General features: G+C 45.3%; 8 protein-coding genes and 2 pseudogenes across 20 annotated transcripts in view; 5 read left to right on the top strand and 5 right to left on the bottom strand.

Annotated features, from left to right (window-relative positions):
* LOC143436400 (olfactory receptor 6C4-like) overlaps positions 1–609 on the top strand; it is a 6,658-nt gene extending 6,049 nt beyond the window's left edge. For both annotated transcript variants that reach the window (XM_076920728.1, XM_076920729.1), the window contains exon 4: positions 1–609. This exon is cut by the window's left edge and continues 1,098 nt beyond it. The gene's annotated coding sequence lies outside the window, so the exon portion shown is untranslated.
* A 12,457-nt stretch (positions 610–13,066) lies between these two features.
* Positions 13,067–20,274, top strand: LOC143436399 (olfactory receptor 6C4-like). Of its 2 annotated transcripts, XM_076920726.1 has the most exons (4): positions 13,067–13,804; positions 16,222–16,359; positions 17,878–17,975; positions 18,584–20,274. In XM_076920726.1, the coding sequence occupies exons 3-4, from the start codon at positions 17,941–17,943 to the stop codon at positions 19,536–19,538; spliced, it is 990 nt and encodes a 329-aa protein (XP_076776841.1). In that variant the 5' UTR covers positions 13,067–13,804; positions 16,222–16,359; positions 17,878–17,940; the 3' UTR covers positions 19,539–20,274. The 2 variants fall into 2 exon arrangements, with proteins under 2 accessions (XP_076776841.1, XP_076776842.1); XM_076920727.1 differs by lacking the exon at positions 16,222–16,359.
* Positions 20,275–36,409: 16,135 nt separating this feature from the next.
* On the bottom strand, positions 36,410–39,067 carry Or10p1 (olfactory receptor family 10 subfamily P member 1). The gene has a single exon (XM_076919192.1). It carries the CDS (start codon positions 38,521–38,523, stop codon positions 37,585–37,587), a length of 939 nt encoding a protein of 312 aa, XP_076775307.1. The 5' UTR covers positions 38,524–39,067; the 3' UTR covers positions 36,410–37,584.
* Positions 39,068–42,913: 3,846 nt separating this feature from the next.
* LOC143436398 (protein AF-10 pseudogene) lies at positions 42,914–45,803 on the bottom strand (annotated as a pseudogene).
* Positions 45,804–74,370: 28,567 nt separating this feature from the next.
* On the top strand, positions 74,371–77,536 carry Tmt1b (thiol methyltransferase 1B). The gene is made up of 2 exons (XM_076920724.1): positions 74,371–74,945; positions 77,048–77,536. The coding sequence occupies exons 1-2, from the start codon at positions 74,448–74,450 to the stop codon at positions 77,282–77,284; spliced, it is 735 nt and encodes a 244-aa protein (XP_076776839.1). The 5' UTR covers positions 74,371–74,447; the 3' UTR covers positions 77,285–77,536.
* A 172-nt stretch (positions 77,537–77,708) lies between these two features.
* Positions 77,709–104,486, bottom strand: Itga7 (integrin subunit alpha 7). 7 transcript variants are annotated; one of them, XM_076920723.1, is made up of 26 exons: positions 104,078–104,445; positions 99,290–99,417; positions 99,111–99,190; positions 97,129–97,384; positions 96,504–96,635; positions 96,139–96,258; positions 95,074–95,281; positions 94,777–94,970; positions 94,421–94,509; positions 94,178–94,305; positions 93,956–94,051; positions 93,754–93,815; positions 93,468–93,637; positions 92,055–92,204; positions 90,472–90,587; positions 89,857–90,049; positions 87,830–87,910; positions 87,665–87,744; positions 87,491–87,565; positions 87,250–87,352; positions 86,581–86,757; positions 86,292–86,420; positions 82,780–82,893; positions 82,474–82,572; positions 82,256–82,381; positions 77,757–78,386 (listed from the first exon to the last, which is right to left on the bottom strand). In XM_076920723.1, exons 1-26 carry the CDS (start codon positions 104,281–104,283, stop codon positions 78,156–78,158), a joined length of 3,543 nt encoding a protein of 1,180 aa, XP_076776838.1. In that variant the 5' UTR covers positions 104,284–104,445; the 3' UTR covers positions 77,757–78,155. The 7 variants fall into 7 exon arrangements, with proteins under 7 accessions (XP_076776833.1, XP_076776832.1, XP_076776836.1 ...); XM_076920719.1 differs by lacking the exon at positions 96,139–96,258 and adding an exon at positions 79,269–79,381 and having other exon boundaries at positions 78,177–78,386; XM_076920720.1 differs by lacking the exon at positions 96,504–96,635 and adding an exon at positions 79,269–79,381 and having other exon boundaries at positions 78,177–78,386.
* On the bottom strand, positions 92,619–92,718 carry LOC143436523 (U6 spliceosomal RNA; annotated as a pseudogene).
* Positions 104,487–113,291: 8,805 nt separating the features above from the next.
* On the top strand, positions 113,292–118,161 carry Bloc1s1 (biogenesis of lysosomal organelles complex 1 subunit 1). 2 transcript variants are annotated; one of them, XM_076920716.1, is made up of 6 exons: positions 113,292–113,440; positions 113,655–113,874; positions 114,527–114,599; positions 116,537–116,669; positions 117,147–117,306; positions 117,941–118,161. In XM_076920716.1, the coding sequence occupies exons 2-5, from the start codon at positions 113,814–113,816 to the stop codon at positions 117,255–117,257; spliced, it is 378 nt and encodes a 125-aa protein (XP_076776831.1). In that variant the 5' UTR covers positions 113,292–113,440; positions 113,655–113,813; the 3' UTR covers positions 117,258–117,306; positions 117,941–118,161. The 2 variants fall into 2 exon arrangements, with proteins under 2 accessions (XP_076776831.1, XP_076776829.1); XM_076920714.1 differs by lacking the exon at positions 117,941–118,161 and having other exon boundaries at positions 117,147–117,341.
* Positions 117,966–125,151, top strand: Rdh5 (retinol dehydrogenase 5). Of its 3 annotated transcripts, XM_076920710.1 has the most exons (6): positions 117,966–118,103; positions 118,674–119,018; positions 119,137–119,395; positions 122,814–122,977; positions 123,170–123,427; positions 124,308–125,151. In XM_076920710.1, the coding sequence occupies exons 2-5, from the start codon at positions 118,709–118,711 to the stop codon at positions 123,391–123,393; spliced, it is 957 nt and encodes a 318-aa protein (XP_076776825.1). In that variant the 5' UTR covers positions 117,966–118,103; positions 118,674–118,708; the 3' UTR covers positions 123,394–123,427; positions 124,308–125,151. The 3 variants fall into 3 exon arrangements, with proteins under 3 accessions (XP_076776825.1, XP_076776824.1, XP_076776826.1); XM_076920709.1 differs by lacking the exon at positions 124,308–125,151 and having other exon boundaries at positions 123,170–123,534; XM_076920711.1 differs by lacking the exon at positions 124,308–125,151 and having other exon boundaries at positions 117,976–118,103; positions 118,679–119,018; positions 123,170–123,534.
* Cd63 (CD63 molecule) lies at positions 124,300–139,962 on the bottom strand. Of its 2 annotated transcripts, none has more exons than XM_076920712.1 (8): positions 139,774–139,962; positions 126,503–126,579; positions 125,467–125,655; positions 125,235–125,309; positions 125,051–125,146; positions 124,805–124,945; positions 124,576–124,659; positions 124,300–124,458 (listed from the first exon to the last, which is right to left on the bottom strand). In XM_076920712.1, the coding sequence occupies exons 1-8, from the start codon at positions 139,832–139,834 to the stop codon at positions 124,393–124,395; spliced, it is 789 nt and encodes a 262-aa protein (XP_076776827.1). In that variant the 5' UTR covers positions 139,835–139,962; the 3' UTR covers positions 124,300–124,392. The 2 variants fall into 2 exon arrangements, with proteins under 2 accessions (XP_076776827.1, XP_076776828.1); XM_076920713.1 differs by lacking the exon at positions 139,774–139,962 and adding an exon at positions 127,029–127,172.
* Between the last annotated feature and the right edge of the window lie 1,307 nt (positions 139,963–141,269).

Here is a 141,269-nt window from a genome sequence, read left to right as displayed (position 1 = left end):
TGATTTTTGAGCAAGATATTTGTAGTGAGAGTTTTGGCTTTGGTTTGTTTTTTTTTAATCCAGCTATATTATATAAACATGTTTTTGTTTTAATCCCAGGTGTGGGATATGGGGTAGCTTCAGATTGTCCACAACAGCAGGCTATTTGCCTCAGGCTGTGGTCTGGCACAGGCTTGATTCTGCCAGCTGCAAATAGTTTAATTCTGAAGACTCTGGAAACTGCCAGAGCCCAGAGAGAAGGAACACTCTGAATGAAGTGGAGGAGAATAAGAGAGGAGGGAGGCATGGCTGTTCCTCCTACTGGTCTCTGCACCTGCTACTGATCTTGCTAGTGGTCTAGAGAAAAGAGACAAGAAGTCGAAGATAACCTAACTATGAAGATTGGACTTGCCTAAAAGAACTTGATACCCCTATCTGTTCTCTCTTTCCCGTCTAACCTTTCTCTCTTACCTAGTGTTGGAGTATTGGAAGGAATAAAGTTGGAAAGAAGCTAGAGATAAAAGAACCCAAATAAAATAATAATATGCCTACAGATATTTAAAAATATGTGCACAAATGAATAGTGTTGTTCTCATGTCTTATATAATATAGCAATTTAAAAGAGGAATATATTATTTGTTGTTGAATATGCTTGCTACGGGTATTTTAAGCAAGTATAACATAGCGTAATATGTTCTCAGTTTGGGAGCTAGCAAGATGGCTCAGTGACTAAAGCCACTTGCCATCAAGCATGACAACCTGAGTTCCACACCTGGTACTAACATAGTAGAGAGAATTGACTCCAGAAAAGTGTTCCACTTATAAGATGTTACACATGAGCATACAGACACACATGTATACACACGCAAACACATACACACACACACACACACACACACACTTAATCCCCCCACATACAGGCTCACACACACACACATATACACTACACATACACACAAAATAAATAAATGTAAAAAAAGTAATTTCTTAGTTTTTTATATTAGCAACATCATTGTTTATATTCAACTAAAAACAGTATCATAACATGGAAAACAATATGCAATAGCTTTAAATTTTAGTTATTTCCTTATCTTTTTATTTTATTTTTTATTTTTGGATATTTTATTTACATTTCAGATGCCATCCCCTTTCCCAATTTCCCCTCCCTAGAAAACCCCTATCCCATGTCCCCTTTTCCTTTTTGCTTTTATACAATTTTTTAAAATGTTAATCAAAGGCTTTATACGTTTGGTATTGCTCAATCAAAAGTGTAACCCAATACCCAACCTAGATATATGAACTATCTTTGACTGGTGGAGACACGTGAACATCTGCCTCCATGCCCCCTCCTCTTTCTCTCTCTTTCTCTCTCTCATCACCTAGCTTCTCCTCTCCTTCTTCTTCTCCTCGCCTTATTCCTTCTCTATCTTTTGGTACTCCTTCCCCATTAGCTCCTCCTACATATCACCCTTCCTGTTAAAATAAAACTTTTTTCTCTAAATACAATTAGAGCATAATTATGTCTATTTGTATCAGTGAGATATAAGATAGTCCTAATACCCAGTCCATCATTTTGTTGACTAAGCAGAACCTCTGTCATCTCTCATAACTAACACACTTAGTTCTGAACCTGGCTTTTTTCTTGGCTTTAGAATGAATGTCAGCTGAAAACCATCCACTCAGATCTTTTCTCTCAAAGTGAATAGCCAGGATTGGCTATGAGACTATAGGTTTTCAACCCCATCAAAAATCCAGAATGACTGAGTTAACTGAAATTATGGGAAGCACAAAGCATAGCTTCTAAAACTTGGCCAATTTATAGAGACTGCTGAACACCTGGACAGTCCCTATACTACAGAATGTTGGAGCATCAAATATTCAGCCTTCTGGCCCAGGATCATCTGACAGACCTTAGTGATGCAGAATTATTAAGGGTTGATTACTCTGTCTAGGCAGATATAATCAGTCAACTATTCTGCAAGTGTGTCCTTTTCTGGACGGTAATTTGTCTGTAGATGGAAAGAGGCAATTCTTTCCTAGTGGCTGTCTCCCCACAGCTGGAGTAACTCCAAAGATGCTCAATTTCTTCTTAGAATCCAAGACAGGAAGCTGTCAGGAGCAGGCAGGTCTCTAATCAAAATGAACATTAATACAGAAATATTTATAATGTCAATTCTGTGGACTTTTGATGTTTTGAAAACCAACTATCCATGCAAGGTAATCTGGACTGTTGTCTGTTAACTCCACTCAGCTATTTCTAAATAAAACATAGAAAACACCCTAACAATAAACTCCAAGCCATGAATTTGCTATACTCCCTTAACTCACAGGCTAACCATCTCAAATCTGTTTTAAAAAGTTAAAGAAGGACTGGGTCTAAGCCTTGTATTCCTAAATGTGTTAAACAGGCACAATGCCCATGAGAGTATCAATATTCATCTCCCTTTTATATCAATAAGAAGCTCATACCAATGAAAACCTTAAATTTGAAATCAAAGTAAATTTTGTACTATTTAAGAAATTACAACTTCATCTTGATAATAATTACACAGATTTCTATCAATAGGTTATGGCTATGTAATAAATCCTAGCTAATCCTCCCTGTTCCAACAAAACCATTACTTTTCCCTAGAAAGACAGCCCAATATTAACCACATTAGTCCCCAAGCCCAGGGAATAGGGGCGCTGACTCTTCTTTAACTTCTTCAAGCTGATTTCGGGCGTTGAGATATTAGAAGAGGGGTGGGGGGAAGAGTAAATTGATAAGCCTCTGACACTGTGTCTTCACTGCATCCAGATGGAATTCCAGGACATCGGAGGTCTGAGGAGGTCTGCTGAGTTTGCTTGATGAGTACATACACCAAGGCTGTGTATTCTGCAATATACAATTCTCAAAACAAGTTTTAGTATCAAGATAATTTTTTAGAGGGCTGACATTTTATTAAAGATGTTGGTTCTAACAACTTTTCTCTTTTTTTCGCTTTTTTTAATTGGTTATAATATTTACATTTCAAATTTTATCCCCTTACCCCATTCCCCCAACCACCCAGGAACCCCTTATCCCATCCCCCCTTCTTTTGCTTCTATGAGGGAGTGATTTTCCTGTTTCTATAATGCTGTTTCAATTAATATAAACTGACTCCTAAATTTCTAAATCCTTCCCTTTGTGTTATTAAATCGCCTTTTTTCTTTCTTTTTTTCCTTTTTTTCTCTTTTTTTTCTTTTTTTCATCTTTTTTTTTAATTAGGTATTATATTTACATTTCAGATTTTATCCCCTTACCCCACTTCCTCCCACTACCCAGAAACCTCCTATTCCATCCCCCCTCCTCATGCTTCTATGAGGCTGTGTCCGCACCTACCCCTCGCCCCCACTATCCCCTCCCCACCCTCACATTCCCCCCCCCACTCTGTGTTCGTTTTTCATGGGACCAAGAATCTCCTCTCCCACCTATGCCCGACAAGGCCATTCTCCCCTACATATACCTCGGGAGTCATGGGTCCCTCCTTTTGTGCTCCCAGGCTGGTGGTTTAGACCCTGGGGGACTCTGGTTGGTTGGTATTGTTGCTTTCCTTCTGGGGTCACAAACCCTTTCTGCTCCTTCAGTCTTCTCTCTAACTTCTCCATTGGGAAACCCTTGATCAAATCAGTGGTTAGCTGTGAGCATCGTCCTCTGAATGTGTCAGTCTCTGGCAGACCACTAAGGAGACAGCTATATCATGTTCTTGACAGCATGCACTTCCAGCCATCCACATCAGTGTCTAGCTTAGGTGACTGTACATGGGATGGATACCCAGGTGGAATGGTCTCCAGATGGCCCCTCCTTCAGTTTCTGTCCCATGTTTTCTTTCCATATTTGCTCCCTTGAGTATTTTTGTTTCTCGTTCTAAGTAGAACTGAGGCATCCCCTCTTGGTCTTCCTTCTTCATGAGCTTCATGTGGTCTATGGGTTGAGTCTTCCCTACAAGCTTTTGGGCTAACATCCGCTTATCAGTGAGTAAATATCATGTGTGTTCTTTTGTGATTGGGTTAACTCACTCAAGATGACATTTTCTAGTTCCATCCATTTACCTAAGAATTTCTCGAATTCATTATTTTTAATAGCTGAGTAATACTCCATTGTGTAAATGTACCATATTTTTTGTATCCATTCCTCTGTTGAAGGACATCTGGGTTCTTTCCAGCTTCTGGCTATTATAAATAAGGCTGCTATGAACATAGTGGAGCATATGTCCTGATTATATGTTGGAGCATCTTCTGGGTATATGCCCAGGAGTGGTATAGCTGGGTCCTCAGGAAGTGCTATGTCCAATTGTCTGAGGAACCTCCAGACTAATTTCCAGAGTGGTTGTACCAGCTTGCATTCCCACCAACAATGAAGGAGTGTTCCTCTTTCTCCACATCCTTACCAGCATCTACCATCACTTGAATTTTTTATCTTAGCCATTCTGACTGCTGTGAGGTGGTATCTCAGTGTTGTTTTGATTTGCATTTCCCTGATGACTAAGGAGGTTGAGCATTTCTTAAGGTGCTTCTCGGCCATTCGAATTTCCTCAGTTGAGAATTCTTTGTTTAGCTCTGTACCCCATTTTTAATAAGGTTATTTGGTTGTCTGGAGTCTAATTTCTTGAGTTCTTTGTATATATTGGATATTAGCCCTCTATCAGATGTAGGATTGGTAATGATCTTTTCCCAATCTGTTGGTTGCTGTTTTGTCTTATTGACAGTATCTTTTGCCTTACAGAAGCTTTGCAATTTTATGAGACCCCATTTGTCAATTCTTGATCTTAGAGCATAAGCCATTAGTTTTCTGTTCAGGAACTTTTCCCCTGTGCCTAAGCATTCGAGGGTCTTCCCAACCTTCTCTTCTATTAGTTTCAGTGTATCTGGTTTTATATGAAGGTCCTTTATCCACTTGGACTTGAGCTTTGTACAAGGGGATAGGAACGGATTGATTTGCTTTCTTCTACATGCTGACCTCCAGTTGATCCAGCACCATTTGTTGAAAATGCTGTCCTTTTTCCACTGGATGGTTTTAGATCCTTTGTCAAAGATCAAGTGACCATAGGTGTGTGGGTTCATTTCTGGATCTTCAATTCTATTCCATTGATCTTCCTGTCTGTCTCTGTACCAATACCATGCAGTTTTTATCACTACTGCTCTGTAGTACAGTTTGAGGTCAGGGATGGTGATTCCCCCAGAAGTTCTTTTATTGTTGAGAATGGTTCTCGCTATCCTGGGTTTTTTTGTTGTTCCAAATGAATTTGCAAATTGCTCTTTCTATCTCTATGAAGAATTGATTTGGAATTTTGATGGGGATTGCATTGAATCTGTAGATTGCTTTTGGCAGAATGGCCATTTTTACTAAGTTAATCCTGCCAATCCAGGAGCATGGGAGATCTTTCCATCTTCTGAGATCTTCGATTTCTTTCTTCAGAGACTTGAAGTTCTTGTCATACAGATCTTTTACTTGCTTGGTTAGATTGACTCAAAGATATTTTATATTATTTGTGGCTATTGTGAAGGGTGTCATTTCCCTAATTTCTTTTTCAGCCTGTTTATCTTTTGAGTAGAGGAAGGCTACTGATTTGTTTGAGTTGATTTTATATCCAGCCACTTTGCTGAACTTGTTTATCAGGTTTAGGAGTTCTCTGGTAGAAGTTTTAGGGTCACTTAAGTATACTATAATATCATCTACAAATAGTGAAATTTTGACTTCTTCCTTTCCTATTTGTATCCCTTTGACTTCCTTTTGTTGTCTAATCACTCTAGCTAGGACTTCCAGTCCTATACTGAATAGGTAGGGTGAGAGTGGGCAGCCTTGTCTAGTCCCTGATTTTAGTGGGATTGCTTCAAGTTTCTCTCCATTTAGTTTGATGTTGGCTACTGGCTTGCTGTATATTGCTTTTACTATGTTTAGATATGGACCTTGAATTCCTGATCTTTCCAAGACTTTTAACATGAAGGGGTATTGAATTTTGTCAAATGCTTTCTCAGCATCTAATGAGATGATCATGTGGTTTTTTTCTTTGAATTTATTTATGTAGTGGATTACATTGATGGATTACCAAATATTGAGCCATCCCTGCATTCCTGGGATAAAGCCTACTTGATCATGATGGATGATTGCTTTGATGTGTTCTTGGATTCGGTTTGTGAGAATTTTATTGAGTATTTTTGCATCAATATTCATAAGAGAGATTGGTCTGTAGTTCTCTTTCTTTGTTGGGTCTTTGTGAGGTTTAGGTATGAGCGTAATTGTAGCTTCATAGAACAAATTGGATATTGTTCCTTCTGTTTCTATTCTGTGGAATAGTTTGAAGAGAATTGGTATTAGGTCTTCCTGGAAGGTCTGATAAAATTCTGCACTAAAACCATCTGGCCCCAGACTTTTTTTGGTGAGGAGATTTTTAATGACTGCTTCTATTTCTTTAGGGGTTATGCAGCTGTTTAGATGGTTTATCTGCTCCTCGTTTAACTTTGGTACCTGGTATCTACCTAGAAAATTGTCCATTTCATCCAGATTTTCCAATTTTGTTGAGTATAGGCCTTTGTAGTAGGATCTGACATTTTTTTTAATTTCCTCTGTTTCTGTTATTATGTCTCCCTTTTCAGTTCTGATTTTATTAATTTGAGTACTGTCTCTGCGCCCTTTGGTTAGTCTGGCTAAGGGTTTGTCTATCTTGTTGATTTTCTCAAAGAACCAGCTCCTGGTTTTGTTGATATTTTGTATAGTTCTTTTTGTTTCAACTTGGTTGATTTCAGCCCTGAGTTTGATTATTTCCTGCCGTCTACTCCTCTTGGGTATATTAGCTTCTTTTTGTTCTAAATCTTTCAGGTGTGCTGTCAATTTATTAATGTACGTTCTTTCCATTTTCTTTTTGTGGGCACTTAGAGCTATGATTTTTCCTCTTAGTACTGCTTTCATCGAGTCCCACAAGTTTTGATATTATGTGTCCTCATTTTCATTAAATTCTAAAAAGTCTTTAATTTCTTTTTTTATTTCTTCCTTGACCAAGTTATCATTGAGTAGAGCTTTGTTCAGTTTCCACTTGTATGTGGGCTTTCCGTTGTTTTTGTCTATATCAAAGACGAGTCTTAGTCCATGGTGGTCTGATAGGGTAAAAGGGATTATTTCAATCTTTTTGTATCTGTTGAGGCCTGTTTTATGACCAATTATATGGTCTGTTTTGGAGAAGGTACCATGAGGAGCTGAGAAGGTGGTATATTCTTTTGTTTTAGGATGAAATGTTCTATAGATGTCAGTTAAGTCCAATTGGTTCATAACTTCTGTTAGTTTCATTGTGTCTCAGCTTAGTTTCTGTTTCCATGATCGGTCCATAGCTGAGAGTGGGGTGTTGAAATCTCCCACTATTATTGTGTGAGGTGCAATGTATGCTTTAAGCTTTAGTAAAGTTTCTTTTATGTATGTGGGTGCCCTTGTATTTGGGGCATAGATGTTCAGAATTGCAAATTCCTCTTGGTACATTTTTCCTTTGATGAAAATGAAGTGTCCTTCTTTATCTTTTTTGATTACTTTTGGTTGAAAAACGATTTTATTTGATATTAGAATCACTACTCCAGTTTGTTTCTTGGGACCATTTGCTTGGAAGATTGTTTTCGAACCTTTTATTCTGAGGTAGTGTCTGTCTTTTTCACAAAAGTGTTTCCTGTATGCAGCAAAATGTTGGATCCTGTTTACGTATCCAGTCTGATAGTTTATGTCTTTTTATTGGAGAATTCAGTCCATTGATATTAAGATATATTAAGGAAAATGAATGTTGTTTCCTGTTATTTTTGTTATTTGTAGTGGAGTTATGTTTGTATAGCTACCTTCTTTTAGGGTTGTTGGAAGATTACTTTCTTGCTTTTTCTAAGTTGTAGTTTCCCTCCTTGTGTTGGAGTTTTCCACCAATTATCCTTTGAAGTGCTGGATTTATGGTAAGATATTGTGTAAATTTGAATTTGTCATGGAATATTTTGGTTTCTCCATCAATATTGATTGAGAGTTTTGCTGGGTATAGTAGTCTGGGCTGGCATTTATGTTCTCTTAGGGTCTGTATGATACCTTCCAGGATCTTCTGGCTTTTATAGTCTCTGGTGAGAAATCTGGTGTAATTCTTATAGGTCTGCCTTTATATGTGACTTTGCCTTTTTCCCTTACTGCTTTTAGTATCTTCTCTTTGTTTTGTATATTTGATGTTTTGATTATTATGTGACAGGAGGTATTTCTGTTTTGGTCTAGTCTATTTGGGGTTCTGTAGGCTTCTTGTATATTTAAGGACATCTCTTTCTTTAGGTTAGGGAAGTTTTCCTCTATAATTTTGTTGAAGATATTTACTGGCCCTTTAAGTTGGGAGTCTTCACCCTCATCTATACCTATTATCCTTAGGTTTGGTCTTCTCATTGTGTCCTGAATTTCCTGGATGTTTTGTGTTAGGACCTTTTTGCATTTCACATTTTCTTTGACCATTGTGTCTATGTTTTCCATGGTATCTTCTGTGCATGAAATTCTCTCTTCTATCTCTTGTATTATGTTGGTGATGCTTGCGACTATGACTCCTGATCTTTTTCCTAGGTTTTCTATCTCCAGGGTAGTCTCCCTTTGAAATTTCTTTATTATTTCTACTTCCATTTTTAGGTCCTGGACTGTTTTGTGTAATTCCTTCACCTGTTTGGTTGTGTTTTCTTGCATTTCTTTAAGGGCTTCTACCTGTTTACCTGAATTCTCCTCAAATTCTTTGAGAGTGTTGCTTATGTCCTTTTTAAAGTCCTCTATCATCATCATGAGAAGTGATTTTATTCTGAGTCCTGCTTTTCTGGTGTGATGTGGTGTTCAGGACTTGCTATGGTGGAGGAACTGGGTTCTGGTGATGCCAAGTAACTTTGGTTTCTGTTGTTTACATTTTTACGCTTGTCTTTCAACATTTGGTTAGCTGTAGTGCTACTTGCCCTCACTGGTTCTGACTGGAGTCTGACTTTCCAGTTATCTTGGTTGTGTCAGAACTCCTTGGGGTCCAGATGTCTCTATGATCCTGAGCTCCAGCTGTTCTGGGTACAGTGGCTCCTCTAGGATATCTCAGGATAGGGTGTCTCCACAGTAGTAGACCAGCTAGGTGTTTGCTGCTCTGAGTGTAGTTGCTCCTCTAGGATGCTTCAGGATATGGTGTCCCCTGCTCTGCAGCTCTGTGGTCCGTGACCTCTCTAAAATACCTCCAGAGGGGAGCAGATCAGCTGTGTGACTGCTCCAGCCTCCAGGATCCGGGCAATGGGTGGAATGGGAGTGGTTTTCCGCAGGGTTGGGTTCTTGATGCCAGGTGCGCTCTGGGGGCTCCCTACTGCCAGTTGTGCTTCTGGGGCCTAGGGTGATGTGCGAGTCCTCCTACCTGCAGCTCTGCAGTTCGTGATCTCTCTAGGGTGCCTCCTGATGCAGTTTCCTCAGGGGAGCAGATCAGCTGTGTGACTGCTCCAGCCTCCAGGATCCTGGCAATGGGCGTTATTTCCTTATCTTTATTTTAATTTTTTATTCTGTTACAAGAATTTATTTACATATTTATTTACTCTCTCTGTATCACCCCATCTCAGTGTGTGTGTGTGTGTGTGTGTGTGTGTGTGTGTGTGTGTGTGTTGGGAGGGAGCCACAGACAATATGTGAACACCAAAGGTGTGAACGCCAATGGATAAGTTGCAGGATTCAGTTCTCTTCTTCCACACAGTGGGTCCCAGGGATGGGAAAGAAGTCATGGGGGTTGACCTAAAGTGCCTTTATCCTCTGAGACATCTCACTGAATCTGTGTTTCTTATAATGCACCTAAAAGGGAGGCGGGTGTCAGACAAATCTGTACCCACTTTGTTGCTTAGTCCTGAGGATGCCTATGTGTTGGGGCCCAAGCTCGAGTCCCTGTTCGGACGCCAAAATAATGTTGGGGACCGCACTAACCCCAAGTTGGGGTGGCCAAAATAAATGTTGCAGCCCAGGCAAAATGTTGAGGCCCGGGCCAACCCATGTTTGGGCGGCCACTGTATCCCGGCCCAAGCTGCTGCTCCGGTCTGCAGGTCGGGTTTCAGCAAGAGTGAGGGTGAGGGCAGATTCTACCTAATGTCTGAGATTCGTCTCTGATGATCCCCTGTATTCTCTGATCTCTGTCTATATATTCTCTGATCTCTGGTTCTGTCTTCTATAGTCTGACTTCTAAGCTATGCCTCTAAGTTACACCTTTAATCATGCCCTTAGGTTTTGTCTCTAACTCTGATCTCTATAATCTCACACACCTTTAATCTCAAGGTATCTAAACCAAGATTATCAGAGTGTTCTCAGCTGTTGTAGGCTATTGTAATTCAAATCTCATGTCAGGGTATATGGCTCAAGATGGCTGCAAAGCTGATAGCCGCTTTCTGCTAAAAGTCGGCCCCCAACACCTATGTTTACATGGAGGAGTGGAACACTCTTAATCCCAACATGCAGGAGGCAGTGGAAAATGGAACTCTATAAATTCAAGACCAGTCTGGTCTACATAGTTCCAAGGCAACCAAGACCAAATGGAACTCTATAAATTCAAGACCAGTTTGTTCTACATAATTCCAAGCCAACCAAGGCTACATAGTAGGAAGGGTGAGGGGGAAATGCAAGTAATATGGACAATCATACATGTGAACTTCCTGCTAGCTCCCAACAGACACAATATTTGTCTCTTTATGACACTTTACTCCCCTAAACCTGAACCTAGTGTTAGATGTGTAAACATACGTCTTTGTTGTAACATTCTAAACATTTATGTTTTTGTCAGATGAACTAGAGACAAAGTAAGTGCCAACAGGACAAACTAGGAGATTCAGCAACTGAGAACCATGGCCACTCAGTGTACCAACCACCTGGCTGTGCTGTATAGCACAGATCCTGACACAACCATTATCTGAAGCAGTGACAAGAAACTAAGAGTCTAGGCGAGAGGACAAAAAGCAAAGGGTCAAACATCAAATATATATGGTTCTAGGGCACTTCCAGTTTTCCAGATTCTATACCAAAAATGTTCACATTGACAGAGGAAAGGGGGCGTCCTGTGGCCAAGTACTTGGAATTAGAAGAAAACTCCAAAGTCCTGACATACATAGGTCCTACATCCATAGATTTATCTATTTATAATTTTCCACAGCTCAGAGATGAATATGAGAGTAAAGCCCCATGGACATCACTACAAGTCAAACTTCCCATTATGCCATCTCCAGATTGGTCATCCAGGGAACATGAGCACTAAAGGATGGAATTTTCCATTCAGTGGGTAGAAGTAGAAAAATTGCACTGAGCGAGATGACCCAACCCTGAAAGAGGAACTCTGAATATTTTCTCTGTGCCTTCAAATCCTTAGACTCTGTGTTTAATTCAGAGCCTCTGGGGAAGTCAGATTACCAGAGGATGACCATCAGGAGGGAATGGAGCACTTATGGGGTGGGTGGTAGAACACAAGAGATATAAAGGAAGAAAGAAGACTAATGGGTGAACATCAAGTGAGATAGAGAATGTTAAAGCAAGGCAGAGGAGGGGTGGAGGTAGGGATACATAACACTGAAGATATCTGGGAAAGCTACATGAATGTCTACTATTTTATAAGCTTCTTTTAGAAAGAAAGAAAAATATATGTGGCAGTTGTTGGATGCTGGAGAGGGAGAATCAGAATTGTAGCCCCTAATAGGGTGACTCTGAACTATTATTGAATGGCCCCCATACTCATGTGCATACATCCAGCATCAACTGAACTCAGTGCATTATAAAAATAAAACTTAGGATATGGAGTTGGAAGGGGAAAGTGGAAGGATGGAGTCCAGGAGGGGTGGAGAGTAAAGTGGTGAGTGAATATGATCAGAGCTATTAGGTTCAAAATAACCCTCCAAAATGGCCATGCTAGCAACAGTGTTCTAAACAGAAGGACCTGAGCCAGGTAAACAGAAGGATTGCTATTGGGTAAGCAGAAGGATTATTATTGGGTAAACAGGTCCTTTAAACTACCAGTAACCTCCCTTAATCATACCCTGAAGGCCAACTACCTTAGGCAATGGCATCTAGCTCCTGGTCAATCTGAACATCACATATCAAAGTCAAAGACCCCATCCTACTGACTGTCATACAAAATCTGCTTGCTTTTCCACCATTTTACTCTTCTCCCTGCCCCTCCATCCCTGTCCCCACCCTGAGAAACACACTTGGCTGTTTGATCCCCAATAAACCTTTCTATACACAGGATGGTCCAGTTGGATGGACTCACTGTGTTCTCCCTTATAAGAATATGTCGTGCCCAACTCGTCCAGCGAGGAAGATGCGAACAACTGGATCCTTCTCAACAGCCTTTATTGTAGAAGCGCTCTTTTAGTTTTCAGGGAGAGACCTTGAATGACCAGGGCAAACTGCTTATATACCCTCAGCTCTGGGCGGGGAAAAGCGTGTGGAGGTGCGCGATTGGTCAGATTGCAATGCCTCATAGCATACCATATTTGCATACCCCGCCCTGGAGGGGGTGATTGGTCAGGATTGTGGTACCCTATTGGTACCTCATTAGCATACCCCATTCGGGAGGGGCTGCCACCAAACTGCGTTGCGCATGCACAGTGCACTGGTAGCTGATACCAGAGGCCTAGGCCGGCGCCATCTTGGCCAGCCGAGTCGGGTCGGCAGCCTACAAGAATATAGTAAATACATGTATAAAATTCTCAAATAATATGTAAAATGTATATTGTATATTATGTTGTTTTGTTTTCTTATTATCTCTTAGAAGCCTGTTCTTTTCTCCCTTTTCCTTTTTATTTAATCTTCTCTCATATTCTCACATTTAGCTTTCTCTTTCCCACCGCCCCCAAGTATCTACCTGCCATTCTGCCATCTTCCCTTTCCCCCAGATCCACCCCCACTTCACCTTCCTTCAGGGAAGAGTTAAAGTTTCTTAGCAAATAGTAGTGTTCATTAGCACACTCTAGGGATGGGTCTCCTGAGATTTTCACTTCCTTTCCTCAACTGACATGGTTGAGGTCTCCTCTGAATTGAGCTGTTTAAATATGCTTTAGAGGTAAGCTCTCATGAAATGCCCTTATACTCTGAGTTATTCAGAGGGCTGAGACAAAATCACTTGAGCTCCAGCAAACCAGCAAAATAGCAAGACCCTGTTTCAAACAAACAAGCAAATTAGTAAGACTGCTGCACCAAAGATGCTCAACTCTGCTAATCAGAGAGGAAGCACATAACCAGACTCAGACCAATTAGAACAGAGAAAGTAAGGCTTTAAAGACATACTCCTTAGCCTGGCAGTGGTGGCGCACGCCTTTAATCCCAGCACTTGGGAGGCAGAGGCAGGCGTATTTCTGAGTTCGAGGCTAGCCTGGTCTACAGAGTGAGTTCCAGGACAGCCAGGGCTACACAGAGAACCCCTGTCTCGAAAAACAAAAAAAAAACAAAAAACAAAAAAAAAAAAAAAAAAAAAAACAAAAAAAAAGACATACTCTTTTATATGTTTTTATTAACATTTTATTAATTCATAACTTGAATAAGTCACATTTCAGAGATGCTGGATATCCAGGTGTCAGTAAATTCATACATTTATGTGAACATGGAATGAAGTCACAAATGAATGCTAAACTGATCACAGAAAGATGAGTAGGCTTGTCCTATTAAATTTCTTAAATTTGTGAATTGTTGTGAATAATTATTTCATTAAAAAGCAATGATGGACAAGCAGACAAGCCTTACACCATTTTCCATCTGTTCCTGGCTCTTAAGTCGTGATGCTTCTCATGGACATTCGTGATTAGAATCACACAGAATTTGTTCTAAAGGCCAAAGGTATGTATTGTCTAAGTTTACAGCTGCATTAACATTGTTTTTGTGATGTTAAATCATAAAGTTGTACCTCTTTTTATTAAAACACATGCTTATATTATAACATTGAAACAACAATGACAGCTATAAAACAAAATGGCATCTGATAATGTTTTCTGCTTCCAGATCTTTGACTCTGTCCATAGAAGTGTATCAAATACATCTTTCCAAAAAAGTTCAGATAATTTTTTCCATTTATTTTTATTGATCTATAATGCATTTTGTAATTCATACATGACAAATGTGTTATATTAGTGGAGGTTCACATTGTTTCTAATTTTTAGCCAGGCATGATGGTGCATACTTCTAAGCTCAGTACTTAGATTCTTGGGAGACTGATGCAGGAGATGGAGGGTGAGTGAAGCCAGCCTTAGCTTTGCAGCAAGACTCTCACTCAATTTTTTTCAACTTTTATTATTTACAAAGCCAAAACAAATACCTTTGTAAAATTACTGATGCAGAATTATATAGAATGTTCACATAGTGTTTCAAATGACAACATGGAACACTTTACAAAAATAATAATAATCATTACCAGAAGATGCCATAGCCTGGGACTTCAATATTGGACCATATATCTTGTTAATAATACATTCTTGGGGACAACAAAAAGGATAGGTCCCTGAAGTTTCAGATATGCTCAGGAATGAGTCATGGGGTTTCCTTATTACAGTGGTCTTAAAAATCAAAACAACACATAGACCTTGTAAATAGGCAGCCTTGGATAGTACCAACTTAGATAAGGACAAGTGAATCATAGGCAGAGTCATAGTGACATATCCCCTGAACCTTCACCCAGCTGATACCATGTTCTGAAAGATATCTGTACTCCCCCTGAACACCTATGCTCCTGTGTCATCCCCTTCCCCACATCCTGCATTTTTGTGTTTATAACCCCTGTGTTAAAAAGTAAAAATTATTATTTGATGATAAAAAATATGGAAAATCAAAACAACATAAATGACAAAAGATTCTTAATACTCAAGGGTTCTAGGTGGACCACTAACCTTTCTAGAAAAGAGTAATATGACCTGTGACATGGAGTACCTTTCCTCATTCTGTACTGAGACTATATCTATAGGAGAATGAAAGAGACAGCACTCATTCAGGAGGCTGAGTGAATATAGAAGGAAGTCCCAGTCACTAACAAGTACCTCCCCTAAAAGGTAGAATGCAAAGCAGTACCTGAAAGTCCCTCCTGAAATTATTTGGTCTCTTTCCTTCACTAACAGATCACTCGGTGCCCTGAAAACTAAACACAAGTTATAATTCTGTAACAAACAAGCATTCTACACACTGCCTTTCTAGCCGATTTCCAATGTTGTGTCAGACAGAATTAATGTTTCCCTCTCCCCGCCCAGGTCTCCTCTGTTTATCTGTTCCTCTCACACAATGTGTTCTTTGATGTGTTCTATACATGAAACTGTCTGGCTCCACTGTAACACCCCTTTAGGAAATATCTGCAGTGCTCTCTTGGTTTCCGTGAATTGCTTTACTCTGTGTTTGTCTTGAAATACCTTTATTTACCCATCAATTTTTAGAGAGAATTTTTTCTGAGTATAAATCATTCTATATTTTCTAGCTTTTAGAATAAGAGATCTAATGCGACTCTGTTGTTTCTGCCTCTGTGTGAATGTGTGTGTGTGTGTGTGTGTGTGTGTGTGTGTGTGTGTGTGTGTGCGCGTGCGTTGGACTTTTGTCTCTTATAGCTTTTAATAAACTTTCTTTGGTTTTTACTCTTACCATCTTCACTATAATATGCTATGGGAAGGTTCTGTTCTGACCTTGACTATTTAAGGTCCTAAATGCTCTCTGTGTTTAGATGTCGATTCTTCCTCTAGGATTGGAATATTTCTACTATAATTTCATTAAATAAAATATCTATGCCTAATGACTGTATCAGCTCCCTCTTCCCATCAATGGATCCTTAGCTTTGGGCTCTTGAATGACCCAGACTTCTTGGAAGTTTGAATCACATTCATTCCGTTTTCCTCCTTATATATGTCTGCATACATTATCATCTCAACTTTGTCCTCCATTCTTAAGTTTCATTCTTCTGAATGATCTTTTATTATGCTTTCTGCTATTTTGCTTTTAGATAATTGATTCTTTCATTTCTAAATTTTCTGTTTTGCTCTTTCTCGGTTCTGCTTACTTTCTCAATTTACATGCTCAATTTCTCCTTTGTTTTTGTTGAATTTCTCCCCCAAGTCATTGCCCCCCCCCTTTTTTTTTTAACTTTGGTAGCTTTCTTGTCTAGGTTTTGAATTGATTTTCTTGCCTTGTTAATGTATTTATTTGAGTCATCTATACTGTCAGGGATTCTTTTAAAAATAGACTCTGGATTTCCTCTCTGACCTTTCATCTATGTTCTACTCCAGGTGCCTTTCGTTGTATTGAGATTGTGAGAAGCAGGCACAGTACACAGATTTGCAAGGGTGAAGAGCCTGCTATTGTCTAGTTATCAAGTATTGCTCTGGAACTTCAGAATTTGGAGGCTCTACAACACTGAAGGGCAGGTAGGGGGCTCAGAAGTTGACTGACCTACTGAGCTCAGACTTGTTGCTGTCAGACTCCAGGGTTAATCTCAACTAAGGTCTGTTCCCTTCCTACTGAGGGTGGAGTCATTCACTTCACTATCTGAGCCAAGCCTCCTGCAATTTGTCAGCACCTGGCCCTCCTGCTTTTCACTCTTGCACTTTAGGCTGTGTCACACTGAGACTGTGGCTGGTTCAATTCAGGTTCTCTGATTTCTTGTGATTCTTGGTTCTCAAGCACCTACAAATTTGAGTAATAGGTTTCCTCTATAAATGCCATCTGTGGTGGTGGTGTGGATATGCTTGGCCCATGGGAAAGTAGCACTATTAGGAGGTGTGGCCTCCACAGTGTGTTACTGTAGAGATGGAGCTTTGAGGTCTCATATATGTACTCAACTCTGTCCAGTGTGATTCAGAGCCTCCTGGCTGCCTGCAGAAGACAATCTCCTCCTGGCTGCCTTCAGGTCAAGAGGTGGAACTCTTGGCTCCTCCATCACCAAGTCTGCCTGCATGATGCCATGCTTCCCACCATGATGATGATGGACTGAACCTCTGAAACTATAAACCAGCCCCTAATTAAATGTTTGCCTTTATAAAAAGTTGCCTCAGTCATGGTGTCTCTTTACAATACTAAAACCCTAATTAAGATCCCATCCTTCCACTGCCCTCTAAACATACAAATGGCCAAATGGAATCCCTCCCAATTGATGACCCAAAATGCCAGAGCAATTACCATCTCACCAAAATGGACCACTGCAATCAAAGCTGTTGAGGGCTTTGAGCTAATCCTCAGGTCAGGACTGCCAAACTGTTTTCTTCTGACTTGCCTTTTAGATAAGAATCTGTTCCCCCACCCCTGCCTACTGTCATGGAGCCTCCAGGGTAGATCTTCATTCATCCAGTGGGCTCTTTCCAATGCATTGACAGTCTTTTTCTCTGCACATTTAGGGACCCTATCACTACTGTGCACAATTTCCAAAGCTCTTCTTTTTCTCCTTCAGAAGTTATTGTCTTTCTTATTCTGACTCTTCTTCACTGGGTCACACAAAGGCAGCTTCTAGCACATTATCTTATTCAGAAGTTTCTAGCAGAAATAGCTTAAGAAAAATGTTGAATGAGGATGATTGTGTCAAATTATATATTGTGTTATCTACTGCACATAACTTTGATAAGGAACTTAGAACTCAGAGCTATGGGGAAGACTCTAGGAAAAGTCAAGTAAATGGGGCTCTTAAAATAGTTCCATAAATATTCAGAAACATGCTTCTCATCTAAATAAAAGCTAATTCCTTGAGTCTCAAGGTAGAATGTAAACAGCCCCCATCTATCTAAGGTTCTCATCAGAAACTCTTAAATGTGGTTTGGACCTTTTGACTTGAAATTTTATCTTCTAGCCACAATAAAATCACACACTTACCAATAAATATAAGTACAGAAGAAATGCAGGAGCAGTAATCTAACAGGAGATACATCATCTGTTCTTTTGCTGACACCATCTAGGATGGAAGAAATGGGACCTGACAAGAAGATCCCCAAAGCCAATAAACATAAAGGATACTGGCAATGATGGACCACAGATTCCAAAACTCAGATGGAAGGTGGGAATTTTTAGTTACTACAAATTTTAATGAAATCATTTGCCTACTGAAACTTTCTTCAATTGTGAGTTAACTTCATTTCTTCTCTCACTGAAGCCAAGTGAGAAAAATAAGTGAGAGACCATTGCAGTTAGTTAACATACTAAAAGACCAAAAGTGTAGGAATGCTTCTGTTGTGTACTTGCTGGTAACGTTACCAGGCTCCACGGAATAGTTCTACTCCAACACCAAACAATTGGCCTTGGTTAAACTAAGTGGATCAGTCAGAAGACAAAACTAAAAGTCATGGGAAAGTGACAGATCAAGAGGAGGGTGGGGGAGAGACAATAACCAGAATGCATTATAAACATAAAAAAAACTGTCAAAAAATAACTGAATCATATTTTAGTAGAGGCTTGTTCAAACAAAACTTTAAAACAGAAAATAATTTGGGTGTTTGCTCAGAAGAAAAGCATGCAGAAATTTGTAAGTAAGATGGCTAGTAAGATGGCTCCTGCAGCCTGAGGGGAAGATGTTTGCTGCAATTCTACAGAAAAAAAAAATTTACCTATCTTAAATATTCTGAACTCCTGCCCTATCACTGACTCAACACCTCTGTGTATTCACAGGCAGCCAGTGTTAGCCATTAAAAATCAGACTGTGACTGAATTCATTCTGCTGGGGCTCACAGACGCCCCAGAGCTTCAAGTCTGTGTTTTCCTATTTCTCCTCCTCACATACATACTCAGCGTTCTAGGGAACCTGACCATCATTGTCCTCACACTGCTGGATTCCCACCTCCAGACACCCATGTACTTCTTCCTCAGGAACTTCTCCTTCCTCGAAATCTCATTCACATCCACTTTTACTCCTCGCATGCTCTTCAGCATCTCCACAGGAATTAAGACCATCAGCTTTGCTGGGTGCTTCACTCAGTACTTCTTTGCCATCTTCTTAGGAGCCACTGAGTTTTACCTTCTGACTGCCATGTCCTATGACCGCTATGTGGCCATCTGCAAGCCCCTGCACTATACCACCATCATGAGCAACAGGGTCTGCACCCTGCTGGTCCTCTGCTCTTGGGTGAGTGGGTTCCTAATTATCTTATTCCCAATCATCCTGACCAGTCAACTGGATTTCTGTGGGTCCAATGTGCTCAATCATTATTACTGTGACTATGGGCCCCTCATAGAAATTGCTTGTTCAGACACAAGACTGCTGGAACTCTTTGACTTTGCCTTAGCAGTCATGACCTTGATTGTTACCCTGGTGCTGGTGATTCTCTCCTACACAAGCATCATCAGGACCATTCTAAAGATCCCATCTGCACAGCAGAGAAAGAAGGCATTTTCCACATGTTCCTCCCACATGGTTGTCATCTCCCTCTCTTATGGAAGCTGCATCTTCATGTACATAAAGCCTTCAGCCACAGAAGGGGTTGCCTTCAGTAAGGGTGTAGCTGTACTCAATACCTCAGTTGCCCCTTTACTGAACCCATTCATTTACACTCTAAGAAATAAGCAGGTGAAACAAAGCTTCAAGGATATCACTAGGAAGATTGTAAATCTCCAATGCATCAGATGACCTCAGACTAAAGGGGAATTCTGGACAACAGTCATCAAGTCCACCCACACAGAAACTCAAAGCCAGCTTCTCCTCCTAGTTAAAGCATCATCTGAGATGAATTTACCATGAAGACATCTCAACTTTATATTTTAGACTTTCAATGATTTTTGAACAAGATATTTGTAGTGAGAGTTTTGGTTTTGTTTTTTTTTTTAATCCAGCTATGTTATATAAACATGTTTTTGTTTTAATCCCAGGTGTGGGATATGGGGTAGCTTCAGATTGCTCACAACAGCAGACTATTTGCCTCTGGCAGTGGTCTGGCAGAGGTGTGATTTGCCAGCTGCAAATAGTTTAATTCTGAAGACTCTAGAGATGGTAAAAATGCCAGAGTCCAGAGAAAAGCAACACTCTGAATGAAGTGGAAGAGAAGAAGACAGGAGGGAAGCATGGCTGCTCCTCCTACTGGTCCCTGCTCCTGCTGCTGATCTTGCTAGTGGTCTAGAGAAAAGAAACAAGAAGTCAAAGATACCCTGACTATGAAAGTTGGACTTGCCTAAAGAAACTCGATGCCCCTATTCATCAGGAAGTAATTTAAAGAGATCTATCTACACGCTCTTTCCACTCTAACCTTTCTCTCTTACCTAGTGTTGGAGTATTAGAAGGAATAAGGTTGGAAAGGGGGTAGAGATAAAAGAACCCAAATAAAATAAAAACATGCCTACAGATATTTAAAAATATGTGCACAAATGAATAGTGTTGTTCTCCTCGTGTCTTTCATAATATAACTATTTAAAAGAGAAATATATTATTTGTTGTTGAATATGCTTGCTACAAGTATTTTAAGCAAGAATACAGCTTACTAGGTTCTCAGTTTGGGAGCCAGCAAGATGGCTCAGTGACTAAAGGCACTTGCCATCAAGCATGACAACCTGAGTTCCACACCTACTAACATAGTAGAAAGAACTTACTCCTGCAAAGTGTTCTGAGACTTCCACTCATAAGATGTTATATGTGAACATATACACACATAGAAACACACACACCTATACCTCCCACATACACACTCACACACACATACACACTACACATACACACAAAATAAATAAATGTAAAAAAAAGTAATTTCTTAGTTTTTTTATATTAGCAACATCTTTGTTTATGTTCAACTATAAATAGTATTTATCATAACATGGGAAACCATATGCAATAGCTTCAAATTTTAGTTATTTCCTTATCTTTATTTTTATTTTTTATTCTATTACAAGTTATTTATTTACATATTTATTTACTCTCTTTGTATCGCCCCATCTGTGGGTGTATGTGTGTGTATATGTGTGTATGCAAGTGTGTTTGTGTGTTTGGAGGGAGGCACAGACAATATGTGAACATAAAAGATGTAAACACCAAAGGATAAGTTGCAGGACTTAGTTCTCTTCTTCCACACAGTGGGTCCCAGGGATGGGAAAGAAGTCATGGGGTTGGCCTAAAGTGCCTTTATCCTCTGAGACATCTCACTGAACCTGTGTTTTTTATAATGCACCTGAAAGGGTGGAGGGTGTCAGACCAATCTGTAGCCTCTTTGTTGCTTAGTCCTGAGCGTGTCTATGTTTACATAGAGGAGTTGAACACTATTAATCCCAACATGCAGGAGGCAGTGGCCAATGGAACTCTATAAATTCAAGACCAGTCTGGGCTACATAGTAAATTCCAAGCCAACCAAGGCTACATAATGGGGGTTTGGGGAGTTGTGGGGGAATAAAAATAATATGGACAATCATACATGTGAACTTCCTGCTAGCTCCCAACAGACACAGTATTTGTCTCTTTATGACACTTTACTCTCCTAAACCTGAACCTAGTGTTAGATGTGTAAACTTAAGTCTTTGTTGTGACATTCTAAACATTTATGTTTTTGTCAGATGAACTAGAGACAAAGTAAGTGCCAACAGGACAAACTAGGAGATTCAGCAACTGAGAACCATGGCCACTCAGTGTACCAACCACCTGGCTGTGCTGTATAGCACAGATCCTGACACAACCATTATCTGAAGCAGTGACAAGAAACTAAGAGTCCAGGGGAGAGGACAAAAAGCAAAGGGTCAAACATCAAATATATATGGTTCTTGGGCACTTCCAGTTTTCCAGGTTCTATACCAAAAATGTTCACATTGACAGAGAAGAGGTACATCCTGTGGCCAAGTGCTTGGAATTAGAAGAAAACTCCAAAGTCCTGGCATACATAGGTCCTACATCCATAGATTTATCTATTTATAATTTTCCACAGCTCAGAGATGAATATGAGAGTAAAGCCCCATGGACATCACTACAAGTCAAACTTCCCATTATGCCATCTCCAGATTGGTCATCCAGGGAACATGAATGAGCACTAAAGGATGGAATTTTCCATTCAGTGGGTAGAAGTAGAAAAATTGCACTGAGCAAGATGACCCAACCCTGAAAGAGGAACTCTGAATATTTTCTCTGTGCCTTCAAATCCTTAGACTCTGTGTTTAATTCAGAGCCTCTGGGGAAGTCAGATTACCAGAGGATGACCATCAGGAGGGAATGGAGCACTTATGGGGTGGGTGGTAGAACACAAGAGATATAAAGGAAGAAAGAAGACTAATGGGTGAACACCAAGTAAGGCAGAGAATGTTAAAGCAAGGCAGAGTCGGGGTGGAGGCAGGGATAAGTAAAACTGTGGATATCTGGGAAAGCTACATGAGTGTCTACTATTTTATAAGCTTCTTTTAGAAAGAAAGAAAAATATATGTGGCAGTTGTTGGATGCTAGAAAGGGAGAGTCAGGGTTGTAGCCTCTACTAGGTTGACTCTGACCTATTGCATGACCCCCATAAACTTCCCAGTTCTACCCTTACAATCCCCCCATTGCTCCCTCACTTTCTCCTCAGAGAAGGGAGTCCCCCTTGGCTACCACCACACCCTGGGGCATCTTGTCCCAACAAGTCTCTCAGGGAGGCCCAACCAGGCAGTCCAAGAGGAGGGAAAGGGATCCAATTGCAGGAACAGAAACTGAGACAGCCCCAGCTCCACTTGTTAGAAGACCCACATGAAGGCCAAGCTGCACAGTTGCTACAAATATGTAGGGGTCTAGGCCCAGCTCCTGCATGTTCCCTGGTTGGTGGCCCAGGCTCTGTGAGCCTCCCTGGTCCCAGGTTAGATGACTCTGTGGGTTTTCTTGTGGTGCCCTTGACCCATTCAGCTTGCTGACTTCTATCCCACACTCAATCACAAGACTCCCCGAGATCAGGCTGCTGTTTAGCTATGGATCTCTGCATCTGCCTCCATCTGCTGCTCAGGAAACAATCAAGTTAGCTTCCTGTCTGCAAGCATAGCAGAGTATCATTATAACAGTGTCAGGGGTTGACTCTCTCACACAGAATGAGTCTCAAGTTGGGGCAGCCATTGATGGCTGTCCCCTCAGTCTCCACTCCATCTTTATCCCCCTGCGGTGTATTTTTAAAGTCCTCTTCCTGCACAGTGCCACCAGCACTCGTTGTTTGCTTAGTAACAGCCATTATTACCAGATGAAATAGAGTCCCAGCATAGTTTAATTTGTATTTTCTTGATGGCTGAGGCTGTTAACAATATTTCATATGATTATTGATCATTTTATTTCATCCTTTGAGACTTATCTGTTCATTTGATTAGTCTGCTATTTATTAGATTGTTTGATTTCTCATATTTTGATTCCTGGGTTCTCTATATATTCTGGATCTTAATCTTCTATCCGAAAGAAAGCTATTACAAGTTTTCTACCATTATGTAAGCTGTTCCTTCACTTGGCTGATATGTTTTTCTTTTGCTGTATGGACGTTTTTTTATTGTGTGCAATCTTAGTTTACAATGCTTGGTTTTATTTCTTGTTGCGGCCTGCTCTGTCCACAGGTCGGGTTCTACCAAGAGAGAGAGTGGGGGGAAGAAGGGAGAGAAGAATGGAAAACAACCCAGAGGATCTGTAGTCAAGTCTCCTTTACTGTCTTCAACACACACAATTCCTACTCTACTCCACTACTACACCACACCTTACAAGGAAATCCTGGGTATTTATAAGCACAAACAAGAGAACACAGGTGAAAACATTTTACCACGTACACCATACAGCTGAGGTCACTAAACAGCAAAACAAGCTATGTGGGATAAACAATATATTTATCAGAGTGTGCTTCAGCTGTTATAGGCTTTTGAAAGCCAAGTCTTTCATCAGGGTATATGGTTCCAGATGGCTGCAAAGTTGATCTAGCCGCTTTCTGCTAAAAGTCAGCTCCCAACAATTTCTGAGCCACTAGAATCCTTTTCAGAAAGTCCTTGTCTATGCTTGTTTCTTGGTGTTATGCCTGGCTTTTTTCTAGTAGCCTCAACATTTTGACTACTGTGTTAAAAATTTTAATCCATTATGAACTTGTGGAGAAAAGTCGCGCAGCGGAGGAGTCCGGAGGCGGGTCTGGTTCCATGATACACACAGCTGCAGGGAAGTCTTCCACACAGGCAACGGCGGGTTCCAATAACACGAGAAAGTCCGGTTCCAAAGCTTTATTGTTCATGGTGTGGAGGATGTGTCTGGATGTGGGCGTCCCCCCTTTAAGCCAGGGGAGGGCTGACTTAAATAGGGAGGGGAAGAGGGGAGGGAATAACTTAATTATCTACGCCTCCCCCCCACCCCCGCCTTTAGATAACTCATTAATATGTAAATCTCTCAAGGCAGAGGCCTATTAGTCACACCCTCTACCTGTGTCCAACTTGACTGAACTGGGGAAGGTTAAATGGAGATTAGACTTCGTCAGGACCCTGGGTTCTGGGGGCGTGGCCAAACACCTGCCGTTTCTCCCTTGGAGTCTTGGGGTTCCAGGCCCATGGCCACCCAAGAACCAAGATCCCCTTCCAAGGCCGGACATGGACTGATTTCTGTCAGAGTGAGAGACAGAAAGTCTCAGTTTTCTACATGTAGACACAAAGTTTTGTCAGAAGCATCTGATGAATATGCATCTCCAATGTGTGTTTTCTGCATCTTTATCAGAAATCAGCTAGCTATTCTATTATCTATATCTGTTCTGAGGTTTTATGTGTGTGCATGTGGTTTTTAGGTTCGGTGAAACTCCTGGCATTGTGCTTCTTTTTTAAGTTGGTTTCAACTATTCACGGGGTTTTGTGTGTGTGTGTGTGTGTGTGCGTGTGTGTGTACACGTGTGCGTGCTTCTGTGAGTTTTAGGATTGCTTTTTCTAGTTCTGCAAAAAGAAAAAAATGTCATTGGAAATTTGATGAGGATTGCTTTTAATAGCATAGCTATTTTCACAATTTTAATTCCACCAATCTATATTATTTTATCATGGGCATGGGCGTGTGCTTGATGGTGGGTGGACACACATGTCACGTCACAATGTGAAGGTCAGATGACAGTTCAGTTTGGTGGTGCTGTCCTATCTTTCCACCTTTATGTGGGTTATAGAGGTTGGTTCAGGTTGCCAGGCTTATGCGACAAGTGTCTTTACTCACTGAGCTATCTCTCCACTCTTCCATTTCCTCATTGTTAAATTTTTCATGATAGAGATCTTTCATTTATTTGGTAAAGTTTATTCCAAGGGATTGGTGGGTTTGTTGTGTGTGTTGTGTGTGCTACGTTGTGTTGTGTTGTGTTTTAGACTAGTGTTAATGGGATCCTTTTTCTTGTCTTTCTCAGCCCGTTTATTGTCAGTATATACAAGGGCTACTGAGTTTTGCAAGTGGGTTTTGTATCTTGAAATATTGCTGCAAAAGATTATCAGTTCTAACATTTTCTGGTGGAGTCTTGAGTCTCACACATACAGGATCTTATCATCTGCAAATCAGGGGGCTTTGGCTTCTTGGTTTCCTATTTGTATCACTTATATTTCTTTCTCTTGCATTATTTCTCTTGCTAAGATTTCAAGTACTATATTGAATATGAGTTGAGAAACTGGACATCCTGGTTTTAGTGAGAAAAGTTTAATGTTGGCTATAAGTCTGTTGTCAATAGCTTCATGCTGAAGTGTTATATTAATTATTTTTGTTGCTGCAATAAAAATATCATGATCAAAATCATCTTAAAGAGTTTGTTTGAGCTTATAGTTCCTGAGGGTCAGATGTCCATAATAACAGGAAAGGCAGGATATTTGGAGTAGGAAGCTGAGAGATCACCTCTCAATTGGACACAAGAAGCAGAAAGAGGGAACTGGGGTGGTCATAGGCTAAAATCTGTCAAAGCCTACCACCAAACATGTACTTCTTCCAGCTAGACTTCCATACTAAAAGTTCTACAACCTCCTTAAACACTGCCATCAACTGTGTACCAGATGTTCAAATACATGACCCTGTGAAGGACATTTCCCATTCAAGCCTCCACATTCCACCCCTGGGCCCCATAAATTCATGGCTATACCATAATACAAAATGCATTTAGTGAAACTTCAAAAGCCCCCATATTATTTGGCAGTCTTAACACTGTTCAAAAGTCCAAAATCTCCTTAAGGCAAACTTTTAAGTATGACCCCTGTCACAGTTAAGACCAAAGGACCAAGTTACATACTTCCAACACACAATGGACACAAGATATACATTACCATCACAAAGGAAGGAATGGAACATAACGGGGAAATATTGGACCAAAGCACGACAAGAACAAGCAGAGAAAATGCCGAATCCTATAGGTCCATGTCCTTTATCCAGGGCTTTCCTTTCAAGGGGCTTAGATGGCTCCACCCTCCTGCTTTGCTGCCTGCAACTTCCGTCTCTGTCTTGGGCTTGTTCCTCCCCCTGTATGTAGCTCTCCTTGGCAGATGTCTCACAGCTCTGGAATCTCTAGCATCTTGGGGTCTCCATGACCCAGGCTTCACTTTCACATCTTCACACAATAACACTTAGAGGCTCCTAGCCATTCAAGACCTTTGATAAAACTACAGTTCTGCCATATGTTTCTGATCTCAGTTGTTGTCTGAAAACCATGGAGGAAGAATGCTTGACCCTCCTCCATGAAGATTCCTGCATCTTTCATGCCTCCAAAGCCAGCACCACTTGGACAACACAGCCTAAGTTCATCTTCCAGCTAGAGGTAGATCTTTCCTCCCTTGTGTCATATTTGCAGCAATTTCTGTGTACTTTCGAGGAGCAGAAAACTCTAGGTCTTTTCATTTCTGGTTAGAACTGGCTAGAGTCTTGCTCTGTGGGCACCTTTCCCAATATTCTGGTGTGGAGCCAGAAACCTTTCCTACACTGTGCTAATCTCCTTAACAATAAGAGCCAATCTCTCAGCCCATGCCTGGGCTGTAACTTTAAGCTTATGTCTTAAATTTTCTAGTGAGGTGATAAAACACTGACCACGTCTGTCTTCTAGACATGGCATGGCCACTGCACTCATGAACTCTCAACAGTTGTTGATACCTATTGGTAGGTCACCAAAAGGAAGAAGAGAAGACATGAAGTTGTGAAGAGGACATGTGAGGGTGTTGTTTTTAAAACAAAATCCCAAACATTTGATTTGCCAAATAAAAACTCAAGAGCCAGATGCTGTGGTGAACGTCTGATAGTAGAGAAACTGACCTTCCTACTCTACCAACATCCCAGAAGGAAAAAGCTCTTTTTCTTTCTCCACACTGTCTCTAATGCCCTTCAACTCAAAGACCCTCCTTTCTCTTTCCTGAATTTTTTCATGTTCACTCCCTGTCAATTGGTTGCTTGCTCCAACTCTTGACCTATTGTTGACTTTATTTAGCTCTTGTTTACAGAAAGCTCTTAAGTTAAAGGTATTTGCTAGGGCTGAGCCACACCATAACAAGAAACAGGGTTTTCCAGTTCACAATCTTGGGGTCCACAATGTGATCAAATACCCTGCAATATTAGGGGTATGTGGGGAAGCTGGAAGAGGGAAATATGGTGGATATAATATACTTCGTTGTATACATGTATGGAATTCTCAAGAATAAGTAAAAATACAATTTAAAACTATTACAGAATCTGTTAGCATCTCTTCTTTGGTGGAATGGATGTTGGAATTCTCCCCTTTCTGTACTGTCTGATGAAGCAAAATGTGGTGCTAAGAGACCTGCTGTTTGTATCTACAGATAAAAGAGACTAGGTGAGTGTTCTGGCTGGTTTTATGTCAACTTGACACAAGCTAGAGTCATCAGAAAGGAAGGATCCTCAATTGAGAAGAATGTCTTCATAAGGTACAGCTGTAAGGCATTGTCTTAGTGATCAATGTGTGATGGCCAAGCCCATTGTTGACAGTGTCTCTCTTCAGCTGGTTGTTCTAAGCTCCATAAGAAAACAGGCTAAGTAAGCCATGAGGAACAAACCGGTAAGCAGCACCCTTCCAAGGCCTCTGCATCAGCTCCTGCCTCCAGGTTTCTGCCCTGCTTGAGTTTCTGCCATGACTTCCTTTGATGATGAACAGTGATATAGAAGTTTAAGCCAAATAAGCCCTTTCCTCTCCAAATTGCTTTTGATCATGGTGTTTCATCACAGCAATAATAACACTGACTAGAACAGTAAGTTTGGTTATGCACAGATTTGGGGAGTTCAAGGTGGTTACTTTTAAGTTCAGACTCCATTTTAGAGAACCCGACCTAAGTTTGAACTCAGGTAAACTAACAGACGGGTACCTAACATTACTTTCCAAGTTGTCCCCCCAACAAAAACTGAGCCTAGCTCCAGTCTCTAGGCTAATCCCCAACAAGACCAGAGTCTCCAGGTTATTCCCCCAACAAACCTGCACCCCCAGGTTATAAGCCCACCTCCTGCCTAACAACCACCAATGCAGAAGGGAGCAGAAATTTCGTTTATAATATAACTCCCAGCAGCAGCCAATTATGTTAAAGGCCATAGTAACTTCCCAATTACTTGCACACTCACCCCCCCATGCTTGCTGCTTACTATAAAGTCTTACCCCAGTAGACATTTGGGGCTCCCCCACCACCAAAACCTTCCTGCATGACAGTAGTGTTCTGGGGAGCTCTGGGCTAGCTCAAATAGAATAAAGACCCTGCTGTGAGTTACATCAGGTCAGTTCCTATCTGGTTTTATGGGATCACTAACACTTCCTCGGCACTACATCAGGATCTGTGGTCTACATAAGTTACTCTTCTCATCGATGTAATAAAATATTCGTACGAAAGCATCTTAGACTTACAGGTAAGGATTTTCAACCTGCCTTCAATCTCAGTGCTTGCAGAGCAGAACCAGGTGAATCTCTGTGAGTTCAAGGCCAGCCTGGTTTACACAGTGGGTTCCTGGCTAGCCAGGGCTACATAGTGAGAACATGTCTCCAAAAAAAAAAAAAAAAAAAAAATTTTACAGTCCATGCTGACAAGAGAATCATAGTGTGAGGAGCATGAGACAGTTAGACACAGCATCTATAATGAGGAAGGGGCGAGAATGTGAGGCAGCTGGACACAGCATCTATGAAGAGGGAGAGAGAGTGTTTCTGGTGCTCTGATCACTTTCCTGTTTTCACTCAGCTCAGGACCCAGATCCTACAACAGTGCCATCCATGATTTAGGTGAGTCTTCCACCACCATTAACCTAGTCTAGCTAATCCCTCACAGACATGCCAGAGACTTGTCTCCTGGGTGATCCTACTTGTTGTCAAACTGACATCAGTAATCATCAGGAGTGACAAGCATAGGCCTGTATGAGGAGAAGAGAAACCAGCAGAAAAGGAAGAAGTAACTGGCCAGCACACTGTCAGGAGTAAACACACCATGGCCTGACTACAAACCTGCAATAAGAGGCTGAACTCAGGGTGTTTCTTCATGGAAGCTAAAGTTGATTTCATCAAACCAGAGAGAAGTTCACCCTTTCTCATGAGAAAATATACCACAGATAACATGAAGTTACTAATGAAACAGATCCTGACAAGAAGGATTCTTTTTTGAGGGGTTTCTCTGTGTATCCCTGGCTGTCCTGGAACTCACTCTGTGGACCAGGCTGGCCTCGAACTCAGAAATTCGCCTGCCTCTGCCTCCCAAGTGCTGGGATTAAAGGCGTTCGCCACCACTGCCTGGCCAACAAAAAGTATTCTAAGGCTAAATGTTATACCTTTTCCTAGAACATTCAGTGTTCTCCTTGGTAGACATCTGGCCTCTGAAAGGACAGACAGGAAGCTAGCTCTAGGTGTCCAACCACACCCATCTTGAATGCATTTTTCTATGTGGAATGAACTTTAAAACCGCCCAGAAATGTCCAGAACCTCTTTTGGTCCAAAGGTTTCATATCTGACCAGAAATCTTGGACATCTTTCCCAGGGACTATAAAACCCTACTGTAGCCATCCCAGGCGCTACAGGAGCTGCGGGTTACCGTGCAGACATAGCCAAGTCCAAGAACCACACCACACACAACCAGTCCCACAAATGGCACAGAAATGGCATCAAGAAACCCAGGTCACAAAGATATGAATCTCTTAAGGGGGTTGACCCCAAGTTCCTGAGGAACATGCGCTTTGCCAAGAAGCACCACAAGAAAGGCCTGAAGAAGATGCAGCCCAACAATGCAAAGGCAGTGAGTGCACGAGCAGAGGCCATCAAGGCCAAGACGCCAAAGGGCCCCAGCCGCAAACTCAGCTACCTGGCTTTCATCGCTCACCCCAGGCTTGGGAAGCAGATTCAAAGCTACACGGCCAAGGGCCGTAGGCTCTGCCAACCAAAGCCCACGATTCAAACCAAGGCAGAGGCCGCAGCTCCAGCTAAGGCCCAGGCTTCAGCTCCAGCCCAGGCTCCCAAAGGTGCCTGGGCCCCTGTGAAGGCCCCATGGAAAAGGCTCCTGCCAGTGTGAAGACAGATGGACTGCTGGGACACACCTACCCACACACTATTTGCAGATGGCCAGTGCACTATGCTGTTTTTACAAATAAACTCGAGGCAAGATCTGTTAAAAATAAATAAAATAAAATAAAAGATTAAAAAGCCCTACTGTGAAGGAGACGCTCTACAGCAGAGCTGCCCAGTCTGCCTCTGTCCATCTCTGTCTGTCTCTTGCTCTCATTCTCTTTCAATGTGTTTTCCTTTCCCTGAACCCAGTAACACAATTGCTGAGCTAAGTTGAACAGGGCTCTTTGTGCCACTATATAGTCTCAGTGTGGACACTGACAGCACGAGCAGCTAGAAGATTCACTCCACCCTCTATTCCAAAACGCTTATAATGTGACAGTAATTCCAGTGCAAAATCCAAATAGGACAAAGAGGGGATGGATGAACTGAGAGGTTATGTAACCAACAGTCTACATACAGGTAAACGGGTGAGTGGCTCCCTCTAGTGGGAGGTCGCATTCTTGCACTATTTACACACCACTTGTTATACACTAACTTTTAAAAAATATTATAAAATATTTTAAAGAGAGAGGGAAAAGAACTTAAAACTGTCTCATGATTAAATCACTGCTTGAGAAATTATCTAAGCAAGCATTGCCCTCAACTGCAGACTCTCTTTATTTTTTTTTAAGAAAATGTCAAACTCTGCCGTAACTCTTGCCCTGCACAAAAATCAATCCAAAGGGGATCAGAGACCTTAATGTACAACCTTAAATTTTGAAAATGCTAGGGGAAAAAGTAGCTAAGGTTCTTCAATATATAGACATGGGCACATAGTCTCTAATAAAAGTACTCTAATAAAAGTAATTAAAGTACTCTAATAGCACAGAAAATAATCTCAAAAATGGATAGATGACAGTAGATTAAAGTAATTCCAAACAACAAAGAAAATACGAATTTTTTGGCTGTGAGCCTAGCCTTTAATGGCTTAGCTAAACAAATTATTCATCAGAGAAAATTAATATCTAGGATATTTAAATAAGTACAAAAATCAAATACCAAAAAAAAATCATACAATCAATAAATAGACTCATGAAGTGGACCGTTCTCAAAAGAAGAAATACGGACGGCCAAGAGATGCATGAAATACGTTCAGCATCCTCAGCCATCCAGAAAATACAAATTCAAGCTGGGCGGTGGTAGCGCACGCCTTTAATCCCAGCACTTGGGGGGCAGAGGCAGGCGGATTTCTGAGTCCGAGGCCAGCCTGGTCTACAGAGTGAGTTCCAGGACAGCCAAGGCTACACAAAGAAACCCTGTCTCAAAAAATAAATAAATAAAAATACAAGTTGAAACTGCTTTGAAATTCCACCTCACCCCGGTCAGAATGTACCGAGAAAGCAAACGATGACAAATTCTGTCCAAGTTGTCAGGACGAAGAATTCCACTCTCTACGGGTGAGAAGGTGAGCTGATGTGGCCACTACGGATCAGCATGGGGGCTGTGTGAGTTACTTCTCTGACTGGCAAAAGACAGTGTGAAGAAGGGAGGCTCTATGTCAGCTTACAGTCCCAGACGACAGTCCACCATGGCAGGGGCCACGGCGACAGGAATATACCATAGCTGACCACAGACCACAGTCGGGAGACAGGAGAGATAAACAGCGATGCTTCAGTTTCTGCTTAATTTTTTTGTAAGTTCCTTTTTATTCATTTGTTATATTCTATACTAAAGCATAATTATATCCCTTCCCCTTCCCTTTCCTCCCTCCAACGCCTCCCGCGCACGGCCCCCTCTTGTTCCCTCTCAAAACCATGACCTCTTGTTCTTTACCTGCTCAGCCCTTCTAGTGTTACTTGTATCCTTATGGTCTCAGGGATGACCACGTGGTATTGATAACCAATCGGGGAGCTTACCCCCCAGGAAAAATTTTTTCTCCTGCTCTCGGCATTCATTAATTGTCTGCGGTTCTTTGTCTATAGGTGGGGCCCCTGAGATTTTTCTCCCCTCAGCATTAGCATGTCCACTGGTTGTGTACTTCTTCAGGTCTTATGCAGGCAGCCATATTGCTGCAGTATTGCAGGTGAAACATCCGGTTTCTTGGAAACACAACTTCACAGCAGATTTCCTGGACCTTGGGTCCTTACAACCTTTCTACCCTCACTTCCTCTCACTCCTCCTTTTATTCCGTCAAGGACCTCAACCATGGAATGGGGGCACCACGCCAACCCAATCTAGAAGCTGCCTCACAAACATACCCAGAGCTTTGTCTCCTGTGCAACAAGTTCACAATCAATACTAACCATCACAAAGACAAACAAAAAAAACTGAAATTAGAACTATCATATTGTCCAACTGCATAATTCTTGTAGATACTGGAGGACTCTCAGCCAAGATACCACAGAGACATCGGCACATCCATGTTTTTGGCTGCACTGTTCACAATAACTAAGAAATGGAAGCAGCCTAGATGTCTATCACCAGACACAGGGGGAAAGAAAATGTGCTACATGTACACATGGGATTTTATTTAATCATAAACAACAGCAAAGTCGTAACATTTGAAAGAAAATAAATTGGACTGGAAACCATGATTATGCTAAATAATCCACATTCAAAAAACAGGTATCAGGGTGTCTCTCACAGGCAAAATTTTTATTTGAAAGTGCAGGTACATGCACGTCTGTGTGTGCGTGTAGGGTGGGGGATGCCTGTGCCTCTGTGTGCCTCTGTGTGTGTGCCTATATGTGTTGTGTGCCTGTGTGTGTTTGCCTGTGTGTGCGTGTGTGTCTGCGTGCGTGCATGCATGTGTGCGTGCGTGTGTGTGTGTGTGTGTGTGCATCTGCGTGTGTGTGTGTGTGTGCGTGTGTGTGTGTGTGTGTGTGTGTGTGTGCATCTGCGTGTGTGTGTGTGTGTGTGTGTGTGTGTGTGTGTGTTTATTTGAGAGGAAATTTGCAAGGGCAATGGGTAGATATGAGGGAATAGGGAGATGAGCAAGACTGGAGTGCATGATGTGAAATTCACAATGAATCAGTGAAAAGATTTTTTTAAATTGATGACATGCGTTAACAATGGGTGGATTCAGGAAACAGGATAGAAAATGGTCAAATTGACTGGAAAAGTAAAAAAGACTAACAAGATTGAAAGTTGATTTTAAGAAAAGATACAAAGGTGATAATCTTTAATGAGACTATCACCAAAAATTTAAATAAGCAAAATCATAAGTGAAAGTTAAAGAAGTCAATATAATACCCCAGAAGTGTGAACCATTGCAAGAGCTTGTTGTAAATTATTACATAACAACTAATTAAATAACCTAGAAGAAATTAATAGACTCCTAAAAATGTGCCGTCCACCAAGACTGGCTTGGGACAAAACAGTAAATCTACAAAAACAAAAATAAAACCAGTGGTGTATCAGTAACAAAGTCTCCTGGGAAATAAATGACAAAAGTCTGAGGTTATAGAAATGTCTGTTACCTTAACATGATCTTCAGGCTTTAGGCACAAGTTCTGAAATGTCACACTACTAAACTATGGATGATTGTACGTCAAAAATAGTAAGTTAATGTTAAGACTATAAAATAAGGGCCATTGAGATGCTCAGCCTGTACATCATCACAATGGTCCACTGAACCATCACAGTAGTGTATTCTGATACCACAGCTCCACTGTAACACACTGTGATATTCTGTGACATCACAATTGTGTGACAACTGCATGACAATTGTGATGTCACAGCACTGAGCTTGGTTCCCAGGACCCACATCAAGTAGGTTACAACTGCCTGTAACTCCAGCTCCAAGGGACCCTCTGTGGGTGACTGCTCTCCTGTGCACACATGCTAACACAGTACTTCCTAGTGACATCACAGTTCACAAATCTGCCTTCATAGTGTTGTGTTCTGTCCATCACAACGCTCCATCGGTTTTATTACACAACAGTTTGCTCGATGTGCCATCACAAAGATGCACTGTGAAGGCCCAGCTCAACTGTAATACCACAAGATTCCTTTTGCCTTCACAATGCTCCATTGTAAAACAGAAAGCTCCATTTTTACATAAGTGTCATGTTAAGCCTTCATAATGATGCATGAAAATCACAGCTCCCCCATGCCCTCATGGTGCCTCAATGGTCCATTACCATGTTGCTTTGTGACATCGCCATAGTGCTGCATTGTGATGTCATTGGTTCTAATGCTATATCACAAGGACCCATTGGGTCATCACTATTTCCCACTTTATATGGCAAAGCTCACTTATGCCCTCACATGGTGCATTGTGGTATTACAGCTCCACTCTAACACTACAATGCTCCACTGTGACATCACTGACTCCACTGTGACATCACAGTGCTCGATTGTGCCAATGTGAAGCTGCCTGGTGATATCACACGTTACCATGACATCACAATGCTCCATGTTTATATTAATGTGCCCAGCTGTGCCACTACAATGATACATTATGACATCACAGAACCATTATCACATCATAACGCTCTGTGTTTTTCATAACCCGTCATCATCACTGCCATCACAGTAGTGCACTTCAGCTCTTCTGTCACAACACAATGCTGCATTGTGATATCACATTGTTCACTTAACTTTAACATTGTCACACAATGCCATATGAAATTTCTCTGTGAAACCACAAGAATAAAGTTCCAAGATAAAGTTCCAGGTGCCCTGACAATGCTCTACTGTGACATTACCTTTGTCCCTGTGACTGCTGCATGGTGTCACCATGGCAGCATTGTGACAGCACACAGCACAATACTCCATTGCTGAATCACAATACACCATTACACCATCACTGTCAGGGAAGACGGCACAGGCAATAGGCAGCTACGAGCTGCTAGAATCTCCAAGGAACAGATTGAGGAAAGTTGACTAACAGCCAAAAAAGGTGGGTGGTAGCTTATGATCTAGTTTAGTCAAATAGGAGACTTTACAAAGCAAGCTGGGTGGGGAAATCAAGTTTGTCCTGGGGGGATTGGCAGGCCTACCTAGTCTCTCCCAGTGAGCCATGATCAGGGCAGAGAACTTCACAAAATCAACACAACACCTTAAGTAACTGATACTTTAAAGAGAAAAGGAAAGGGGACAGAAAAGAGGCCAAAGCTATGCAGAGCAGGGGCTACAGGAAGACCAATGCTGGAAAACCTTCTCTTCTCTCACAGGAGCAGAGGTCACCTCAGCTCCATGAGTCACAAGCTTGGGAAACTCAGATCAACTGTCACCTTTCTGTGGAGATCTATTATTCTGTGTTGCAGAATAACAGATGCCAGAAAGTGTAGAATGTGTATGCATGAATCACTATCTACCAGCTTAGATAAACAGGACAGGACAGCAGATAAAAGACAATATCTGTGAACAAGGGAACAGAAGCTGATGATCTCCACAGAGAGGTGAGCCCTCAGGAAGTCCCAGGGGCTCACCACCTCCAATATCTGAAAGCCTCACTGTAAGATTGCTCTCTGTTCTTACTGATCAGACATTGACTCTATCTGAAACTAGATCTTTGGGTCAAATTTTCATGCATCTTGGTGCATTGCTAATCCACCAGTCTCACTTCATCATCCTTGGTCAACTGAGGAAAAGTGACTCACATTTAACTTATTCTACCCACCTTAAAAAAATTGTCAAGGGGCTAGAGAAATGCCTCAGTGATTGGGAACACTGACTGTTCTTCCAGAGGTCCTGAGTTCAGCAACCCAATGGTGACTCAAAACCATCTGTAATGGGACTCAATGCCCTCTTCTGGTGTATCTGAAGACAGTGACAGTGTACTCACTTACATAAAACATATAAATAAAAAAAATTATCAAAATATCTGTCTGTAGCTTCTTCCTTCCTTCCTTTTCCTGGGATATTTAATCTCAAGTCCTTCCTGACCCTTACATGACTTTCCTGCATGAAATTTATAGAGAGAAGACCTCGATTGGACTATAAAATGTAATAAAAAGTCTTGTGGAAGGTAATTTGGCAAAGTATTTCAAAAACATTTTACTCAGCAATCCTGTTTCTGGAAAGTATACTGGAGAAAGTGTAGGTAAATACAAAGATGAATGTGAAAACATGTATCTCAATGTCCATGACAGAAGTTAGCTGCAATGACAGAGTATTTATTAAGATTATAGTATTCCCACACTATAGAATATGACAGAAACTTTGAAAGTACATTCAAGAAATCATGACACAATGTTCCAATGTAGTCCAGTGAATTAAACTGTTTAAACACAGTTTAGACAATATAATCTTAATTTTATTTTTTATGGACATGCATGTATGCAAATGCAGAACAAAGGCAGGTAATAGTAATTTCTCACAGATATTATTAACATTTTGTCCATAGTTATATTTTCCTCTGTATATAAATTTTTTTACAACTAGGAGTGCTACTTTTTACAAACTGGGAAACTCAATGCTATGTCCAGGCCTTCATTTATAGTTCCTTGAGCACCTGCCTCTGCTACTCCCTGTGTGTGAATAACAGCTGAAAGGGGCTCATGAAAACTCAATAGCTGGGTTTCCGAGAAAAGGGAGATGTGCTGGATCCGTCCAACCAAGAACCAACGAGGACAACAGGTGAAGTAGTAGAGAGTGGGTTTCAAGAATCTGGGCCTACATCAGACTTCAGACCAGAGTCTGGGGGATACAGAGATGTGTGCTCTACCTGAGACCAAAGGAGAGAATGAAGATCATGTCTTTGAAGGCAGATGAGAGGAAGTCAAGTAAAGAACACCAGGTGTTAGGGGTCAGTCAGGAGACAAGTAACTAGATAGACCAAGCCTATACAGCGCTACCAAGCAAGACTCAGGAGCCGAACTTGCAGGCCAACCTAGCAACTCCCCGTCCCTGTCCCTGTGCGCCAGGCAGGTGTAAATGATGTCAGGGAGAAAGGCTTACAATAAGGACTCAGTGGCAGAGGCAGGAAAATAAATATCTCAAGAACATGTATCAAAGAAGGCACAGAGGCCTCAGCCTCCAACAGGAATTATACTATCACACAGGGTCATCTCAGCTGCCTTCCCTTGAACTCTGTTCCAGTGTGTACTCACTCAGCTCTTCTCTTAGACTGACACACAGTCAAGGCTTATCAAAAGGTACCAGAAACTGAGGTCTGAATGACATATCCGTGTCTTGATCATTCACACTGGATGAAACACAACAACACACAGGCAGCATGCACCCTGTGGACTACAGGTCTCAGCTTCTCTTTATCCTTGTGAATGTCCAGGATTCAGGCTCTGAGCTCCAAGATCTTGGGAAGAAGGTAGCATGTGGTCAAGGACCCCAAAGGTATCTCTTCATGAGCCGCCTCATGGCCCCTATGACCTCCTTGTTCCTCAGACTGTAAACAAAAGGGTTGCACATCGGGGTGACAACTGTGTAGAACAAGGCAAGAATCTGGTCTGTGTCTCCAAAGGAATCTGCCTGAGGCCTCATATAGGCAACAGTCCCAGTCCCAAAAAAGAGAATGACCACAAACAAATGCGAGGAGCAGGTAGAAAAGAGCTTTTGACGACCCTGGGATGTGGCAACACCAAGGATGGTGGCAAGAATACAGGCATAAGAAGCCACAATCAATAAGAAGGGGACGAAGATGAAAGTTATTGTGACAAAGAGGTTCCCCACTTCACCCCAGAAAGTGCTTGCACTAGCCAGTCTCAGCACAGGCAGGATATCACACAGGAAGTGATGGATGGTGTTGGCCCCACGGAAAGGCAACGTGAAGATGAACACAGAGTGAGTGGTGCCCGAGATGATGCCCGCAAGATAAGAGGCCCCCACCAAACCTGTACAGGTTCCCTGGCTCATCAGGGTAGTGTAATGCAGTGGACAGCAGATGGCAGCATACCGGTCATAGGCCATGGCAGTGAGCAAGCAGCACTCAGAGATGCCAAAAAGGGCAAAGAAATATAACTGAGTGAAACAGCTGGCGAGGGGAATGGTGGGGCAGGAAGACCGGAGGTCAGCCAACATCCGAGGCACAATGGTAGTGGTGTAGAGGATCTCCACCAGCGAGAAGTGACGCAGGAAGAAATACATGGGGGAGTGGAGCGCAGAGTCCGCCAGCGTAAGGAGGACCAGCAGAGAGTTGCCCAACAAGGTAACAACATAGATACACAGCACACCCCAGAACAGATGGCCCTGGAGAAAGCCAAAACCCGAGAACCCCAATAAAATAAATTCTGTTACGTCTGTATCATTATCATCCCCCATTTCCCCAAAGCAGACTAGGAATAAAAAAATTAAAAAGAGGAACCAGGGAGGGGTTAGCCAGCTGGAGACAAAGGCTGCAACAAAAAGGATGAAGATGCATCCATGAGAGCAGCCTAGCTTGCTGAGGATGCTGAAGAAGATTCTGAAGAGGATGCTGAGGAGGATGCTGAAGAGGATGCTGAGGAAGATGCTGGAGATGCTGAGGAGGATGCTGAGGAAGATGCTAAGGAAGATACTGAAGATGTTAAAGAGGATACTGAGGAAGATTCTGAAGAGGATGCTGAGGATGCCGAGGAAGATGCTGAGGAGGAGGCTGAGAACCTCTGCTGCTGCTGACTCCCACCCAGAGAACACACCTCGGGAAGAGGAAGAAAAGCCAGACACTGAAAGATCTTCCTGCTCTTTCAGGTTTCTTCACACAAGCTTTGTTCCACTCACCCAGGGGATAGGATAGCAGCAGAGACTGGGGACAAAAGCAGCTTCCTTCAAGAAAGTGGGTGAGCAGACAGAAAACAAAAAATCTGGCAGAAGAAAAGAGTGTCCACCCAGAGGCAAAAAAAAAAAAAAAAAAAAAGCAAGAGGGAAAAAGCAAGAGCAGGAGACAGGAACACAGAATTAAGGACCAGAGGGCTATGGAGTTTTTACCTGCAGATGGGTCCCCTCGGCCCTCAGGGTTCCTCTCCCTGGAGCACATCACAGCAGTTCAATTCCCTGCAGAGCTGGTCCTCACAGAGTGCAAAGGGAGGAAAATGGAGGAGGATGGAGAAGATGGAGGAACTGCCTTCCTCTTCTTGGTGCCTAACTGTAAGCTCCCTGCTGTTGGGCCTGGGTCTGGCAGGTCCTCCTCACACCCCACACCTCACAAAGGAGAAACCACGTGTGAAGGAGACTGCTGTACATAGAGCCTTCCTCTAAGCATGAAGGGAGCTGGGCTCAGAAGCCAGGTGCTCTAACCCATTTCTCTAGGTGGTACTTCCAGCCATTGCCCCAGGGGCTGCCTTCTGCCTTTCCCACTCTCAGAATTGGTGCCTGGCATTCCTTCTGTTCCTGAAGATGCCTTTTCTCCCAGGGCTGGAGACCCTGTAGACTCTCAAAAGCTCCTTCCATTGGACTGTACCCATAGCACTCCCCATTTCTAGCAAGCATTTGTAAGCCCTTTTGTAAAACACAACTAGTTTGCTGGTGTGGATAGGCCAGGCCTTGTATTTTGATACTAATTCCACTTTCCTGGGAGGGACTACAGAGGAGGAGTGAGTCAGTACAGGTGACTTCTATTGAACTTTGTGCCCACCTTAAGTTATAAAATAAAGGCTAGAGCCATCGATTGGGCAGAGAAGAGGAGGTGGAGAAATAAAGGTTGGTGTGGAGAGAGAGAGAGAAAGACAGAGAGACAGAGACAGAGAGACAGAGACATACAGAGACAAAGAGACAGAGAGAAAGGATGACAATGGAGGAGGAAGACAATGGAGGAGGATGACAACAGAGAAGGACGACAACAACGGTGGCTTGGAAAACCCGCAAGTTATAAGGGTCTCATAGCTGGGGAATAGAGTAGTGTAATGGTGAATCTGCCCAATCTAGGTGTGCAGCTTATATTCATAATTATTGAGTTGTGTTTTCTTTGACCGGTCTTATTTGGGTTGGAGAATTACAGCAACAGTTCCCAAAGAAAATAACAATTGAAATAACAAGCTGATTCTGGGAGAACTCCTAACCCAACTGAGGGTTTTGACCACACCCTCCACCTGCTGAAGGAAACAGTATCTGAATGTCTCTGAATATCAGAAATGGGAAATACTCTTTAGATCTCAGCTGGAAAAGATGGCATTCCCTAGGGCACATGACAGAGGTGACCTGAGAGGATGCCCAATGAGTAAAGGCTAGTGAAACATAACAGGTGCTTTCAATATGTCAGTCAGGTAAGAAAGGATGGTCTCCATTGCTATAGCTTGGAGCCCAGTTGTATAATTCAGAGAGATCCTTTTCTTCAAGGTACTCTGTTTGAGTTGTTTCCTTCTTTATGGTATGAAGGTTTGTAAAGGATTCCAATTAGAAGGCTAAAGACATGGCTCCGCAGTTAGGAGTGTTTGTTGTTCCTGTGGAGGACTGGAGTTCTGTTTCCAGCACCCACATGGTGACCCATGGCCAGTCAGTTCAGGGGATGCAACATACTCTTCTTGTCTCCTCATGAACTACACACATGTTGTGCACAGACAATTCCCACTACCTACACAAACACAGCATTAAAACTAAAATGAAACTTTAACTTCTTTTACATGGTAATGTTCAGTTGTGCCTTTAACAAAGTACATTCGGACAGGACAGCTGGGTTGTGATAGCACAGTGTACACGTGTGTCATTCACAGTGTCCACGTGAGTCACTCAGTATCCACATGTGTCATCCAGAGTATCCACAGGAGTCATTCACAGTGTCCACATGTGTCATTTACAGTATCCACGTGAGTCATTCTGCATCCACTTGTGTCAATGTTCACATGTATTATCCACAGTGTTCACATGAGTCATCCACAGTGTCCATGTGTGTCATCCACAGTGTCCATGTGTGTCATCCACAGTGCCCATGTGAGTTATCCAAAATGTCCAATTCACATTGTCCACTGAGTCAGTCACATTATCCACATGCATTATCCACAGTGTCCACGTGTGTCATCCACAGTGTCCACATGTGTCATCCACAGTGCCCATGTGAGTTATCTAAAATGTCTATGTATGTCATTCACATTGTCCACTGAGTCATTCACAGTGTCCACGTGAGTCATTCAGTGTCCATGTGTGTCATCCACAGTGTCCATGTGAGTCATTCAGTGTCCATGTGTATCATCCCAATGCTGTATTGTGTCAGCACAGTGCCCCAATGTATCATCACTGTGCGTCATGGCCTGGTCATAGTGTGACTACACAATGCTCCCTGTGACACCATTATGACCAGCTTTATGTTCACAGTGCTACATTTTGGCTTCATAAGCTCCAGGAGAACCAACCGATTCCTAAATCTGACTGACAAGAGTACCTGAATGCACATACACAAGACATACACATATACACATAATTATTTTTTTATAAACATCATTAAATTTTATTAACAAAAACTTTGTACATTTTTAATACATGTGGAATTTTACATCTAAGTAAAATAACAGCACATTCAAAAATTTACCATTTATACAAATTGTTACAGAATAACAACCAGTGGGTTACATATGTAAAATAAAGCACACTGATTCTTTTACATTATCTACAAAAGGCTTGACTTTCTTTAAAATTCCCCTGAACATATAAAAATAAATTAATTTTACTTTTCATTTAAATCTACCAATTAGAAATATTACAAATCAAAATATCAATGTTATCTTAGGAATTTTTCACATTACAAAACAGATTCACAACCTTATTTACAGAAGTGAGGTAAGAAGTGTGCAGTGTCACAGGAGACAGACTGCTATGCTAGTGCGTTCTTCCAGCTAAGCACACAGTGGAGGTCCTTTTTCTGCACTGCAGCCGGGCCTTTTTCACTAGTAATTCAATTCATGCATTTCAGAAACGAACCAATGATTCTGTCCCCAACTGTTTAACCTACTAGTCTGCCATATTGTCACAATCAAGAGCATGGCTACTCAAAGTCGAAAGGCTGTGGGACGGGTTTTAGGAATTGTGCTGGCTCCAGTGACTGTTCCAGTGAGTGGTTTTGAGAGACTGGTGAAATAAACAAGCATCTATCTCTTCCCAGATCTACCTGTTTCCTTGTGGACAGTCAGTTTGCCTGAGCCCTCTACGGTGGTACAGAAAGGTTCAACAGAGGCAGAAGCATGGGGAAGGCTGCTGGCACAAGTGGCCTACCCTGCTGTACAAAGCCCTTTCTACCCAGGGAGGTCCCAACAGGCACTTGATTGATGCCAGAACCTTCCCACAGTTTCCACATTGGTATCTCTTTCTGAAAGAAACTGCTCACTTCCAATTGATCTGGTTCTCCCAGCAGCCTTAGAACTCGCTTAACTCAACATCTCAGAGTAAGTTTTTACACACACACAAAAAATTTTTTGCAAAAGAAAACTACTGTTAGCAGAAGCAGTTGTCTCCATCCTAATTTGATCTCCAAATGGACAAATGTCATTAGAAAGGAATTCTTTAAAACAACATTTGCAAAGCCTCAGTTGAGGATCTGTATAATCACAATATTTAATGAATATAACTCCAAGAGAAGAAATCAGACAGTTCTCAAAACTTAAGATCTGCCCCATGGAACAAGCACACTCTATCCCAATAAGATATTTCCTATTCCAACTTTTATGATATAACCAAGTGGTTTGCAAGTAGAATAGTCTTTAGTTTTATATGTCTCCAATTTATAACAAAACTAGCTGTGCACCAAGCACATTACTTTTTTTTTTTTCTTGGATTGATAAACTCATTGCATGTGAATGATTTCATTGACAAAAAGTTATTAATTTTTCTTCCAAAGTTCAAACACTTTGGTAGGGATGGGGTTATAGGAATTCCATTTCAGTGCAACAAAGCAACAAGAAAATCACTCAGAGCCTTACAAGGGTGTGTGCGGCATCTCCCCCTGTGCGTTCCCACCGCCCTTCTTCATAGCTGTGGCAGACACTGCAGCAGCCAATGAAACACAAAGCAGCAGGAGAGGCAAGTTCTGGCAATTTTCGAGTGTCAACTTTTCTCTTGAGTGACAGGCCCAGTTTTATCACTAAGTCTTGTGACTTTCTGGCTTGTGCTGTCTCCATGGATGGTGAGGAAAGGGTTGGTGGTAGCCGTGTGAAGTGGGGGCGCCTGAGTACCTGCAAGGAGATTGTTGATGGGGATCTGCGTGGGCCCCGGGAGCTGCAGCTGCTGGAGCTCGAGTGGATGGTGCTGCTGCTGCATCAGCTGATACAGGAAGGCTTGATGCTGTTCCTGTGGCTCTGCTTCAGTTCCTGCTGTGCTGTCCCTAGATGGTATAGTAAGCGGGGTGAGCTGCTGGGAGTTCAACAGCTGCTGGAACTGCTGCTGCTGGATAAACATCTGCCTCTGCTGGTCCGATAGCAGCCCTAGTCCCGAAGCACTGTCAGTCAGTGTGGCGGCTGGCATGGGATGTGCTGCATTAGGTGGTACACTGGTGTGGGTAAGGGGGGCAGGGTTCTGAGAGATTGTGACCGGAGTCTGAATAACACCGTTTAAAGCTTCTATTAATTGCCAGTTGGTTACCTGGCAAAGCTCCAATTATTCCACCCACTGCGGACACAGCAGGAATGGTGGACGTGACCGTCTGCATTCTACTAGCTAACGCCCCCACTGTCACGCCATTGACTTGCTGAACCCCACTGACTCCAGAGCCTTGCTGAGCAAGGCTCTGCCCAGCAGGAGGGGGAGTAGAAAGGGCAGAAGAACTGCTGGTGCTTTGTCCACTGGAGGTCAAGTCCTGATTTAATACAGGAAGAGAGTTGTCAGGTAAAAAGCTGCTTCCTATATGTGGGCTCTTACTGCTGTTCAATGACTCAGTAGTAGGAGCAGTCTGTGCTGTGTACATGTGGGTCTGATGACATGGACTGGGATTTGTTGTTATTGCTGGGAAAGGCACTGAAAGGTGCGCGTTCAACAACTGAAGACGTTCTTTTTTGGCAGTCAAGTTTTTAATCTGTTCTTCTAATCTTCGATTTTCAACTTGAAGTTGATGTAATGACTTTAACATTCCTAAAATGTCACTAGGAGTACCCTGTTCTAATAAAAACTGTTGTCCTTCACTCCACTGCCTCTCCAAGAGTTGTTCAATACTTGCTGCTACTGGAGGCACATTTTCCAAACTACTATTGCTTGGTTGATCATATCGAATCTGTAAGTTACTCACAGGGGATCTTGGAGAGAGGCTTCCTCCGGGTGAGCTTCCTCGACCAACCAGGCTTTGGGTATTGTCTCCAAGATCTTGATCTGTCTGGCTGCTTTCAGACTGAGCCATGAGAACTGCCATGGATGGATTTTGATTTAATCTACTGCCATACATATGGGCTGGTGCCTGACTAAGAGAAGATCCAGAAGCGGTATTTGCCTGAGTTGTAGCAGCAGCAGGGGTTACAGACGACGCAGCTGAGGGGGAGAGAGCTCCCACCTGTTGCAAATGCCCAGATGACTGCTGAGGTATATGAGAGCTAGAGACAGGTGTACTAGATCCTGAGCCAGACACCACGTTTGGGAAGGATACGGCTACATCATTGCTGTTATAAATACCATTGTGTATTGCATTCAGCAACTCTGAGAAGGTAGTTGTTGGACAAGCTCCATCATGTTGATACTGCATGGAAATTTCTGAACCAACTGTAGAGGAGCCTACACTGAGACTCTGCAAGCTTCCGTTTCTGAGCAGTGTAGGAGATTTCTGAAGACTAGAGCTTGTCACACTTCCTGCAGCTGATGCTACAGACGATGTTGGTGAAGCAGAAGAAACCGAGAGGTGAGAAACATTTTCTTGATTTTTGTTTCCTTTGGGTCGGCCAGGGCCATGCTTGCTTTGTTTATTTCCTTTTCGTTTCTTTTTCCTTTACAGCTTCTTCTTCTATACCAGAAGTCTGAGCCCGCTTATATCCTGCTGTAGGGAGGCTGGAACTACCCAACTCTCCAGGTGAATTGTCAAAGCTTTTAGGCTGTGAAATAACGTTTGAGGTCACAGGGTGACCAACTAAAGAGCTAAGACTGTTTACTCCCGCTTCCTGGCTTCCAGACTCTCCTTTACGTACATCTTTGGTTGATGATGACTGCTGGGTGTGAGTATAACTGTCATTTCGCATATCTGAGTCTGTGAAGCTTAAGAAGTCCTGGGGAGACTGCGCCGAACTTCCAGAAGATGACTTTACACTGCCTGGAGTTCCTGAAAAACCGCCTTGTGGAAAGGGGCTAGATGCTGAGACAGTTGTTCCTGGATTTCTTCCACCACCAGGCTTCCTTCCCCTTTGACCTGAGCTGTGAGCTGAAGATTTCTTCCCTTTGCCCTCTGACCCTCTAGCCTCTGAAACATCTTTTCCACTGGAGGTGTGGGCAGAGACTTCCTGGAAATTTGCATTTGTAAATCTGGATGCAGTGTCTTCCAAGCACTTCAATGATCCAGATATGGAGTTGTTGCTAGTACTTGTATAAGTTTTTTCTGTAGTAACAGTCAAAGAAGGAATCAAGGCAGGAGATGGTTCTGGTTGCTTCTTGTGTTTTTGTTTGTGTTTGTCCTTTTCTTTATATTTCTTTCCTTCAGTCCCGGCCTGCTCCTTCCTCAGCATCTCGCTGGTATCACCTCCGCCTCTCACTATATCCCGGAATACTGTCTCCTACACCTAATTAAAAGTAAAGAAAATTTAGACTTTTTAAAATTGATTTCATTTTATTTTTTGACTATCTCATTATGCTACCTTAGCTGCCCTAGAATTCAATATGTAGGCTAGACAGGCCTGAATTCACAGAGGTCTCCATATCTCTGCCTCCCAAATGCTTGGATTAAAGGTATGTGCTGAAAAAAAGTTTTTACATATATTAATTTGAAACTGAAGAGAAGACTTAATAGGGGAGAGCACTTGCTGCTCTTTCAGAGGACCCAAGCTCAGTTTCCAGCACCCATACAGTTCTCTACCACCTACTAGCTCCAGGGGAGCTTTGCCCTCTTCTGGCCTACACACACACACACACACACACACACACACACACACACACACACGCACGCGCACACACACACACACGAGTATGATCAATGGCATGGTTAAAAGCACCATAATTATTCTATCATGACTATTTTTTTCCATAGAGTTAGCTGGCAAATCAAAACAGAACTTTTAAATTTCAATAAATCTTAATTTTGAGTAGTTATCTTGCTTTTTAGTTTTAGTTTTCATGACAATGCTTTTCCAAGAGTCTGAGTTAATGTTGACATTTTAGGAAGAAAATATCGCACCCTGTTCAACACATTTTTTCAAGTAACTTAGAAAGAATATGAAAGAGAGAGAAAGCAGAAATTGGTGAACTCAAACTTGGTGTTGAATGTTTGTAATGCTATTTTATTATTTTATTATTTTATTATTTTTGCAAGTTTGAACAAAAGTGATAGGTAATGATAATAAATATTTTTGAATATTTAAGAATTCCAGGCTGGAGCCAGGCCTGATGGTGCACACCTTTAATCCCTTAATACTTGGGACGCAGAAGCAGGTGGATCTCTGTGAGTTCGAGGCCAGCATCATCTACAGAGGAGGTTCCAGGACAGCCAGGGCTACACAGAGAAGCCCCATCTTGAAAAAACAATTCTAAGCTGGATGTAGTGGCTCACACCTATAATTCTAGTATTTGGGAGGCTGAAGAAGGAAGATTGCTCTACAGAGTAAGAGACTGTCTGTTTTGTTTTTTTAATTCAAATAACTTAGGTACTAGTATGCCTTCTATCTTTTTTGGTTTGGTTTGGTTTGGTTTGGTTTGGTTTGGTTTGGTTTGGTTTGGTTTGGTTTGGTTTGGTTTGGTTTGGTTTGAGTTTGGGTTTTTGTACTGGCTGGTTTTGTATGTCAACTTGACACAAGCTGGAGTTATCACAGTGCAATGAGGAAATGCCTCCCTTAAGGAAATGCCTCCATGAGATCCAGCTGTAAGGCATTTTCTCAATCAATGATCTCAAGGGGGAAGGGCCCATTGTGGATGGTGCCATCCCCAGTTAGCAGTTCTGGGTTCTATAAGAAAGCAAGCTGAGAAAGCCAAGGGAAGCAATCCAGTAAGCAGTATCCCTCCATGGTCTCTGCATCAGCTTCTGCTCCAGGTTCCTGCCCTGTGTGAGTTTCAATCCTGACTTCCTTTGGTGATGAACAGCAATGTGGAAGTGTAAGCTGAATAAACCCTTTCCTCCCCAACTTGCTTCTTAGTCATGATGTTTTGTGCAGGAGTAGATGACTAAGACAGTTTTCAAGACAGTTTTCTCTGTGTAGCTCTAGGTGCCCTGGAGCTCTGTGGACCAGGCTGGATATCTGCCTGCCTCTGCCTCCCAAATGCTGAAATTAAAGACATGTGCCACCATTGCCTGGCCTGGCCTCTGTCATAGATATGGCTTCTATTGCTGTGATAAAACTCCATGACCAAAAGCAACTTAGGGAAGAAGTCATTTACTTCATCTTACAACTCTCAAGTCAGACTCCATCAGTGAGGGAAATCAGGACGGGTACTAAAGCAGAGGCCACAGAGAAATGCTGCTTACTGGCTTACTCCCCATAGCTTGCTCAGCCTGGTTTTTATACAACCCAGGACCACCTGTCCAAATGTGGCAGCATCCATAATAGGCTGGCTCATCCCACATCAATCACTAATTAAGAAAATATCACACAGATCTGCATACAAGCCATGAAGTCATGGAGTCATTTTTCTCAATAATGGTTTCCCCTTCTCAGATAACTCTAGCTTGTGTCAGGTTAACAAAAACAAAAACAAAACAAAACAACACAAAACAAAAAACAAACAAACAAAAAAAAACAAAAAAAAAAAAAAACAAAAACAAAAAAACCTACCTAGCAACCGAGAAAAATATCCAAAGCTGACTTCTGGTCTCTACCTCAAAGTGGAGAACAAGAAGTCTGTACTCCCTGCCAGGCAGTGGTGGCTCACGCCTTTAATCCCAGCACTTGGGAGGCAGAGGCAGGCGGATTTCTGAGTTCAAGGCAGCCTGGTCTACAGAGTGAGTTCCAGGACAGCCAGGGCTACACAGAGAAACCCTGTCTCGAAAACAAAAAACAAAAACAAAACAAACAAAAAAGAAGTCTGTACTCCTTAAGTGTGGGGAAAACAACTTGGCCAACACCACCTCAGCCGAGTGACCAAGGTCAACATCAACACTGATAAAAGGCTGAAGTTCATATCTTTAATAGAATAGGATGAAACATCGTCTCTGAGCCTTTCTTCCATAGCCTCCATCAAGAATGAGGAAAACGTCATACAGACTCTGATGGAAGGCACAGTTACCCTCAGAGTACCTACCCTGTGTTCTCCATGGCTGTCAAGGTCACCAAAAAAGACAAACATGGTGCACAGACATATATGAAGGCAAACTACCCATACACACATAACAAATTTTTTTAACTTAGGAAATCTGAACAAAAGTCTTTAGTTAGACATTATGTGTTAGTTCATCAATAGTGACAAACATGCCACATTAATTTCAAGTGTCACTAATAGAGTAAAAAAGGGGGGGCTTAGTAAATAATAATTCTATATGCTATCTTAGCAGTTTTCCTGTGAGTTAAAAAACTATTTGTGGGAGATAGAGAAGGCTTCTCTGACAACCTCCCCACCACCACCCTTCATACACACCCGAAAGGGGGAGAAAAATAGTCTAGACAGGAAACCATTGAAAAGAACTCTTAATCTTCAGTGATATCACAAGATAGGGAAACTGAAGTGTAGCCCTTCACAGATGCTGGCTAAATCTGGGGGATTGGAGTGAGGAAGGACTCAATTCTCTTTAAGGGGTTGGCCACTGGAAGTTTGATCATGCTCCAGTGAGTATAGAGGCAACACAAAGTGGACTGGGTATTTTTTTTTCTTTCTTTTTTTCTTTTTCTCTGGGAGAAGGTCACAAGGAGAGGGTGTTCCTAGGAGAACTGGGAAGTAAGTATGATTGGGGTGCATCATGTGAAATTCTCAAATAATCAATAAAAATATTATGTTGAGAAAACTATTCTAAAATGAAATGTTGCTCTTCAAAAGGTTTTCGGGGAGTCAATGTGATGTGAAGTGTGACAGGGAGGATTTAGAGATAAGCTTAGTCAATAAAGTGATTGATTGCCTTGCAATCATGAAAGACTGAATTCAGATCCTCAGTGCACGAGTAACAGAAGAAAAAGGAGGGGACTAGAAAAAGCAAGACACAGTGGTACAACTGCAAGTTCAGCATTGAGGAGGCAGAGATGGGAGAATTCCAGGAGCCTGCTGGCCAGTCAGCAGAGCCAAATCTATGTGCCCAAGTTGAGAGAACCTGTTTCAAAAAACAAGTTGAAAAGCAACTGAGAAAAGCATCCAATGCTGACTTCCAAATGTGCCCAGGCGCGCGAGCACACACACACACACACACACACACACACACACATACACACACACACATACACACACACACACACACTTTTTTAAGGATTTTTATGTTTGATTTTTTTTTTCTTTTTAGGAGAGAATATTTATATTTTTGGTGGTTTCTGTTTGTTTGTTTGTTTGTCCCTTGAGATAGCCCATGTTGACCTCTAACTCATGATCCCCCTGCCTCAGCATCTGAAATGCTGAGATTGTAGTCATGTCACAACATCTGGCTTAAAAGTTTTATTTACTGACATGGAAAGAAGTTTGGGACACATTGCTAGATAATAAAAACATTAAATTTTCAATATAAAATTTCTTCTGGTAGAGAGATACATACAAACCAGAGTATTAACAATGACAGGCTGAGCAGGGTGAATTTGAAGAATTACTTGTGTTTTCATTGGTTTTGTGGTTCAGCAGTTTAAGAGCACTGGCTGCTCTTCCAGAGGTCCTGAGTTCAAGTCCCAGAAACCACACAGTTTCTGTGGTGGCACACAGTCATCAATAACAACGGGATTTAACGTCCTCTTCAGGGACATAGGTGTACCTGCAGATAGAGCACTCATATACATAAGTACATTAGTAAACTTTTAATGTTCATATATATATTTGATACATTGATCATACAGTAGTAAAAATAGTATATAAAATATTACCACAAAATGATATTTTTTGTCTTTTTATTTATTTTATGTATACGAGTGTTTGGCCTGTATGTATGTCTGTGCATCATGTATGTGCATGTAGGTGCCCTCAGAGGTCAGTAGAGGGCATTGGACTCACTGCAACTGGAGTTAGGGAAGGTTGTACACCTCTATGTGGGTGCTAGAAACCAAACTCAGTAACCTTCCTGACCCTAGTCTCGTGTTCACCTCAGCCTGGTAAGATGTCCACAAACAAAACCTAGAGTGGCCCATGCTTCTTCTGGTAGAGAGATACAGCTTTATGATGTTTAACATTTCTGTAACTGCCAATTAAAATTAGCTATAAGTAAAAAACAAGGGGTAGATCCTGAAAGCTTAGTCAAAAAGGGAAGTGTAGCCAAGTGTGGTGGTGCATGTCTTTGATCCTATCACTCAAGAGAAGAGGCAGGTAGATCTCTGAAGTTCAAGGCCAGCCTAGCCTGATCTATGTAGAAAGTTACAGGATAGACAAGGATTACATAGTAAAACCCTGTCTCAAAAAATGGGGATGATTTGTTTAGGTTTATTTTGCTACAGGGGTGAAGGTCCCTGAAAAAAAAAAATCTGCAAAATTCTGGAGCAGCACATTTGAAAGTCCAAGCAAATGAAACCACATCATTCCCATGGAGTGATCCTCCAAGTACCTTTCTCTCCCTGAGCTGTGTATGACGAAAAGACAACAGAAAAAGAGTCTGCAAACATGTCCTGCCCAATAACTTCCAACTCCACAGTGGGAACTGTATAATAAAAAAAAAAAAAAAAAAAAAACTCATTTTGTTCTTCAGTTATTATGCAGTGAACCAACACCAGTACCCCTACCAAGTGTAAGGCATGGGCAACACAGCTAAGTTTCCTCATGCAAGCCTAGTACAGTATAAATACTCCCACTGTGAAGATAAAGAATCGGGGTTATGGAGATGAAGGTCTGTGTCTGAAGTCACACAGCTTAACATAAGCAGAGCCAAAGAGCAAGCTCCATCCATCTGTTCCCAAAGTCAGTGCAAGTCAAATTTGCAAACCCAGCCTCCAAATCCAGTGTTTAGCCTTATGGGCTCTGTAATGAGTCTGTACCTAGATCACAGAAGTAAAATGCCTCGGAGACATCTGCTCTAACTGTATCATCTTAAAGAAGAGGGCAGATATATGGGCAAGGGTTGTGTTTATCCTCAGTCTCCAGTGTGAAAGCTAGGACTAGAACCAAGTCGCTAGGCTTCTCATTATGTGTAAACACTTTCTTACAGTACTTCTGGTGCTACAACATGTTCCAAGATTGTCTTCTGCATTTCCTTCCTTCTTTTATAATAAGATCAACTATTTCAAAAAAAAAAAAAAAAAAAAGGATATCATTGCCATATATTGAAAATCAAAGAAACCTTTGATATCAAATCTGAATTGTTAGGAAGCTGTTATTTGTGTTTAGTTAAATAATGATTTACTGTAACAAAATATCTGACATATCAAGACTATATTATTATTTATTCAGAATGAGTAAAAAGAATCAGAAGGTAGTACATGAGTGGCTGGCCATCTGTACTAGCATTACACCTATAGTGACTCCTAAAATATTACTGACTTTACCAGTGACTCATTATTTTCTTCCTACTTCTATGGGATCAATCTGTTTTTCTTTCAATGATCATGAGCAACAAAATTGCTTATATACAGGATAAATATTCCATTATGATGAATGATCCGCTTCTGCAGAATTTCATATTTCTTATTTTTTTGTAGATTCTGTTGTAAATGTTTTTTTGAAGAATAAGATTGTGGTTGTTTGTATACTCTTGTCCCCCATAGATTCAAGAGTTGGAATGCTTGGCCATAGGGCGTGGCATTATTAGAAGGTGTGGCCCTATTGGAGTGGGTGTGGCCTTCTTGGAAAAAGTGAGTTACTGTGGAGGTAGGCTTTGCACATTCTCATACAGAAGCTATGCCCCATGTGAAATTCCAGTCTCCTCCTGGCTGCCTTCTTTTGTTTCTCCACCAAGATGTGTATCTGTATGTTGCCATGCTTCTTGCCATGATGACAATGAACTGAACTGCTGAAAGTCTAAACCAGACCCAATTAAATGTTTGCCTTTATAAGAAAGAAAAGTCTCTAGGTTTCTGAGCTAATGCCCTCTGTAGGCTTCCATTCCTCCTACCCACCTTCTGTAATTCTATATGTGGATGTGTGTCAACATACAAGTAATGAAACATAAATGTGCATGTGCACATGCATACATGCGTCTTTGCTAGGACATTGCTTAACTGCACAGCTAAGACCAGTAATGCCTGTCATGTATAGGACATAACCACATAGCATAAATCACCTCATGCAAGTCTAGCACAATGTAAATACATCCACTGTGCTGAATAGGAAGCTGGGGAGACAGAGATGAAGTACCTTGTCTGAGGTCACACAGCCTCACAGGAAGCCCCAGAGAAATTCTTACCAGAAACAGTAGTCTCTCCAGCCAGCACCAGAGTTTGAGGTTGGAGACCAGGATCAAATATTAGGAGGAGTGAGGGGGAGTGAGTGTTATGCATTACTACTGGGACCCCAAGAGTCTGAGGGTGCTTCATCCAGTGCAGGATCCCTGGAACATACTCTCTAATGTCCAGGATGCAAGGATCAGAGGGTCACATTAGCCTAAGGGAGGGACACTAAAGTCTCTCTTTAGAATGATTACACTAGGCAAGAGTTAGGCAATGATTTCCTGGTGCCCTCAAGACAAGCATTCCCTGAGTGCCAGAGAGCAAGAACAGGGTGTGAGGAAGCACAGGACAAGGCCCCAGGCGCTATAGAAATGTTACTCACTCACAAGAAATTTACTCTCACCTCAAGTGGGATGTTTGCACACACGTACTCTGTGTGGAATGTGAACTGGTTGGGGGGACGTGGCAAGAGTCACGGAACAGGGACTGAAGAGCAAAGCAAAAAACAGTTGGGACCAACAGCTATTGACCAACAACACAGAGGTTAGAAATGAACACGATGTCAGCCTCAGCTCACTCCCTGGTACAGTGGGGCTGTGTGTGATGTCAGCCACTCTTGGTGCAGTGGGGCTGTGTGTGTGTCAGCCACAGCTCACTCCCTGGTGCAGTGGGGCTGTGTGTGATGTCAGCCACAGCTCACTCCCTAGTGCAGTGGGGCTGTGTGTGTGTCAGCCACAGCTCAGCTCACTCCCTAGTGCTGTAGGGCTGTGTGTGTGTGTGTGTGTGTGTGTGTGTGTGTGTGTGTGTGTGTGATGTCAGCCACAGCTCACTCCCTGGTGCAGTGGGGCTATGTGTGTCAGCCACAGCTCACTCCCTGGTGCAACAGACTTGTGTGTGATGTCAGCCACAGCTCATTCCCTGGTACAGAGTCCAAAATGCTGACAAACATAAGGTTGGTTCCTGAAAAGAATTGGTGTTGAGGAGACACAGGTATGTGGTATGTGCATGCACACAGACACTTCTGGCTTGGGCCTGGCAGTGGTGGCACGCATCTTTAATCCCAGCACTTGGGAGGCAGAGGCAGGTAGATTTCTGAGTTTGAGGCCAGCCTGGTCTACAGAGTGAGTTCCAGGATAGCCAGGGCTATACAGAGAAACCCTATCTCAAAAGAAAAAAAAAAAAAAACAGAATCATGGCTTGGGATTTTCTTACCCTTCCACAGCAGGATAGAGGGTGGGTTTGCGGTGATCCCAGTTGCATGTAACGGAACATCTATGAGAATCCTGTGCCTCCGCCTAGTAGCTGAGTTGGTCCCTTAGAGGAGTTCTGTAGAATTCAGACCCATTATTTAAAGGATTCGGTTCCAATATTTAAATATTTCTGTGTTTTCTGTGAGCTAGCCATAAGCCAAAGCTTGCCTTAGTAATAACACCAAAAACAGTCTTCAGTCTTGTCTCAAGTTCTACAAAGGTGACCAAGATTCAATTCAAGGTCCGTTTTAGAACAAGTCCCTCTAAATAGACTAGCTATCTTGTATCCATCTTAAGACAACTTTATGAGTAAGCTGCTTTAATTTACAAACGTCGTGTAAGGTTTCATTCTTTTGATTATTCTAGAACAGTAATTCTCAACCTTCCTAATGCTATGACCCTTTAATACAGCTCCTCATGCTGTGGTGACCCCCAACCATAAAATTATTTTCATTGCTACCTTATAACTATGATTCTACTACTGTTATGGATTGTAATGTAAATATTTTTGAAGATAGAGATGTATGTATGTATATATGTATGTATTCCTTTATAAACGTGCTCTTAGCTGGGAGGTGGTGGCGCATGCCTTTAATCCCAGCACTTGGGAGGCAGAGGCAGGCGGATTTCTGAGTTCGAGGCCAGCCTGGTCTACAGAGTGAGTTCCAGGACAGCCAGGGCTACACAGAGAAACCCTGTCTCAAAAAACCAATATATATATATATATTTTCATATTCTTACATATTGCTATTGAAATATATATATTATATAAAATATATGTGTGTTATATATAAATTATATATAGGTTATATATAAATATATATTATATAAATTATATATTATATTTATATATATAATTTAAAGCAGGTTTCATTTCATTAGTACACTAAAGAAACTTATTTTAAACTATCTGACTGTCATAACTTGATTTGGGATTACATTATATGCATCCACAATCTACAAGAAACCATTTGGTGATGGGATGTGACCCTTTTAACAGAAAGCAGACCTCTGATTTTAACAGATCAAGGTTGACTGTAAAGGGCATGAGGGACCATGGAGGTTACATATTGGTTATGGTTACATGACTATGTGTTTGTCAAACTTTATACTGTTAGGTGACAATTTTACTACACATAAGTTCATACTTCGGTGAACATGGTTCAGAAGCTGAAACTTTCCTTACGATGACCTCAAGAGTCTAAAATAGAGCTGTTGTGCTGGACTTTTCCCAAGAGATCATAAAACTCACACACACAACTGGAAAAGCCATTGACCCTGGGTCCCTTCCTGCCTCTCCTAGGCTGAGTTAGGTTGGCTTGGTTTTTTGTTTGTTTGTTTGTTTGTTTGTTAATGAAAATGATGAGTGAAGCTCTCAGTTATTGTCTAATAAGAGCTCCTGAGAGAATCACTAGCCTCTCCACACCCCTCTCCACACACCTTCACCCCAGATCTTATTTACTTCTAACTTGTCTGGTCCAGATGCAACTTAATGGTTAGCAAATACTTTCCCCTTAAAACTGCTGAGTTAAGTTTTAATTAATTCCCTGAGGTCACCCTCAGCTTCCTGTCTCCTTCAGACCTGCTCCCCAGTTTCTTAGCCCCCAGGGTCTCTGCAGCAGTAATTACCTACTGTAAATGAGGGCATCTCCACACAGGGCAGCAGTAATTACAGCCACAGTAACTTCATAATTATTTTGGTCCCTCAACACTTAAAAGAAAGGGAATAGTTTGCTGCTCAGTAATGAACGTAGCAGTTGAGTAATATCCAGTCTGGTCCTCAAGTCTGCCTGGTGTTGGGCCTCTAAGGTGTTTATTACTGCCTTGTTTCAGTGGTGGGAAAAGCTAAGAGCCAAGTGACTGCAAAGTTGTATGGTCCCTATAGATACAACTGAGACTTGAAATCCAGAGGACAAATACCTAGCTCCCTGTACAGGACACTCTGTCATAAAACACTCTGCCCTGATGACACTCAGGCTGTCTCTTCTCTCACTAGATCTGAGCCCACATCTGTTGCTTATCCCCTGAACACCCTACCCCGATCCTTCCAACATCAGGAGACTGTTCTCCTACACAGCCTCTAAATACCTACTACTTGCTCCCTCACATCTGCCTTGCAGCTAGCAGCCAGTCTCCGGGAGCTGGAGAAAACGGGGCTGTGGAAAGGTTATTGATTCCAGAGACAGTCCTCACCCCCCACCCACCCACACACATACACGCACATACACACACACTCTGACTCCGCCCACCTCCATGCAACAGCTCTGATTCTCACTGTTGACATTTACTTACACAGTCCAGATGTACAACGTATGATACAAAAGAGCAATATGGCAAAGATCTAAAGATGGAAACAAAAGAGAGAGGAAATCATCTTCTAAAGGCAGTGTTATAATATGGAGTCAGGAAGAAAACTAAAAAAAAAAACATCCTAAGACCCTCATATGTGTGGGTCCCAAGTTTGGCTCACACTCGTTAATAGTCAACTCCAAAAGGACAGCATAGTCCATTCCAGAGTTAACAGTGTCCGTGAATTTAAATAAAGAGGAGAGCTATCTTTGGAACTAAGATCAGACAGAAGGTTCTCCCAAGGACAGTCCTGGAAAGATGATTGTGGTCTCAGCCTTGACAGTGAATTTTCTGGGGTCGATCTACCAGCTGCCCTCAGCAGAGCATGTACCATTCCAGCAAAGGCCCTTGGCGGCTGTGGGAGGGGCCAGATGCATCCTGTGCTCTGCTCTTCTTGCTGGAGCTTGACTAAAGACAGAATTTCTCACCCTTAGCTCCAGGGCCATTGGAGCCACAATGTTGTTCCACGCATACTAGAATGTTTGCCCTCTGTCCACTAGATGTCAGTAGCAGCCTTCCCACCAGATGTCACCAATTGTCTCCTGGGGGGGGGGGGACAACCTCTGCCACCAGTTGAGAATCAAAATAAAAGCTGCTATTCCTATTTCTTTTTGGACGGAAAGAGGCAACAGAAAGACTCATTTTATTTTATTACTTTTTACTGTTTTATTGAGGCATAATATAAGAACCGTAAAATCCACTCCTTTAACGTATTCAGTGCAGTGGCTTTTAGAAGAGTCACAAGACTTTCCAACCACCACCACTAACCAATTTTGGAAATTTTTTCATGATGGCAAAAGGAAACTGTGTATACATAACAGCCACCCTCTTTTTTTCCTTCTTCCCATGCCTTGACTGCCAACCACTAAGGTGTCTCTTATAGACTTACATATTCTGGAAATCTTACATAAACAAATCATTCTGATTTGGGGTATGAGACTAGAGAGATGACTCCGCAGGTAAGAGCACTGGCTGATCTTCCAGGGGACCTGGGTTTGATTCCCAGCACCCACATAGTACTCACAGCCATGCACAGCTCCAGTTCCAGAGAGGATCCAATGGCCTCTTCTGGCCTCCACAGTTACCAATCATGCAAGTGACACACATGCAGGCAAAACATTCATACACATGAAATAATTTTTCTTAAAATTTAGTATCTTTACATTTTATTCAGTTTTAAATGAAAATATAAATACATCTTTTCCTCTTTCCTTTTTCCCGCTCCAGGATCTCCCAGGTATCCCCTTCCCAACTCTTCCCATACCTGCCTCAAATTGACAGTCTCTTTCTCTTTATTAGTGTTACACGTGTATACGTGTATACGTGTATACGTGTGTGTGTGTGTGTGTGTGTGTGTGTGTGTGTTTAGAACTGACCACTCTAGAAGCTAATTCTCCCTCTCAAGCACCCATTAGTTGCCTTCAGTTCTTTTTCTAGGGTTAGGACCCCGTAAAACCTTCTCCTTTCTACGCCAACATGTCCACTGATATTACCACTGTTTGTGTATGTCAGTACAGCCATTCTAAGAGAGACTTTTCACAGCAGACTTCCTGGTACTCTGGCTCTTATCATCTGTCTGTCCCGTCTGCCACCGTGTTTCCTGAGCTGCAGATATAGGGACTGTGATGATGTAAATGTATCTTTTGGGCCTGGACTATCCACGATCTGTTGGTTTCTGCGTGGTGTCCAGTTGTGGGGTTTTGTGGTCTCCATTTGCTGTAGAGAGATGCTTTTTTAAAGAGGGGTAGTAGCTTATACTGTGGGTATAAGGATAAGCTTTAGAATGTAGAAAGGAATTATGCTGGTCTAAGAAAGTGTCAGGAAAATCCTCTGCTAAGGTTCAGGATCTCACTCGCTGGCAAAGTTCACTAGGTTTCTAGTACCAAGCATGATCTCATTCCCACTGAGTATGCTTTAAGCCCAGTTAGACACCAACATAGGAGTGCACTTATGGCATCCTTGCTGGGCTGGTCACTGGTCATACATGTTATAGGTTGCATAGTATTTCTGGTACCATGGAAGTGAGACTACAGGAAGGCTTTCAGGTTAGATCCAGAGCTCCAAGTCCTGGTCCTAAGTATGTGGTGTCTTCAGCAATCACATTTAACCTCTGAGAGGCAACAAAGGACCACATCTTTAGTCTATATTGCCTTGGGAGTCATCCCGACTACCCTGGACAATCATTTGAAAGACTTTCATGCCTAATACTGGGGCCTATGTTCACCTGTAATCCTTATAAGGAGTATTGTCAACATAAGTAAATTAATAACATTTAGTATATATAATATGTTAATATATTTATGTTATATATTTTATGTATTTTATATAATATTTAATACAATATATTATATTAAATATTATAAATTAAATGTGTATTACGTGTTATATGTTGCATGCTATATGTTGTATGTCATGCCATATGCCATAAATTGTATATCACATATCATGTATCATATATCATATGTTATGTATTATATATTATGTTATATGTTATATATTATATGTTATGCATAATATATTGTTATGTATATTATGTAGTATTCATTATACATTACAATTATACATTAAATACTATACATTATGCATTAAGCATTATATTATACAATAAACATCATACATTATATATTACATTATATATTATACATTACATTATACATTAAACCTTATACATTATATGTTGGGGACCACACAAGCCCCATGTTTGGCGCCAAAATAATGTTGGGGACCGCACTAGTCCCACGTTGGGGTGGCCAAAAAATGTCTCGGCCTGAGCAAAATGTTGAGGCCCAGGCCGACCCATGTTTGGGCGGCCACTGTATCCCGGCCCAAGCTGCCGCTCCAGTCTGCAGGTCGGGGATTCAGCAAGAGCAAGGGTGAGGGCAGATTCTACCTAATGTCTGAGATTCGTCTCTGATGATCCCCTGTATTCTCTGATCTCCGTCTATATTCTCTGATCTCTGGTTCTGTCTTCTGTAGTCTGACTAATGTCTTCTATCGTCTCAATTCCGATCTGTTCTGTCTCTGCCTTTTATATGTCTCACTTCTAAGCCACACCTCTAAGTTACACCTTTAATCATGCCCTTAGGTCTTGTCTCTAACTCTGATCTCTATACTTCTAAGTATACTATTAAGTCACACACCTTTAATCTCACACACCTTTAATCTCAAGGTATGTAAACCAAGATTATCCGAGTGTTCTCAGCTGTTGTAGGCTATTGTAATTTAAATCTCATGTCAGGGTATATGGCTCAAGATGGCTGCAAAGCTGATAGCCGCTTTCTGCTAAAAGTCGCCCCCCAACAATTATACACTATACAGTTACATTATATTAAATATGTTGATATAAATATAATTTAACATAAAATAAATATATGTGTATACACATAAATTGTATGCATTGTGTGTGATTTGGGATAACTATAAAATAATATCATACCTTGAGGCTTTTTCAAACAGCCAGAATATGATTTGTCCTTCGACCCTCCCGCTTTTTGTGTATTGACCTCCCTCCCTCCCCAGTTGGAGCCCTCTCCCCATTTTTAAGCCTCCTACTGAATATCTCCAGTATCCTTCCATTCTCCTCTCTAGTACCCCACTATGACACAGTCATATTTTCTTGGTTTCTGCAGTTATTCCACACTGTATACTCACCCTGAAGATTTGAAGCTAGGAAATACAGTTGAGACAAAATGTGAGACTTCTCCACCCACTTCCCTGCCCAGGCCTGTGCTACCTCTTTCAATATAAGCTTTTCTCAGTCTGTCCAATTAGTTTCATAATTTATTCTCTTCGCAGTTGGATAGAATGCCACTGTGTACACATACCACATTCTCATTAGTCGTTCATGTTTTGAAGGACAATTGGGTTGTTTCAGTTTCCCAGCTGTTGTGACCAGGGCGGCAGAGGGTAAGGCTGAACAAGTGTGTCTGTAGAGTAAGATGCCAAGTCCTCTGGACATGGGCCAGCTAGTGGAGTAGCTGGGCCATGTGGTAGATTTATTTTAGGTTGGCTTGTTTGTTTGTTTTTGTGGGGATTTTTTTGAGAACTTTCCATGATGGTTTCCAAGGTTCATCAACACAGCATGTTTGAGTCCTTCAGTCTTTATTGCCAAATGATACTCCACTATGTGGATACATTCTCCACTATGTGGATACATTCTCCACTATGTGGATACATTCTCCACTATGTGGATACATTCTCCACTATGTGGATACATTCTCCACTATGTGGATACATTCTCCACTATGTGGATACATTCTCCACTATGTGGATACATTCTCCACTATGTGGATACATTCTACTTCTTTTGTCCGTTCATCCATTCCTGGGCATTTGAACTGTTTACACATGGGACTTTTATGAGCAACTGTGACCATCCACATACAAGTTTTTGCGTGAACCAATGTTTTCAAACTTCTTGAATACATGTCTAGGAATAAGACCACTGAGTTATGTAAAAACTCTAGGCTTAGTGTATTAAAGAACTGCCGAGCAGCTTTCTAGAAAGACTACACAGTTTTACATTCCAACTGACAGTGAATTAAGCTTCTAATGGTCCTGTGTCCTCATCATATTTCTTACTTTGTTATTTTGATCATCGTAGTGAATGTGAATGGCATGTCACCATAGTTATCTTCCTTCCTTGATGATCAATGATGTTGATTAATCGTTGTGAGCTGGAGCTGAAATCACAAGCAGTTGAGAGTTACTGGGTTGTCCAGTGGGTTTTTACTATAAGAATAGTGGGTGCCCCTAACCACTGAGCAGTCTTTCCAGTCTCCTTCCCCCATTTTATTTATTTATTTTATTTTATTTTTTGGTTTTTCGAGACAGGGTTTCTCTGTGTAGTCCTGCCTGTCCTGGAACTCACCCTGTGGACCAGGCTGGCCTCGAACTCAGAAATCTGCCTGCCTCTGCCTCCCAAGTGCTGGGATTAAGGGTGTGTGCCACCACTGCCCAGCTTCCTTCCCCCATTTTTAACTAAGGTATTGCTCATTTTATTATTGACCTGTAAGATAGTATTATTGTGTATTCTGGACACGAATCTATTCTAAGTTATAATTTTCATACAAATTCTGCTCTGTGGATAATGTCATTAGAAACATGAAAATGTTTAGTTTTGAAAAAGTTTAATATAGAGATGTTTACAACTATGAATTTTTTTCCCTTACCCGTCAGTTATTTAGGAATATATCACTTAACATCTACATATGGGGAACGTCTTAGCTAGGGACTCTATTGCTGCCATGGATCACCATGACACTTCCTTATCACAACTCATCATCAAGAGAAACCAGGACAGAAACTTAAACAAGGCAGGAACTGATGCAGAGGCTGTGAAGGATTGCTCTTACTGGCTTGCTTCCCATGGATTGCTCAATGTGCTTTCTTACAGAACCTAGGATTGACCTCCAGCCAGGGACGTCACCACCCACGATGGCCTAGACCTCCCCATCAATCACTAATCTAAAAAGTGGCGTACAGGTTTGCCTACAGTCCAATCTTTTTTTTTTGTTTTGTTTTGTTTTGTTTGTTTTTGTTTTGTTTTGTTTTTTTGTTTGTTTGTTTTTTGTTTTTTGTTTTTCGAGACAGGGTTTCTCTGTGTAGTCCTGGCTGTCCTGGAACTCACTCTGTAGACCAGGCTGGCCTCGAACTCAGAAATCCACCTGCCTCTGCCTCCCAAGTGCTGGGATTAAAGGCGTGCGCCACCACCGCCCGGCTCACCACCGCCCGGCTGCCTACAGTCCAATCTTATGGTGGCTTCTTCTAGTTGGTACTCCCTCCTCTCAGATGACTTCAGCTTGTGTCAAGTTGACATAGAACTACCTAGCACAGTACTTGTCTTAATTGGTATTGTATTGCTGTGAAGAGACACCGTGACCATAACAAGTCTTATAAAAGAAAACATTTAACTGAGGCTGTCTTAGAGTTTCAGAGGTTTAGTCCGTTGTCATCATGGTGGGGAGCATGGTGGCATGTAGGCAGACGCGGTGCTGGAGAGGTAGATGAGAGCTCTACAGCCAGATCAGCAGGTATCCGGAAGAGTCAGAGCCGCTGGGCCTGTTTTGGGCTTTTGAAACCTCAAACCCCTTCTCTAGTGACTCACTTCCTCCAACAAAGTCACACCTCTTAATCCTTTCAAATCATGCCACTTCCTGGTCATCAAGCATTCAAATCTAAGAGCCATCCTTATTTAAATAACCATAGAGAATATCCCAAATTTCTTTCCGTTCTTGACTGCTTTTATTATTTATATCACATGATCAGAGGATCTATTTTGTAGGATTTCAATCATTTTCAAGTTTTTGGGCCTTGTTTTATGGCATAACACGTGGTCTATCATGAATAATGTTTTATATTTGAAAACAGTCTGTATAGGACCAAGGATGTGGCTCAATGTGTCTAAGGTTCCAGGTTTGTTCCTAGTACAGAAAAGATCAGGTACATCCTGCAGTTGTATCTATAATTCTAGTCATGTCTTCTAGGTCCCAGTTCATTTTCTACCTACTGGTTCTATCCATTGAAAGCAGAATGTACGGTTGGGATATAGCACAGTTAGCAGAGTACCTCTCCAACATAGGCAAAGCCCTGGGTTAGAGTCCCTCATCACTACATAAAGCTAAACCTTGGTACATGCCAGTATCCCCAGTACCAGGAACATAAAGGCAAGAGGATCAGAAATTCAAGGTTATCCTCAGCTACATAGCAAGGTTAAAATCAGTCTAGCATACAGAAGACAATGTCTTAAAGTGGCAGGGGGAAATTTAAAAATCTCCAACTAACTTTGTTGGATTGCCTATTTGTCTCCTCAACTCTACTGGGTTTTACTTAATGTATTTAGGGGTCTATGATTAAGTACCTGTACTAGTAAGCAAAAACAGTAAGATGAAATTATTACTACAGCACTGGAGAAATGCCTCAATAGTTAAGAGCATGGACTGCTCTTCCAAAGGTCCTGAGTTCAAATTCCAGCAACTACATGGCATCTCACAACTATTTATAATGGCATCTAATGCCCTCTTCTGCATGCAGGGATGCAGACAGACAGAGCACTCATATAAACAAATCTTTTTTTTAAGAAGAAATAAATTATTTCTACAGTTAGAGAACTTTATTGTTGTTGTTTTTTGGGTTCCCCCCCCTTTTTTTTTTTGGGATTTTGTGGTAAAGTCTCAGTATGTAGCTCTGGCTAGCCAGGAATTCACTATATGCCCAGGCTGGCCTTGAACTTGTGTCTATCCTCCTGCCTTCACCTCTGCCTCTGCCTTAGCCCCTGACCCTGACCCTGCCTCCTGTGTGTTGGGATAATAGCCGTGTACCACCACCACACCTAGTTTAAGAACACTTTTAAATGATCAGAGGTAGAGGAAAGAAAAAGATTAAAGCTTAAATAAATGAAACAGAAACAAAAAATCAAAAAAACAAAAAGGTTCTTCTTTGAAAAGATAATAAATTAGTTAATAAAATTAACTAAGCTGTAGCTAAACTGACCAAAACTAAACAAGTAGGTAAAAACAAGAAAAATAGTCAGGTTACTAAAATCAGGAAGGAAGGAGGAAACATCACTACTTACCTTTCAGAAATAAGAATTCCGAGGTAGTGATAGCTTTCTAGTAACTTAGCCATTCGGATTTTTGTTGGGGAAGCATGTCTCTCTGCCAAGCTTCTGATATGATCTACACTGTTCTGTTTCTTTGTATCTCTTTAAATTTCTCACTGGAAACTAGGCAAGTCAAATAATGTCACTGACAATTCTAGAGACAGGATTTGCTGCTGCTTGTTTTTGTGGCTGCAGCTGTTGCTATATTTGTTGCCATTGTCTTTCCTGAACTGATTTTGAAGTCTTTATCCTTTGGCATGTATGACCTCTGAAGTCTCTGGCTACCTTCACAGTCAAATAACAAAACAGAGATTTCCATGGAGATCTTTACATTCCTGCTAGGTGCCCCACCTTTGCTGAGAGTGCTTTATCTGTTGCCTTTTAGCACGCTATCAAGCTAGACCTCTAACCTAGAATTCACTTCCTGCTTGAGCAGAGCCTCAAGGCAAACCAAGAGGTGAGAGGCACACAACGGGTTAAGTGTGCTGCCAGGAGACCCCGTCGGAAGAGTTGCTAAAACATCCCTCTGGACATCCCTAGATATTCTTCATTAATTTTGGCCAGTCTGTCTTTTGCTTAAATGAATAACACCACGAGGCAACTCCAACTTAAAATTATCACTGACTGTCTGAAGCTGTCCCATTAATTTGCATACAGGATCTCCCTGCCCCCAAAGTTCCCGGGGACTGGACCACCAACCAAAGAGTACACATGAAGGGATGGCTCCGGCCGTGTGTGTGGCAGAGGATGGCCTTGTTGGACATCAGTGGGAGGACTGGCCCTTGGTCCTGTGGGGGTTCGATGCCCCAGTGTAGGATAATGCCAGGGCAGGAAGCGGGTAATGGGTGGATGGGTGGGGGAGCACACTCATAGAGGCAGGGGGAGGGGGATGGGATAGGGGGTTTCCAGAGGGGAGGCCTGGAAAGGGGATAACATTTGAAGTGTAAATAAAGAAAATATCCAATAAAAAGAAGGAGATATGGAGGAGGAGGAGAAGGAGGAGGAGGAGAAGGAGGAGGAGGAGGAGGAGGAGGAGGAGGAGGAGGAGGAGGAGGAGGAGGAGGAGGAGGAGGAGGAGGAGAAGCATGAAACTTGCCTATCACTGCAGATTACTGCAGACCAGTGGGTCTGAGGTTTCAAGGCTGGAGGTGGAAAAAGGTTAAAATAAGACTCATTAAATACCACTATACTCACGGCTCCTACACCAGTCAGCCCTTTCTCTAGGAGACAGGCAACAGAATCACTTCGTGGATTAATATATCTTTGGTTAATTTCTAGATTTCTGGAAAACTTTGATTTTGAACATTTTTGCTAATGACCTCTTGTTTTACCATCCAGGAAGTACTTCCTCCTGCTCTGATATTCTTCTCATTTCTTTACTAGTCCCCTGGGGCTCTGGAAGAGAAGTAACCCAACATGGGAATGCAGCCACTGTGGAAATGGGATGACATTGCCTAAAGAAATTAAAAATGGAACTACAAGATCCAGGAATTTAACTTCCAGATAATACCTAAAGGAGAGGGCTCCACATGAAGACCCTGTTCTATCTTCATGGCATCATTAGTCATGCAATGAAAACAAGTGTCCAATAACCAACAGTGGATAATGAAACAACAATATGTATACACAGTAAGACATTTCTCACCCGCATTTGACACAACATAGATGAAATCAGAACATATCATGCAGAGAAAAATGTGTAACACAAAGATAAAAATATTAGCTGGGCATGGTGGCAAATGCCTTTAATCCCAGCACTTAGGAGGCAGAGGCAGGCAGATTTGAAACCAGCCTGTCTACATAGTGAGTTCCAGGACAGCCCAGGCTATGTAGAGAGACCCTGTCTCAAAACACAAAAGAACAAAACAAAAACAACAACAACAACAAAAATCAGCCAAGAAGTGGTCTTAATCTCAGGAGGCAGAGGCGGAGAAAGAATCTCTGAGTTTGAGGCCAGCCCGATCTACAGAGCAAGTTCCAAGATAGCCAGGTCTACACAGAGAAACCCTGTCTTGATTAAATAAATAAATAAATAAATAAATAAATAAATAAATAAGATTGCATGACTTCACTCACTTCTGTGTAGAAGCTCTTTTTTTTTTTTTCCCACAGATATAAAGGATAAAATAGTGTTTACAGAGACTGGGGAAACGACTCAATCATTAAGATGCCTGCTGCATAAGCATGAAAGCCTGAACCTGGGTCTCCAGCACCCATGAAAAGCTGAGCATATGCACCTGTAACTCAGCACAGAAAAATAGGCAAATCCCTGGAGATCAATAACCAGCCATCCTAACAGTGAGAGACACTGTCTGAAAGAATAAGATGGACATTAAGTAATAGAAAACAACACCCAGCACCAACCCCTGGCTTCAACACACCCATCTGCACAAATACACACACACACACACACACACACACACACACACACACACACACCCTATCTGCAATACACCTATCTGCACAAATACACACACACACACACACACACCCTGGCTTCAACACACCCATCTGCACACACACACACACACACACACACACACACCCTGGCTTCAACACACCCATCTGCACAAATACACACACACACACACACACACACCCTGGCTTCAACACACCCATCTGCACAAATACACACACACACACCCTATCTGCAATACACCTATCTGCAAAAACACACACACACCCTGGCTTCAACACACACATCTGCACAAATACACACACACACACACACACCCTATCTGCAATACACCTATCTGCAAAAACACACACACACCCTGGCTTCAACACACCCATCTGCACAAACACACATGCACACATACTCCTGGACCTTACTATGTAAACCAGATCATCCTGGAACTCACAGAGATTCTCTTGCCTCTACCTCCAGAGTGCAAGTATCAAAGGCATGAGCCACCACATTCAGCACTCAAACTTTTTAAAATCTTGGTTACCCCAGGAGGGAGGAAACGAGGATCTGTAGGTTAAAGGCTACAAAATAACAAACTAGTTCTATTAGTTTGGAGATCCAATACCCAACATGAAGTCTATAGTTAATATAATTCTGTATTCACAGACTTTGCCAATTGGTAGATTTTATCTGCTCTTGTCACACCAAAAGGAAAACCTGTTAAGTGACAGACAGGTCAACTTGCTTCAGTACAGTAGCAATGTTACTCTCCAGATGTACCGCATACCATATGCTTTACATCTTAATAGACACAATAAAATTTACATTATGAATTAGATAGAGAATCAACTACAAAAAAAAAAAAAAAAGCTCTCATCAAGGGTTCAGTCAGTCTTCATCAGACTACACAGCTAAAAGGCCTTAGCATGTCCCAATCTCCCCAGAGCCCTGTCAAGGGCAGGGACGAATAGCAGTTACATGCTGAGGCCAGAGTCAGCTCTGAGGGCTACCTCAGAGCCAGAGCTAGCCTGGAATACAGAGCAAGGTGAAAAACTCTTGTGCTGTTGGTAAAGTGGTCCCTGAGTTTGTTGCTTGCTGCCTGTGATACAGTTCAAGCCTGTCTTGAAAGGGGAAACAGTTTTCTGTTTCAGAACATACAGAATCATGAGCAACATTTACAACTGCCAAAGCTGATTTCACATTCCATCCATAAACTGGTTGTGGCAGGCGGGCCAATTAGACTTTGGAGAGATAGAGAACAAAATGTCTTATATTTACATGTTGTAGATATATTTAAAATTAAGTGATGTCAGCGGGGAGTCACTCAGTAATGCTGTAATTTAGATGTTTATTTTCAACCAAAAGCATTTTTGTTTGTTTGTTTAAAAACTTTTTATTTAGGCAGGGTCTCACTAGGTAACCCTGGCTGGCCTGGTAGTAACTATGTAGACCAGGCTAGCCTAGAATTAGCTATCTAGACCAGGCTGGCCTCAAACTCACAGAGACACTCCTGCCTCTGCCTCTTAAATATATATGTGTGTGTGTGTGTGTGTGTGTGTGTGTGTGTGTGTGTGTGTGTGTTTGTGGTATGGGGGGGGGGGGGGGGGGGCAGGGTCTGAATGCCACATATGCACAGATGCCCAAAGAGGCCTGAAGAGAATGTTAGATTCCATGGAGTTACAGATGGTTGTGAGCTGCCCCATGTGGATGTTGGTAACCAAACTAGGAGCCTCTACTGAGCCATCTCTCCAGCTCTCCAACCAAATTTTGATTTGGTTTGATTTGGTTTGATTTGGTTTGATTTGGTTTGATTTGGTTTGGTTTGGTTTGGTTTGGTTTGGTTTGGTTTGGTTTGGTTTGGTTTGGTTTTTGAGATATGGTCTCACCCTTTAACCCTGGCTAGCCTAGAACTCTCTATATGGGCCAGGCTGGCTTCTGCTGCCTGGGACAAGAATACTGAGCTTGAGGGTGTGAGCCACCACAGCTGGCCAAAATTTTTAATACGACAATAATCTTTAATACACAATGATGACTCTTCACTATCAACTTTATTGGCTTTAGAATCTGTAGAACGCATCTCTAACGTGTCTCTTGGAGAATTTCCAGAAAAGTTTAACTAGAGAAGGATCAAGGATCCACCCTGAATGTGGGTGGCATCATCCCATGGGCTGGGGTCCCTGACTGAATAAAAAGGAGAATGAGAATATTGAACACCAGCACCCAACTCTGCTTCCTGACAGTGGCCACAGTGTGACCGGCCGCTGACCGGCTGCCTCGTGCTTGTAGTACCATGCCTGCATTGAATCATGGTACACCCCATCCTTTCTTCCTGAAACTGAGTCAGAGTCAACTCCTCCTTCTTTAAGCTGCTTTCCTTGGACATTTTGTTACAATGAGAAAAATGACTAATACGAAACTTAATGGTAATGTGCCTCTGTTAACATTGGCAGAGTTGCCTGAGGCCCTTCATGAAGACAGGCCCAGGCCATCCTTCCCATCCCTTCATGTTACGATGACCAATCCTTTCTGCATCACTGGGGAGTTCTTTGCTCCCCTATAAGAGGAGAGGGGTAAGAATTCAGGTAAATTCGCCTCATTCTTTCCTGCCAGGATAGTTCAGCTCAATGGTTGAATGTTGGATCTTCCTTGCAAACTCGTGAGGAATAGGAAAGTGTGTCCTCCCAACCCTGTCTGTATCATAGTCCTATTGGTACCCTGCCTGGAATAAGTTGTCCCTGTATACTGCTCCTTTCTTGTCTGGCCCAGGGAATGACCACAGAGCACTCCAAAATGAGACTACAAGTTGTGTCCTTCCCTACATAGCCTGTTCTCTGCATCACATATCACACAAGCAAAAGAGCCCGTGCACATCTGGGCTTTTTTAAGAACAGGGTTTCATATAGACCTTTTCTCTCTCTGGATCCATGATCAAGCCCCAGATATTTGCCAAATCATACCAGAACTCTCTCTGGCCATATTTCATCAGATCCTAAGTGGAGAGGAGCTATCTCCAGTTCCACATTTGACGTAGACAGATGTGTGTTACAGCCAGGCCATCCAAGAAGCAAACACACTTCGTCATAGCACGGATTAATTTTTCACCCAAGTCAATAAAACTTAGTTTTATATTAAGAAATCGTGTATCATTTTGTTTCTGGTTTTGTTACTTGAGATAGTTTCTCTTTGTAGCCCTGGCTATCCCTGATCTCAATTTGTAGGCCAGGCTGACCTCAAGCTTAGAGATCCACCTGCCTCTACCTCCTGAGTGCTGGGATTCAAAGTGTGTGCCACCACTGCCAGGCTCTAGAAATCCTGTATCATTCCTAATGTTAAGATATGTACCTTGTTTCTTGCAGGATACCAACCTTAATGTTACTGAATTTAGTTGAGTTGCTTGACAGTATTGTAGGCCTTTCAGGGGCTTCCAGGCCATAGGTACACACTCCAAACTCTGATCCACAGTGTATCCTTCTCTTTGACAAAAGGGAGAATGGAGTTACAGCGTGTCCTAACACATGCAGTACATCCTGTCGTAACCCATATCTGTTTACTTCAATTATTTTTGCTGGGAATAATAAAACATCATCTTAGAACTCAAAAGAGCAACAGGCAGGAATCACACACTACACACAAAGATATTTAACTTGAGAAACACACAGGGTGCTGGGAAGCCGTGAGTTCTTCAAGTTTCTTCCTCATGGTCCTGTGAGTGCCCTCATGACCAGAGGAAACAACCACCCCTTTGAAATGTGCAAGTATTGCCGTGGGTTACAAGAACGATATTTGCTCTGGTTGTTTACTGTCCTGACCTTTATCCCAATCCTAAGCCTTGCCCCATTCCAGATGGTCACTGATCCCTGACCTTCTGAGTTGATGGCCCAGCCCCAGTCCCAGCCCCAAGTCCACACCTTGTGAAATTCCTGGCCTGACCTATGCTCACTGACCAGGCCCTTCCTACCATTCCATCTAGAAATCTACTGATCCTAGCCTGCCTAATTTTGGCTAGACTTTATATGAACCCCAAAGCTGAAAGGAATGAGATATGAGGAACTGAAGGATGTTTCCATCTAAACAGTGAGGGGAGGTAGCAGGAGACGCGGGCAAAGGCCAACCAAGTGAGTGCCTTGCTCTATGGGCAGCAGCAAGGAGCTCAGGTTTTGTGTTCAAGACAGTGAGAATCCACTAGAGTGGATAGAAGAAAAGGTGGGAATGAAGAAGTCAGTCACTAGGCAATTACAGCAGCCAGCCAAGGGAGGAGGACAGTCTGGTAAGATTGTGCCAGTGGTGATGAAAAATAACACTACCAAATCAAGAAACAGAGCTCTCAGGGCTTAGGGACAGCTCACACATGTGGAACTGAAGGAGTCCTGCTGGAGTCTTCCTAAGTATCTGGCTATAAGGGTGTATTATACTGTACCCCGTTTATACAGGAGTGAGACTAAAACACAGAGTTTTGTGCATTCTAACTAAGCGAGCACTCTACAACCGAGCCATGTCCTCAGAACAATACTGTATCTGAGTATTAATAACATGTCCTTTAAAAGAGAAAGAGGCCTGATGAGACAACTCATCCAGTAAAGGTTACTGCCACCAAAACTGACAACCTGTATTCAACACCCAGAACCACATGGTAGAAGAACTAACCTTCACAAGATGTCCTTCAACCTTCACATTTGTACCTCAGCATGTGCACATGCACATGCACACCCCCACCACGTGATTTTAAAAATTAATTTTAAAAATGTAATAAAGAGAAGATCCACTTAATCCTCAAGAGACGTGAGGCCCCAGGGAAGGGGAGGCCTGGTGGGAGGGAGCACCCTCTCAGAGGCAAGGGGGAGGAGGAATGGGATAAAGAACTGTGGGAGGGGGTACTGAGAGAGGGGGACAGCGAGTGGAATGTAAATAAATAAAATAATAATAAAAGAACGAAAGAAAAGAAAGTAACCGGTAACCATTTCTTAAAAAGAAATAAATAGTAAAGTTTGAGGAAAATAGAGATGTGTAGGTAAAATGACATGATGTTCAGGATGTGGTTATGAAGCTGTCCTGCAGGCGTGATCTGGCCATTGAGGTTTTAGTGGAGGCTATGCATGTGTAAGGCAGACCTAAATAGGAGAATTCTTTCTCTTGACTTTGCTATTATCCTGAGACTGTCTTTTAAAAATAATCTATGTAGCCCAGCATGGTGGTACACACCTTTATTTCCAGCACTCGGTGGCAGGGGCAAGTGAATCACTGAGATCAAAGCCAGCCTGCTCTACAGAGGGAGTTCCAGGGCAGCCAAGACTACATAGAGAAAGCTTGAATCAGAGAGAGAGAGAGAGAGAGAGAGAGAGAGAGAGAGAGAGAGAGAGAGAGGAGAATTTAGTAAAGTAACTACATAAAAAAAGTTATATCAAACTCAAAAGTGATGATAAACGGAGCAACAATCAGTTATATAAAACAAAAAAAACCAAACTTTTATAATAAGTAACAAAAAGATGGTAAACCTGGCATGGTGGTGTACCCCTCTAAGCCAAGCACTCAGAAGGCAGAGACAAGCTAATCTCTGAATTCAAGGCCAGCCTTGCCTTGGCTACAGAGCAAGGTCCAGGACAGCCAGGGCTACACAGAAAAATGAGGCCTGCATGGGTCTATCCCAGTTCCTCTCTATATGTGTGGTGTCGGTTAGTTTGGTATTTTTGTAGAACTCCTAACTGTAGGAGCAGGTGCATCTCTGGCTCTTTTGCCTGCTCTTGGGACTCTTCCTCTTATTGGGTTGAATTTCCAGCTTCAGTGTGACGGCCCTTGACTTACCTTATTATATTTTGTTTTGTCATATTAGGTTGCTGTCTCTTGAAGGCCTGCTCTTTTCTAATGGGAGATGGAGGGGGTGTCCAGGGAAGAGGGGAGGTCAAGGGGCACTGGAAGGAGTGGAGGGAGGGAAAGTGGTCAGGATGTTCTGTATGAGAAAAGAACCTATTTTCAGTTAAATAGATAGATGATAGATAGATGATAGATAGATAGATAGATAGATAGATAGATAGATAGATAGATAGATTTAAATTTCTTTATTGGGATGAGGGACATGTGTCACCTGGTTTCTTGGGTTCTAGAAGCAGGGCCACCACATGCCAAGTGACCACTCTGATCATTGAGCCCCAGCCATGGCCAATACTTACATTCAACCACTTTCTTTGGGACTGAGGATATAACTTAGTGGTGGAACCGTTGCCTAGCAAAAATTTAACCCTACCCCAGCCCAGCACATTAACAAGAAGAAAGAAAGAGAGGAGGAGGAGGAGGAGGAGGAGGAGGAGGAGGAGGAGGAGGAGGAGGAGGAGGGAAGGGGAAGGAGGAGGGAAGAAAAGGAGGAGGAGGAGGGAAGAAGAGGAGGAGGAGGGAAGAGGAAGGAGGAGGGAAGAAAAGGAAGAGGAGGAGGAGGAGGAGGAGGAGGGAAGAAGAAGAAGAGGAGGAGGAGGAGGGAAGAGGAAGGAGGAGGGAAGAGGAAGGAGGAGGGAAGAGGGAGGAGGAGGAGGGGAGAAGAAGGAAGAGGAGGAGGAAGAGGAGGAAGAGGAGGAGAGAAAGGAAAATGGCTGCTGCCACTGCAATGCAGCCCTCAAGACTGTCCACAAGGACTTATTGAGACACTAAGGGAAGCTTCAGGCATATGAGGAAAAAAGAAATCAGTCCCTAGGGGGTTGTACTAGGATGTTGTGAGACACACACACAGAGACCCCTACATCAGTGCCAGCCCTGATCTGCTCCTGAAGCTTTACTGTACTGAGTTGTCCATCAGGTTGTCAAGGACTCTTGGGGCAGCTTCTCGCTTCTGACCCCCACTCTCCATAGGTCATACAAATGCAGGAGCAGGGCAGGGCACTGGGAGTCACGTAAGGACCTCACACATCTTCTTTGTTCTTGTCTGATACACGAGAACATTCCCAACAGGTCACAGAACTCGTAGCCAAGCCAGGGCTAAACTCGGGTCTCCAGACACTTTCTCTCCCTGCCTGCTCTTCTTTCTTCTTTTCTTCCTTGTCTCCTCTTTTTCTTCTATTTATGGAGCCTGGAGGTTTTGAATTTGAAATGAGTATTCAGCTCAAAAAAAAAAAAAAAATGTCTTTTTAGAACCAGTGAGATGGTTGAGCTAGCTAAAGTGCTTTCTGTGCAAGTCTGCAGACCTGAACCCCCAGAACCTACATAAAGGTACAAGGAAAGAACCAGCTCCACAATGTTGTTCTCTGACTCCACATGCTCACACACACATGCATATATATGTGTATACATGCACACACGCACTCACACTCATAACATTAAAAAGAAAGTCAGAGTCTGTTGAGATGAATCAGCAGGTAAAGGCGTTTGCTGACAAACTGGACAACCTGAATCCAGTCCTTAGTACTCATGTGGTGGATGGACAGAACCAACTCCCACAAGTGGTCATTTGACCTCCACAACTGCACCATAGCACACATACACTCAAGCACACATACACTCAAGTGCATACATGCAGTACACGCATGCATACATACATAAAATTTTAAATGTAATATTTCACGGATTTTTTAAGTGTCCTCTTTCAGTTCATGGCCTTGAGCACAGCACACCAGCACTCTGCTGCTGAGGCCTGTCTCCAGCTCCAGAGCCTTTCTTCTGACCAGTAACCTCCTTCCTTCTCATAACCATGAGGCCTAATCCTGTACATTCTACAGGATATCATTTAGGACAAAGGTATTTTGCCGATTATAAAATCCCAGAGGGTGTTTCTGGCTTGCACAACCTGAGAACAGTGAGTGAGTCAACTCCTCTCCCAGCCTTTGGCCCCCATGAGGCTGTGATCTGAAACATGCCCCCGCATCTGGCCCCCTTCCTGCTCCCTCTGAGACAAGCCAACATACTCGATTACCTTCTATAACACACTAACATAAGCACTGCCTTGATCCTTCACCGACATAAAACTTGTTGAAAAACCAGTGCCACTGTGTGACCCATGCTTCTGGAGGAATCCCATACAGTGCACATGCTCCGCCCAGTAAAAGAATTACCAGGCAAGAGGCAGAGAGCAAAGTCCTGTCAGAGGAGGAGGGGAGCCTGACAGAGGCAAAAAAATCAGTGTTCCATGAGACACACCATCAGGAGCTGGTATCATGGATGTCCTGGTTCCATTTCTGCAGCTGCTGGTACTACTCCTGACTCTACCTCTGCACCTACTGGCTCTGCTGGGCTTCTGGCAACCTATATGCAAAACCTATTTCCCCTACTTAATGGCCACACTAACAGCCAGGTCCTACAAAAAGATAGAAGGCAAGAAACGGGAACTATTTAGTCAGATAAAAGATCTTAAGGGGACTTCTGGCAACGTGGCCCTGCTGGAGCTGGGCTGTGGCACTGGTGCCAACTTCCAGTTCTACCCAGCCGGCTGCAAGGTCACCTGTGTGGACCCAAACCCCAACTTTGAGAAGTTCCTGACAAAGAGCATGGCTGAGAACAGGCACCTCCAATACGAGCGCTTCATCGTGGCTTATGGAGAGAACATGAAACAACTGGCTGACAACTCCATGGATGTGGTGGTCTGTACCCTGGTGTTATGTTCTGTGCAGAGCCCCAAAAAGGTCCTACAGGAAGTCCAAAGAGTCCTGAGGCCGGTGAGTAGACTAGGAAGGGTATAGGCCTGGTGCAGGTAAGCATAGCATGGCCAACTCCAGAGGAGGCTGATGTAGCCCTGGGAGATCTGTCTACAAAGGGGCACAATAGGATGCTATGGAAACACAGGGGTGTGAGGAGAGCTAGGGAAGATACCGAAGGCGGTAAAGTTTAAATTGGTGTCTGAGAAGTTATCATGGTGTAGAGGAGGTGGGGGGGATAAAACTCTTCAAGTAGAAGCGTTAGGGGGAGTTGAGTCTACGAGAGTTTGAGCGGGGTGTGGAAAGAGAGGAATTTAGGAAAATTTCCAAAGTTTCTGACTTGCACAACTGAACAGGGCGTGGGTGAATTGTCCACTTGCTGAAAGGGAAAAACTGTTCTGGACGTGCTGGGTCTCAGGAGCCACTAAGGAAGACATCCATGCAGAGAAGCCACGTGGGTCGTTAGAAGTTCAAGTCTGGAAGTCAGGACTAGATGTGGTCTAAGAATGAGCTCTGGACCATGTTGCGGTAAATCTCTTGCCCATAGGAAGTTCATAGAAAAAAAAGACACAAGTCAATAAATATCAAATGAATGCTGCATGCCTAGATTGGGCAGATTTACCATTAAACTACACTATTCCCCGGCTGAGAGAGCTCTTAACAACTTGCGGTTTCCTAGGTCAAGGTCTTCTTCGCCCAACTGCCAACTCCTCTGCTTCCACCAACTGCCAACTCCCTCTGCTTCCACCAACTGCCAACTCATTGTAAATTTGCAGCAGATTCTAATATAGCTCTTGCCATATCTTTCCACTCTTGGGGGATTATTCTATTTTTAATAGCCCAAGAAGTCAGAATTTGTTTAACAAATGGTGAGTGCATACCAAAATTAGTGACACTCTCCTTAAATTTTCTCAGATCTAACACATCCACAGGTTGCCATTCAAATTCCTCATAACCCTGTGGGTAAACAACGTTTGGAGGTCTTTGTTGTACAGTAACCGGATAGACCAAGGTGTGTTTTCTAATAACTCTTGGTTGACTTTCTCTATTTACTTCTGTCTTAACCTCAGTATTTTCCTCAGCTGAAAATTTAAATTCCTCCCTTAAAGGTTTGTATACATGCTTCATATGTTTCTTTATATTGTAATTTTTTCCATTCTTCATTATTTTCTATCTGTTTCTCCATCTGATCTGTGAGCTGTTGTATGCTCTATTTGATCATCTTTTCTAGCTCCTGTCTCCCAGTTTCATTTTCATCTTTCTGTCTCTTATTCTGATCTATAATTTCTTGTGTCTTCAGGACCACATGACTTTTCAGTGGTAATTCAGTACGGGAGTGGGCAAATTCCCTAGGAAGATTACACTGCAGGAAAGGACTTGAAGTTCTGTTGTAATCAGAAGCCCTGGGATGTCTGGGTTATGCTGGGTACCAGAATCTCAGGAGAGGCTGGAATCACATCTCTCTCTAGCAGATGTGTCTAACCCACAGCCTCAGGTCAACTATGAAAGTGGCCCAACACAAATTTGTAAATGTCCTTAAAATACAATAAGACTTTTTTGTGACTTTTTGTAACTTAACCACAAAATAGCTAGGAGTGCGCCTTTAATCCCAACACTTAGGAGGCAGGCAGACAGATCTCTAAGTTCAAGGCCAGCCTGGTCTTCAGAGTGAGTTCCAGAGTAGCCGGGGCTACACAGAGAACCCCTGTCTCAAAAAAAAAAAAAAAAAAAAAAAAAAAAAAAAAGCTTACTCACAGATTTCTTGAGCACAAACAGGTAGACAACAAGTTTCATGTCACAATGCTCAAAGGTTACACACCTGAAAGTCCTCTCAGTTGCTCCTGTTCCCTACTTTTTGTATTCCTAGTAATTCTCTATGAACCTTTCCTTCCCCTATCATGGCCACCAGTTACCAGAAGCTCCTTATATGCACTGTGAGGAGGGCAGAAGCTAGACATACAGGTAATGGCTGGAACCGTTTGTTCCATAAACTGTTAGGGCAGAGATCGGACAAGCTGGGTCTGACAGAAGGAAGAGAATTGAGACAAAAAGAGCAAAATAGAGCAGGTAAATGTTCTTAACTCCCTCCTTCCTTCTTCCCTCCCTCCCTCCCTCTCTCCCAGGGAGGCCTGCTGTTCTTCTGGGAGCATGTGGCTGAGCCTCAGGGAAGCAAGGCCTTCCTGTGGCAGCGAGTTTTAGAGCCTACCTGGAAACACATCGGAGATGGCTGCCACCTCACCAGAGAGACCTGGAAAGACATTGAGAAGGCACAGTTCTCTGAAGTCCAACTGGAATGGCAGCCCCCTCCTTTCAAATGGTTGCCTGTTGGGCCCCACATCATGGGAAAAGCTGTGAAATAACTCTCCTCAAGGAGGCTATCTGATCTCCCCATCTGCAGCCAGAAGCCACCCCAGTACTTCTAAGGAGGGGTCAGGTAAAGCATGAGAGAAACTCTGAGCATCGCTGCTGCTGCCAGGGTGATCATTAATCAGCTTCAGCCTTCCTCCACAGTGAGGCTTTTTTCCTGCTTTCTCCAGAGGCAGAAAACTATACTGCAAAGCGCTGGACTTTACCCAACCCCCTCCCCTTATAGGACCCCTATTCTCCCTCTCTCTTGCCCCTGTGGTAAAGTTCTCCCTCTTGTGAACCTTGGAACTAGTCCCAAGTCAATGCATGTGGCCCCTACCAGGTTACCTCGACCTCCCTCCCCACTATCCACTCTGTCCCAGGCTTCGGTGGAACTGAGAGCAGAAAAACCTCAGGATGAGAGAGAGCAGCACTCAATAAAGCAGCCAGTTGTTTTTTATTGTCAAATACTTTTTAATAAATAGACAAAACCACTGGATTGGTACAGCACACTAAGGCCAGAGGACAGGGAAGACTTAGGCGGGAAGGGCCCCTGAGACAGTGACACAATCTCTTCCCTGACCCTCTGTCTAAGGCACTTTGGGGAAGACAGGTTTTACAGGCGAGAGAGGGAGCTCAGGGCCCCTTCTCCCCATCCTGCATCAGGACATGTCTGCCCTTCCCAGCCACTCCCCCTTGTCTCACAGCATTGTACAGGGAAGATGGAGGAGTGGTTCTCATGATGGGAGAGGTCTGTGCCCCTGAGAAAGCAGAGCCTGACATATTTCAATGCAATGCCAACAACCTCCTCCACTATCTCCATCCCAAAGAGCCATCTTGGGAAAGGGTGGAAGGACCCACAGACTGGGCTTGGGACTGGAGAAGTTAGGCAGTGACTGGCACAGGATGTCCATCAGGACCCAGCTCAGGGTGCCAGTCGGCAGCCAGGATGGGGTGTGCATCAGAGCCTTCCCACTGGGAGTTGCCCCAGTTACTCCTCTGGATGGTGCCTGTCTTCTCCTCCTTGAACTGCTGCCGGTCTTCCCGAAGGATCTTCACTGCATGGTACTGGGGCACAGTGGCCTCGGGGTGCTTCGCCCGCTTGAAGAATCCCAGCTGTAAAGACACCAAGCCAGATCATGAGGAGACTGCAGAACTGAGGTCCCTTGAAGCCCCTTACCATCCCTGGGCTAGAAAGAACCAGCTGAAGCAAAAGTGAAGTAGGCTGGTCAGCTTCCAGCATAGTGGGCAGCCCCTAGCTTGCTACCATCAGTACTAGGGTCCAAGGTTCTCATTCACAGCAAGAGGAAAACCAGGAGACCCAAGGAGCAAAACCAAGGAAATCTCCCTTGATCCCTGAGAGAGAAAGGCTTGAAGCTGAACAACAGGACCTCCCAAGCCTTCCTCTGCTACTCAAACTCTTTAAAAACCTCAGTAGTGTCTCCTAGAATACAAGATCCTAGGGATAAATAGTCCTCTAGACCTCCTGCCCCTCCAACCTCATATGCATACACCTATGTGCTTGTATGCATCCCCTTAGGTCAGGGCCCTTGCATCCATGAATAAAGAAGCTTAACCCCTCACCTACCAAGGTGGTGTTAGACCCCTTGCATACTAAAACTCAGAATAGCCAAGACTCCTGCATGCTCAAACTGCACAGATCTCCTTGCACAATCATCTCTGCACACTCATTCCCACAGAAAAGTCATGCATGGAACCACACCCCACATGCCCACATGCTCACACTCCTAGTCTACCCACTGTCTGTGCATGCTCATACTTAAAACCTCACCTTTCTAATTACTCCTTACCTTAGACACTAGGACCCTCATCTCCCTTGTACACACTTCTCTTTACCCTGCACATTCCTGACACACACACACACCTGCACATTCATGACCCCCATACCCCAATTCTGGGATCTGTACATAAGACCCACACATATAAGCACATAGATATACACACATTTGCATACATACATGCAAACACAACAGTTACCCCACAGTCCCTGGACCCCCAGCCTCCATGGCTGAGGGTTGCACAGCCAGATGGGCTCGGTGATAGTTGGTTGGAAATGATGAGCGTGGACTGTCCCGACGGAAGAAGCCACACTGGGATATTGAAGGATAAGGGAAGAGAGGCAGAGGATGGGGACACTGAGGAGGAAGTGGACCTTTATATCTGTTCTGTGGGAGTGGTGAATGGGACAGGCATCCTGAGGCCAATCCTGAAGGCATTAATCGTCCCTAAGACTGGGCAAGTTCTCAACAGCATGTGGCTCACTGATGACACACACTTGTCAAATAGCAGGTGTGCAAAGCAGTCCACAGAGCCCCAAGGGTGTGCTTGGTCATGCACCAGTCCCACATGTGGCATGTGGCTCAGGGATGAGCAGTGGTGGAGCACTGACACGTCATGTGTGTGCTTTCATGTTGAGCCGATAGGATTCTGTTAACAGCTCTGTTCAAACAAGAATGGTTCCATGTGTGGCCTGGTATGCAGCTACTACTCAGCTCCGAGTAGCTCCCTGAACTACTGCTCCACAGTCGTTGTCCTTGATCACAGCTTCCTTCCCAGCCTTTGCTGCCACAGTGTGGTTAAATCAGACCACACTTCCCTACTCCTGTGGCTTTATCCACCGTGGTTCTTCTGGAGGACTCACATCCAGATCCAGCCTACTTCCAAGGGAACATCCTCTAATTCGTTCCCCCCTCTGAGTTCCCATCTTCTCGACTCAACACCTTCCCTCAACTACATCTCACCTTGCCCTCAACTACAAGCGTCCCCAACTCCCACTGGACTACACAATCCTTGAGGACAAGGTCTGTACCAGAGACACATCCGGGGCAGATGGAGTTCCTGGTGTACACAGGGTAAATGCTCAATAGAGTCGCTAGATTGCAGGGGGCCGTGCAAGAGGAACAGCAAGACAGCTCTAGAATTCATGGAATGCAGCCCACCAGTTGGCACAATCGCCATGGGTGTGCCTTGGAGAAGCAGAGCCCCAAGAACTATGTGTCCTGAAGACTTGATGCTGTTTTGGAGTTTTGCTTGTTGCCATCTTGGTCATGATCCATGAGTTGTACAAAAGCCCTATGGGGGTCTCCAGCTCCTCGCTGGTCAATATCATTGGCATTACAGTAATAATAATAATAATAATAATAATAATAATAATAATAATAATAATAAATAATTGATCTTTTCCAAGTATTGCTGCTGGAGCAGATTAATGACCTAACCTCCACCCTTAGAAGGAATTTAGAAATGTAGATCATTAGTAAAGTTAGGTTAAAATGTTTTTGTTACTGCCTTTGACATAGAAAATCTTGGGGAACAATTTAAAGTTCAGAAAGTCACACTCTTGGTAATTGAGTGAGGGACTTTTTTTTTTTTTTTTTTTTTTTTTTTTTTTGAGGCCAAGGAGTAAGAACAATGGCAGCCAGGCTAGTACTAGCTGACGTGCCTTTCTTGTTAAGGATGGACTGGTGATCAAGGTGATGATTAATTTCTTGTACCCATCTAAAAAAACTATTGATGAGCGGGTGTGTACCCTGAGGATTTAAAGTAGAAATGGATGATTGTTTTTGTTATTTTTGGTTTTGTTTTTTGTTTGTTTGTTTGTTTTTGAGACAGGGTTTCTCTGTGTAGTCCTGGCTGTCCTGGAACTCACTCTGTAGACCAGGCTAGCCTCGAACTCAGAAATCCACCTGCCTCTGCCTCCCAAGTGCTGGGATTAAAGGCATGCGCCACCACTGCCTGACAGATTGTTTTTGTTGTAAACGTTTAGAATTGTGATTCTTTTAAGATTTTTTATAAGATTACTTTTGAAGATAAATAATAAAATAATTGATTCTTTTTTTTTTTTTGTAACCACAAATTGCAGCCTCCCTGTAAGAGAACTGGCTGATAAAAACAACTTGTTTGTTTACCCTTTGTTAATCTATAACAAGTTATTAAACATGAATATACATGGGTCCTTGGGAATAATTTGGTTTTTCACCTGTAATATGTACAATGTTTAATCATGTAAGGGTATTAGGAACATGCTTTTTAAAAGAACATGTAACTGATTGTAATTATTCACTTAAAGAAAAATAGAATGTGGGCTGGAGAGATGGCTCAGCCGTTAAAGGCTAAGCTCACAACCAAAAATATAAGAAACATAGAATGTAACCACAGAGTAATTTGCATATTGCCTGAAGATTTTGCTGGGATATATAAGCTATAGGGGAAACATAAAGTTGGAGCTTGTTGAAGCCTTGCTTCATTCACCAAGTAAGTGTGTGTGTTATGTGTGTATGTATATGTGTATGCATGTATGTGTGTATGTATGTATCTATGTATGTGTATGTGTTTATGTATGTGTCTATGTGTGGGTATATGTGTATATGTATGTATGTGTGTGTGCTATATGTGTACATACATATGCATGTATGTATATGTATGTATGCATGTGTATGTATGTGTGTGTATGTATGTGTATGGGTTTATGTATGTGTCTATATGTGTATGTATGTATGTATGTGTGTATGTATATGTGCACGTGTGTGTGTATGTGTGTGTGTGTGTGTGTATGTGTATGGGTTTATGTATGTGTCTATATGTGTATGTATGTATGTATGTGTGTATGTATATGTGCACGTGTGTGTGTATGTGTGTGTGTGTGTGTATGTGTATGGGTTTATGTATGTGCCTATATGTGTATGTATGTATGTATGTGTGTATGTATATGTGCATGTGTATGTGTGTGTGTATGTTTTCTCATCCTTTTCACTAACCTCAGAGAACTGTTTTACTCCCTCAGAGAAAAGTCTGCTGAGTGATTAATCGCTGGCTCCACACCCTTCCTCAACAGTGTTCCTGACCTGTCCAAGCTGGTCTTTGGCAAATGGCACCCACATGGGATGAGTGCATGTGTGGGTGAGAGGATAGCCACCTTACTCTAATTCTAGTCCACACTACTTCCATCCCTCCCCAAGCCTCACCTTCCACAGCAGCAGCACCAGCAGGGCCAGAACCAGCAGCCCAGCCAGCACTGCCAGGAGGATGACCCACCAGGGGACTCCTTCAGCAACCACGGCCACGGGGTCTAAGTACACCATCACTGGGATCTGAGAAACAAGAAGCTCAAAAGCTGAAGTGAGTGGGAAGGAGGAGAGTCACCACCCACCCACCCACCACATCCACCAGCCCGGCAGCTCACCACCGTGGATGCATCTCTGAGTAACAAGTTCTTAATGGAGGATTTCACTGTGATGTTGGCTCGGACGATCACTTCCAAGGATTTCACGGCCATGTATTCCTAAGGGGTTAGGGAAGAGATTCCTTCTCAATGCTCATGTTCCCCTCAACCCTCCGCAGCCACTGAGATTACAGACGGGATGGTGCCAAGGCAGAGGGTAAACTTGGCTTTACAGAGTGCTGCGTTGGATGGAAAAGGGGAAGAAGCAAACTCCAATGGGGCTTTTACAGAAGACGCCCAGTCTAGAACTCCAGTGGTTGCCCTCACCTCCAGAAAGGTGCTGTTCCAGAGGCGGCCCCAGACATGAAGTACGGCTGCACGATCAAAGCTGTAGAGTGGGCAGCTGAATACCACACACTTGGCCGTGCCCTGGGCACAGTCCTAGGAACAAGGATAGGAAGGGCCCTGAGCCAGCAGGCCCATGAGTCTGCTGTCTCTCCCATGCTCTCTCATCTGACCTCAAACTCCAGGAAGTCTTCCCAAGACAACCCTCTGGCCCAAAATAGTATCTACCTCAGCTCTAGACTATTTGGGTTTGAAACACACTGGAGGGAGGGGAGAGGAGGGGAGGTCCTTTATTTCCTAACAGCAGGCAGAGCGGCTTCCTGAGGTGATGCCTACTCAACCTATGGTCTCAGTTATTGAGCATCCAGTAAACTACCAGGCACTTACCTCACTTAAGCTCCAAATTTTGAGACAAGGCCTCACTAGCCCAAGCTAGCCTCAACTTATCCTTCTACCTCAGCCTCTATGTGCTGAGACAGCTCTGATGTACACCACTGTGCCTGGCATCCATGTTTCTCAAAAGAAGAAACTGAAGCTTAAGGAAGGCCACCAGCCCACTTCAGGTCACAGAACTAGTAAAGCTATTCAGTGGTGCCAGCCATGGTGGTACACACCTTTAATCCCAGCACTCACAAAGCAGAGGCAGATGAAACTCTGTGAGTTCAAGGCCACCTTGGTCTATATAGGGCATTCTAGGACAACCAAGACTACATAATAAGACTCTATCTCCAAAAGTGGGGGAAGGAAGGAAAGAGGGGAGGGGAAAGGGAGGAGAAAACAAGAAGAGGCGAGGGAGAGAGAAGGGGAGGGGAAAAGATGGGAAGGGGAGGGAAGAAGAGGGGAGAGGAGGGGAGGAAAGGAGCCAGTCTAGTAGTGGAACAGATATTTGAAGTCAGATTCATATTTGGCAAAGCCCATTCTAAACTTAAACTCACTGAGGGAAAGGTTGCAACGAGTTACTGGGGCCAGGGAACTCACACTCTTCCTTCCAAGCCTGACTTCAACCCACTTGCCTAAAAGTTACCTTTAGTCACCATTCACAACACACACTTACATACATATACATGCACACACATATACACATACATACACATATACACACATACATACACACATGCACATACATATACACACATACACACATATACACACATGCACACACATACACAGACATATACATACATGCACATACACACACATATACACACACATATGTGCATACACATACATACACACACACTCAAGAATGGCTTGAGAGTGTTTGGAGTCCTTTTAAAAGTATGTTCTAAGTGGAGAGGGGGCATGATGCTGCACACATATGAAAGTCAGAGACAACTTTCAGGAGTTGGGTCTCTCCTTCCACCGTGTGGGTTCCAGGGATGGAACTCAAGACTTCCGGCTTGGCAGCAAGCACCTGAGCCATCTCCTAGCCCCTTTTTGAAATCTCATGGTCTTCCTTTATTTTTCTACTTTGAGTAATTCAAAACTCTTTAGTGTCAGCCTGTTGAAAGGCAAAACTATCTGCTGTTTTTATTTTAAATAAAAAGAATACAAAAGATGGAGATAGAGAGGTGGCTTGGCAGTTAAGAGCACTGGCTACATGTACAGAGAACCTGTGTTCAGTTCCCAGAAACTCACAACCATCCATAACTCCAGTTCTAGGGGCTCCAAAGCCTTCTTCCGACCTCCATAGGCACAAGGTACACACACGATGCACATGCATAGATTCAGGCAAAACACTCATAAATATAAGAGAAATCTTCCAAAAAATCCTTTTAAAGAATCTGAGATGATACATGAGGTAAAATGAGCCAGGAACAGGTAGAAAAGTGTCACATGGTCACCCATGTGGCCTCTAGAAAAAGGCACTGAGCACATGTGTGTCACATACCTATATGCAGGCAAAACACCGATACACATAAAAATAATAAAATTACTTTTAAAAAACAGAAAAGCAAATAGTAAATAAAGCCAGGCACAGGGACACATGCCTGTAATTCTAGCATCTGAGAGGAAATCAAAGTGTACAAATTGGAAGTGGAGGAATGCCTGGGCTGTATAAGAAGACAATTCTTCCCCTCTCAAGAGAATGAGGAGCTGGGCTGTAGTTCAGTAGATAGAGTGTTTGTCTGGCATATGCAAGGCCCTAGTTTGCTCTCCAGTCCTTCTAAGATGGAACACACTGTATTTTATGGAATAATGTGCCGCTTGGTTCTGAAATAAAAATAAATACAATTAATAAATAACTAGATCCAGTGGCACATGCTCATAATCCTAGCACTGGGAAGACTGAGTTAGACTTGCTGTGAACTGGAGACTCTGTTTCTAAGCTAGGCAAAGTGGCACATGCTTTTAATCCCAGCACTCAGGAGGCAGAGGCAGGAAGATCTCTGTGAGTTCAAAGCCAGCCTGGTTTACAGAGCAAATTCCAGGACAGCCAAGGCTACACAGAGAAAAACCCTGACTAGTAAAATCAAAGAGAGAGAAAACTCTTGTTTTTAAATAAATAAATCAAAGCAACTATTTCAAGGTGCTTGCTTGTTAACCAGGAGTCTCTCAGAGCTGCCTGCCCAGTGGGGAAGATGGAACTAGATGGATATATACCACAACAGCATCTAGTTCCGGACGCTCAGCTGCCTGTGTGATAGCCTCAGGTATCAAAGAGCCATGGGGAGGCTTCTGCCCAGAAAAAGGACGAGATATGAGAGAGTACACCAACTGCTTACAGAGAACAGCCAATTATCTCCATGGCTGTACTGCCCACTGTGGGTTACCTCCACCCACAGTGTCTCTAACTGGTATCTGTACCACAATCTCACTGTCAGCACCATCCTAGGAGGAACAAGCATAGAGCCTTCAACAAACCTAGCTAAATGCCAAAACTACGTGGGAAAACGGGAAGCAAAACTGTTCAAAAAGGATAGCTTAACGAACTTCAGGTGTATACCATAACCTTAATTACGATCACAGAATGCTGAACCCGGTGGCACACGACTGTAATCCCAGCATTTAGAAGGTGCAGGCAAGAGGCTGAGTCCATCCCAGCCCTTGTAACATGTGATGTTTTATATAAATGGACAGAATCACTTGCTTGAGCCGGGCGGTGGTGGTGCACGCCTTTAATCCCAGCACTTAGGAGGCAGAGGCAGGCGGATTTCTGAGTTCGAGGCCAGCCTGGTCTAGAGAGTGAGTTCCAGGACAGCTAGGACTACACAGAGAAACCCTGTCTCGAGAAACCAAAAAAGAATCACTTGCTTGGCTACCTAGCTGGCCCTGGAGTGGGCAGTGGGAGTTGCAGAGTCTGAAGTGTCAGGAACTCCCCCATGGGCACTCTCTCCCTCCAGCTTGATGCAAACTGTCTGGCTGACTCGTTCCTGGTGTTTGAGCACCTTGTCAGGCTGACTTCCATGGAAGCTCCCAGACATTCTGTGTACCTGTGAGGGCCCCTCTACCACACATGCACCCCAGTGGCTGCACTGTTCCCCCTGCCTCACCAGAGTCACATTTTTCTTCTCAGCAGAGGACACTGGCCACCAGGATGTGCTAGGCTCCACCTTCTCTGGAGGCTCCTGTGGCTCCGGCTGCCCCAGCTCTCGCCGCCTCCTGTCCCTGTTGTCCACATCCTGGACAGGGAAGAGGAAGGAGCAGAAAGCATCTCTTCAAATACTGCAACCGTGAGGTGGCATCTCCACTCCACCACCCACACAGACTCCCCCTGCTGCATGACATCTCTCCCAAATTCCCACACACACAACCTCTGCCCGCCCTGACTCTAAGCCTTACCAGGTGGAGGATGTTAGGTCTTGGGGAACAGATCCCTTTCTTCTCAGTCCCCCGTCCACCCTCCAGCTCCACCCGCATGGGGTACAGCAGCCACTTCCCATTGGCAATCTCATGGGGCCACATGATGTTGAGGAAGGCAGAGCCCAGAGTATTGAGTGATTGGCCTTGATTGGAGACCTATGGACCCGAAGCAGTGTGAGGAAATGAAGCTCAGATACATCACAGAGAGAGGAGCAAGGCTGAGGGGAGGACCTCAGGAAACACAGCATCACCAAAGCTGCATAATCTAGATCAGACTGGGCATCATTCTTTCCTCATACCAAACCTAGGCAAAGCTGAGCATGTGTGAGGGTCTAGGTCAAGCCAGGGTGAAGTATTAAGGAAAAGTATAAACTCTTCCCAAGGCCCCATTCCAGCTGAAGCCTGAGCAGAGGGGCTTCCCTGAGTTCCCAGGGCCTCTCAGACCAGCAGGAGAGCTGGCCTGTCCAGAAGATTCATTGAGACCCCTGCACCAGCATGTTCTTAGAGCTGTCTACCCAGTGTAGAAGCAATGGAACCCCAGGACCACCATGTGGGAAAGAGCCCATACCTCTAGACATGTTTCAACAGCCTACCCTCTGTGCCAAGAAGAAAGGAGACATAGGAGGGGCCACATGACAGGATGCTTACCGTGACCTCATACTTGACCTTGCTGCCCACATCCCTCTCAGACCGCATGGCACTTTCGCCCTTCACCTCGCCAGAGAAGAAGAGTTGCTGGGGAGTGGCCACCCTGGTTGTTGAGAGATGAGAAGAAGGGATAAAGAGGAGTGGGGTCCAGTCAAATGGAGTCAGGAGGCTAAGGCCAGGTAAGGCAGAGCCCAAACCAGGGATCGGGAGTGGCAGAGGGGCCCACACAAGCAACACTTACCCTGAAATGGACAGTGGCAATTCAATGAAGACATGAGCCCGGACGGAGACCGGATGCAGCTTCTGCTCACTGATCCTGACATGTGGACATAGACATGTGTGGACAGTTGGCCCAGGAACCCCCATGAGGCACTTGAAGCCTTTCTAAAGTTACTCAACCTGTCCCGAGGCTTACGTGGCTAACAGCAGTTCCACCTCCAGCTCTGTGGTCTCAATGGTGATTCCAGAGGTGCTGAGGATGAGGTAAAAAGTGACCTGCCCAGTGCGGAATGACAAGTGAGTCAGGGGAGGGCTAGGTCTTAAGCATGGGCCACTCAAAGCACAAGCCAGATATGCCAACCTGAGCGCCTCTCTTCATAGGGTTCCCCAGCTCACACTCGACATGAGAGGCATTCTCATTGGACAGGCAGAGCGGCTTCTCCTGGATGGGGGAGGGAAGAATAGGTCAGCTTGGGTTGCTGAAGTTCTCAAGACCTCACCTCACGTGTACATACAATGGAGTTCTACTCAGTCATAAAGAAGAGCAAAACTGTCATCTTCCGGAAAAGCGGCAGAGTTGGAGATCACCATGTAAAGCAAAACAAGCCAGACTCAGAAAGACAAACATCACATTTTTTCTCTCCTATAAGACATTTAGCTTTAATATATACTTGATGTTAAAGTGGAAGGGGAACTGTATGGGGGGGGCAGTGTATGGGGAGAAGAAGGGTTCGAAACTGGAGGTAAGGGAGCACAAGAAAATATAATGGAAAAAATACTTTTCTCTTATATGTGTAATCTAATTATATATAGACCTATATGTGGACTGTGTGTGGTGTGTGTGTGTGTGTGTGTGTGTGTGTGTGTGTGTGTGTGGTGTGTGTGGGCATGTGTGGGTATGTGTGGGTGGGTGGGTGTGTGTGTAGTGGCATATGCCCATAACTCCAGCCCTTGGAAGGCTGAGGCAGGAGGACTGACACAAGTTCAAGGTCAGGCTTGGACTACATAGAGACCTTGTCTCAAATATACATATGGACCAACCTTGGTAATTGGTAGTGCATGCCTTTAATTCTACCACTCTAAAGGCAGAAGCAGGTGGATCTCTATTAACTGAGGCCAGCCTGCTCTGTATAGCAAGTTCCAGGCCAGCCAAGGCTACATAATATGACCCAGTCTCTCTCATGTGCACACGCGCGTGCGCACACATACACACAGACACAAAACAGAGACTATATTGGGAGGAGGAAGCAGTCTAAAGAGGAAAGTGGGAACAAGACAGGTTAATACTGGATGCAGAAAGGAATATATGGGGGCTGGAGAGATGGCTCAGTGGTTAAGAGTGCTGACTGCTCTTCCAGAGGTCCTGAGTTCGATTCCCAACAACCACATGGTGACTCACAACCATCTGTAATGGGATCGATGCCCTCTTCTGGTGTGTCTGAAGACAGCTACAAGGTACTCACATAAATAAAATAAATAAATAAATCTTTTTTAAAAAAAAAGAAAGACATATGTCTTCTTTAAGAATATACATAAGCATGGGGGCACCTTGTAGAGGGAGGAAAAAGACAGTGTGGGGGTTGAATAAGAATGTCTCCCATCGGCTCATAGATTTGAATGTTTAGTCATTAGGGAATGGCACTATTAGGAGGTGTTGCCTTGTTGTAGGTGTGACCTTGTTGAAATAGGTGTAGCCTTGTTGAAATAGGTGTGGCCTTGTTGCAGTAGGTGTGGCCTTAAAGTAGGTGTGGCCTTGTTGCAGTAGGCGTGCCCTTGTTGAAATTGGTGTGGCCTTGTTGAAATTGGTGTGTGACTGGCTTTAAGGTTTCACATGCTCAATCTAGGGCCAATCTTTCTTTCTTTCTCTCATCCTGCTGCCTACCAATCCAAACGCATATTCTCCTCTATCTCTCCAGCACCTCATCTGCCTGTGTGCTACCATGCTTCCCACTATGTCAATAATGGCTAAACCACCAAGCCTGTAAGCCAGTCCCAATTAAGTGCTTTCCTACATGAGCTGCCCATGGCGAGGGCCAGGTGTGGTAGTGCATGCCTTTAATACCAGCGCTTTGGAGGCAGAGGCAGGTGGATCTCTGTGAGTTAGAGGCCAGTCTCATCTACAAATTGAGTTCTAGTACAGCCAGGGTTGTTTCACAGGGAAACCCTGTCTTGGGGGAGAGGAGGGAAGAGTTGCCATGGTCACAGTTGTCTTTTTACAGCAATGGAACAGTGGCAAAGATAGAGAGAGAATTGGGAATGATTATGACCAGATTAGCACAGATTTGAAGACAACATAATAGGACCCAAAAAATTCTCACAAAAGAAATAATAAAAGCAAAAAAAAAAATTAAAGAGCCCCACCCAGTGTGCCTTGTCCCAGATTCTCACCACAGAGTCCAGAGCGCGTACTCCTGAGTAGTGCAGAGAGGCTGGGAGGGTGACCAGGAGCTGGGCTTCATGAGCATCGTCCCCATCTGCCCGAGGCCGGGCAGGGTCAGAAGGCAGGTTGGTGACTGTCAGCTCCAGGCCTATGAATGGCTGCCCACTCAGTGCAAACAAGGCAGTCTTTCCATCCAGATCCCTGGAAGACGGTACCCAACTTACTGTAGAGTCTGGGCCTCTCGCCATCTCTCTCTTCCGGGACCCCAGTCAAGTACACACTGCCTCTCCTCCCACTCCAGGTCCCCCAAGCCAGAGCCAGCTCTTTCAGTGCACCTCGATCCTTACGCTAACGCCACCACTTTCTGACCTTGTATAACCAGCAAGGTCTCTGGGCCTCACTCTGCTTTCCATCCATAACATAGAGGCAGCCAGCCCTACCTCACAGAGGAGTGTGTAACAAAGTGTCCACAAAACATTATATAGACTAGGAGAGTCATTATCTCTGCTCAGGACACTATGGTCCCATCCCTGACCCTCAGTCTTTCGAGTCAGGGCCTCTGCCTGACCACTCTGAGCCCTGGCCCCCTCCTCCTCCACAAATGCCCTCTCCACCCTTCTCACATGGGCAGAGCCTGGAACTCCGTGTCGCTGACCCGGGAACAGAACTGGGCCCGCACGAGCTGGAGGTTGCTCTGACAGATCTTATCTTCACCACAGCCTTGCTTCAGGAAGTGGATCTAGGAGAGTGTCCAGGAGATCATCTCTAAGGTTGAGGCAGGGGTCAAAGGCATATCTATGGTGGCTTGGGGATTAAGCGACTCCAGAACTGGCACTTAGTAACTGTGTGACACTGGGCTGGCTTCTTAACCTCTCTGAGCTGTAGAATAAAGGGGGTACTGCCATACTGCTGTAGGGATTAGCAGACCACAGGCAGACCACATTTTCCAGTCCAGACTGTACAAACTACATCCCAGAGACTGAAAAACAGTGAAGGGTACCACCACTGAGTTGCCGAGAGAACCATGCAAGGATCTGCATGCTGCCCCTTCCGCTGAATGATTTGCTGCAAGGTAGTTTAAGAGCCATGATGTCCATCTCAGAAGATAACAGCCGCTATTATCCTAAGACCTGAGTGACTACAGGGAGTGCAGGAGCACTGTCCTCTCACACCAGGAGCACTGTCCTCTCACAGTAGGAGCACTGTCCTCTCATACCAGGAGCACTGTCCTCTCACACCAGGAGCACTGACCTCTCATACTAGGAGCACTGTCCTCTCACACTAGGAGCACTGATCTCTCACACCAGGAGCACTGTCCTCTCACAGTAGGAGCACTGTCCTCTCACACCAGGAGCACTGTCCTCTCACAGTAGGAGCACTGTCCTCTCACAGTAGGAACACTGTCCTCTCACACCAGGAGCACTGACCTCTCATACCAGGAGCACTGTCCTCTCACACCAGGAGCACTGTCCTCTCACACCAGGAGCACTGACCTCTCATACCAGGAGCACTGACCTCTCACAGTAGGAGCACTGTCCTCTCACACCAGGAGCACTGACCTCTCATACCAGGAGCACTGACCTCTTATACTAGGACCACTGACCTCTCATAGTAGGACCACTGACCTCTCACACCAGGAGCACTGACCTCTCACAGTAGGAGCACTGTCCTCTCACACCAGGAGCACTGACCTCTCACAGTAGGAGCACTGTCCTCTCACACCAGGAGCACTGACCTCTCACAGTAGGAGCACTGTCTTCTCACACCAGGAGCACTGACCTCTCACAGTAGGAGCACTGTCCTCTCACACCAGGAGCACTGACCTCTCACAGTAGGAGCACTGTCCTCTCACACCAGGAGCACTGACCTCTCACAGTAGGAGCACTGTCCTCTCACACCAGGAGCACTGACCTCTCACATTAGGAGCACTGTCCTACACACTAGCAGCACTGTCCTACACACTAGGAGCACTGTCCTCTCACAGTAGGAGCACTGTCCTACACACTAGGAGCACTATCCTACACACTAGGAGCACTGTCCTCTCACACTAGGGGCACATGGTCATTTGAGCCATTTTGCCTTTGAGGAATCACCTACATATATAGGGTTGTACTGTGTGTGAAAGAGCTTTGCAAGCTATGAGTGGGTGTCACAGTGGAGACATCAGGACCATTGTCCCTCCCAGCTCCGTTTCCCCCATGCTCACCTCAGTCCTCTGGGTGCTAGGCTGGTGAGCATTGAGGATGGGAGCCACAGGGGGGAGCCCCTGGCCAGGCGCTTGCCTCCGTAACCGAGAGGTTTGGAGACCATATGACAGGGTCACTACAATGGCCCGTAGCTTGTCTTTGACATTTTCCTGGAAGGGAAAAAATGTTTCTCACTGAAACAACCCCCAAGTCCCAGCCTTGACCACACCCCGCAACACACTGAAGACTCTTGGAAAGAAATCTTGGAAAGGGAGACAGAGATGCAGATGGGAATTCATGTGGGGATAAGAAAGAGAGACCATAGCAGTAAAAAGTCTTCCTAGGAGACCAGACACCCACCCACCCCTGTGAAATGCCAGACTTCCCTTCACAGATGTGAGGGCAGCTCTCAAAGTTAGGCTGAGAAAGTAGAATCTCATAATTAGGCCAGCCTGGCCCGTATTAAAATGTTCCAGGACACTCCATTAAAAAAAAATAATAAAATAAAATCAGGCATCGAGGCAAAAAGTGGGTACAAAGGAGCTCAAAAGGAAAACCGTTTAATGCTGGATTTTTTTTTTTCAAAAAATATGGAATTCTTCACTCATTTAGGTGTCATCTTCACAAAGAAGCCCTGCTAGTCTTAACTGTCATTCCAATTCTAGTATATGTGCTGCCAAGTACAAAGAATTTTTACTTTTTTAGTTGTGTGTCTGTGTATGTGTGTAAATATAAACACATGACTGCAGCTATCCAAAGAAGCCAGAAGAGCATGTCAGGTCTCCTGAAGCTGGAATTGCAGGGTACCACTAGCCAGTGGGTGCCAAGACCCAAACCTGGGTCACCTGCAAGAGCAGCACAATCTCTTAACTGGCAAGCGTCTCTTCATGTAGCAGGATATCTTCCCACTACTTTGTATAAAGCTCGGAGATTGGGCTGATGAGAGGTAGGCTGAGTGAGGAGTCGGGAGGAGAGGAAGAGGAGAAGGAAGAGGGGGAGCAAGGAGGAAAAGGAGCCATGGAGAACCACGGGTCTGGGTAATAATTTATATCTTACGGTTAGATATTGAGAAACAACTCTAATTGTGTGGACAAATTGTTAATTGAGCATTTATAAATATATAAATCCTTTGGATAATAATTAAGCTTTAGAGTCTCACTTCTACCGGGTACCACATGGGTGGCAGGTATTGTCTGGGGTTCAGACAAGCTTTGTGGACACAGCGTACGGCATCTGGCCGGTCAGTGCCAAGCAGCACGCTGCCGCTTGTGGCCTCAGGCCTTGCCTAGTCAGGATCATGGCGGCTCCATAAAAACAAACCAGATTGGGCCGTGCCGTTTTAAATATTATCCTCAATATCTTCAGCCCCTGGGAACCTGACATCGAGGTGTGGGTGTGCTCCAGAAGAGCAAGGACCAGACGTCAGTGGCTACCTGAAGCTGAAACACAGTGTCTCCACAGACTCGGTCATGTTGGTGCTTCAACCTCACGGTGCCAGAGGACTGATGCTTGAGGTCATCCGGGCCTCGTCTCAGGAAAGTCACACGTGGGACCTGGCCCCGGAGCCTCCGGTCTGTGTCGCCATCTAACATATAATCTAGGACTGCAGCATGGAGGAAGAAGAGGGAAGAGTGGGCTGAACATTTTGTTTCCAAGGTGCCCTCCTCTCCACCCTCCTGGAGGCCATCGGAGTGAGCAGTGGGTGAGGTCTACACTCACCCACACTCGGGCTGTAGCTGCTGGGCACAGCAACATAGCTGAAACAGATCTTTACGTCCACGCTGTGGGGCAAAGGTAGGCTCCTGAGCAAACAAGACCCCAAGCCCCACTTCTGCCCCTACCCAGATGCAAACTAACAAAGAGAGGCAAGGAAAGCGACCACTGGCAGTCTCCTTAGCCCTCCCTTCTAATCTCGCCTCACCAGACCAAGCGACCATCCGCACAGTTGGGCTGTTCCAGATCGATGGCTCTTGGATCAATGAAGATCTCTTGGGAGACATGTAGAACGGGTCTGGCCCTGAGCATAGACAGTTCATTGGGTGGGAAAGGAGAGAATGTGAAGCTGGGCATACTCTGCAGGACCAGGTGTGAGACTGGAATGAGGCCACACCTGCAAGGAGGGTTTGATAGCCTGGAGGCTCACCTGAATAGAGCAGCAGTATCAGCCAGGGAGCCCACAAGCAGGTCTGGGTACTGATTTCCGTCCACATCCAGGCCACCAGACAGGGAGTAACCGAAGCTCTTGATATCCACCGCTTCACCCTCCAGCACCTGGACACAAGCAGTCAGCCCTTCTGAGCCCCATTTTCCCCAATCCTCCCTCCCCTTCCCTCTGCAGCTCTTACTGCACCCAGGACCATCCCCTGGAAACAATGATGCCCCTTACCTGTGAAGGTTTGACGACCACCCCCAGGCTGCTCCCATGGTAAATAAAGACTTTCCCATCTCCATCAAAGGGAGCTCCCACGGCAATGTCTGGGGACATGAGAAAAGGAATTATGGGCTGTGGAGGATGGTAGGCAGGGTCCATACCCGGTTTCCTTTGTTCAATCCTGTAGAATATGTTTCCAGTTTCATTGAGAGGCTACATGCATCATTTTAAAATCCTCTTAGCCACGCTCTCCAGATAACACTAGCTCAACTTGCCTGAGTTAAAAAAAAAAAAAAAATTCCTAATCGCTGAGGGATACCATTACCTTCTCAGCCCTTCCCCACACTAAGCTTTCCTAATCCCAGTCATACCTGGGAAGCCATCTTGGTTGAGGTCCCCCAATACAGCCAAACTGATCCCAAACATAGAGTCAGGGGAGCCACAGAGTCGGAGAGGAGTGATGTCTGCCCAATGGCCACCCTGGTTCATGTACACATACACAGCACCTCCCAGTTCTTCTTGGCGTTCAAAGAAGTAGGGGGCACCCACAATCAGGTCTGCCCAACTGTGGAGGAAGGAGACAGTATGGAGCCCTCTGAACCAAAGGACCCAGGACAAAGTGCAGAAGCCACTCCTGGACCCAGGGACACTCCCCCGTCCCCTCTCACCCATCATTGTTGAGATCAGTCACAGCCAGTGAATAGCCAAAGCCAGAGGTCAGACGCTCTCCAGACAGCACAACCTCAGGTATCAGGCGGCTGGCGCTATCCTTGCGCAGAATGACCACAGCCCCTTTGTGGTTGGCACGGGGGGCCCCAGCCACAAAACTCAACTCTTCTGTGCGCATGAGACCCTTCCCAGAGTCGATGGAGAAACCTGGGTGAGGGAATCACTTACTGTGAGTGATTCTCCAAGACTCAAAAGCCAGGTGAGCCCCTGGAGGCACAAAGAAGAGTTGCTTCTCCCCAGTCTCCACCACTATGGCTAGACTATTCCTCCTCTCCAGCCAGGACCTGGAAATCCTTGTAGCCCTCCTGGTCAGAGGATATGACACAGGATATGACACAAAGGTGTCATGGAACAGAGAAAAAGGCACTAACAGAGAAGCCTTGGTGACTTGGTGAGAGGAGCTGGGCATGGCAATGAAAGCCAGCCATTCATGCCCAACCTGGGGAACTGAAGGATAGGGAGACTCCTCCCATCCTTCACACCCAGAAGGTCCATTGACATCCAATGCACCTTCCCTCCCCCACCCCCTTCTTTCCCACCCTGCCAAGGAGATATATATATATATATATGCTTTTTTCACCCAAATGTCTCCTGGACCTCATTTCATCCTTGTTGATATGCAGAATAGGATATAAACAGCGATGAGGAACTTACTCAAAAGGCTACAGCTTTCTCCAACCTAAGTCCACCATCCAGCCCTCAGAAGAACTTCCCTAGAGGTCAATACTGTCCTTCCAAGCAGGGTTGACCCTCATCTTCTCACTCTACCTGGGTCTTCCTCCTTGCAGATCTTTGGCATACATTCCCCAAAACTATCTATCACCTTTGAGACCTATTCTTCTCAGGCCTGTTGATGGACCTAATTCTTTTCTGCAGTTTGTGCCCAATACCTGTTTCCCTGGGCATGTGTTGGGGGAGGGCAGGGAAGGAAAGGATACTCCCTAAAGGGGAAGTAGGAAGGCCAGGGCCAAACCCCAGGGCCCAGGATTCAGGAGCTTACAAACCTAAATAGCTATTCAAGGTCAAGTCTCCGGCTGGTCCTGTGAGCCGGTCAGCAGGGTCCAAAGTTTTATACACCAGCTGGTCAGGGTCTGAGCTATCAATGTTGGTCACAAAAAGCAACCCTGTGGGGGGCAGGTCGGGGAGAGACACCAGGGAAAGTGACAGCAAGAGAAGAGAACACGGGGTACAGACAGAGCCAGAGAGAAAGGCCAGAAGATGGTGAAAGGAGACAAAGGAGAAGAAGAAAGTGAAAGAAACCAAGAAGCCAGAGACACAATGACAGAGACAGAAGGATGGGTGCATGGAGAAAGGGCAAGAGAAAGGAACAGAGGGTTAGAGTGACCCTGGGCCATGGAGGGGTCCCTACCAAGGTAGCTGTTGGCAGGGACCGGAATGAGGCGGGGGTTTTGCTCCTTCTCGCCCCCCGCCTCGTAGGGCCCGTCGTCCAGGTGTGCCAGGTCCGACGAGCCCTGCGCACAGAGCTCCACCCTGGCAGTGCCTGCAAGGACAGTCCTGTTAGTATTCAAGGTGGGAATGAGGTGCACCCCCTCAGACCAGACACCACATGGGGGGCTCCTCCCCTTCAGCCCCACCTCCACCACCTCCCTAGCCCAAGCTTCTAGAGGTCCCCCGAACATAGCACTCACCGAGTGTCAGCTCAGCCAATGACAGCGTGCAGAGACGGGAATGGCAGTGATGAGGTGTGGGCTGCGGTGTTGGAGCATGCAGGCCCTGACCCAGCCGTGCATGTGGGAGCCCATGCCAATGTAGATAAACACATGACCATGCAATGGAGAGTAGGTACCCCCCATTAATTTATGTGCTAGCATAATGGGAGTGGAAGGCATGGCAAGCAATGCCCCAGGTCAATGTGTGGTCATGCTTGGCCCGTTGCTGCCAGCGGTGGATGGCATCCCATGAGATGGGATCCCATCTCTGAGGTAAGAGGAGGTTTTGGTCCGCTCCTCCACCCTCCCCAGCAAGTGACTCACCCTTCCAGTTATAGGTTCCTGGAGCCCCAAAGACGAGGTAGTGGCTGTCGGGGGAGAAGGTGGCAGCTGTGCCCTGCTGGCAGAACCCAAACTGTTCATGGCCCTGGGGGCGCCCCTCACAGAACTTCCACTCCCCACCATCCAACTCATCACGGATGGCCAGGTCCTGACTTAGCACAAAGCAGCGACCAATCACATCCCGAGTCTCCAAAACTTGGTCCACTCTCTGTCGAGACTCATATCTGTGTGCACAGGTCTATGAGAGAATGGAAGGACAGGTCATTTCCTGTTTACCAGGGACCTATATGTTGTTCATATGCAGACTTATAGCAGACACACCCATGCAAGCATGCACTCATGTGCACACACACACCACACACACCACACACACACACATGCATATGCTCACATACACCACACATACCACACATGCATGTGCTCACACACACACACACACACACACACACCTCTTCCGGTATCACTGAAGCACCACCCCCAGGCATCGTGAAGTCCTTATCTAGTACCCCATTTGTAGCCACTTAAAGGAAGATGGCTTTGCCCAACATTCTGCCTGGATACTCTCAAACACATAATTAACAACACATAAAATGTGTGCTTCCCTGATCGTGTAACAATTTTGCAACATGCTAAGTTTGGTGTGTGTGTGTGTGTGTGTGTGTGTGTGTTCATTCAGATATGTGCAGGTGTACATGTATGCAATATCAGTGTACATACACATATGCTAGGTACATGTGGAAATTAGGAGACAACCTTAGGTGTCATTCTTCAAAAGCTGTTCACAGTCTCTCACTGGCACTAGGGCCCTGCCAATTAGGCTAGATTGGCTGGACAGTAATCCCCAGGGATCCTCCTGGCTCTGCCTCCCTAATACAGGGGTTACAAATGTAATCTCCATACGTTGCTTTTTTATGTGGATTCTAGGAATCCGATTCAGATGTTCCTGCTTGCAAGACAAGCACTTTACTAAGTCACATTCCCAGCCTCTGTCCCTAGACTTTTGTAAGCCATCACCTCTGAAAAGGACATACCCCAATACCTCTTCTCTGAGTACTACCAATTTTCACAAGCATGGCTCAGACCACCATGCCTGCAGAAGTTCCTTTTTCTACTCCTCCTTTGGACTAGAGACTAGATGCTAATGTTAGTTCTATTCAGCCTCATGGTGACTTCTGTTGATGATGTGTTTCTATGAACGTTAGTTAGAGACACACAGAGAAAGTGGGGGGGGGGGGTGTTCATGACTGAAGCAGGAAGTCTTTGAGTCTCAGGCCAGGAAGAATTTCCATAGCTGTTTAGCAGGGCCCAGATCTCCACTATATTCATAAGTCCTCTCTCAGAAACTAGCATAATGCCTGAAAATAAGAAAATAATCTTCAGGGCTATGACAAATGTGTAGGTGGTTAGATAGATACCATAGACGAGGCTAGAACAAAGAAGTAGGCTTCAGGCATGAAAATTACTTTGGGCTAGGACAGGGAAGTAGGCTCAGATACTTTGGTCACCCTGATAAGCCTTTAGAAACAGTGATCATGGGACTTTGTTTAATGCCTGGCTTGTTCTTTGACTATTGGTGTTTATTGTCTTGCTTGTTCTTTGACTATTTGCATCCATTGTATTGCTAGTTCCTCAACCTAGAACTGACCTTAATACTTGCATGTAATTAAAATGGTATAAAAGCAGATTGGGAGGGGAAAAAATGTATAATCTAGTGAAAGGTATATTGTATATTTTTTCCATGTGAATACATTTAATGAATATGCATTAAAAAATTAAAAATAAATAAAAAATAAATCATAGATGAATAAGGAGCGGGACCATCTCTTACACTTTTGTGTATCACCTAGTGGTTCTAGGAATCATACCATGTGCCCAGTTTGTATTCTGAAGGTGCTCGTATGCATGGGAACACAATGTACACACATCATCATAATTTCTGCATTATTGAAGACAGTAGTACTCACAACAATCTTCCCCCCGGGTCCCTGGCTCCGGACACTGACTCCCAGCCACTGGTTCTCCTTGCTTTCCTTCTGCACATTAGCTGAGGCGAGACACTGGGAATCAGGGGAGGGAACAGGAGACAAAGTCCTGCCCTCCCCTCTTCACACGTTGCCCCCACTCCACCCTCCCAAGGCCACACCTCCCCTGTCGATGTCCACTCTGTAGCAGTCTGTCTCCTCTAGGCTCAGGGGACAAGCAAAGAGGCCTCCGGTGCGATTTGCCTGCTGTCCAGGAAGAGCCAGGGCCTGGGGAGCACCCATCAGCAGCCTGTAGGATGGGAGAAGGGCTAGACTCAGTCTAGAGTGTTCTAATTACCCTGGAGCTTCCCCTGCCCCAACTCCTCGGGCCCAAGCAGAGTGTTCCGTACTAAAGAGAAAAAAATAAAGTCATTTTTCTCAAATTCTGTCAACAGACCTGATCCTACAATCTTGTCACATGCATACTTACTCTCTACATAAAGAACCAACAGAAGGGGTGGATGCACACATAGGAACACACATGTCAGCCAGAGCAGCCTGCCAGCATTGCCAGCCTAAGTAAAAGGCCCTCCCCAGCACCTGTTCCTGACAAACTCCCCCACCCCCTACTTGGCCCCAGCCTCAGACTCTGCCCTCCTCCCTAACCCTGGTCCAGTTGAAGCCTTGCCAGAAATGGCAAGAATGCCTGGAACAAGAGCAACGGGCACACAGACTGACACCACAGTGGCTCAGGGACAGCTTCAGAGGCCAGGCAAGAGGGTAGACATGGGTCTGCTTTCCCCTTTGCCTTGTATCCAGCGAAGACCCTACCCACTGGTGGCTCTATGAGCCCCAAACTCAGTCATGCCCACTGGTATGGAAGTAGAGAAGGGTTTCTCACAGCCTCTAACCTCACCTGAGTTCCTCCCACATCCAGAATCCCCTTTTCCATCCCACCTTCCCCTCCATCCACAACTTTTTCCCCCTCTCCCTCTACCTCTCCCCAGTCTTCTCCCTCAGCCTTTTTCTCAGCTACAACTTTCTTGGCAGAACAATTTTCCATGATTACAGCCAAAGCGACTTCCCCAGAGGGGGACTGTGCTGGGAATGGAGGCTGCCTGGGTCCCCCAGGACTGGACCCCAAAGCCAGGAGTGACTGGGAAGTAAAATGAAGTAACTGATACCCAGATGGCTACGAGATCCCCTCTCTTCAGGAAAAAGCTCAAGAATGGCAGGCAGCAGGACAAGCCTCAGGGCCTCTCTCCCACAGTCTTCTATGTCCCATCCTGAGGGTGAAGCCCACAACTGTCGGACAGTATTACTGACAGGCATCTGTGGGGCACTGCGCCAGACCCGTGTAGGGTGAGGGGAAAGGTTCCCACAACTCCTGCTGTCTCTCAGCAGCTGTCATTCCATATCAGAGCTAGTGTCAAGCAGGGGTCAGGGGAGCACAAAGCTGGAAACATGGTTAAGCAGTCAAGACTTGCTGCTTTTACAGAGGACCTAGGTTCCATTCCCAGCACACACCCCCAGGTGGTTCATAACTGCCTGTCATGTCAGTTCCAGAAGATTCAACACCTTCTTATGACCTCTGTTGGAATAATTTTATATGGGCACAAGGAACACACACATATAAACACATAAATAAAAAATTAAATATAGATTTTTTAATAGGAGGGATGATGGATTGTAGAGATAACGTAACAGTCAAAAGCACTTGTAGGCCATAGGTGGTGGTGCATGTGCTTAATCCCAGGACTCTGCAGGCTGAGGCAGGTGGATCTCTGTGAGCTCAAGGCCAGCCCGTTCTACAAAGGAAGTTCCAGAACAGCCAGGGCTACACAGAGAAACCCTGCCTCAAAAAAAAAAAAAATAGATGATAGATAGATAGATAAATAGATAGATAGATAGATAGATAGATAGATGATACATAGATAGATACATAGATAAATAGATACATAGATAGATAGATAGATAGATAGATAGATAGATAGATAGATAGAAAGAAAATAAATAAATATCCTACAGAGGACTGGGTTTTGTTCCCAGCACCCACATGTTGGCTCAAAACAATACTTAAGTCCAGTTCCAGGGGATCTGACATCCCCTTCTGGTCTTTAGAGATATCACCCACACACATGCAGTACACAAACATACACAGGCACAATATGCATACATATAAAACAAAAAAATCCTTTTAAAAATGGAGAGAAGCAAGAAGAAAGACAACATATATTCATCATTCATTTCACAACCACTTACTGTTGCCCCAATATGCATCAAGCCCTAAGTCAGGCACTGATAAGACAGTAAAGTGATATTTATTCAGCACCTACCATAGGTCAGGCCCTGGGCTAGACATGGAGGTTGGAGGAACTACCCTTTAGCACTCTCGGCTTGGATTCCTAGGAGAGGAGCCACAAGAATTCTCCCACTCGCTCTCACAGTCCCATAAGATAAGAACTCTTATCTTCCAGAAGAGCCTCCTCGTTCACATACTGTAAGCAGCCTGCCTCCGTTTACAACCACATCTGCCTAATTATTTGGTCAGTCATTGCCGGGCCTGTTGCCAGAAGAGGAAGAAGAGGAGAAAATGACACCCTAGGAAATCTAGGCGATGTACCTGATTTCCCAGGGCCAGCCTTCACAGTCCAAAGTGTGCCAACCTGCACACTCACATCTTCTGTTTGGGGGGGGGGGGGGCAAATTCTCTTCCCCATAGGAAGTGTCAGTTTGCTGAGCTCATGCCTTTTGTGGAGTCACAGAGACACCCAGTGCCTTCACTGCTTAGTGCCCAAGAAGCACAGCCAAAGAAGCAGAAGTGTGCATGTTCAAAGCTCACACCTCCCCTAAAGGCCAAGTGCAGGAATGAGCAAAGACGCTCACATGGACAGAAGCTAAGGGACCAACCCTACTCCTGGAAGAAAGAACCCACTCAGTTCCTCCTGGAATAAGAGCACCCCTTCACCTCTGTCCCAGCCACACTCTGCTTCATGGCTTCAACCCGGGAGCCCAACAACCCCAGGCCTTCAAACCAAACAATAACCAAAGCTTCCGTGACGGCAAGGGGTAGGGGGTGGGGTGTGGGTGATGTTGGCTGCAGAGTTCAGTGAGTATTAGCACACTACTACTGTATCCTACCGGAGCTTCAGCCCTGGTCCAGCCCTTCCCTGAGATTGTGCAGTCTGAGTGGCCCTCTGGGAAAACTGCATGTCTAGAAAGGCTGGCTCAGCCTGGGGTCCCTCTAGCCAAGCCTCTGGATCCAAGACGCTGTAAAGCTGTTCTCAGGCTCTGTGAATCCCAACACCAGGGCTCCAGAACAGCGAGCACTTTCACAGCACTCGCTACAGGCCTTGAGCTACCGAACAATCCGATGGGATCGTGATATTGTTTGCTTCCGTTTTACAGTTGATAGGAATAAATGAGGCGGCAAATGCAGAGCAAAGTAAGAAGGTTAGAACTCAAAATCTTATCTAAGGTAAACTGAAAACAAATGAATCTTCTCATCAGTGCTCGAGAGAGGGGCCAAACAAGGTGGCAGCTTCTCTGTGCCCCCAGTCAGCAGAATGCCCCCTGCTGGAGCAAAATGGAGCCAGAGAATCAGCCCCACTGGGAATACCCCTAACTTGGCTCTGGGAGACAGCATCAGGGGCCACCTTTAAAGAAGGGGAAAATGACAAGAGACCATGCTATTAAAAATAACCTAGAATTTCCCTGGAAATAACTCAGAGAGTTCGGCATGTCCTAAAAAGGCCTCCGGGCCTGGAACTCTAACAGATGGGGGAAGAAGGGGGGCAGGGAGGAAAAGACTGCTACTGGCTAGAGATGTTAGTTTTCTGTCTTTCCGAAAGGTTTAGAGAGCAGACTCTTCTCCCAGATGACAGGAATAATGGAAGGAGAAAGATTAAGGCTAACCCCCACCTCCAGTGAGTGAGGAAAAATAAACTCTCATCTCTGTCTCCTGCCCCCAGACCAAGAAAAAGACAGTCCCCAAGGACAGCATCGATCCCAGTAATGGACACTTAAATGTGGCTTATGCATTGGCCATGGGTGAAAAAGCCCTTTGGCAGGAGGGGGTGGGAAGCTTTCTTCCTGTTCTCACCTCCTGTCACATGTAGTACAGAAACAAAACCAGCTGCAAATGTGTCTAGCTACCAGGGGTCCTGAAAAAAATGACAATTATCCCTCAGCCTCTCAGGCTTCCTTGTCTTTCCCTACTGCTGAGATTTCTCAAGTTGGAAATTTCCTGGGGAGGAAAAGAAGCAGCTCAACATCTTTACTGGATCTTGCTGCTGCTGCTGCTGCTGCTGCTGCTGCTGCTGCTGCTGCTGCTGCTGCTGCTGCTGTTTCTGGCAGTGGTGGTGACAGCTGCCACCATGTCTTGCTACTGCTCAGACAGTCTCTATTTGTCTGCCACTGTCTGTGACCAAATCATCACTGAAGACTGTCAGGCCTTCTCAGCTCTTCCTCTAGTCTCCCTGCTGTGTTAAGCCACATCACTCCTGGCCTCCCGTGCCCTGCAGTCCTCGCGCTATCTCATGGTGATGCTTTGACAGTAGCTATTTCTGTTTTCTCTCCTCTTTGCCTCCCATGGCACCATCATCCACTCTGCCCTTGCCCAATCCTTTCACCCTATGCAGAGGCAGAATGCTCACCCTCCCTTCCCGGAGCAGTTCACCCTTCTGAGGTAGAAGAGGAACCAGAGATGCAAGGCTTGAGCAAGGATGCAAACCAAAGGGAGAGGCAGAAGGAAGAGTGTCTCTGGCAAGAATGCTGCTCTGTAACTCATCCCCCAAGGCAAGACTCTGAGTCTGAGGACCTGGACAACACCAGGCAAGGCTTCAAGTTAGAGTGTGGGATGCCTGCGGGCAGAGTACCGCTGAAAGCCTGAGAGATGGATAGGTGAGGAGTTGGGAGAAGGGTAGCCCAAGGCTTCAGCCTGGGGACTCTGAGAGGGTACGGTGACTCACCAGCTCTGGGGTCGGGGCTGTAATTGTCTGTGCAGGGCCACGGAAAAGCCGAATAGACTGCCAGGTTCTCCCTCCTTGCGTATGGCACCCATCACATCCAGATTGAAGGCGATAGCCCGTGGTAAGAGCAGTCCAGAGAGCAAGGAACTAAGAAGGTAGCAAATTCCGAGGGGCCAGAGGAAATCGCACCTCAGAATCCTGGCCATGGGACCAACGCTCCGCGCTCTCCCTGCTAGTGCGAGGAAATCTTCGCGCGCCTGAGCCCCAGGTCTCCCCTGTCAGTCGGGGGTGTTTCTGGTTTCCGAAATCTAGCCGATCTTTCCGGGTCTTCCAGTCTTTCACTTCCTCACCCCTCTTCAATCCTCCCCTCCGCTGTCCCTACCAGCTAAGTACAACTACTGCACGCAGTGGGAGCACCGGCTTGCGCTCCAGCGCCGGCTCTGGCTCCGCCTCCTCTCTGGGACACCGCCCCAGGCCCGCCCCTGCCCTGCCCCCTAGCCCAGCAGTCTATAGAGACTCCGGCACACGACCCAGGGTCCCGGGATGTCCAGACCCGCGGCTCCTGGTGGGAACTGGTCTAGGACCCGCCGCACCCATTGCCTTGCGCCCTGCCGCCCCACCCTTGCACTGCGCCCTTCTCCCTTCCCCCACTCTTCCCCCCAAAAGTGGAGGTCGAGCCCAGAAATGCGGGGAGAGAGTACAGCAGAAAGAGAGGAGGCTAACAGAGAAAGAAGAGTCACAGAAAAAGACAAACATGCTGATAAAAACAGAAGACCGAAAAGTTCCTGGGTCTCGATCTGGAGTGGTCCTTTACTGACTTCACCTCCCCTGGAGTCGCACAGTGCACCTCCTAGGCTGTAAGAATCAAACCGCTTCCCATGCCATACAGCCCACAAATAACGAAGACAATGTTAGCCCGTCATAACGTTAGCATTCAGAGAACCAGAGAGAAAGTATAGGCAGACAGAAAACACTCAAGCAGGTGTGGAGACTGGAGCAAATGGAGAGAAGGAGGGAACGAAGAACAGGAGGAAGGTCGAGAATTAGCTCAAAGTCTACAGTAAGGGGGAAAAAAGAGAGTAAAATAAGAAATGCAAATTAAACTGCAAAGAGGAAAGGGAGAGATAAAAGGGGGCAAAAAAGAAAGACACTGGACCCAAGAGACAAAGACGTAGAAAGGGCGTGTCCTGCTATCAGGTCCTTCCAGGGACTGAGCATTTCCAACAACAAAAAAGGATGGCAAACTGGGTGTGGTGGGACATGCCTATAATCCCAGCACTGAATAGGCAGAGCCAGGAAGATCTCTGTAACCTCGAGACCAGCTTGGTCTACAGGGAGAGTTCCAGGACAATCAGAGCTACAGAGTGCGACCCTGTCTCAAAACCTAAGAGAGGGAATGGGAAGCCAGGCTTGGTGATCCACACCTGCAACCTCAGCAGCGAACAAGGCAGAAGGAAGTCAGCCCAGTCTACAAAGCCAGTGAATTTGTCTCTGAATGAGTCAACATAAAAGGACACGCAGAGTTTTGGGCTACTTCAGGCAGGAGTTGGGTGTCAGAAAAGAGATCTCCAATAGCCAAATCCTGTCTCAAAAAAAAAAAAAAAAAAAAAAAAAAGTTCTCCACAGAGACCCAAGGGCCTATTTGACTTCCCTTCCCTTCCCCCACTCTGGGGAAGAAGCAAAGAGAGGGGACATTTTTTTTTTCCATCACTTTGCTATTTATAACTCTAATCAAGAAATGAAGCCAGGAGAAGAGATGGGAAATAATTTGGCAAAATAGTAGCCTCACAGCCTCTGACTTCTCTTTCTCACTAGGCATTGGTCTTGCGTGCACCCCTCTCTGACTGCTTCACCTGAAGTTCTATTTTTACACACACACACACATACCTTTGAGCATGTCACTCTAGAGATCTTTCTCAGACTATTTCTCAGTGTCCCTACTGACTCTACCTTCCAAATATCTCATATTCTTGTGATCTCTCTTCTTCCCTTTCTTAAAGACTGCTTCTCCCATGTCCCCTTATCTCTTTTCTCTGTTAAGGATTATTCTTTGGCTCTTACTCTGATCATAGGACAATCTTTGCCCCCAGGTCAGTTAAAATGCATGCGATAGTTTGGCCATTTCTGCAATGCTCTGCAGGGTTGTAGCATCACAGCCTCTAAACAGGTGCTATGAAAGAGATGCATACGGAAGACAGACAGGATTCTACTCTCAATGTCCCCCAGTGTTTCCTCTCCAGTGTGTTTGTGTCTCAGAGCCCCAGAAAGAAGATCATGTGAAAACGTAGAAGGCACAACTGGGATAGAACCCAGGACTTATGACTCCTCCCCAGGCCTCTGACTCAGGTCAAAATGCCTGTATAGCTCCAGCTGCCTTCCTTTCTGCACCTGCAGTTTGGCTTGCCTCTGTCTGCACTCCACCAGTTTCCCATAAATCCAAGGCTGAAATCAGATGCCAAGAATCTGTTTCTGACCTCCTCTGCCCAAATATTTGAGAAGTCACCTCACCCGCCACAGGAGGAAGAAGCAGAAAATAAGAGAGATTGGTCACCCAAAATTAGCCTGGCTATAAATAGTGGGGCAAGGGAAGGAAAGAACACACAAGACTACTAAACCAGCTTAGTAATGAAGACAAATATATTTCCCTAAGGGATGATCCAGAGCAGAATGTTGCAGTGCTGAGCTACACTGTAGGTGAACAGACATGAAGAAACTAAAGAAACCCGGAGAGGCGGGGAAAACCCACATTAAACATCAGATCAGGAAACATCTTCCATTTGAGTTGAGTTTAGAAATTAGTAAAATTAATACTCTGTGTTCAAAGCTGCACTCCTTCACTCCAAAGCCTCATAGGCAAGATCTTCAGTGTGACAGACTACACAACCAAATCCAATAGACCTTAGGGCTGGGGCGTAGCTCAGTGGAAGAACACCTTCCTAGCATACACAAAGTCATGGATTATGATTTCCAACACCACATAAGCAAAACCTACTGCATTATAACATTGGCGTGACACTCTCAAAATGACAAAACTATATAGTGTTTGCCAGGAGATAAAGACAGAGGGTGAATCCAAGTATTAAGAAAAGGCTCAAGAGAGCTCCTTCAGGGCAGCAGTCTCTGTGTTGTGGTAGTGGTTAAATGCATACATGGGGCAAAATCACACACTACTACAATCATGAATGAACACACGTGTAAGTGATGTTTTTTAAATGGATGAGGCTTTCAGGTTGTTAGTGGTAGTGTACCAATGTTGCTTCCTGGTCCTGATATCACAGTGCCATTACATACCACACCACCATTGTAGGAGACTGAACAAAAGATCCTCAGGCCTTTGAACACTGCTTTTAAAATTTCCTCTCAATCTAAAATTATTTCAAAAAATATTTTAATTGAGAAATGTCCATGCCCAGGAAAGACAGTAGCCATTTTCTCCTGTCCGTTTGTTATTCCCTGAACATGTTCTTCATGTGTCTAGAACACTTTTTTTTCTTCCAGCACCCCAGAACACATCTTTTCCTGTTGTTATCTCTAACTTTTAAGCAAGACTTCCAGAAGACCCACTCCACAGGTCACTTCTCCCTCCACCACCCCCCTCAGGCAACAAAGGCTTGGAGTGTGTGTCAAGGGTCACCCTTTCTCTCCCCAGCACACATCCTGAGGACTTTCTCACTCACTCCACCCACCTCTCCAGCACTGGAAGCCTTTGCCAGCCTCTGAGTTCTGGCTGTGGCTAAAGCTCATACTGGGGGAGTGGCTGGGAAAGAAAGAACATAAATGTGATTGAGTGGAGTCCATAGGGAAATGGCTTGACCATTCTGGTCTTTGAGGACCCAAGAGAAACTCTTGCATCTTGGAGAGAGGGCTCAGGGGTCATTTCCCACAGGGAGCCATTTAGACCCATCTTAAGGGCCCCTTTTCTTTCAGCCCTGGCTTTAGGCCAACATTTGGAATTTGGCCACACTGCCAACGGCCCCCTCTCTTGAAGCCCAGCCAGACTTCCCAGTATGTGAAGCGTGCAAGCATTCTCCACTCCCTGAGTCCTCCCTCCCTCCTCATCCAACCTCTAAATACTGAGCAGTTCCCAGCACTAAGGTTTGGCCTACATACTCCATTTGGAGTTTGTTCAATAAAGCTCACTCTGAGAGAGACCTCAGAGAAACAAGGGAATAGTGAGAGAAGAGGAACACGGAGCTGCATTCACTCGTTCTAAGGAAAAAAAAAATAAGCCAGGTGTAAAATCATAGAGAGAAATGAACAGAATGAGACAACAAATTCATTTTTTTTAAACTTTGTTTACTTGGGGCGATGGGGTTGGTTTGATTGGTTGGTTGTTGTGGGTTCCGTTTGTTTGTTTGACTTGTCTTGTTTTTTTGTTTTTGGAGCCAGGGTCACACATTGTAACTCAAGATGACCTGGAACTCCTTCTTTAGGCCATGCTGGCCTTGAACTTGTGGCGAGCATCCTGCCTGGGTCTCCAAAGAACTGGGATTACAAGTGTGAGACACATCACCAAATTCAAAACTTCAGGGTATTTTTCTAGAGAGGTAGCTCAGGATAATGTGCTACATGAAAGACTCCTGTACTCAAGAGGCAAGCTGGGGCAAGCTGCCTAGCTAGACTAGCCAGAATTGGTGAGCTTGGAGTTCAGCAAAAGACCCTTCCTCAGTAAACAAAGTGGAGAACCATTGAAGAAGGCACTCACTGTCAACGTCCAGCCTCCATACATACATGCTCATGAACCCTCACAAACACTCAGACCCAAGCATGTATACGCATGTTATGAAGAGAGAGAGAAGTGGAAGGAAAGAAGGATGGAGTGGAGAGAGAGAAAGGGAGAGGGAGGGGAAACTTTAAATAGAGGAGTCACCCTCTGGAGATGCATGCATCTTCTGTCCACTTTTACCAAAGTCGGGTGAATCTAATGAGCTTCAGTTACAGCAGAAACTGGAGTCACACACTAAATAATAAGGGCCTGGCCTAAACCAGTTGAAAGGTAACCCTGTAGAGATCAGTTGGGGGTTCTCAGATATAGGCACTGCATGTCCACTGCCCAGCTCTAAGGGAGAGGAACAGGCAGTATGTGGGGGAAAAGGGCAGAGACTGATGTCTGCAGAATCCCAGCAGTGTCTATTGTGAAAATGTCAGGAAGTTGTGCCAAGGCGGGTGAGGGGAATACAAGATGATCCTGACACTTTGTCTGAGTCCTGAAATTCCCAGTATCAACCCCTCTCATTAACCCCCACCTTCCATATCACTGAATCCATGCCTCTGTTCCAGCACCCCTGCCCACCCAAACTCTTCTCTCAAGTGCCTAAGCTTTGGGAGAAAAGCAGCAGGCATCTTGTATTCTGTCACTGTTTTGCTTGCTCACTGCAGTTAGAAGGAGAGCCAGAGCCAGAGGGGGAAGGGAGGCCTGGGCCACACTGCCTTGTGATGTTCTCATTCTTCCCGCTTGTATTGATCAGTACTTTTATAGGGCACCCTTTCCCAAAAGCTCCTTCCCCTGCCAGGATTCCCATTGTTGTTGTTGTTGTTGTTACTGTTGTTTCCGTTAGTTAGTTAGTTAGTTAGTTAGTTAAACTTATTTATTTACATTCTGATTACAGCTTCCCTTCACTCCTCTCCTCCCAGTCCCTCCCTCTCACCTCACCTCTCTCTATCCCCCTCCTTTTCTCCTCAGAAAAAAGGAGGCCTTCCACAGATATCAACCCACCTTGGCATATCAAGTTGAAGTAGGACTAGGGGCATCTTGTCCGATTGAAGCTAAACAAGGCAAGCCAGTTAGGGGGAAAGGATCCAAAGGCAGGCAATGTAGTCAGAGGCAGCCCCTGCTCCTGCTGTTAGGAGTCCCACGTGAAGACCAAGCTCCACATCTGTTACATATGTGTAGGGGGCCTAAGTACATCCCATGCATGCTCTCTGGTTGATGGTTCGGTCTCTGTGAGCCCCTGTGGGCCCAGGTTAGTTGATTCTGTAAGTTTTCTTGTGGTGTCCTTGAGCTCTCTGGCTCCTTCAATCCTTCATTCCTCTCTTCCACAAGAGTCTCTAAACTCTGTCTATTGTTTGGCCGTGGGTCTCTGCATCCGTTTCCATCAATTGCTGGGTGAAGCCTCTCTGATGACAGGTATGCTAGGCTACTGTCTGCAAGTATATCAGGATATCATTAATAGTGTCAGGGGTGAGAATGGGTAAGATCAAACACTCAAATGACAGCTCATGCTGGAGAGGATGGGAAGCAAGGGGAATACTCACTCCTCCTTTGCTAGGAGGAGTTCAAACTTGTACAACTACTCTGGAAATCAATTTGTCAGTTTCTCAGAAAATTGGAAACAGTTCTACCTGAAGATCCAGTTATACCACTCCTGGGCATCTACCCAAAAGATGCTCTACCATTACCACAAGGACACTTGCTCCACTATGTTCATAGCAGCTTTATTCATAATAGCCAGAAAACTGGAAACAACCTAGATGTCAATCAACCAAAGAAAGTATAAATAAAATGTAGTACATTTACACAATGGAATATTACTCAGCTATTAAAACAATGACATCATGTAATGATCACCCTGAGTGAGAAAACCCAGACCCAGAAATGCAAACTTAGCAAGAAGGGCCTACAGGTGGATGAATCTCACTGAGAAGGGGAAACAGAACAGATGTCAAGGATGGAATGTCACGGGTGGAGGGAGAGAATTAGGTGGGAGAGAGGGTGGAGAAGAATCAAGTGTAGGAAGGACAGAGGGAGAGGGAACTGGAATTAGTGGGGTGGTATCTTTGGGAAGAGCTAGAAACCTAGGACAATAGAAACTCCCAGGAGCCAGGCAATGGTAGCTCACACCTTTAATCCCAGCACTTGGGAGGCAGAGGTTCCCAAGACTCAGATTTCTGAGTTCGAGGCCAGCCTGGTCTACAGAGTGAGTTCCAGGACAGCCAGGGCTACACAGAGAAACCCTGTCTCAAAAAGCAAACAAACAAACAAAACCCAAACAAACAAAAAAAAAGAAACTCCCAGGAATCTATGAGTGCCTACTTAAATTTTTTTTCAATTTTTCTCCCTTTTTATTTATTTAGTCACCCTACTTAAAAATTTTATTTCACCGGGCAGTGGTGGTGCACGCCTTTAGTCCCAGAACTTGGGAGGCAGAGGTAGGAGGATCTCTGAGTTCAAGGCCAGCCTGGTCTACAGAGTGAGTTTCAGGACAGCCAGGGCTATACAGAGAAACCCTGTCTCAAAAAAAAAAATTTATTTCAGGGACTTGGAGTGATGGCTCAGCAGTTAAAAGCTTTTAATACTCTTTCAGGGGACCTGAGTTCAGTTCCTAGCACCCAATCAGGTAACTTACAACTGCCTTAAATTCTAGCTCCAGGGGATCAGGTGCTGCCCCCGTTGGCATGGTGTGTATACACACACATACACATAACAAAAAATGAGAATAGAAGTTTCTAAATGTTATCTTGACGATTAATGAAATTCTGCTTAATGCTGTCATTTAACTATTTAGTATGGTTCTTCTCACTTGTCCTTTGATGGTTAACATCTCCCAGGGTATAAGATACCATTCTTCAAATAGCTGAACGAGGGCCGGCAAGACCTGAATTTCATCCTCAGGACCCATATGTTAAAAAGAGAGAACTGACTCCCTAACATTATCTTCTGACCTAAACATGTACACCATGGCATCTATCAACACACACACACATACACACTCACACACACACACACACACACACACACACATACACACTAAGTAAAATAGCTAAATACACCAGTGGATCAATAACTCCCACTCTTATTAAAAAAAACTTCAAGAAAAATATCCCAATTTGTTCTGCATCCATTTGCCCTGCCAGTAAATGCAAGCTACTAACTTCATCTGTGCCATAACTCAGAAAATGGATGCCTAAATGACAAAGCTGTAAACAATCTTGGACATGGAATTGCCCCACATTCCCCAACTTTGGATGCAATTTGGAATCACCTGATACGGAGATGATAGATGATAGAAGATAGATAGATAGATAGATAGATAGATAGATAGATAGATAGATAAAATTTGGGGTAAAGGTTTAGATAGATAGATAGATAGATAGATAGATAGATAGATAGATAGATAGATAGATAAAATTTGGGGTAAAGGTTTCTTTAACTGGGAGTAGGGGACAGGTCTTGCTATGTAGCCCAAGCTAATCTAGAACCCCCCATTCTCCCACCTCAGCCCCCTGACAGGTTTGCATCAGCATACCATAGATGGCAGTATTTTTTACAGACTCTTCAGTGTGGTTCTAATCTTTAACCAGAGCTAAATACTGGTCAAATCGCCTTAGTTTATTAACAATAAAACTAAAGTTCAGAGTGGGTAAGAAAGCCAGGCGGTGGTGGTGCACGCCTTTAATCCCAGCACTTGGGAGGCAGAGGCAGGCGGATTTCTGAGTTCGAGGCCAGCCTGGTCTACAGAGTGAGTTCCAGGACAGCTAAGGCTATACAGAGAAACCCTGTCTCTGTCTCACCAAAAAAAAAAAAAAAAAAAAAAAAAAAAAAAAAAACAGAGTGGGTAAGAAAATGGACCAAAATCTGGCCAGCATGTCTCTATATTTCTTTTTGGTGGTGGTGGTAGTGGTTTGTTTTATTTTTGCAGTTTGTGTGTTTTTGCTTTGAGACAGGGTCTCCTCCAGTGTCTCTCTACATAATCCTAGCTGCCCTTAAGTTCACTCTGTAGACAAGGCTGGCCTCAAATCCACAGACATCCTCCTGCCTCTGCCTCAGGCTTGCTAGGATCAAGGCGTGGGGCTGGGGTATGTCTGCACACTTGTAATGCACCCGTAGCGCCAGTTGCTTGTGGCCCTCGGCTGGTGAATTCCAAGCCACTGTGAAAAGCACAAGGAGCCTAGAAAGGGACAGACAGAAACGAGAGAGAGAGAGAGAGAGAGAGAGAGAGAGAGAGAGAGAGAGAGAGAGAGAGAGAGAGAGAGAGTCTAACAACAGCAATAAATTGATTGTGTTTATAATTTTTCTCTTTGGAATTAGTCCTGGAAGCATTCCTCCTTAGTCGGAGAGGCATTGTATAATTTACCTTTCACTTTGGCAGTAGCTCTTATGCTTCTGCCACAACTGAAATGGGTTCGCATTCCCTGACCACAAAAGGACAGGGATGGATTTGCACATTCACCACTCACTGCCCGCAACATTAGCAAAGCTCCCTAGAAGGCTGCTTGAGGTGCCTAAAGTGCTGCTCTATAACGATCACCCAGACTGAGGGAACCTCGGTGGAGAGGTTTGAGGGCTGGGAAAGAAGAGAAAGCATCCTCTTCTCGGGAGAGAAAGCTGGGAATCCACTGAGAACCGGCCGCCACTGCCAGGAGGTAAGGTGAGGGAAGGAAAAGAATTTCAATGAGTTCAGAGAGCTTCTGCTACCCCAGTAACAGAATTGTGGTGGACAGCATGAGGACACCAATCTCTCAAAACCTGACAGCCAGAGCATGTGAAAACTGACTCTTCAGCGTTCCCAACTCCGAAAGGTGAGCCCCATTAGAGAATAGCTCACCCACCAACCAACCCTCCACTTCCCTCCTTTAGCTCCTCAACACCGAGCACCCAATGCCAAAAAGCGAGGGAGGCTCCTTCGTCACGTGACACCGCGATCACGTGACTCCGTTCCGAGTGAGCCAAGGCATAGTCTAGCTCCCGCCGCCTTAGGGAGGGGCTCATCGTGCCCACACCCAGCCCGACACGACCATGCTGTCCCGCCTGCTCAAAGAACACCAGGCCAAGCAGAACGAACGCAAGGAGCTGCAGGGTGAGCTCAGTGTCCGGCCGGCCGCTCCCGGCCGCGGCCTAGCTTCTTCCGGAAGCCCGGACGTCGGGTAGCCTCCCAGATCAAGGGGAGGGCGCCGGCTAGCGGGCGACCCGAGTGCGGGGCAGGGAATTGGGGGCGGCACTTCTGGAAGCTCCGTCCCTTTGCCAACCCGCCCTGGTCCCCTTGGCGCGGCTCGGGTCCCCTCGGCACCTCCCTTAATCCCGCCCCGACAGCGTCTGGGCCCAGCCTCTGGCTCGTGACACGCGTTGCCAATTGGCCCAGCCAGCTTCTCACCCCGGAAGTGGGAGGAATTGGGGCCCGGCCAGTGAGTGGCTGGGTTCCAGTGAGTCTGCCACACAGCTAAGGCAATGAAGCGTGTCTTTCCCCAGGTCCAGACTGGGAATTCTGCAGTTGCCAATCCATTGCCCAAACTAGTGTTTGGGAAGAGTCCTGGGCGTACTTGATGGAGCCCCTTCCCTTCTCAGGGTGCCAGTTTCCTCGCCTCCAAAATAAAGGGGTTTGTTTTGTTTTGTTTATGTATGAGAGGTTCTTTTTTTAAGAGGTCTGACATTAGTTGGCAGTTTCCAGAACAGTAATAAATGCATGATGACCCATTAGCACCACCGTTCCAATCCCTTTCCCCCTTCCCCAGAGAAGAGGAGACGAGAGGCTATCGCTGCAGCGACCTGCCTGACTGAAGCGTTGGTGGATCACCTCAACGTGGGGTAGGAACCTCTTCCCTCAACTCCGGCTTCTTCCATCCACCCTGGTTAGACAGGGTCAGATCCTTCAGAAGGATCCAGGTGCCCCCAGTAACTCCCCTAATGTAACTTTATGGAGACTTGAGTCAGCTCTGACTCTAAGGCTGATGGGAGCGACAGCTGCAGTGGTTGGGAAGACAGAATTCCCCTCCCCACACTAACTTCCCTGGCACAACTTGATGCCATCTGACCAACTCGACTCACCCTCTTACGTCCAGCTGTCACTTGGGTGGGAGGGAAGGACAACCTCTTTCACCACATACCCTCTTTCCTTCCTCACCTCCTACTCTCTGGCAAGCCTGTGAAACAAATGGCAGGAACAAGATGGCACAGCTGGTAGAAATAAGGAAGAGCCTAAGCCAAGAGCTATGACAAAACCAGGCTGTCTCTTCCTTTCCTTCTGGGTCTCCAGGGACCCTACCCCCAACCTCAACCGTCCATGAGAAGACCAGTGGTATCCAAAGACTTGGAAAGAATCCCTGGCCCTGCATGACTCATAAGAGTGCAGAGATGGTGATCTGATAGTCTTGTCTACGGGAAGAGAGGAGGCACATACTATGCCTTCCGCTCAGGGCGAGTGACAGGCTTGGTTGCAAATCCATAGACTGAGTCATCCAAGGGAGTCATGCAGGGGTCGGGGTCATCTCCATTACTCATCTTGAGGGGAGATTCAGGGAAAGAATGGCTGTGGTTGGGGCCTCTGGTCTTTGTCTCCAGTCAGCTCTCTTCTCTGGTGTTCCCACACTAGCACTTCCTTTTGCTACATTTGTGAGGCTGGCCAGACTTCTCTTTCTGTTTACTTGCTAGATGCCACCCCACATTCGAAGCTTAGAGGGCAGCTAAGCCAAATCCTGATTAGAAAGGGTTTTGTGTTGCTTCCCACAGCTCCTATTCTCCAGAAAATAAAACAAAGGCTTAGTTTGTCTCGACCCTTGTCAGGTGCCCTGCCCACTTTCTTGAAACCCCCCCCCAATCCCTTTGCCTCCTCTGCCCCCACAGATTCCAGTGGGTTAGGGCCCGGATGTGGGATCTCCTTACTGACCTAGAGCTTTGGAATAGGGAAAAGGTCTTCTGCTAGTAAGAGAGGGAACTGATTACATAAGGGGAGTGAAGAACACTGACGGAGGATGGAGAGCCAGCCTCTTTGTAGTGATGCTTACCACAGCCAGCACCTTGATTGAGCTGGAAAGAAGCATAAACACTGGGCTGCGTGGGTGGGGTGCTGCTCACTCATCTGTGTGGGTGGAAGGGAGAGTTGGGTGTGACGGTGAATGCCTATATGCCTGTAATCCCAGCACTTAGACTGTAGAGGCAGGAGGATTAGATCAAAGCCAGCTTCATCCACATAGCGAGTTTGGGGTCATCCTGGGCTACATAAGCCCCTGTCTCAAAAAGGGGGCTGGGAAGAGCCAAGAAAATCTCTTGGGGTAGATTTGACCCAGAGTTCCTGAGGAGGGGGCGTGGTCTCCCATCCCACCCCAGATTCAGGGAGGGGCCTGATTTCCTTTGCAACTTCTTGCAGAGCTCACTGGGCTTCAAATCACTGGCAGATGTGTCCCTGCTGCTGAATTTTCCCACGCTCCCGTTTTCCTCCCAGCTTCTTCCTCAGGGATATCCCCCCCCCCAGGTTAACCTTCCCTGCCCCATCTCAGATGCAGAAACTTCTTGAGAGGATACGAAATGGTATGTTTCTAGTCGGCTCCTGACTTGGCTTTCCTGGGAACCCTGGAACTGGAGGAAGGAGCCTGCTTCATTTTGGGTGACATCCAGAAAAGGCCAGAGTCCCAAAGCTTCCCCAGTCCTCCCTCCTGGCTGATCTACCACCTCTGTAATAGGCTATTACCCCTGAAAACCACCCTGTAAGTTGGATGAGCTGACATACCCCCTCCTCCAATCCTTAGTGTGGCCCAGGCCTACATGAACCAGAGAAAGCTGGACCATGAGGTGAAGACCCTACAGGTTCAGGCTGCCCAGTTTGCCAAGCAGACAGGCCAGTGGATTGGAATGGTGGAGAACTTCAACCAGGCCCTTAAGGTAGGCCACACTCAACACATAACTAACTGCCTTTAACTGAACCCTCATTGACTGTCTCCAGTCTCAGAAAAAAAATCCCAGACCTAGAGTTAATGAGGAAGTGGGGACGGTCCCAGGTGCTCCTTCTATGGCTGTGGTATCAGAAAAGCTAGAAAGAAAAAAAGACGGGATCTCAGGTGACCTGTTTAGGGCTCTAGGACATGTCTGGGTTCAGTCCCTAGCACTACAAAATAGAAGTTCTCAGAAACCCCTGAGTGTGGTACATGGATCAGTACCAGCATCTAGTCTGGAGGCTGATGCAGGAGATAGCTGAAGCCCAGGAATTGAAGCCAACCTGAGCAACACCGCAGTAATTCATCTCAAAAAGAAAGCAGACAGACAGAAAAACAGTTGGTGGGACTGAGTAAGCCACCTCAGCTGGAAGGTAAGTTCTACCCACCCTGATTCCTGCTCTCAATCTCTTCTCCCCTTTCCCAGGAAATTGGGGATGTGGAGAACTGGGCTCGGAGCATCGAGCTGGACATGCGTACCATTGCCACCGCGCTGGAATACGTCTACAAGGGGCAGCTGCAGTCTGCACCATCCTAGACTAAAACCCACCCCTCTTACCTCACCCTCCTGGACAGGAGGGAGACTGGTGAGCCATGAATAAAAACACAAGCTTCCATTTTATGTGGTGTGTTTGAAGGAGTCACTAGCTCCTGTAAGGTAGTGGGAATTCTGGGGCAAGTGCCTTTTGGTGGAGGGTACCCCTGCTTTTCCTTGGGCCTAGTGCAGGTGCCTTTGGGTGAGCAGAAAGTAGGTTTCCCCGTCTGCCCAGAGGTGAGTGGCCTCTGCTCGAAACTTTGTACTTCCAGATTTCAGTTTCCTGCAGAGCAGAATTAAGGCGGGGAGCAGAAGCAGGCCGAGTGAGTCCTCAGCTCTGGCTCCCTGCCTCACCACATGTTCATGTGCTCTTCCAGGCTGCTACTAAGCAGTGTCATGAGTCTGGGCCAGGTGGGAGATTAATTCTTGGGGGCACTTTAGGGCTGAGAAGGAAGAAAAATGACAGATCCAGGGCCACCCACAGAGAGGGGGCAGCTGCCATCCTTGGTAGTTCCCAGCTCCTAGGAGACAATGGCATAGATGATCAGGAGCCAGGGCTGAGAAAGACAGGGGGTAGGAGGTGGGGTCTGGGCAGAACTGCCCTCTGCCAAAACCTAACTTCAGCCAGGCAGGCCTCAGCCTCTTAGCTCCTCCTCCTCATCGCTGCCCTCATCCTGCAAACATAGGGACGCTTAACACTCCTGGTCCACAGCAAGAGTCCACCCACTCCAGACTTTGACCTTAGCTGTAGCTAGTGTGGGAGCCTGGGAAGTCTAGGAACAAAGCCTCTTAAGCAGACGAAAAAGCTACAGCTTCACACATTGTGTTGCCTGCCGGCTTTGCCCAAAGGTAAGTGGTAGTGGGAATGGGGATACTATTAAAAAAAAAAAAAAAAAAAAAAAAAAAAGACTAGCTAAGGATGGCGTATAGTGGTTGTTCACGCTTTAGGCTTCAAACATTGTCTTCACACGCCATCCCCTTGATCTCCACAACACCAAGATGGGCCTGGTGGGCATCGTAGCCCCGTTTACTAAATGAGAAAACAGGTTCCAAGATAGATTGAGGATGCCCAGCCTCGCACAGTAATTTTGAGGCTACCAGGACTGAAATGGAGGGCTCTCGGTTCCAAAAGCAAGGCAAGGATGCACTTACAGGGTTCTGGCGTTCCTGGTTTAGTAGGAGAATGATAGTTCAGGTCCCTCTGCTCTCACACAAGAATAGGTCTGCCCAGGTTTATTTCATTAGCTATAAAGAAAGTGCTTGCCCACATCATGTTTTACACAATAAGCCATAGCTTGCCAATCCTCTGCCAAGCATATAGTTTCTTGGTTTGTCTGCTCAGACCAGACATTTCCAGCTAAGTAAATGTTAGGGGCCAAAGCTAAAGGGGTACCGGAAATGACAAGTTTTCCTGCCCAGCCTAGGCTGCCCTCAGCAGGGCATCTCATCCTACCATGTGGCTGCCTCTGCTTCTGGCTGCCTTGCTGTGGGCAGTGCTGTGGTTGCTCAGAGACCGGCAGAGCCTGCCGGCCAAAGATGCTTTCATCTTCATCACTGGCTGTGACTCGGGCTTTGGGCGCCTTCTGGCACTGCAACTTGACCAGAAGGGCTTCCAAGTCCTGGCCGGCTGCCTGACCCCCTCTGGGGCAGAAGACCTACAGCAGATGGCCTCCTCCCGTCTCCACACAACCCTACTGGATATCACTGATCCCCAGAATGTCCAGCAAGTTGCCAAGTGGGTGAAGACACGTGTTGGAGAAACTGGTAAGTGTAGTGGAGCCCCCAGGAATCTGTACAGCAGACCCTGGACTCACCGAGGCTGTGGGAGAGAAGGGTTCAAATCCTCCCCAAACCTCTCCCCATCTCTGTCATCTTCTCACAGGGCTTTTTGGTCTGGTGAATAATGCTGGTATATCTGGTATCATCGGGCCCACACCATGGCTGACACAGGATGATTTCCAGAGAGTGCTGAATGTAAACACACTGGGCCCTATTGGGGTCACCCTCGCCCTGCTGCCCCTGCTACAGCAGGCCAGGGGTCGGGTGGTCAACATCACCAGTGTCTTGGGCCGCATAGCAGCCAATGGCGGGGGCTACTGTGTCTCCAAGTTTGGCCTGGAGGCCTTCTCTGACAGCCTGAGGTGAGTGTGCACAGCTCCAGGCCTAGCATGGAGAGGAGAAGGGATCCTACTCAAATATATTACTTGCTGACACAGGCTAGAAGACAGAGTGGGACAACACAGGAGAGGTGGAAGAGCAGACAGGGCCATAGGTGAAACCCCAAGCTTTATCTCATACAAACTTTGTGTTCCTAATTTACATGAGTGTGTGCATGCATGTGTACGTGCATGTGTTTAGTTTTTGAGGCAAGTCTCATTATGTCGCCCTGACTGGCCTGGAACTCACAGAAACCAGCCTAGGTTACACCGTATAGCCCAGGCTGGCCTGGAATACTGGGCAATCCTTTTACCTCAGCTGATTGATCTACCACACACCCAACCAGGTTACTTCTCTGAGTGTTTTGGTTTTTGTTGTTCATTTTTCTTCCAAATCTGCTAAATCAGAGTGAGACTTGCCTTATGGGGGTTCAGAGTAAAGTGAGCCGTGTGCAAGCACTGAGCAGTGCTGAGATGTTAGGGAAAGCCTTCTGCTGTTCATGTTTAGCTGGCCTTGACAGGTATTTACTTACACATCCACACATCCATGTTTGTTGTGTGCACACATATGCATGAATGCATGGGCACCATGGCACACATGCTGAAGTAAACTTAGGGGAGACCGTTCCCTCCTGAGTAACCTCAGGAAGAGGCCTCCTCGTTCTATGAATCACTTCACCAGACCTGCATATCACCATTTATAGTAGAAAAACTACTATTTTTTTATTCTCTCAACCATTTTTATAAATAATATTACCATAGGGCTACTTAAGAGTGTCATGTCTGCCCCTCATTCTTCTGTTTTATGAGACATGGTATCACTATGTAGCCTAGGCTGGCCTCAAACTCACTCTCCCGAGTGCTGGGATCACAGACATATGCCTCCACTGAGGGATATGTTTTGCATAACATTTTAAACAGTAATATTCAAAGCTGGTGAAAACAGAAAGGAGCTAGAGAGGACAGTGGGAGCAGGAGGTTCTGAATTTGGGGCAGAAGCTCAGGTGGATCCAGTGGAGCCCAGCTAATGAGGAAAGCTGCCTTTATTACCTCACTGGATGGATAATCTCAGTGTCTCCTTTGCCCGATTCTCCCTATTTATCTCACAGTCGGCATCATGTGGCACAGCGCTACACTTGGGTCTCTACGAAGGCCAGGCCAGGCCAGTGGAATGTACCCCCAGCTCACCCCCCAAGTAGCCTGCCAGCTGATACCAATCTAGATCCCTCCATCCTAGTATTCAAGACTCAATCTGTTGTTTCAGGCGATACAGAAAGGGACTCTAGATAAAGAACTGGCAAACTTCAGTTACCAACCAGATGGGCTCAGCTGCCTTCAGGCTAATAATGGTTTTAACACATTTAAATAGTTACATTGTAAATGGTTATATTAGTACATTTACAGACCTTTAATCACAGCACTCAGGAGGCAGAGGCAGGCAGATCTCTATGAGTTCAAGGCCAGCCTGCATAGTGAGTTCCAGGACAGCCAAGGCTGTTACATAGAGAAACCTTATCTCAAAAACACAAATAATAATAATAATAATAAAATACATTAGTTTTCTAGGCATTGTGGCACACCTTTAATCCCAGCACTTGGGGCAGAGGCAGGAGTAGTTCTGTGAGTTCCAGGCAAATCTGGTCTACATAGCAAGTTCTGGTCCAGCCAGGGTTACATGGTGAAACCCTGTCTCAAAACATAAAAACATTGGTTTTTTTTCTGGCCTGTAGTACGTCAAAATGTACTGCTCAAAAAAAAAAAAAAAAAAAAAAAAAAAAAGTAGGGGCTGGAGAGATGGCTCGGCGGTTAAGAGCACTGACTGCTCTTCCAGAGGTCCTGAGCTCAGCAACCACATGGTGACTCACAGCCATCTGTAATGGGATTCAATGCCCTCTTCTGGTGTGTCTGAGGAGAGTGACGGTGTACTCACATAAATCGAAAGAAAGAGAGAGAGTGAGAGAGGGAGAGAGTGAGAGAGGGAGAGAGGGAGAGGGAGAGAGAGAGAGAGAGAGAGAGAGAGAGAGAGAGAGAGAGAGAGAGAGAGAGAGAGAAAAGAAAAAGTAGGGGGCAGGGTAGATAGGGAAACTGCTGTATGATCATGAGGACCCATACCCAAGCAACTTGCTGCCCTCTTCTGGCCTTCATGCACGCATGCATACACTCACAATTCCATACACTCACACTTGCACACATTTACATGAATCTTTCTGAAGAAGTAAGGAAACAGGACGCTAAGGCAGGAGGATCCTGAATTCTAAGTTAATCTGGGCTACGTTAGCGGTGTGAGGCTTAAAGCTTGATCCCTAGCACCACCACCCAAAAAAGCTTGCTAGCCATTAGTCTGGATCACAGAATAAGATACACAAGAGAGGAGATGTGCATAGTGATACCCAAACTACAGAAGTTGAAGCGGGGTGCGGGGAGGGGGGTTGAGGCCAGCCTAGGCTACCTAACAAGATCTTGTCTCACACACAAACACTCACACATTCACACACTCCAAGCAGTAAGATCTTTTCCCACACATATTCTCCAAGCATGGTGGTCACACACCTGTAGTTACCACTTTTAAGGCCAGCTTCTACTACGTAGCAAGTTCAAGCTACATGAGAACCAGCAAAATGGCTAAGCACTTGCTTCTATGTCTGACATCCTGAATTCAGTGGACATACTTGGTAGGAGAGAACCAAGTTGTCCTCTGACATCCACACATGGCCAGTGGCACACATACATAAAGTAAATGCAATTTTTTTTAATTAAAAGAAAATTTCAAGATTAGCCTAGACTACATAGTGAAACCCTGTCTCATAAAATAAAATTTTAAAAGAGAGAAGCCAGGCATAGTGGCACACACCTTTAATCCTAGTACCTGGGAGGCAAAGGCAGGCAGATCTCTTGAGTTTGAGGCCAGCCTGGTCTACAAAGTGAATTCCAGGACAGCCAGGGCTACACAGAGAAACCCTGTCTCAGGGGGAAGAGAGGGAGAGAGAAACAGGCAGACTAACATGATGATAAACACATGTTATCTCAATACATGGGAGGTTGAGACAGAAGTTACCAAGAGTTCAAGGTCATCCTTGGCTACATAGAGAGTTCAGAGCTAGCCTGGGCTACATGAGACCCTGTCTCAAAAAACCAGGGGCCAGAGAGATAACTCAGGATAAATGATTACTGCTCTTGCAGCCCTGGGCTGGTATTGATGTGGTTCAGTTGCTTACCTACCATACACAGGCCCTAGGTTTTATTCTCAGTGCCAGGAAGTAAAAACAAAAAAATCCTGTCTTCCCATGGAGGCCAACCTTTCCTGTCAGGAAATACGTCTCTACACATGACACCTTTCCATCTTAGATCCCACACTCCTGGAAACCTAGGTTGAAACACAGAAACCTCTCTGCCCACCCTCCAGGCGGGACATGGCTCCATTTGGAGTAAAAGTCTCCATTGTGGAGCCTGGCTTCTTCCGAACCCCTGTGACCAACCTGGAGAGTCTGGAGAACACCCTGAAGGCTTGTTGGGCCCGGCTACCTCCAGCTACACAGGCCCACTATGGGGAAGCCTTCCTCACTACTTGTGAGTAGCTGGGCCCATATTGGGTGCATGATGGGAAAAACAGAGAGCCTGAAAGCCACTTTCTGAGGAAAGGGGCAGGCAGAGGGAGTATTGTCACTTCCTGAACCTAGCAACCAGCCCAAGGACCTAATACGGAATGGAGGCGGGGCAGTGTGAGCATGCGCACTAACCACAGCGTCTTCCACGCTACAGATCTTCGAGTGCAGCGCCGCATCATGAATCTGATCTGTGACCCAGACCTAAGGAAGGTGACCAGTTGCCTGGAGCATGCCCTGACTGCCCGCCACCCCCGAACACGCTACAGCCCGGGCTGGGACGCCAAGCTGCTCTGGCTGCCGGCCTCCTACCTTCCAGCCAGGGTAGTGGATGCTGTGCTCACCTGGGTCCTTCCCCGGCCTGCCCAGTCAATCTACTGATTCCAGCTTTAGAGCAAGAGGCTGACTTTGAAAGGCAAGGCATCTATGTCTGTCTCTACCCGGTGTTCCCTGGTTTCTGACACAAATTAGGCTCTCAATAAATATGTATTGCTTTAAATAAAAAAGATGTACAGAAATGAAGGTGTCCACAGGAGCCTGACAAGATTTAAGTATCTGAAATCCCTAAGCTGCCTACGGAGCAAACTGTTTGCCTCTTTAGTGCCTGCAAAACTTCGATTGTACACTGGGTGGTGTAGGGAGCTACCTTGCACCTACAGATGCTTTTCGGTGCTGCACTTGGAGAGATGGCCACCAGAGGGCGCTTTTCCTCAGCAAAGTAACGAGAATTTGTTGTTGGCACCCGGCACAGCATTGTCTAATTTTCCTGGGGGCAGAATGGAGTCATGAAAAATGGTCATAGCCAGATTGGGTGGCTTCCGTGAAAGAAGGAGATAACTTAAACTCCCTGGTTATCTAAGGCAAAGGTCAGGGACACTGCCACACAGGCCTCAAGAAACTTAAACATTCCTTGAGGGTTGAGAGAGGAGGAGTTTGCTGGCCCTCAAAGCATCAAAGAGCCAAAAAGTTGTCCAGGCTCTACCATGTAGGGCCTTTGTGGAAAATCCCTTTGACTTATGCAGGAGATGGCCTCAAGGACACTGCAGGAACACCGCTTGAAGGCTAAGCAGGCAACACAAAACCAGGGGCGGAGGAGAATACTCAGGCACAACCTCATCTGGATTCCCCAGCTCTTCCACTGCCAACCCAACCAACACCCTCAAGAAAATACAACTTTCCCCAACAACTGACCCCCTCCAAATATGCCTGCCTATTCTCAGGGTAGGGGCGGGGAGAAGGAAAGGGAAGGGGCCGTCCACCACTCTAAGATAAACTGAGACCGTCTCCTTTTTCAGGTTTGAAAAAATAATCCGTTTAATCGAAAAACCTGGAGAATCCACTCCATGAAAAGGCAGAGGAGACCAGACACACATACACCCCCTACATCACTTCATAGCCACTTCGGATACTCTTCACCAGACAGCAGGAGAAGATAACCCCCAAAACCTGAAAGGAAAGATGGGGATGAGGATGGAGAGGAGGCAGGGGAAGCTTCCTCAGTGCCTCCTGCCCCCTACATGCCCTGGGCTGATTCAGACCCCCACAACCCACAGCATCCCTCACCTCCACAAAAGCAATGCCCAGGGCTGCTGCAGCCACCAGCAGTACATTCTTCCTCAGCCAGGTCGTTATAGTCTCCAAGCAGCCCTGAAGGGAAGAGGCGGGCATGAACACCAACAGGAATTCTACCTCCCAACTGCCCCTGTCCCTTTCTCCCAACTCTGATTCCATTAGCGTCTCCTGCCTCCTGAAACATTTCCCAAGTTCCCCTCGGGTGATGTCTTCTCCCTACCTGGGTATGGATGGTGGATTCCTTGAAATTATTTCCACAGCCCGCAGTGATGTTGACGCAGCAAGAATCAGGGACTCTGTCCTTGCCCATACCGGGGATGCTCTCCCAATCTGTGTAGTTAGAAGCTCCACAGCAGTTATTCTAGGAAGGGAGAAGGGATGGGAGAGAAGTCATCGAACCTCCCCTTTAATTCACAGATGAGAATCTTCTAGCCCAGCTGACCCTCTCCCCAGCCGTCCCACTCACTTCTTTCTGCAATTTGTCCAAAATAGTGGCTGTTTTGTTATCTTTAAGGTAATTCTCCATCTGCTGCCGGAAGCTCTTATTAAACTCTGACTTCACCTAGAGTAGAGAAGTGTGTTGAGAACAACTTCTGGCCCCAGATCCCCAGAGCAACCTGAGACAGGTTCCCCTTGTTCCCCTTGCTTACCTGGTCTCTAAACACATAGCCAGCAATGGCCACAGCCACCTCCACAAGCATGATAAGAGACAGGAAGACGGCAAACTGCAGGACGACAGGACAGGAGTTGGGTTTGAAGTCTGGATTTAAAGGGCTTGCTTTGACCCAGTCAATTCCTGAGACAGTCCTGGTGTTCTTCATCCACCCACCTCACCACAGAAATGCCTTCCGGTAGTCCCAAGAGCTCCCACACCCCACTCACTGTAATCATGAGACAGTAGTTCTCCTTGCAGGCCCCACAGCAGCCCACAAAGGCCACCAGGAAGAGGAAGGCACCCACTGCAATGATGACCACAGGCAGCAGCGAGCCAGCGGTAGTCTCATGGGTAATGGCCTGCTTCAAGACAACCTGAACCGCTACACCAATGGCAATCAATCCCACTGCACAGGCCTGAGGGAAAAGGTGAGGGTTAGGTCAGATCCTCAGTCCAGTAGCCCTCACACTCGACCCCCCACCCAAAAAAAAACAGATTCTTACACCTCCAGGAAACACTGGCTGTAGAGAAGGTCTGCCCATCCTTGCCCCACAGTGAAGGCTGGGAAGTTGTTTAAGGCACACAGGGAGAAGGGAATCGGGTGTCATGCCTGCCTTTAAACAGGTCTTCAGCCCAGGATGTGCATTATTACTTTCTATGGACTTTCAGCTACAGTCCCCCCCCCACCCAGAACTACCCCCTCACTCCAGTGTACTCAGGTCCTAGGGCCAGCTAGGCCAGGGAGGAGGGGGTGGAGGTGGGGGTAAGAGTGGCCCCTTTCTGAACAAACAGTAGCTTCTCGAGGGAGGAGCATATGAAGGAGGACAGATCCTTTCCTTCCCCCAAGTAAATGAGAGGGCTAAGAGAATGACGATGAATCAACAGGGTGAGAAGTGGAGGCAGCCCCTTGGCGATACCATCAGACCGTTGGCAGGTTGCCCCACCACCCCATATCACAAATGGTTGGGTCACCAGACAGGAAGGGCCAGGAGGGGGTTGGTTAGGGGTGCTCCCCATCTAGGATGGCAATTCTCGGTCCAAACTTTCCTCAGAGGTCCCGAAAAGCAAGGCGGAGGTGGGGGGTGATGACGAGGAGGATGGGTAGCGCGGACACGTTCTGCCTTTGGCCCTTTCTCCGGGCTTTCCTTCCACATCTGGCCTCCAGCTGCCTTCATTTCTGGGTCCCTCACCCTTCACGGCTACCGCTCCAAGACTCCCCCGCACCCCGCCCGCACGCCCCGTCGCTCTCCCCACACTACTCACGCAGAAGGCCAGCAGAAGAACGTAGAGCAAAAACTTGACACACTTCATTCCTCCTTCCACCGCCATGGCTGCTGGGCCTGGGGCCGCGGAGAGCGCAAGGATTAGAGCAGGCCGAGGGGCGGCGGGATCCGCAGCTCCCCGCCGGCCTTCGCAGCCTTCCCTGCGCGGCCCCCATCGCGGCCCTCCCACCCAGAAAGCCCGCGGTCAGATCCACGTCTCCCTGCCCTCCCCGCGCGCGCGGCGGCCGGACTGGGGTGGGGGCGGGCACCGCGGAGCCCGGCCTCGGGGCCTCGGGATCCCCGGACGTACAGAGGGCGCGGCCGGACGCCAGGTGGATCCCCGCCGGCCGCCGCACAGCGCCGAATCCCGACCCCGACCCCGACAGGCCGCGACCCCAGACCCTCGCCGGCCCCCGGGCGCGAGCCTCCCCTCGGGTGCGGCGCAGATGGCGCCCCGCGAACTTCGAGGCAAAGTTGCCCCCACGGGCATCCCCGGGTCCTCGGGCACGCGTCAGCCCCCGCCTCACCTGCGCTCCCCGACGCTTCTTAATACTCTCCAGCCGCGGCTCAGCCGCTGTCTCCGGTGCCCCCTGCCCGCGCCCCGCCTGCTGCACGGCCCCGCCCCGGCTCCGGCCGCCCCCCTCCCCCGCACGGTGGCCGCCTTCCTCCCTCCCTCTCTCTCCCTCTCCCTCTCTCTCATGTGATGAGGGAACAGCTGCGGCCTGAGTCACCCGGGCTAGCAGGGGGAGGCGAGCCCCCCGCCTGGACAAGGCCACGTGGCCGCTGCCCGGAAGGCTCGAGCTAGGAGCCGGACCTCAGGGTTCCTGGAGCCCTCTGCAACCCAGCGCCGTCTGGTTCACTCTGGTTCACGAGTAGACGAGTCAGAGCTCAGAGGACGCAGGGCGGCCCAGAGTTGCCCAAAGACAGAACTGAGCCGAAGTGTCAAAATGCTCTTCTGCAGACCTCAACCCACCGAGAACCCACCACGCACCTCCCTCTCCGTCCTTGTTCAAGCCCCTGCCCCCCATTCCCGAGCCCGCAGAAGGTGTGGGTGGGGTGGCATTGGGTAAAGTCAGAGTAACCACTTCCAGAAAGCCCCGAGCTTCACGTCCTAGAAGTCTCCCAACATTCTGCACTAGGGTTTTATGGCCCCAACTTCTCCATTTTCTGTAACTCCTGAGCTGAGAAAACCGGAGGAAGCCTAGAACTGTCTAGAACTGTTTCATGCGTCAATTATAACACGTCAGAGCCTGGGCCCTCCCTCTGGGAAAAGATTAACAAAGCAGGGGGCTCCTGGATTAGCCAGTGGTTAACGGAGACGTGAGAAAGGACACTAAGGCTCAAAAGGCAACAACATGGACTTCTGCATCTTATTCCTCTTTTCATCAGAGATGACAAAAACAGGTAAAGGCAGTAGCTAGAAATACCTCCCTCCCTTGTGCCGCTGGTGGTTCCCAGAAGGAACTGTTGTAAAAGATAACCAGCCTTACACTACTAGCCTGAACTTTGTCCTTTTCTCAGCAGCTCCTTCTGCCTCGAGTTGCTTACTGAGTCTGAAGGGAAGGGAGTGTATACAAAGAAGCAATTAGAACAAAGGCCAGCTGATGGCACATGTACATAATCCCAGCACTTTCGTATCTTTTCTGGTTGTTTGTTTGTTTGTTTGTTTGAGAAAGAGCTTTCTGTGTTGCCCTGCCTGTCCTGGAACTCTATCTGTAGACCAGGCTGGCCCCCAACTCAGAGATCCACCTGCCTCGACCTCCAGAGACTAAAGGCCATCCCCATCACACCCAGCGCAAGAGAATCAATTTAAATAATTGAATTTGAATGATTCAAAGCCACTCTGGACTGGACAGTTCAGTGAGACACCACACACACACACACACACACAAACACACACACACACACTTTTCTCTTTGGAATCAGGGTCTCATGTAGCCCAGGCTGGCCTGTGTAACTGAGGATGAGCTTGAACTGACGATCATTCTGTCTCCACAAGTGCTGGCATCACCGGTGTGGACAAGCCGTTCTGGCATCAGACCCAGGATTTTGTGCCCACTAGACAAGCACTCTACCGACTAAGCTGTATACCCAGTGCTAGTGACACTATAGTTCAAAACGACCGATAGAAATGCATGCAGCTCTGTGGTAGAGCATCCAGCATGGACAAGGGCCCAGGCTCGGTTCCCAGACTACAGAGAAGTCTAGGCATGGTGGTGAGACCTGTTGTTCCCAGCACTATGGAGGTGAAGGCAGGATGGCTGAAGGTTACAGGCCATCCTGGGCTACAGGACACCTCGTCCCAAGCAAACCAAAACAACAAAGTCAGTGGTATATACCTGTAATTCTAGCACTTGGGAGACTGAAGCAAGAGGATCACTAAGTCATTTCAAGTTCAAGGCCAGCCTGGGCTACAAAGTGAGACCCTATCTCAAAAAAAAAGAAAAAAGAATAAATCTGAGCTGAGGATGTAGCTCAGTTGGTAAAGTGTTTGCTTAGTATGCGGGCAGCCCTGGCTTGTATTCTTAGCACCTCATAAAACAGGCATGGTTGTGGCATATGCTACTATCCCAGAACTAATGAGGTAGAGGCATAAGTCTCAAGGGTTCAAGCTCATCCTCGGCGACCTAAGGCGTTTAAGGCCAGTCTAAGAAAAGAGTCCTTGTCTCCAAATACGAGTAAATAATCAAATAGCAAATCAGTACCAATTAAATGAAGAACCTTGGCATGATAGTACATGTTTATTATTTCCATACGCAAGCTGAAGCAGAGGGATCATGACTTACAGGCCAGCTTGGGCTACATACGGGGAGCCTGTCTCCGAAAGGAGGAAAAAGAGGAAGAAGGGGAAGAGAAGAAGAGGAGGAGGAGGGAGAAGAGGAGGAGAAAAGGAAGAGGAGGAAGAGGAGGAGAAAAGAAAGAGCTATGGATGGCTCAGTTGTTTAGAGCACTCGATCTTACAGAGGACCTGACTTCAATTCTCAGCATACACATGATGTTCTATGACCTCTGTAACTCCAATTCCAGTGAATATGATGCCATCTTCTGACCTTCTTAGGCATCAGACATACATATAGTACGCATATATACATGCAGGCAAAATACACACACACACACACACACACACACACACATATTCCTAAAATTATGTGTCCTTGGGTCTAGAAAGATCACTCAGTAGGTAAAAGCACTTGCAAAAACATAAGGGCCTGAGTTTGGATCCAAGCATTCATATTAAAAAAAAAAAAATCAGGTGTGTGGGTGGCAGGATATCCAGGGAGGCCTCCACCCACTTAGAGGAAAAGAGGAGGGAGGATGGGGCAAGGACTGTGGGAGGGGGTGACCAGGAGGGGGCCAGTGAGCAGGATGTAAAGTGAATAAGCAGAAAAGTAAAATTATGGTGGTGGGGGGTCATCTTCCTGAAGACAGAGGGGAGAAATGGGATGAGGGACTGTAGCAGTGGGGAAGTGGGGGGGCAATGGCTGGATTGTAATAAATAAATAAAAGTAATTCAAATAAATAAAAATACAAATAAAATAAATACAATTAAATTTTAAAAAATCAAATGTAGCTCCACAAGCATTCCAGAAATGTTAAGAGACAGGAGGATCGCTGGGACTTGCTGGCTATCAGCCTAGTTCAGTCTAAAGGGAACAGGGTAGAAAATGGTAAAACAAGCCACCTCACATCCTTCCCTGACCTCACACACAGACAACCACCACACATCCAGACAGAACCCGAGGTCATCATGGTCACAAAGACAGACATCACATGCTCTCTCTCACATGTGGACTCTGGAACGGCTTTTTAAAAGGACATGAAAGTAGATGGAGAATTATTATTAGCGATGGGGAGGGAAAGTGGAGCAGGGGATGAATAAGAAAAGGAATAACAAGGTAAATAGTCATGTATGGAAATGTCATGTGATACGTTATCCTCTGCCAACGAAATGCGCCAGCTCAAGCCAAATCAAAGTATAAAGGGGGCAGCTCTCCACCGACCACACAGGAGAGGGGGAGGCAGAGGGGAAGGGGAAGAGAAACAGAAGGCAAGTACACAGACAGAGCGAGACAGACAGACAGACAGAGACAAGAGAGACCAGAGACACAGAGAAACAGAGGGAGTGCTTGAGCAAGCCACAGATGTGTGAGAGGAAACCCAGCCCCTGGGTTAGAAAGTTCCTTACACAGGGCAGGGCTTCCCAGCCATGGCCTATAACCGGTAGGGACTGAGGGATGCTGGGAGAATGTGGAGGCCAGGTCCATTTTGGTATGTTAAATATGCACCTCGGCCACTTGTTCCTGGTCTGCAACTCCTCGTCATGATAAATCCAGGAGATAGTTGTACACACCTTTAATCCCAGCACTCGGGAGGCAGAGGCAGGTGGATCTCTTGAGTTCCAGGCCAGCCTGGCCTACAGAGTGAATTCCAAAATCAACAAGGGCTACACAGAGAGACCCTGTTTCAAGGGGAAAAAAAAAACAACAAAACAAAAACAACAACAAAAAAATCATAACTGTGCTCAGGTCAATAATACACATTACTCAGTGCCTCATCTGCTCCTTACACACTCACTCCACTTCCCTCTGCTCCTTACACACTCACTCCACTTCCCTCTGCTTCTTACACACCCACTCCACTTCCCTCTGCTCCTTACACACTCACTCTACTTCCCTCTGCTCCTTACACACTCACTCTACTTCCCTCTGCTCCTTACACACTCACTCCACTTCCCACACAATGTAAATCCTCTATAAAAGAAAATGCAAGCCGGGCGGTGGTGCTAATCCCAGCACTTGGGAGGGAGAAGCAGGGGGATTTCTGAGTTTGAGGCCAGCCTGGTCTACAGAGTGAGTTCCAGGACAGCCAGGGCTACACAGAGAAACCCTGTCTTGAAAAAACCAAAAAAAAAAAAAAAAAAAAAAAAAAAAAGAAAGAAAGAAAAAAGAAAAGAAAGAAAGAAAATGCAAGGTCAGGCAACTGTCTAAGCTAAGAAGCGGTTTCCTGATTTATGAACACAACAACAACAACAAAAAGGTAAAATAAACTGTGCTAGCTTTGATGGTGCTAAGATTAGGCAGGAAATTTTTGTGCGTTCTTTAAAGGTACATCCTAGAGGGTACGGAAGGGCACCATGCCTGTAGTGTGTTTGGAATTCTTTGAAACAATGAATGAAGCAAAAGATGATTAGAAGCAGAATGGCAGGTTCTGGAAGACGACACTGTTCCACGAACAAAGGTGGTGGGAAGGAAGGTGCTGGAGCTTCTGAGAAGGTGATGCAATCCTAGATCGAGGGCTCACACTAAGTGACTGAACATCCAGATGCCTGGAAGACAGAGATGACAACCACCATCCACAAGAGAGAGGGCGGAGGCATCACTCAGGAAAGGAAATAGTCACCTAGGAAGCTCAAGACTGGCATTCATCCAGGTGGCTACACCCTACCTCAACTTACGGAGTCAGGAGAGAGGTGCCAGCCACAAAACCTGGTATACCATGCTACTCAGACCAAGGCAGGAGGATCACCTGAATCCAGTAGTTCAGAGCCAGCCTGAATAACATATCAATCCCGATAATTAAGAATTAGTTAATTTAAGAAGGGGAAAAAAATCCCAGAGCCTCTGGCAGCCTTTATGTTTGAAAAATGCATGGGTGTGGGCTGGGGAGATAGCTTGGTCAGTAAAGCGCTCAATGCTCCTCCACACCCAGACACTCCACACCCAGACACACGAAACAAAAGAAAAAAAAGGAAAAAACAGGTAGTAGTAGCCAGTGAAGGGGCTAAATGGTAGAGCTGTGTCTCTGCACTATGCCAGGCTCTATGCTAAGATCCGTCCTCAGTTCACTCAAGGTCAATCCTCCTGTGAGGTCAATATTATCATTCCTGTTTTATTTATATTGTGTGGGTGGAGGTCAGAGGACAACTGACTGGAGGAGTCTGTTCTCTACTTCTGCCATGTGGGTTCCAGGAATTGAAAGTCTTCAGACCTAGAGGCAACTGCTCTCACCTGCTGGCCTCTTTTCTGTCTTATAGATAAGGAAACTGGCTGGACAGTGTAGAGTAACATTCCCAGAGCCAGTTAGGACAGTCTTAGAATTTTTTTTGTTTGTTTGCTTACTTTTTTTTTCTTAGGCAAGGTCTTTCTATGTAGCTCTGGCTGTCCTGCAACTCACTATGTAGACTTGAGTGCTGGGACTAAAGGTGAATGCCACACTCTGCCTGTCTTCGAATGTAAGCCCAGATCATTCAGGAGAGAGAGAGAGGATGGGAGCATCACTCAAGAAAGAAGGCAGGCACCCAAGGTAGGAAGCACAAGACAGTCATGCAGAGGCTACACCCTACAAAGAATCAGAGATGTGAATCTCTAAAGCCCATGCTTTTTCTCCTTTCACTGGAGCCCTGTAAAAGAAAACAAGAAAGGGGAGGGGAAAGGGAAGCTTACAGACCAGCAAGAGTCACAAGTCCTAAGTAGTGTGGAGAGGTCAATTCAGGTGATGTGGTCTCCTGCACTGTGTCCTGGGGTCCAGGAGCTGAAAGATACAGAAAACTTATGAAAAGTATAGAAAGTTTTTATGACCCCTAGGCCTGAGCCAAAAATGTAGGCCAGCCGGTTCACTAGTTCCATGAGGAAAGCAGAACTAAAGGTGAGGTTTTTAGGTCTTAGAATTCACTGCCCCAGATGCATTCTGCATTCCGGGAGGAGTACATTATTCCAGAGTTCGAGGACACTTGCTGGATTAACATTCAAGAGAGGAAGGAAGAGGCTGATTAACATTCTTCAGACCTCAGGGAAGAGAACCCACCTGTGGGTGGGGAAGGCCCAACACATGGAGACACATTTCAAGATGGAGGAGGTAGAGAATAAAAGGAATAGATGATATTCTTCCTTGGTTTCCCCCTCACCCCCCCCCCTTTGTGTTTTTTCCCTTTATATACCCTGTACTCCTCTGCCTCGGGTTGACACTCAGCATGCTGATTCTGATTCCGAAATAAACCTCTTGCGCTTGCATTGAGTTTGGCATCTTGTGAGTTATTGGGTGGCCATGATATCGAGACTTGAGTGAGGGTCTCCCCTCCACGGGGGTCTTTCAGAGCAAGAGAAGAAATGGACATAACTGAATGAGAGCTGCCATGCAGATGAAGAGAATTGCCACCACCCAGCAGGAATGGCAAAGGAAGGGAGTGCCAGGGCAAGCTGCAGCAGACACACAGTGGTGGCAGAGGTTGGGGAAACTGGAGAAAGCCAGGGAGACCCAGAGAATCAACCTGTGTAGAATTGGAGGGGAAGGACAGGGTAGTCAGACTACCCACTCCACAGACTACTGACTCCAGTCAGTTTTACTCCTGAGTCAAACTCCTACTGAATAAGAAGGTGTTCTGATGACATTGTGATGTGCTAGGTGCAAGGCAAGAGGAAGTGTGCGTACAGATCAGAAGACTGAGACTAAGGAGATGGCTCAGCAGTTAAGCTCTTAAGTGAACCCAGATTTGTTTCCTAGCACCCATGTGGAAGCTCACAATCATCTGTAATCCCGGTCCCAGAGGATCTAAGGCCTCTTCTGAACTCCCAGGGCATGACACACACCCCACAGAGTGCAGATGCATACACTCAGGTTGCATCCATATACATAAAACAAACAAATTTTTCTAAATTCTGGAGATCAGAGATGGCAATGGTTATGAAATATGAATTACTTTAAAGTCACTTAACTCTACCTTAGAATTACTCAGAATGAGCCAAACAGATGGCTCAGCAGTTAAGAGACTTGATACGTGAGCCTGGCGACTTGAATCCCAGCACAAAAACACAGTTTAAAAAGTTGTTCTTAGCTGGGCGGTGGTGGTGCACGCCTTTAATCCCAGCACTTGGGAGGCAGAGGCAGGAGGATTTCTGAGTTTGAGGGCAGCCTGGTCTACAGAGTGAGTTCCAGGACAGCCAGGGATATACAGAGAAACCCTGTCTCGAAAAACAAACAAACAAACAAAAAAAACAAAACAAAACAAAAAAAAAAAAGTCGTTCTTGTCAGGCAGTAGCAGTAAATGATCGAACGCCTTTAGTCCCAGTACTCAGGAGGCTGAGGCAAGCGAACCTCTATGAGTTCGAGGACATCCCAGTCTACAGAGTGAGTTTTAGAACAGCCAAAGAAAGCTATACAGAGAGACTCTGTCTAGAGAAAACAAAGTCATTCTCAGTGGCAAGCACCCATAATTCCAGCACTCCTATGTCAAGATAGAAGGTGGAGACAGAATTGGCTACAACCTCACAGGCCAGCTAATCCATGACTCACAGCAGAAACAGGAGAAACACTGCCTTGTCTAGTATGGTGGCACCCAACCTCTAATCCCAGCAGAGGCTGGCCTGGTCTACAGAGAGAGTTCCAGGACAGCCAGAGCTGTTACACAGAGAGACACTGTCTCAATAAATAAATAAATAAATAAATAAATAAATAAATAAATAAATAAATAAATAAGAATGGTAAAGTTTATTTTATATGTACTTTACCACAGTAGCACCGATCATAACAATGAGTACTTTAAGGCAGAGGGCAGAGGGGGCCCTCTGAGTGAGGATGGGGTCTGACCTCAGACTTGTTCCTTCAGAGCATGCCACACAGCCTTCAGAGCCTCCAGCATCAGCTCCAAGAACTTGTCATCCAGATCGACCTCTGAGCTCCTGCAGTTGGCTCAGGCTGCTGCACTTTGGGTACCTGGCACTGGGCAGTGGAAGGTAAGCTGGAAAGAGACCCCTATTCCTTCACACGAATGAAGCCAGGCTTCTCTGCAGCTCCAGTCTGTTTTCTTCCAGACCAGAAGCACAGCACAGGAAGCAAAGGTAAGGGGGGGTGGGGGGGGGAGATGGAGAAAAGGAAGCTCAGTGGGAGGAAACAATGAACAAGCATATCAGCACTAAGGCTATCCCACTACAGAAGGTAGGAAGAATGATAGCCTGATCTCAGGCTATCTGTTCATACCCAATGCTATGCTGAGTTTTGGATCTTGGAGCCCCACCCTTGAACAATAAGAGAGTTGCTCCCAGACTGCAGACTTGGATCAAAACAATGTTGGGTAAAGAGGTGTGACTCTAGGTGTGAGTCTCTAGGTCCTGCTGGCAGAAGGACTCACAGACCATTCCCAGCAAAGCTCCCCAGGCAGTCTGACACAGACCTAGTCTTGCACCAGTGCTGAATGCATCCATGAGAGGAACCCACCCATACTAGGAGCACACTGCTCTACTGGTTGGTAGAATCTGGAGACACAGAGGAGAATCTCCTGTCACTGAGAAAACCAACTGTGACTGGCCCCACTGTTTCACTGGCAAGTCTAGATGGACTGTATTACCAAAGAGGATACATTGCCCAAGCCCCACTGTTCTCACTATGAGGAAATGGGAGGCTCAGAGAGATGAAGCTAGTCCATTCAGATTAATCCTGTAGATAAAAGTAAGAGCATCAGGTCTGTCCCCAGCAAGATGCTCCCCAAAATAGACACCAGTGTGAGAACACAGGCTCAGTCAACTCATAAGTGGTATAACCTTGGCAAAACTCTTGCTCAGGCTAGTTAGTGGCAGGAGAACAATTTCCCTTCTCCCTCAAGGTCAGTCGTGAGGGTCATGAAAGGTCTGCAGATGACTGGCTTTGCTCCCTTAAGATGGTAAGGCTTGGGGCTGGAGATGGCTCAGTGGTTAAGAGCACTGGCTGCTCTTCCAGAGGTTCTGAGTTCAATTCCCAGCAACCACATGGTGACACACAACCATCTGCAATGGGGGTCTGATGCCCTCTTCTGGTGTCTCTGAAGAGAGCAACAGTGAATACATAAATAAATCTAAAAGTTCAGCAGAAGAGTGCTTATCCAGCATGCATGAGGCCCAGTGTTCTATCTCAAAGTTAGGGGGCAGGGATGAGGCTCAGACAGTTCAGGGCTTGCCAATCATGCATAAAGGCCTAAGTTCAACCCATGACCCTGCATAAACTGGGCGTGGTGGCACGTGGCTGTAATCCCAGAACTGAGACAAGAGGATCAGAACTTAGTCGTCATCATAAACTACAAAGAAAGTCTGAGACCAGCTTGGACTACTTGGGACCGTCTCAAAAATAAAATAAGGGCTTTACCATATTATTGTTTTGTGGGGGATTCTTGGTTTTGGTTTGTTTTCGAGACAAGGTCTCAATATATAGCTCAGGCTGCCCTAGAACTTAGGTAGACCAAGCTGGCCTCAAACTCATAAACATCTGCCCTTCTCTGACTGCCTCCCAAGTGCTAGGATTAAAGGTGTGCACCACTATGCCTAGGTGTATTATCTTTAGACTCATGGAAATTAAAATAATTTTGCTTGCTGAGCAGTGTAGCACACACCTTTGATCCCAGCTCTCCAGGGGGCTGATGCAGGTGGATCTCTGTGAGTTTAAGGCTAGTCTGGTCTACAGAGTTCTAGAACAGCCAGAGCTACACAGAGAAACCCTGTATCAAAAAATTTAATTAATTAATCAATTAATTAATTAAAAATAAAACAACTTTGCTATGATGGGCTGGAAAGGTGGCTCAGTGGTTGAGAGAACTTGCTGCTCTCCCAGAGGACCGGTGTGCAGTCCCACACCAGGTGGCTCACAGCTGTCACTCCAGTTCCAGGGGATCTGACACCTTTCTCTGCCTTCTAGGGCACCTTCATCTTTATCCTGAGACAGGGCATAGGTGAGCATTTAATAAATGAGACAAAAGCAAAGCTACGTGGTTTTTGTTTTGTTTTTTAACGTCTAGTCCTTGGGACTGAAAGCCAAGGACACCAGGCCAGGGCAGAGAAAGAACTCACTCCACGTATGAGCCTAGTCCTAGGCTCTATGGCTCTGCCTTTAAGATGCTTATAGGCAGAGCAGGAGGAAAGGTTCAGCTATCAGGAGCACTTGCTGCTCTTCTAGAGGACCAGGGTTCTGTTCCCATCATCCACATGGTAGCTTACAACTGTAGCTCTAATTCTAAGGGATCTGGTTACCTCTTCTGCCTCTCTGGACACGTTCGTTCGCCCCCTTCCCTAAAGTCTCGTCGAATCCCCGCGGGCCGGGGCAACAAGGCACACATGCAGTGCACATATATACATTCAGGGGAGATACAAACACAAAATGAAAATAAATAAATCTTTTTAAAAAGTAAAGACGGTTGCAGCCTGCAGACACAGACAAAACTACAACTACAACGTGGTGATGTTTATAATGAAGAAAGGGTCTGGGTCCTGGGTGGCTGCCTACCTATCACAGGGCGGTGGGTGCAAGAGAATACCAAAGTACCCAAGATGTACCCAAGATGATGGCACGTGCCTTCAATCCTAGTACTCATGGGATAATTATAAAGAGATGTCTGTAAGTTCAAGCCTTATCTCCCTAGCAAGTTCTAGGCCAGCAAGGGCTACATAGTGAGATCCTGTTTCAAAAACAAACAACTCTAAGGTGGTTGTCAAAGAATGAGGGCTTTATAGGAAGCTGAATAAATGCTGTACTCAAACTGGTCAAGTTCCTTGTATAGGTGTAGTATTGCAGTGAGACGGCCAACAATGAGGAAAAGTATCAGGGTGAGAATGAGCAGGGAATGCTGGTAATGCCAAGGCAGACTCGCTGGCCCTCTTCATACACACACAGGTGCACACACGTGCACACACATACATATGCACATACATGCACACACACTCTTCTGAGCCACCACTTTGATCTTCACAGCCATGTGCTCTCCAGACTTCTCTCTGAGATTGGATTTTCTTGGAATTCTGCCTCCAGCTTCCCTCATTTCCTCCCCCCAACCCCCCAAGAGAGGGTTTCTCTGTGTAGTCCTGGCTGTCCTGGAACTCACTCTGTAGACCAGGCTGGCCTCGAACTCAGAAATCCGCCTGCCTCTGCCTCCCAAGTGCTGGGATTAAAGGCGTGCGCCGCCGCCGCCGCCGCCGCCACCACCACCAGCTTCCCTCCTCTAACAGCTCAGATCATGCTTTGTCAGTGCCCAGATCAGCCCACCTGCAAGCATTTTGATATCTCTGGAAGAGTAAACATTGAGCCCAGACCCCCTCCTGTTCCAGGAATATGACATCTCCTGCAGAAAGGCCCCCTTTGGAAGGCCCTGAAGTTAGGATTTCAAGGCTCTGGAAAGGAAGCAGTGTGTTTAACAAGGCACAGAAAAGGTGGGGAGACCTGGAAAATCCAAGGCTAAAAAGGAAAAGGCAGATAGAATTGGAGGGCTAACATTCCATATGAAGATTAGGGGAAATTGACTGGAAATTCAGAGAAGGTCCTTCTCAGTGGTAGGTGAGGCTGGAGGCAAAGGAAGTCATGAACCTTGATGAGTCTCACCGCAGGGCAGTGGTGGCACATGCCTTTAAGGCGGATTTCTGAGTTCGAGGCCAGCCTGGTCTACAGAGTGAGTTCCAGGACAGCCAGAACTACACAGAAAAACCCTGTTTCGAAAAACCACAAAAAAGAAAGAAAGAAAGAAAGAGGAAAAAAAAAGATTCTTACAGTCTCCAAATTGTTCTGTACCTCCATGACCACCACTACAGCCCCAAACACAAATTCTTTGGATCCCTTCTCCCAGCCCCCAGCTTCTCATAGAGAAGCTAAAGAAGTTAGAGGGGCTGCCAAGGGACCCAGGCAAGATAAGTATAGGGTTTGGAGAACATGATACAGGAAGGGACAATAATTACACAGTAAGGTCCTCTTGGGGACTACAGGGTTTGTGGGCAGAGGACTTGGAAGGGTCCACTTCTCCAACACCACCCCGCCCAGGAAAAGCTCCACACCCCGAGAGAGGCACATACTAGAAGAGAAGAGAGTAAGGAGGCCCTCTACCCCCTACTACAATTCAACGATTCCATCCCTCCTCACCCACCCCAAGGAAGCCCCCAAATGTGGAGGAATTAACCCCAGAGATAAGGCCTTTAGGGGCAAAAGGGGAGGTAGGATTAGGGGATCCTGTGTACCATACCACTGCGACCTGACCTCGACTAATCTTAGAAGCCAAACGGGGTCAGGCCTGGGAGGCACTTGTGTGAGAAGATTGGGGGAATTCTCTCAAAGGAGGCAAGAAAAGTAGCTTTTCCTAAGAGTCCAACTCTGATATTACAAGTCAGGGAGGAGTGCCGCAGGACAGGGAAGCAGCATATTCCTCATCTCCCACCCACCCCCACCGGCCCCCACCCCCGTAGCAGCACCCCTGAGCCTTGGCCTCGAACACTGGCAACAGACTCCCCAGGAGCAGAAGCTCTTGCTTCTAAGGCTGTTAACAGATAGCATACCCGATAACGCATTTCTATCCCTTTGCCGGCTCCCTCCCCTTGGTTCTTGCTTTCTTCTCATCCGAAGCTCACAACCTTCAAACCTAAATACCAGCCTCAAACTCTACCCACATTTGCTATGAACCAGTCAGGACCTGGAAGGAGGCGGGTATGGAAGTTGCTCGGGTAACCTAGGAGAGGGGCACCCCCTAGCTGGAAGGCAGTTGCCAGGGAGACCAGGACAGTTGGCTGGGATCCAAGCCAGGGTTGGCACATACCGGGATAAGCAAAGGGTGGGTGAGTGGGCTGTTTGGTTGGTTGGTGACAGGGTCTCTCTAGGTAGCCCAGGCTGACCTCGACTTATAGCAATTGTCCTGCCTCAATCTCTCGATTGTTCGGCTTTCAAACTTGCGCTACCTCCCCCGCCCCGCCCCCCAGCAAGCAAAAGTCTTAATGCTCTTGTTTCTTCCAACTCCTCTCCTATAAAGCAACTAGCGCCCCCTTCTTACGACTAGGTCTGGGGCAGCTGGAGTGCCGAAGCTCTGAAAAGGAAGCTAGGGGTTACTTTCTGCATCTTAGAGGAATCATAAGGGACCAAGTCTGAGAGAAGTCAAGGAAAGAAGTGACTCTAGGAGGGGTTGGAGAAGAGACAAAGCTTTTTCTATTTCAGAACTTCAGCTGAAGATGTTGTTCACCAGAACAGGGTTTGCCTACCGTACCTCCGGTTCGAGGTTGGAGAAAGGTACTTGAAAAGTCTAAAGGGCAAGTATCAAAACCACTGGCCTGACGTTTCATATTATTCCACCAGAGGGCAGTATTGTCCACTTAATGAATTACTTGTCCTAGCGATAAAGCCAGGAGTGAAAATCTGTCGAGCAAATTGTTCCCTGCTTTCCTAGTATTTGGCCCATACCAACCCCTTGTGGACAAAATTACAGTTTTCTTCACCCCCACCTAGCTCTGGCCAGGTTCCCTCACAGAAACAGCTGGGAAATACATTCGTGAAAAGGGTCTTGCTGTGTGTACGTCACAGTGTGAGGGTTGCAAGCACAGACTGATACTTTTAGAGTGGTGTGTCAGACCTTTAATCCTCATCCTTCAAAAACAGCTGATGGCTCAGCTGATAAAGATCCTTGCCATCAAGCCTGAAGACCTGAGTTTGATCCTGGGGACCTAGCACATGGTGGGAAGAGATAACTTACTTCATAAAATTATTCTGATTGCTTTAGCACACTCTTTTAACTTTCTGTCTGTCTGTCTGTCTGTCTGTCTCTCTCTCTCTCTCTCTCTCTCTCTCTCTCTCTGTGTGTGTGTGTGTGTGTTTCTCTCTGTATCTCTGTCTCTCTCTGTCTCACGTACGCACACAAAAATTGTTCAAGTTCATACAGCTAGAAAAAGGGAGGTTGCTGGAACTTGGCATACAGGCATCCTAGATCTATTAGAGAAGCTACAGTAAGAATGGGGACTCCTGAGTGATTTATCTAAAAGTCTCATTGACACTGAGACCTAGTAAAAGT

Source organism: Arvicanthis niloticus, chromosome 22 (assembly GCF_011762505.2).
Source record: "Arvicanthis niloticus isolate mArvNil1 chromosome 22, mArvNil1.pat.X, whole genome shotgun sequence".
Lineage (NCBI taxonomy): Eukaryota > Metazoa > Chordata > Mammalia > Rodentia > Muridae > Arvicanthis > Arvicanthis niloticus.
The sequence above is the reverse complement of the archived record's forward strand: the minus strand, read 5'-3'. Positions and strand labels throughout refer to the sequence as shown.

Bases quoted from the DNA above. Each gene is read 5' to 3' on its own strand.
- LOC143436399 (XM_076920727.1), top strand. From the start codon at position 17,941: ATGATGGACCACAGATTCCAAAACTCAGATGGAAG. The intron at 17,976-18,583 runs GTGGGAATTTTT...GTGTATTCACAG, and splicing joins TTCCAAAACTCAGATGGAAG to GCAGCCAGTGTTAGCCATTA.
- Rdh5 (XM_076920710.1), top strand. From the start codon at position 118,709: ATGTGGCTGCCTCTGCTTCTGGCTGCCTTGCTGTGGGCAGTGCTGTGG. The intron at 119,019-119,136 runs GTAAGTGTAGTG...ATCTTCTCACAG, and splicing joins GACACGTGTTGGAGAAACTG to GGCTTTTTGGTCTGGTGAAT. The intron at 119,396-122,813 runs GTGAGTGTGCAC...CCCACCCTCCAG, and splicing joins GCCTTCTCTGACAGCCTGAG to GCGGGACATGGCTCCATTTG.
- Itga7 (XM_076920723.1), bottom strand. From the start codon at position 104,283: ATGGCCAGGATTCTGAGGTGCGATTTCCTCTGGCCCCTCGGAATTTGC. The intron at 94,052-94,177 runs GTGAGCCTCCAG...GTCTATGCTCAG, and splicing joins GATACTGCTGCTCTATTCAG to GGCCAGACCCGTTCTACATG. The intron at 86,421-86,580 runs GTAAGGCTTAGA...TTCCCTGTCCAG, and splicing joins GACCTAACATCCTCCACCTG to GATGTGGACAACAGGGACAG.
- Bloc1s1 (XM_076920716.1), top strand. From the start codon at position 113,814: ATGCTGTCCCGCCTGCTCAAAGAACACCAGGCCAAGCAGAACGAACGC. The intron at 114,600-116,536 runs GTAGGAACCTCT...TCCAATCCTTAG, and splicing joins GTGGATCACCTCAACGTGGG to TGTGGCCCAGGCCTACATGA. The intron at 116,670-117,146 runs GTAGGCCACACT...CCCCTTTCCCAG, and splicing joins ACTTCAACCAGGCCCTTAAG to GAAATTGGGGATGTGGAGAA.
- Or10p1 (XM_076919192.1), bottom strand. From the start codon at position 38,523: ATGGGGGATGATAATGATACAGACGTAACAGAATTTATTTTATTGGGG.
- Cd63 (XM_076920712.1), bottom strand. From the start codon at position 139,834: ATGAGAAGAAAGCAAGAACCAAGGGGAGGGAGCCGGCAAAGGGATAGA. The intron at 125,310-125,466 runs GTGAGTGGGGTG...GTCGTCCTGCAG, and splicing joins ACTACTGTCTCATGATTACA to TTTGCCGTCTTCCTGTCTCT. The intron at 124,946-125,050 runs GTGAGTGGGACG...CTCCCTTCCTAG, and splicing joins TGGACAAATTGCAGAAAGAA to AATAACTGCTGTGGAGCTTC.
- Tmt1b (XM_076920724.1), top strand. From the start codon at position 74,448: ATGGATGTCCTGGTTCCATTTCTGCAGCTGCTGGTACTACTCCTGACT. The intron at 74,946-77,047 runs GTGAGTAGACTA...CCTCTCTCCCAG, and splicing joins TCCAAAGAGTCCTGAGGCCG to GGAGGCCTGCTGTTCTTCTG.